The sequence below is a fragment of the Argopecten irradians genome, chromosome 9 (genome assembly GCF_041381155.1).
Source record: "Argopecten irradians isolate NY chromosome 9, Ai_NY, whole genome shotgun sequence".
Taxonomy (NCBI): domain Eukaryota; kingdom Metazoa; phylum Mollusca; class Bivalvia; order Pectinida; family Pectinidae; genus Argopecten; species Argopecten irradians.
Genome location: NC_091142.1, coordinates 13,978,156 through 14,122,334, shown reverse-complemented (window position 1 = coordinate 14,122,334; position 144,179 = coordinate 13,978,156). Strand labels below are relative to the sequence as shown.

Here is a 144,179-nt window from a genome sequence, read left to right as displayed (position 1 = left end):
GTAAAACCTTAAAACCACAAAAAACTGCTTTAACTCAAAAAATATGAAAGCTATTGCAAATCTGAAAGGTATTTTATTGTAGGGAATGAACATATCTAACTTTTACCCATGACATGTTTCCACAAAATATGTCTTGTTAAAAAGCTCGCTAGAGGTCAAAGTTTACAAAAAAGTGACTATTTTTAGAATTTTTTTTATTATTCAATTTTTTCCAAATTTTTTCCATTGCATCGATGCAGTATCTCATTCTGAAGGCTTTGATGTCTTCAAATTAAAAATTAGTCCACTAAATAATTTTTTATGACGTAATTTAATATTTAACTAAGATTTTTTTTTCAAATTTCGACAATTATATTTTAAACATCTCCTCTGATTCCACCAGTGCAATCAAGCCAAACGCACTACAAATCTTCCACTTGTCACCGTGACCAACTTTTGTTAATATGGTGTTGATATCAAATTCAAATATGGCCGCAATGACGGCACTGCCGGTTTAACCTAGGACATCCATAACTCGTGTAACCACTGGAGCCAATTCCTTTCATGTTTTTGTATGTTATGTAGAATCGCATACTAGAAACTTTGTAATTGTTACATTTTTTTCTCTAAAATTGTCAACTTCCGAATGATCATTGATCATAATGGAAATCGCCATTTACGTGAAAATCACGAAAAAAATCTTTCTTGTCAAGTTCTACAATAGTATAGAGGCTTCATTGATTTGCATGGAAGTAAGCTTAGGTAGTTGACTATCGGGTTGAAAAAAATAAACGAGCTTGGACCGTCATCCAAGGTCACAGAGGCGTGCGTGTGATTGTAGAGTTATGAAAATAATCCTGTGAAAATTGTCATTTGAGAAAGCCGATAGTTTTCGTTATCCACACAAGCCCATTTACTTTCATTTTTTGGATATGTTTTGTTAGCAATTCAAAATAAAATGAAACAATTAGTTTTTTGTATCATTTTTCTGTTTTAAACGCGTTCAAAAACTTAGTCTCCCGGTTGGAACATAAGGGACCATGGCCTACCAGTTCCCCAAATAAAAATGCAATATGCTTTCGACAAAATCATTTAAAAAAAATTCTTCTCTATTTCTAGTAGGAGCCTAGAGACCTATAATTAAGCATTGTATAGCATGGCCATGACATAAAATGTCCTACCAAGTTTGTTAATTGTTGATTGATCCTTGACCTATATCCAATGCGGAACTCAGGATAACAATCCTTTAAAGTCTTCAAAGATGACGTTTTGTAAAGTTATGAAAGGCCTAAGACCTGGTATTGGACTTTTGGTACGTTTTGGGGAGGGAAACCACCTATCAGCCGTTACCGAGTGTTTTTTATAAATGACCATGATACGATGTTAGGCGTTTTTTAGGTGATAAAGCCGTCAATAAAGTTGTTCCACCGGATGACATATTTTCTTGTTTATATATATAAAATTCGTGGGTAAAGATCCAAAATCTTATTTTAGTATGCATTTTTCAAATTTAGTTCTAGGTTTAACATTCAAGCATGGTTTAAGGCCAACTCACCCTTTTTTCACCTAGCCCCGGTCGGGGTTCGAATCCCCGGCACGGAGGTGAAAAGTCCAGGGGTCACCTGCCCGATCACGTGGGTTTTCTCCGGGCAATCCGGTTTCCTCCCACACTAAAACCCCTCACCAAGCTTATAAGGATTTAGTTCGATTCCCCATGAACTACTGTAAACGTGGGTATTTTAGCGGGTGCTTAATTTTATTATTTGCAAACTTTCACGGTGTTGTTATTTTCTCGATAAAGACACTTTCATGATTTTAACAACAAAATTTTACGTGAGGTAGAAAATTTCGTGATTAATTGACCCTCGCGAAAATTTCCACGTTTTCAGTATGACATTGCCGGGTCTCGATAGGCTAATAACGCCCATACCTCTATGAAATGGGAGCATTTCATAAATTAAACAAGATAAGATTGAGTATGATATTATTCAATACCTGTCTGATATTGATATATAAGCGGGTGCTTAATTTTATTATTTGCAAACTTTCACGGTGTTGTTATTTTCACGATAAAGACACTTTCATGATTTTAACAACAAAATTTTACGTGAGGTAGAAAATTTCGTGATTAATTGACCCTCGCGTAAATATCAACGTTTTAAGTATGACAATGCCGGGCCTCGATAAGCTAATAGCTCCCATACCTCTATGAAGTGAGAGCATTTCATAAATTAAACAAGATAAGATTGAGTATGATATTATTCAATACCTGTCTGATATTGGTTAATTTATAATTGTAATACCGGTTGTCATTGATTAACATGTTATATGTTTACTTGTAGTACATTCAACAATGTCAGTAATTGTTGCAAAAGTTTAGTACTAGACTTTTGCTGTTAAGTATTTGTTTTTAAAACATACATACTGTAAAACATTTTATTTTAGCATATACAATATTTTGCGTTATCATTATTTTCAATCTATTCTCAAATACAAAATTCTATATCAAGGGCTCCTACTGTCAATCGTGCATTCATACATACGTTTTTAGACTGGCTTGCCTGCCGTAGATTTTCTACCCTCCGAAAGGCTTCGCTCCGAAAAAACATATACTAAAACATATAACTGTGCGTTCCATTTGCGGATTCGTACCAGTTGTACTTAAGTGATACGGCATCACCAAATGGGACGCGTTTGCATTTTTCCATGATGGCGGCACCCACATATGGAAGATACGCTTCGGATATAAAAGTATTTTCGGTGTTAATAATACAATGGATATAAAGGAAAAGCATAAATAGTTTCGGAATTCATCGTAATAAATAATCCATATAGTTTTATCGGATATAAATAATCTCTGTCTTTGTTTCAACAAAGAGAACATTCCGATCACAAATAAAAAATGTCGGGTCCGCCATCTTGGATCCAAGTGGTACGCTTCTGAAAACGAACCACGTGCACTTGTACCGGTACAGTTCTGCTGGTACGGCGCGTTTCATTTGAGATACAATAGATTCGTATCGATACAACTGGTACGAATCTGCAAATGGAACGCACGGATAGTATGTATGAGCGCAACCTAGCGTAGAGAATTGTTACTAAGGCAGATAATCCAGTCTACATTTGCGAAACATTAAAGTTCGGTATGGAGATATCTCGCGAAGAAATTACACGAAAATTTGTATATCACAAAAATAAAATGGTTCAATAGACATTAAATCATGATGGCAAAAACATTGGGTGATGCCTAAGCATAATAACTTAAAAATTTTAATAGAAGATATGTAAAATACAATAAAAACGGTTTATTTGTAACTCATTGTATAACATAAAATTATTTGCTTGTTTAAAAGCGTCTTGTAGGCTTGTCTTACGACTGGCCACTTATATTAAAAACGTCAAAAATTTGGCTTGATTATTTTTGTCTCTCCTTCATGCCTGATTCCAGTATTTTAAACTTGGGGGAGATAATCTAGGGGAGATAATCTAGTATTGGACCTTTGCTGAGAAAGCCTTCATCACTTAGGGTCTGGTGGCCTGTCTAAGGTTGCCTGTATGTTTTGTTGATTCTTCTTAGAATATTTACGTATCTAAAAGGTAGGCCTTATCAAAATATCATTTCACTTAAAATAATCCTAATTTTAAAATACAATCGACAAAAGTCATAGAACTTAAGTGAAACTTTCCATAAATCATCTGTATTGTGACATTTCGTAACATACCAGTCACTACTTTACACTGTACTGACTGTGTTGAATTATCATAAATCCCTCACACAGAGAAGGCACTGTACTGACTGTGTTGAATTATCATAAATCCCTCACACAGAGAAGGCGTATTCGAGATACACATAATCAGTTCAACAATGAAAGGTAATTTCATGTAGGCCAGATATTTTTTCCACGGTAAACGGTTGTTGATATTCAAAGTTGTTTTTGCAAAAGACGTTCTCGAGATAAACAATATTTTTTCTCCCATACTTCACAGGAATATCCCGTGATTGCTATGGAAAAGATATCTCTTTCTCCCATACTTGACAGGGTTATCCCGTCTCGTGAAAGATTTTGGCCGTCAACCCTCGGCAAGCGTCGGGTTGACCGGCCAAAAACTTTCACTCGGGTTTAGATATCCCTGTCCACTTCATAGACCATTAACCCACATTTATGGTACAACATATTGAGAAACCTAAGATGTTCTCGAGATAACCAGGTTTACAATACACAATACAAACGTACAAAAGTCGACAAAAGTAAGTTGTACTCAGATACGCAGGTATGCTATCCACATACGCAGGTGCGTTAACTTGTCAAAAGTAAATCGTACTCGACAGATAATTGTCTTTTATAAAGATATATTGTCACCTGTTTGAAGAACATTTATTTGGGACACCACAAGCATTTTGTTGAGCTTCACGAGCGAGATACACATATTTCAGATCTGTAAATAAATGATATTCGAAATACAATGGGATGTTGCTTGTATAAAGCTTTATGCGATATGAAGATAGTTTGTGACAGAATGTGATATTAAAGAAAAAACCCATTTTGTCTTGGATGAAGTTACAAAAGAACATATTTTTGTCACACGTATAAGGAAATGGAAATACCTCTACATTTTTCTTCATAGTATAAGAAAATGAATTGTTTTTCACATCTATAGGAACTCGAGGTATTGTAATATTTCCAAACAGCCAGACGTTTTCACGGCATCAAGTATCCTCCTCAGTCCCTTTCGAAATTACACCAAGTTCTATACCTTGTTTCCATAACGACTTCGTAGATTTTCTCTTCTCGTCATCTACAAAATAAAATGAATTTGTCACTTAAATGATCACGTGAACAAGTTTATGAACCAAAGGTACACGGAAATATCAAAATAGCACAATACATTTTTCGTGGGAACTTGATTCGAATTTCGCGATTTAGATTCCTCTATAACTGTGCTTGAACAAATTTCGCACCAATTTATTTTCGCGAAATTTTCTATTAACTAAGATTTACACAAAAATGTTTTTTACCATTTAAATGATGCTTAAGCTTACTTTTAGACGTTCCAAAGCAAATCCATGAGTCATAATTGAAATTATAATTAAGTCAGACAAAAAATTATTTTTGACCAAATTGTACATTTCATATTTTCATATTGAAGTACGTGTGCATTTACGTTTCTATATTTGTCTTTTGTTATTATATTAACTATAAATCGACATTATGTTAATTATAAAGTAGACCATTTAATAAAACAAAAATACTCCAGAGCATTACTGAAGTCACATATGTCCTATAGCGACCTATACCTTGCAGATAACTTTATAGTTCAAATTTTATTCGAGAATTTTATTTCCTTATACACATGTGCAGTATGGGGATATTCCATTCAGACATGAATCCGTGAAATATTTGACCATCTTCATGTGGACAAACCAGTAGATGGACGTACGGAGTTAAAAACTATATAGACACATCTGGTTTCATCGACAGTAAACCTTTACTTTTAACTTAAATACAAAAACAATTGTTCTAAATGGTTGACAATTGTATTATGATTTTAATGTCTAAACTGAACTCGAAATATTTGAAACGTGCAAAACGCTTACCTTTAGTTTTCTTCTTGCTTAATTTTTCTTCCCGCCAAAATTTTGCAACACGTGCTACTCTGTCGTGCGTCATAAGCTGCATGAAGTGCTCCTCTTTCTGTTCTTCGTCCATCAGAATGATAACGGCTGGTAGAAAGTTAGCACACGTTAACACCATAGCGTTGATGTTAAGAACAAAGCACATCACTATTCCGTATGTGTCCACATTCTCTGTCAGCATCAGTATCAATGTTGACCCAGCGATGAAAACGAGGCTGATTGCAGAAGACCACATGACCTGACTGACTTCCGGTTCCTGGTTGCGACGTAATATATACGAGAGTGATATGATAATTGTCTCAACGATCACGAACCAAAGAGTTGTCATATACACAGAATAAAGTCCTCTGAAAAACAAAACACCAGGAATATCAAAATATTCATATTATCCGCCTCTCATACACAAAGTATACATATGTAAAACTTGTTATAAAATACTTTCCATCACGCTTATTTCTCGTAAAAACCAGTTATTTGATTTAAGAAGCTCCACCGCCGACAGAGCACCAACGATACGCATCATTTAAACAACAACTGATGTATAATCGTGTTTGTATGTGTCTAACACACACAAAAATGCATATAAAATAAATTATTTTGCTTTTGGTGCATGAACAATCAGTACTTAAATTCAATATACATTGTAGGGTATAGTACCATTGCATTTTTTCGGGACGTAATTTTTTTTAATATTTTTATTTTTAATTAAAATAACAAGCTCAATTTTTCAATGGTAGCAGTGGTGTAAAGAAGGTAACTTTTGTAACAGAAGAAAAATATCGATTCGTCTGTTCCTGTTTTTGATAGAGAAAAATGCCATTTGTCGTTGATGGGGCATAACGTAAGAGATTATTGTACAAAAATCAAGAAATCAAACATTTGATTTCATTATTTTATCTTTGTCCATTTTATCCATTATGAACTACAATGATCTGAACAGACCAACGATTGTAACCAAGATTCTTTACAAGAATTCCATGGAAGTGGATGTGTCGCCTGCACAGTATCACAAAAATAGTTATTTACAGTTGAAAATATTAATAATAAGGTGAAGTAATCAAGTTCCGTAACTCTTAAAATTGTTCATTTTTTTAGAAGTATCGAACCCATCTAAGATCTCATTGATATAAAGCAATATATCAAATTTGGTTGAAAATGGACGATATATATTTAAGTTACCGAGCGAAAACCATGGTTTTATCTGTTTTGACAATTTTAAAGTCGCGTGACTCTTGCAATATTGACGGATTTTGACCTTTATCGAAATCATCCGAGATCTCATCGATATAAAGGTACAGTTGTATATACCAAATTTGGTTGAAATAAATGCTTAAGCTATCGCACGGAAACCGTTTCCAGGACGCCGACGCCGACATAGTGATACCTAAGTGTCGCCCCTGCGTTGTAGGTGACACAAAAACCAATGTCATATTAATATCACTTTTACTCAAATTACTTTGGTCCGACAAAACAGAAGCATGGTGCTTACGGATGAAAGTTTCTTTCCCGTAGAATTTGACTTTAGAATATTTCATGTTTATTAATAGCCCTCTCCATACAAAATTATCACGATAAAGCCTTACGTAACCCGGATATGACCATAGTTTAAAAAACGCGCAAAAAACCGCGTCTCTTTTCAGAGCAGCTTATCTAACACCGATAAGGAGTCAGTATTGACGTGTTCGAGAGTTATTTATTCAGGTTCACAACAAACTTTATGTTTCAAGTTTCAGCATTGATGTCACTATCTTTTAATTTTATCGGGGTATGAAAAAAAAATTTGCTTGCAAACTTATAATTAATTTTATACTCTATTTGATAAAATGAAATATGTTTAAATGTACCATTTTAGTGGTTTTTCAAGGGATTCTTTTTTCCGAATCAATATGCATCGTCAATGTCTCCATTGTGACGTCACGATAACGTCGGGGTTTCGCGCCATTCTCGGATTTTTTTTTCATAGTGGTATGCAAAAAAAATATTGGCCAATCAGAAAGCCAAATTTGGTATGAAAACAAAGAAAAATTAATTATAACGTTATGACACATAACCGTCCTCATTTAAGCATTGATGTCACAATTTTTTTTAATTCCATAGGGGTAAGAAAAGAAAGAAAATGTTTGCAAACTGTGTGCATCTGTATGAAGTAATAATAATAAAAAAATTTGAAACCTTTTCTTCATAACCTGATGGAATTTAAAACACAATAGTGACATCAAAGCCTATGATTAATTAAATAATGTATTTGATAAATTAAATGTGTTTTAATGAACGATTCTAGTGATTTTTTCAAGGCATTTTTCCTGAATTAATATGTAATGTCAATGCCTCTTATATGTGACGTCATGATAACGTCGGTTTTTCTCGCCACTATCGGCTATTTTTTCATGGTGGTATGAAAAATTAATTGGACATTCAGAAAGTCAGATTTGGAATGAAAACAAACAAATATTGATATTGCGTCATATAAAATTACATACATGTACCTCTCAACTACAAGAGGATTTCACAATTAATATCTTTTATCAAACCAAGAAAAAAGACATACTTACTTATCAAAACTGCAACGCCATGAAATGGTCACTTCATCGATATTGGAAATTTCCCTAATTCCAGGAACATTCCATACGATGTTTATGGCGTCGCTTTGCATCCAATTGGAAAAGGCAACTATCGTCGGAACCACCAGAAGAGGTATGTAGGTCAAGACGAAGTCCCAGCGTGGTAAACGGCTTTGTCTAAATCCGAGATTAAACCGTAGACAGGCCGTTTTGTTGACTTTTACAACCAAAGCCCCAATACATATCGCATATGAAATAGCTGTTAAATGAAATATTGGCGAATTTTAAAAATCCTTGAATATGTAGTTTAATTAAAAACTGATATCAATAGTTTTGTTCTAATTTCTGGTTCTCCCAAAAGTTTGCAAACATTTTGTCATAATACGATAAAATTTGCCAATAGTGCATAAATATTTAGGACTACTTGACAAATTCAATTACTTTTTTTAAATCAATTCGCAACGTCATGAGTCGCTACTGTGATTTCAAGATAACGTGTTTTTATATAGTATGAAAAAAAAGAAAAGTAACACTTAACATGAAAACAAAGGAAAAATACCTATTGACAAGATTGATTATATTCCTGTTACATTTAACATGGAATAATGAGATAGAAAAGACTAGAAAATAATACATGTATTACACGTTTGAAACTTTTTTGCATCAAGGTAAGAGACGAATGAAAACAAGGTCTTCTTGTCATCATAAATAACACAACGGGAAAAAGACTTTGGAACAAAAAATATATTTTGATACTTTTTTTCAGACAAATTGTTATTGGTGGCAAATGCATAATTTGAAAACGGACAATATCCGCCAATTTTGCTACTAAATGCTCATTCAAAGACAGCATGAAAATATCACAACATCAATGCAATATACATCTAAACTGAAATAGAACATGCATATTATGTCATAGCAGCAAGGCCTACCTTGATATATTCGCGATTTTAACAAAACATAAAACTAAATTTAAGTGGTTGTATACAATTTTTCGCGACGTGGCTTGAAGGGTATATATGATTCAATCAGTTAACAATATTTCATGATCCCAGCAATGTCTCGCGAAATCGCAAAAATAACCGGCTGTAAGATAATCACAATAATTCTTACCTGGAGTGCCGAGTTGTATAGTACATAATAGTTTGGTCTGTGTGAACAGGTAGCAGACGCTGGAGCACGTCATCAGAACACAGCCAATCAGAATCCCCGTATCTGCATCCACACACAGGTTTAACACCTTATGTGTATGGAACTTACACAGGATATACAGCGCTATCCCAATGAACATCACGGAGATACCGACCAATAGGATATCTATAACACCGAGGGCGGTGGACACCCTGTGCTGCAAACTAGGACCAGCCGATATCAATGAAGTCACGCGCGCGTCATACTCATTGACAAAGTTAGGATCCAAGCAGTTCCGACAGTCGCCCAGACATTTCGATACGGGTATGACGCGAACACCTTTTCTATAGAAACTCAGCTTCCTCATGTCTAGTGCGAGTTTCTTGTTCACAAACGTGCCAACCTACAAAAACACATAATTCTTTGTTTATTTGTTTATTTGTTTGATTAATTAACGTCCTATAAACAGCTATGGTCATGTAAACGGCCTCCCATGTATGCGGTGTGTTGCGTGTATGTTGTGGGAGGTGCGTGTTTTGGGAGACTGCAGTATATTCATGTTGTGTCTTCTTGTATACTGGAACTGTTGCCCTTTTTATAGTGCTATATCACTGAAGCATGCCGCCGAAGACACCAAGCAACACACTCCACCCGGTCACATTATACTGACAACGGGCGAACCAGTCGTCCCACTCCCTGTATGCTGAGCGCTAAGCAGGAGAAGAAACTACCACTTTCATAGACTTTGGTGTGTCTCGGCCAGGGGACATAATTCGTATAATTCGTAACACATAACACATAATTCGTATTATATATGACATGTAAGTGATGATTCTGTGTTTTGTATGATTGATTTGATTTGGGTTTCTACTAGCATGATCATTTAAGTAAAGGTAAGTGCCCCACATGGAATTCAAACATCGGTGATTAATTAGCGGTTCGCTATTTAAGTATAAAATCAATAAGAAAATGAGGTGAACGAATGCTAGAATGAATTCGTTATCAACAAAAGAATATTATTCCGTATTTGCATATTACAAATTTATATGCCCTTGCGGGTAGGTATTGATTGTGACGTCATGTGTTTGCGAGTGTAACGTCATACTTTTCGGTGAAAACGGCGTGAATGGCGCTCATAAAATAATTGCGTACCGATCGATACCTTCCCGCAAGGGCAGATAACTCTGTAATATGCAAAATCGGAATAATTATTTCGTGGCACTGTGACTTTTTAATACTAATATACATGAATAGTGCTGCAGATGACGATTTGTTTCGCTATACATGAAAATTCGTCCTAACAGAGTTCGGTATATTCGAGTTTTACGATATATAAATGTAAACATACATCAACTAATCGGATTCCCCCGTCTGGACTCTTTTGCACGTTAGTCACAACCAACGCTTTAGACACTGTCGTTTTGTCCCGGAACTTGAACGGTGAACCTCCTGGTGCAGTAAAGTCTACGCCTACAAGATGGCGGTCGATATGACTGTAAAATTGTGTCCGGTTTCCTTTGATACATTCTGATATATTAGTCTTGCATTCTCTGACCAGTCCATCGAGTGCATGCCCCAAGGCAAAGACCGAGTCTAGTATACCACTAGTGGCAGGGCTGGCCGGTACGTTGCTCATCGACAGTCGTTCTAAATTAGAACAGTCGACATCATAGGTTGTAGAATAACGAAGATTGCAGTCGTTTGCTTTCTGCCAGAAATCAGCGAACCATGGATCATTGACCTTGTCATTGATGCTCAGACTTAGAAAATAGTTCATAAACTGGTCATTTACTTTAATGTCTTGGCGGGAGGAGAGGACACCTGGAATGAAAGAATATGCATTGGACTTTATTATACATGTGTCTTATTTACTAATTAAAATAATATTAAATACTTTTGGTAGTACTTCATTCCATATAGGGCACAGTGTCTTTTTCTGGATGCAAAAAGTGATTTTTAAAATTTCTACATTGAAGTAAAATTAGAAGCTCAAACTGTTCAATGTTGGGAATGGTGTAAAGAAAGTAAGTTTTATAGCTGAAGAAAAATAGTAATTCGTCTTATCTTGTTTTTTTTATAGCTGAAGAAAAATAGTAATTCGTCAGCAGTGAAGCATCTTTTAAAAGCAAAATACAATGTTATCCCTTTTGATTTGTTTCCTTTTTCTAGCAAATGAAACATCATCTTTACAAAGGTTTTTGGATAATATCTGCAGTGTCTAAAGTTGCAGGCAAACTTAACGCGTGAAAATAAAAGACGATGGTTTTACCTATGTCATTTTCTGTAAGATATTTGTCTATATCATACATTTCAAATGGAAGAATGAAGAAGAGACGTCCTAAAAGATATAATTCCCGGGCCTCCTTCAGCACGTGTTTAACAACACCGGAAGTTGTCACTAGAATAACGACAGATGCGCCCTCTACGTCCGTCATGTTGATCAGGGTTGACCGCGTGAACTCGGAGGAAGACGATTCTTCTAACATATTTCTACTGGCGATACATATTCCATTTTCATCAGTTATGTCAGTTAGATACTTTACGACGCTGCCAAGAAGCTCGTTGTATATGACATGGATGTATGTCCACTTTAACTGAAGACAAAGTTCGAGGATATAATCCATTTCCGAGAACGGGGACGGCACGGTCCGGAACATACGTGGATGATCGTTCCCGTCATTTACATCAGCACGTGAGGAAATTATCTAAAAATAGATGAATAGTGAATTGTTCTGAGAAAATGATGAAAATTGCAGATGTTCCAAAATGTTGATAACCATGTCTTTGTGCATGATCTCAATTTTTAGCGCTTCTTGGGGGTATTGACTTATTAGCACAGTTTTGAATTAGCCCATAAACTATTCGCTATTAAGTACTTGTAGATTATTACAAGCATATAATGATAGCTCAGGCAAGTTTAACGCTATATTTGAATTAGCGTTCTGCTAGAGTGTGAAAAGCGCTAAAATTGGAATTCTGCTAAAATAAGTACACGTACTATATGGTGTCACTCTAGGACTTGTCAATAATGCTCAAAATAATAACAAGAGGCCCAGAGGGCCTGTATCGCTCACCTGGTTTGTAATGCCAAGTAATGTTCTGAATACAGGTTCATTGTTTCTTTTCTGAAGGAATTTTAATATTAACCTCTAAATCCCCTATTGGGCCCCATCCCTAATGCGCCCAGGGGGCCAGAGCCAAAATTTATTTCTGTTCCCCTTCCAAAAAGGATGTTTGTGGCCAAATTTGGTTACATTCCATGCAGAACTCTTTGACTAGTAGCGATTTAAAGGATTAACCTCTATTTCCCCTATAGGACCCCCGCCCCTCCTGCCCCCGGGGGATCAGAGCCAAAATTTATACAAGTTCTGTTCCCCTTCCCCAAGGATGTTTGTGGCCAAATTTGGTTACAATCCATGCAGAACTCTAGGACAAGTAGCGATTTATTAGAATTTGCCTCTATTTCCCCTATTGGGCCCTCCTCCTCCTGCCCCCGGTGGGTCAGAGCCAAAATTTATACAAGTTCTGTTCCCCTTCCAAAAAGGATGTTTGTGGCCAAATTTGGTTACATTCCATGCAGAACTCTTTGACTAGTAGCGATTTAAAGGATTTACCTCTATTTCCCCTATAGGACCCCCGCCCCTCCTGCCCCCGGGGGATCAGAGCCAAAATTTATACAAGTTCTGTTCTTATTCTCCCAAGGATATTTTCTGGCCAAATTTGGTTACATTCCATGCAGAACTCTATGACTAGTAGCGATTTAAAGGATTTACCTCTATTTCCCCTATTGGGCCCCACCCCTCCAGCCCCCGGGGGCCAGAGCCAAAATTTTATACAAGTTCTGTTTCCCTTCCCTCAAGGATGTTTGTGGTCAAATTTGGTTACAATCCATGCAGAACTCTAGGACAAGTAGCGATTTAAAGGATTTACCTATTTCCCCTATATGGCTCCATCCCTCCTGCCCCTGGGGGTCAGAGCCAAAATTTATGCAAGTTCTGTTCCCCTTCCAAAAAGGATGTTTGTGGCCAAATTTGGTTACAATTCATGTAGGACTCTATGACTAGTAGCAATTTAAAGGATTTACCTCTATTTCCCCTATTGGGCCCCGCCCCTCCTGCACCCGGAGGGTCAGAGCCAAAATTTATACAACTTCTGTTCCCCTTCCAAAAAGGATGTTTGTGGCCAAATTTGGTTACATTCCATTCAAAACTCTATGACTAGTAGCGATTTAAAGGATTTACCTCTATTTCCCCTATTGGGCCCCGCCCCACCTGCCCCCGGGGAACCAGAGCCAAAATTTATACAAGTTTTGTTCCCCTTCCCCAAGGATATTTTTGGCCATATTTGGTTACATTCCATTCAAAACTCTATGACTAGTAGCGATTTAAAGGGTTTACCTCTATTTCCCCTATTGGGCCCCGCCCCTCCTGCCCCCGGGGGTCAGAGCCAAAATTTACACATTCTGTTCCCCGTCCCCCAAGGATGTTTGTGGCCAAATTTGGTTACAATCCATGCAGAACTCTAGGACAAGTAGCGATTTATAGGATTTAGCTCTAATTCCCCTATTGGGTCCTGCCCCTCCTGCCCCCGGAGGGTCAGAGCCAAAATTTATACAAGTTCTGTTCCCCCCTCCCCCAAGGATGTTTGTGGCCAAATTTGGTTACAATCCATGCAGAACTCTATGACTAGTAGTGATTTAAAAGGATTTACCATTATTTTCCCCTATTGGGCCCGCCCCCTCCTGCCCCCGGGGGACCAGAGCCAAAATTTATACAAGTTCTGTTCCCCTTCCCCCAAGGATGTTTGTGGCCAAATTTGGTTACATTCCATTCAAAACTCTATGACTAGTAGCGATTAAAAGGATTTACCACTATTTCCCCTTTTGGGCCCCGCCCCTCCTGCCCCCGGGGGATCAGAGCCAAAATTTATACAAGTTCTGTTCCCCCTCCCCCAAGGATGTTTGTGGCCTAATTTGGTTACAATCCATGCAGAACTCTATGACTAGTAGCGATTTAAAGGAAATGTTGACGGACAGACGGACGGACTAGGACTTGTCAATAATAATAATAATAATGACTAAAATAAATTTCTAAGAATAGCATACATCTAACTCACCGAGTCTGGTGCATGGGGACTTGTCTGGTCCTGTACTCGAAAACAATTAACTATAACTAACTATGCATCAAAATCTTCCAACACTCACCACGGGAATTTCGGAATCTATTGTCCGGGTAGCGGTTTCCATCGCTATGGCGTCCACTACATTTTCTCCTCCGACGATACCTAGGATTGAAGTGTTAGGACGTAATCCTGACGGCGACAACACCAGATTGGGCAGTAAAACGCTCTGTACCAGGTTTCTAGTAACTGTAGGTACACCACAAGTAGGGAACACTGCTAAACCAAGCGTGACATTCGACAGAAGGGAAGTATTGTTATTGATAGCATTGACACCCCAAACCATTGTCTCCATGGATTGGTACCCATTACGGCTCATTTCACCTGAACATGATACTTCATCATTGCGTTCATACATCTTCACGAAGCCGTACAGCATCGGATCCCCCTCCAGGTAGATGTAAGGTTTACCGAAAATATCGGGTGGTATATTGGCGCAGGGGCGAACACTGCAGCCCGATTTTATCAAATCCGGTGGAACTGATATGCTGCTCGATAAACTGAGAGATTCGTCCTCAAATGAACCAACCTATATTACAACAAATAGTTTTATATTAATGACATATATAAGTACTGTTAGATAGAATGAAACTTAAATTGTAAGTAAATGTAATATGCTTACCTATAAAATTACATATTTTGAAATTCAAAATTAAATTCATTGCACAATTCAAAATATTAAATTATTAATGACAATCTATTCTAAATCAATTGTTGAAAATAAATCGTGCCAATCATTCGGTGAATACATTGTAGTTTTAACCCACTAAACCAATTAAAAAAGAAACCAAGAGGTTCGTTCATCTAAGCAATGCAATTAAAAACCAATGCTCTAAATATAAGCATAGTAAAGATGTTTTCTATAAATTAGACGTCTTTCAAAAAATAACAAATTTATCTCAAATTAAGGAGAGCTTTTTCCTTCCATTTAACAGGTTTAACAGTTGGTTTTAGTATAAATGACAACAATAAACCATGTACATGTACTAATATAATAGGCATTTCTATACTAAAATTGAAAAATAAATTGAAATCAATACCATCATATACTTGACGACATGTTCCTCATCAGGAACGATATGATAAATCCCAAACGAGGCTGGACCATTTCCTTTGCTGTCAAATCGGACCATCTTACCGCTAGAACCAGGAAAAGGATTTTGAAAAATGTTCTCGCGAAGTTCGCTTGCTAGGTTTCTCTTTGCATCTTGACAAAAGTCACCAAAAGGACACTTATCTAAGAGTTTGTCAAGACCTTCCGCCAAAGCCTTCACAGAATCAAGCACCAGATAGGCTTCATTGTTAGCGAATACGTCATAATGCAGTTTATAGCAAAGATCTGTCTCGTCCAAAGTTCGGTTATAGCATATTGCCATTAGATCGAAAAGTTCTCTTGTGAACAAACTCACAGCAGAGCTGTTGTCCTGTATCTGAAGAAGATGTCGATGAAATGCTGGAACCGAATAAGACGGTATGCCCACTACAAAAGTCCAGCGCAATAAATCCGTGTACGGTATTATTTCCTCCTCGTGTATGGTCACAGACCATGAAATGTCGCCAAGCCACATGACGTTTTCAACACGTTTCCGCTTCATCGCCTCAAACAATGGCACAAGAACCTTAGCCTCAGCAAAAGTAACAAATACGCGAGTTGCGTTAAGATTTCTGACTATTAATTCATCCACCAAATGTTCCATGTACAAATCATTCCGCTGCGTGTCTTTTGCTATACGCATCGCAAAGACAACGGATATGTTGAAGGAGTCCGCCACATCATTTACTAGCCTAGTGCTTGCGTCATTAAGAAGTTCTTCTGAATACACAAGTCCTACATACCGAATTCCGAGGGATTTCAGTGTCTGAAACATAACGCCGATTTCCTCTCGTTGATCTGGCACCATCCGCATGAAGTCTGGATAGACGTTCTTGTCGCTGAAATCAGAATCGATGGCTGTGGCACTGATTATCAGAAGGTTTTTACTATGAAAGTAGCCAGCGAGAGGTTCGTACTCATCATAGCTGGTGAAACCAACTGCTCCAAAAATCTGAGACGCTGCATGAAGATTTACCCCGTTTCCAACACTGCTGCTATATATCCGGTCTAGTTGATCTATGGTACGGTCGGCAAGAGAACAACTGTCGATGATAATGTATCCCAATGACAGTCCGGGAAGAGTTCCCAGGTCGTTGTTAATGATTTCCACCCCGTACGTGACTGCCTCAGCCAGAATGACCTGGTCTGGATTAATGTCTCCACACCCACTCGGTGTATTGGCCCGCTCGTGTAAAGGAAATACAGCAACTAGATAAACATCTGCATGTTCTGATACGTGAACGTCCTGTCTAATATGGCGTCGGCATTCCCATCGGAAAGGTTGACTTGTCGAAACGGCATGGCCGTCGATAGGTAGATCATCATTGTCGTAGAAAACAATAGGAGATCGAATCTTGTACTCATCATCCATGACCTTCAACATAAGATAGTATATGGAAAACGTCAGGAATAACCTTGGCTAACATTCCTTAATTCTAGGGAATTTCCCATAGAAAAGCATTACATAATTTAAGGAAACAAATCTTAAGTAAAGGATTTTCTAGCCTCTGTAATGCTTTCCTAATGGAAATTTCAAGTCAAAGAATTTTCAAAAGTTAAAAGAATGTTCGTGAAACTGGACCAAGATTCATTACATATTTCATTTTAATTATCAATTTGCTTGATATAGACATGTAGATAAGTTTTATTTACACATGCAGAATTAAAATACATGTATATAAAATGTCTATAATATTAAATATTTTCTATCAACAAAACACCACACAATCCTACTCTGTAACTCGTTTTATATGTATTTGGAAAACTACTAGCGATACCGGATATATACGTGTCATCATTGTATTACCTTTACGTCAGTCCATCCGTCACCAATAACAAGTTAAAGTGAACAGTCGGGCAAGAAAAGTTAAAGTTTGTAAAAATGGAGTGAATGTATCCGGCATAATTTCTTATGGAATAGAAAAATAAAATCCCCCGTCAAAACCTCTCTGCATGCGAAGAAATTAATTTATAGTTTAGGAATCCTAAAATGTCCTCCCGACTGACTATGTCCGTGGTTACATTTCCACGCAGCCTCGCTTTCAAAGAGTTATTTCAATGGTCAGAACTGGGCAACGTAAGCAGAACTTGACCGTCGTTCTAATATGTGAGAACATTTGGAAGGCCAATGAATGCACTTAGACTGGTTTTCTTTGCCCGACTATTCACTTTAACATCCATACGTCAAAGTTATATATTACAAAGGTTAAAGATGCTCCACCACTGACAAACGGTATTTTTTTTCTCTATCAAAAACTGGAGCAGACGATTTAGTACTTTTCTTCCCTTACAAAAGTTACTTACTTTACACAAATACCGCCATTGAAAAGTTTAAGCTTCTAATTTTACTTCAAGATAAAATGATTAAAAATGACTAATTGCATCCCGAAAAAAAATCCGTGGAACTATGTTCTAAACGGAATGAAGCACTGATTGCGCATGGATCAACAACAAAATATTTATTTATATATAGTTTTTTGTGTGTGTTAATTATATATATATATACACGATCAAACAACAATTATTGTTTAAATGATGAGTACCATTTATGCTCTGACGGCATTCTATGGAAATTACAAAAAAAAAGTTTACCTTGACCCACGCTGCTTCGCTAGTATTCCCTTGGTAATTATACACATTGATATCATCAACATCTTCAAGCAACACCTTTAGGAGTAGTTGCTGTATACAGTCAATAGGGATCCCGTCTACTGATGTTCCCGTCAGACAGGTAGAAATACCAAGACCTGCACTGGTCAGTCCGTGTAACAGAAATTGCAAAGCCGTCTCCAGCGACTTTACTTCAGATGTGTTATTTCTCACTGAAACAGTTTAACATGTTAAGTTACATTTTCATGAATTCTTCTATGGCAAATGAAAGATGATTTCTGTTTTCTTTAAAACAAAAAGTTAACAGAAAAAAAATAACTTCCACATTCTGTATCTGGAGGTATAGGCGTTCACACAGCAAACAATTTGACAGTAATTTTCTATCAATTGAAATTTACCACACTGGTGATTTAACAAAACACTAGTAACATATATTATAAGTATAGGTTACCAGACTTTGAGCTTGCATGATTACCTTGCCTGTACTGACCAAATTCTCGTGTATGGTTCCAGTCTCTGTTGATCATAAGCGTACCTGTAAACAGTAAAAGACAATAGAACAAGAGACATATAGCTTTAGTACCTCATATGGATATTTCATATTAGCTATATAGCTAATAGCAATAAATGCATTAATTCTACATCTCCGTTTAACCCGTCCCATGATTCATCGAAAGCAAAACATCGATATTTTATGATATACAAATCTGTTTTTCATCGACAAGTGCCTTTTTGGCTCCTTTTGGTTAAAAATCTACCCACTGTAGCAAAGGTTGATGAACAGACGCATACATCATTTCTTCTTTATTTTGTAATCAGGTCAGGCACATGAGGAACGTGCTCCGTGTGATAACATAAGTTCGACGGTCAATTTGGCGGTAGGAATATATTCACAACATAACCCTAAAGGTTGTCATCAGGAAATTGCATACTTAGATAATCCTCATAGGGATAATTTGTACTTGAAATTGGATCCCTATAATATGTGTTTGTGACGGTCTCAAGTGGTAAGACTTACCTAGCATGGGAAACACGCTCCAGTCGCCCTTGTTATCAATGGTGATGAAATGAAATTTTCCCGAGTTTCCATGCATCTTAACGACTTCAAGCATTCGCCTGTTAGTGACAAAACCTTTTCATTTGTTTTGCATTTTTTTTTATGCTATTGTTGAAAATTAAAGTTTCACTTATATTTCTCTTAATGAAAGTTATGTGATAAATAGAAATCTTACATGAGTGGCTATGTGATATGAAATTTGTCAAAGGAGTTTCAATAATTTGATATGCCACGAGCCTTTTAATGTAAAATCCTCTATTTACTTTTTTTGGCTGCAATGCCCTTCTTCTCTACTACTACACCCTGTGTTGTAATGGCCATATCCTATAGTATATTTAACAGGGATTTATCACCTAATACGAATAGATGCAAGTGTGAAAGCGTGCAATGGCTTTATGGTGAGCTCAGAATGCGATTCGTGTTTCATTAATGTGCATACCTAGTCAGTATTTCGTCCATGAATATCAAGACTCCGCTTGTGTTATGTTCCTTCTCCAAAGATTGTACAATGCCCAATAATCTTGAAGTCGTGACGTCATTACTGACGGGAAAAGACTTAAGGACACATACGTTTGCACGTCCAGCGACAGTCTGCACGTGCGCTAGGATATTCGAGAAGTAGGATGTGTTCTGGTAGATGGCCTGGACATAATTCCATTGTAAATGGGTCAACAAGGGAATCAGGATAGATGTGACGTCATCAACAGACATCGGCAGAGGAACCAAAGACGGATACCTGTCGACGAAATTTAATTATTGTAACATTACCTAGGTAATCTCAATATAAATTGGGTTTATGAAATCATAGACAAAGAACCAAAGACGGACACATGTTATAATAAACATAACTCCTGGGTCTTTTTGTAAAGTTGACGATTTATTCCTGATGACGTATAGTGTTATATTCTTTCTCTCAATGTCAATTAGTATATCCAATCTCTCTTGCTATATTTCGTTTTCATTCTCCGGACTCTCTTTGATGTTCTTCGGTCACCTGTTTTTTTCTCTCTCTGGTCTCTGTCCGGCTCTCTCTAGTCTCTGTCCAGTCTCTCTCTCCTAACACCCCGCACCTCCTATTTATCCCCAAACTTCCCTACGATTCTGAGAAGACTCCAGAACCCTTTTACCTTTATTTGGGCCCATGTCCAGTATAAACCGGCTTGACCAGCGTTTTAACCCTTAGGATCTTTAACGTCAGGTAACGGTATCTAATTAACAATTATGTGTACTTTTAATTAGCTTCCGGACATGTATTGAACCCCATTACTCATAATGACCTCTCGCTATGTGTACTACATCTGTAATGTCTTACACCTCCCCTGGATGATATATATACTAGTTATATCTTCCCTCTGTATAATTATCTATCAATATATGTTATTACATATTTAAGACCTTTTTGTAACACACCTCCCAATACTTTAAGGAATATTTGGTAGTTATGTTAAAATCGACAAATGGTTCCCAGACAATTTACTTCAAAAAGCTTTAAATTACTCCAATTACTAATATTCAATTAACAGCCAGCTTTTTAATTCGTAAAACATAGAGTTCCGGAACAACACCCTCTTCCCACCTCTCTTACCACTTCATTCAAATTATAAGCTAATCACTTGCAAAATCAAAAACGCTCATAACGCCTAGAATTATACAAAGAAACCTAAAGACGCAATCCATTAACTTCATAATCCCCATGATAGTACCTCCGTTTGTTAATTAATCTGATTTATAAGTCCACGCCATAGTATAACACATAGTTTCACATAAAGTTTCACGTAATTAATAATACAAGTCACAATGAGAAGCGGAACGACTTCTATTGATATGAGTATCCAAAAATCCACTGAAGAAATTCACACCAATAGCGTCAATAATATAAGGTCGTCTTAAATAATAAATTAATTAATAATTGTTCCACGCCGAATCCGCACGGTATAGTACGTTATGGTTACAACGTAATATGTACAAGTTAAATACAACACATTGTCCACAATTACTAAGTCATTGTTTAATTGTGGATCGAGTTGGAACATTGGGTTTAATAACCCGCTCATGGGGGATTCCTGACACATTTTCTTTTCTGCGGACGTAGCATTATCATTAATGCATACCCCACTATCTGAAGGGAACCCGATTACTGGGCGTAGTTTTGGTGCATTCAAAACGTTGGAGCAATTCCAGGGATCGTTGGAAAATCGGAACAGGTTGGAAGGTCTGTAGAATCTCTGAGTGGGTAAAACAATAAATGTTGTTGAGGAGAAGTCGGGCGGTGGTGCACGCAAAGCGTATGGGGGGGTGGCTCTCCTGGCAGCGTCCCAAACTGGCGTGGTTGAAGGTCGTTGAGGCAGGATGGTGAACTGTTAAGGCATACGTCAATTCTCCCTCCGAGAAGTGGTAGGGGTGAAAGGCGTAGTGGATTGTAATGTGGTGGACACTGGGACGGAAAGTCAAGGGACCGGACAAGTGCAACTGGACGAGACTTATGTATTTTGTATTTTATTTAAATTTTTGCACGATAATACCATGCAATGCCAAAACATATAATTGAAATAAATTGTTTATTAATACAACAAAACTTTCCAAGTAGGCCAGGCAAATGTCCTAATTGTTGCTTCATCCTATAACTAACCCCTTAATTGACTGATAAGATTGGTTCACTGTTTCCCGGTATTATCTTTTGGATACCCTTTAATAAAATTCGGATAGTTGCTTATGGAAGGTTTCCCTCAATTTCCCAGTTATGGTTTCATTAACCTTCCCCAGTACTATTAATGGACAATTTATTACTACATTTACTCAAACTAAACAATATTGACGGATACCTGTCAACCGAATTTTATTTAATATAATTTAACATTTGTTACCTTTTTTCATGGGGGAACCTGGTATATTTTTTGCGTTTATTAATATTTTTAATTATAAATTATTCTGGTTTTCATGGAAGTTATGAAAATGCGTATAGATGTTAAGTGTGGACAAATCATTACCATGCAAATAGCCAAACATACAAAGGCCACGATGTCCTAATTTGTTGCTCTCATCCTATGACTACCCCTTAATAGACTGATAGGTTTAACCAAAGAAGTACTTTAAAGACGGAATTTTCTGTGTTCATATTTACCAAGTCAATAGTCCATATGTTTTGATCACTACTTGTATAACTTTTGTCTGTGTTATTGTCATTGGTCCACTGTCGGTGGCTACGTCCGCCTCAAATCCCTGATCCATTCTCAACATCTATGTCATGTCCTATATCTTTTTAAGAGTCAATTCTTCTGAATCTGACTCCTCGTTTACTGACGTGTTTTTCTTCTTAACACGACAAAAGCCATTGCTGAGGGTCGCTTACATCTGACGAAACGTCCCCTTAATTCTTGTTTTAATTCCGCCAACGTGCCTCAGGGTGCTTCAGCAAACAAATCTTTTTATATACTCACTTACTGCCCCCCTGCTTGTTTGGTACCGCATTAATTTAGGTCCTATCGGGCCCTATTCGTGTTAATGTGGCTACCTTATCTATAGCACTGAGCATTCCCCTACATTTTTTTGTATCCCCATTAAGGTAGGAATAGAACTCAACAACCCCTTGGACATTGAGTGCTTGACGTTAACCGGTAAGTTGTTGTCCTAAGTTGCCAAATGAGCCCTACAATTTTCGGCCATGTTACATTCTTGTCCACTCACCATTTATGCCAATTTCTTGCGCTCCATGTCCAAGTTGTATCCTGGTCACGGACACCAGAAATGACCCCAATGTTATATAAAAACATAACCTCCTAGGTCTTTTTGTAAAGTTGACAATTTAATCCTGGTTCATGATCGCTATAGTGTTCATATTCTTTTCTCTCAATGTCACTTGTATATCCAATCTCTCTTGCTATATTCGTTTCATTCTCCGGACTCTCCTTGATGTTTCTCTCGGTCCTGTCTCTCTCTGGTCTCTGTCCGGACTCCTCTCTCGTCTCTGGTCCAGTCTCTCTCTCCTAACCCCCGCACTCTATTTATCCCCAAAATTCCCTACGATTTCTGAGAAGACTCCAGAAAACCCTTTTACCTTATTTGGAGCCCATGTCCGGTATAAACCGCTTGACCAGCGTTTTACCCTTATTATCTAATTAACAATATTATGTGTACTTTTAATTAGTTTTTTTTTTTTTTTTTTTTTGTAGTTGTGGCTCATTGGCATCTTCGATGATTTATAGTAGTTTACTTTGCCCAATGATTGTCCCGCTTTTATATACCTCCATCCTCTATACTCCAGGGGTTCCGATCACTTACGATCTCTACACCCCTGGACTATCTCATAGTGAAATTGAAGGCAGCTCAGCTGAAAATATTTGACCAATCACAGACCAGGCAAAGATTTCCTTTGAAGACTACAGAGAGAGCGACTCCCAACTTCAAAGCCACATAACCAACCACAGTGTACCGTTATACGGCTCTTTTGATGTACATCAAAGGAACAAATTACCTGTTCTGTTCTGTTGCCTCCAGTTTTACGATGAGATAGTCCAGGGGTGTAGAGATCGTAAGTGATCGGAACCCCTGGAGTATAGAGGATGATATACCTCGTGTACGTCGTATTACTCGACAATGGTTTCAGAATATGCAAATCAAAAGTACCTTCAAACTTTTAAACAACGAAAATGGGTGTAATAAATGACATCTAACTATTCATTAATCAGTATCAGGTAAAATTAATGGGTATTCCATAGTTACTATACCAAAAAGAATCCCCTACCTTGACGCTTGATCTACATCCGGGTTCCAGTCCAGAAGAGGGATTCCTGTCGTCAAGGGATGAGACAATAGATTGTCTTTTAAAGACGTTGTCTGTCCTTCGTCTGTGTATAGTGCTGTTAAGAAATAGTTTAAATACCAATAAAGATTTTCACAATAAATAACATTTATTTAAAGTAACTCATGATTTTGACATCGAATCTAGAATGTAATTGCAATTTTGGTAATGGCTATGAAATACATTTGAAAAACATTTACATTGGAATTTGATCAAAAATTCATTGATGTATACAAGCATTTACAAAATCATCTAGCATTGATCTCGAATGTGCTTATAGTAAACAATTTCATGATAATAGCAAACACAATTGTTCTAATAGCAAACACTTTTCCTTTTGCTATGATTAACAGATTTTGGCCCATTCAGTCAACATGTTATTAAGTTGATTAATATTGTTAAGGCTGTCCTTAAAGGATCCTGGCTGTTAACAGCACATTAATTTAATCAAACAGCTAAACAATCACACAACTTCTTCATTTTCCATTCTTAATATTCTGAAGTTAATAAGTTTTGTGAAAGCAGGCCAGATTTTGCCTCTTGGTGGTCAAATTTTTATTTTTTTTTATTTTGCAGAAAATAGCGATTGAAACTTGCCAGTCAAACGAATAAGCAAACGAATCCCCTTATGAACAAGGCCTGACGTACCTATAAGGTCCGATGTATTCCCAATCATCCCTTGTAGATCGTCACCATCTGTAATATTCACTAAAGTCTCGACTGATAACGATAAATTACCTCCTGGTAAAACCAGTGTTTGTCCCTGAAGGAAGGTGTTGATCTTCGTTACATACGAGTTTAAGAATTCTTCATTTTCTGTAGAAATATCGTCTAAAATGGCGAGGACTCTCAACTCTATTCCTTGTGCGGTATGGCACACACAGATGTAAACAAGCGATGTAAATACCGCCAAAATGCTTTTATTAGGATTCATCATCAAACCTTTGTCAACCAACAGAGTTGTCACTGTTGGTTAGAGTAGAGCTGAAGTCTTAGTTTCTGTCTGGTTGGTTGACATTACGTTCATCTAGGGCTTGTATTAGGCTTGCTGCCTGTTGTCTTCAACATCTGACAATAAATTCCGAAACACGAATTTAACTTTGGCAAGAGGCATAACAAATGAGATGTGAAATACTGCACAAGTAATGAAGATTTTTAAAATCGTTTGACTTTTGTTTTCTGTGATGCTTCATTCTTCTGACCATTTTTTATGACGTACAAACCCTTACACCTACAACAAAACAAATAGTTTAGATAAGAAAGAACGTTTAAAACGGTCCGTTGATCAAGTGTTTCAATACACAGCAATAATATCATAACAATATAATGTAAAAGATTTGTATAGCACCCTATCCTTTTAAAGGAAACCTTCCTAAAGCATTTTACATTCTACTGTAGAATGAAGATTCATTGCAAAAGTATACATTAGAAAAGTAGTAAAAGTAACAGGCCAACTGCTGTTTAAACCTAAAATAGAGACAACAAAATATCGGGTAAGTGGCATATAGATAATCTGGCCTTCCTGTACAGGTGCAATAAGATGGTGTGCCTCTGAATTCGATTCGACACAGTTGAGGGAACTTCGCGAAAATTTAACATAGAGCATTTTTCTAAACTTATACCTATAAACAGACATTTCCTGCTTACCTTCAACTCCCATACAACATCATGAAGACCAAGCTCGCCTGAACCTCCATTTTAAGGACATTTCCAATCATCGTGACTGCCTATGTTAAAAAGTAAACATGCCTACCCTAGCGGATACTATAAGCGTATATAATGATCACTTATTTGTATAAACTATCTAACCGCTACATTAGCTTTGAATTCACAACTGAAAGTCCATTTAAACATTACAATGTGGGGAGCGACGACTTCTTTCCATATAGCCTATTACTTCTGGTCGGCGCGTGTATATATACCCTGTATGGTAGCACCGTGTGTGTATTCGAAAATTCGAGTAATGAAGTGGTGATTGAAAAGTTCTTTCGGTGACAATTTCTTTTCAAATTAGGAAACAATTATGACTGAGAGACACAATACAATGAGAGATACCATGTTCGTCCCCGCCGTTATATATAAATATACTGTAAACCAAAGGAATTTAATTCGCGATTTTTGCCTCACGACTTCTACTTTACATTTGTTGGAACGATTCCGCGGCAAATCATTTTCGCGCTTTCCTTTAGCCACAAAATTCGCGAAAATTGATCGCCCGCGAAATTAAGTTGATTTACAGTATACATATATATGTATGTGTACGAAGTTTTAAATACGACACTCGTTCTTCGAATAAATAAAACTGATAACCATTCATTTTATGATAATCTAAATTGACATTCAGTCGTGTTTTTGTTTCTTAAAAACATATAGATAAAACTTTTCGTATTATGCACATTACGTGCAAGATAAAAGAGTTAGCGTTACCAAGTGACGCATCTAGATTGTATTTTCTTCTGCAAAGCCAGATTTGTTTTTTCTTTTTATTTTTTTATTATGACGCGAGAGAGAATTGAAGAAGTCATTGCTATAAAAGTTATCCCGTAAGTGACAATTTTTAATATTCACTACAACACTTACCTTTTAAATGTTCCTCCTACACTCATATACACACGCGGTCTTAACGAACAAATAAAAGTGAAATATGAACCGTATATAACAATATTTACAGGACAGCTCAATGTGTTAAATATACACCGTATTAAGCCACTAGCTAGTAGTCTTCCTTTGGGTTTAGGGAGTAAAGGTTAGGTCAAAGGTCATGGAATACGTTCTAATGCAAACTAGTAGTCATTTCTCGCAAATATCCAACATCATCTGTAGATCTTTTAAAACAATGAACACAACTTAATTTGGCTTAGGTATAACAAACCTGGAGCCACTTCTACATACAGCTGTACAATGAATACAGTCAAACCTGCATGAGCGACCACCTCTGTTTAAAGACCACCTGCTTAAAGATGTTCAACCGCTGACAAATGGGATTTTTTCACTATCAAAAACAGGATTCTATATAAAATAAGTACTGATTGAGCATACTCCATAGACAAAACACATTATCTTATACTTATTTTTGTGTTTATTAGACATATATATATACACAATTAAACACCAATTATTGTTCAAATGTTTAATATTATTTATGCTCTGTTGGCGGTGGAGCATCTTTAATAAGACCACTTTAAATTTCTCAGTAACAATTTGACCTGTATGTAAAGGCAATACCATATAAATACCATTTTTCTTGGTCCATTTGGTGGTCTTTATAGGCAGGTTTTACTGCAGATCTAACATTTCAATGGGCGAGTGTGTTGAGTAGATCGTAAGTTCAATGCTCGTATTAGGCCCGAGTCATAAAATGGCCTTCCTTCATCACTTGACAATGTGTTTTTTTTATGTTTAAAGTTTGGATATATTAATTAAATCTATCTTAAATGAAGGGCAATGTTAATAATTTGAACATAACTTGACAGCATTTCTTCCCTGTTTGCTCTGACGAATTCAATTATCGGCCTCCGGGCTCATCAAATAATGGCAGGAAGTCGCATCGCCTATTATGACAGTCAATGAAGCTCTATGTCATTTATTCAAACAAACTCGGCAATTCTTCCCTAAAGCACGCACCTGGTCCAATATCAGGTCTCTAGCCCTACAAGTTATTGACAAGAAGTCTTCTAATAATTTAGCTGTGACTGTCAATGAAGGCCGATTTTATAATTTCAAACAAACTAGGTAACCCATAATTCAGCATGTTTCAGACCTAATGTCTTGGTCCATAAGTCACTGGGAAAAATGTCTAAAAGATTTAAGCTTATTTGACTCTTATGACCTTGAATAAAACCCAAGGTCATTCATTTGAACAAACTTGATAGCTCTTCATCAGCCTGCTAGTTACTGACGAGATTTTATTTTTAAACATTTTACATATTCTGTGTATGTGATCTTGGATGAAGTTCACGGTCATTGATTTGAACAAACTTGGTTCTGTCTCATCCCATTATCTTTGAAGTGCAATATCAGGACTTTGAACATATTGGTTATTGAGAAGACGTTTAAAGGTAAAACGTGATGACAGACTGCTGGACGACTAATGATACAGTATAATTAAGTTCAATTTCTGTTGGTCAGGTAAGTTTATATGCTCACTTTCCATTGGTCATATAAGCTTTAAGCTTGCTTTCTATTGGTCAGGTAAGCTTTAAGCTCACTTTCTATTGGTCAGGTAAGTTTATAAGCTCACTTTCTATTCGTCAGGTAAGCTTATAAGCTCACTTTCTATTCGTCAGGTAAGCTTATAAGCTCACTTTCTATTGGTCAGGTAAGCTTTTAAGCACACTATCTTTTGTACAGGTAAGCTTATACGGTCAGGTAAGCTTATAAGCTCATTTTCTATTGTCCAGGTATGCGTATATGGTCAGGTGATCTTATAAGCTCACTTTCTATTGGTCAGGTAAGATTATAAGCTCACTTTCTACTTTCTATTGGTCAGGTTAGCTTATAAGTACACTATCTTTTGTACAGGTAAGCTTATACGGTCAGGTGATCTTATAAGCTCACTTTCAATTGGTCAAGTGAGCTTATAAACTACAACAACGCATAGATTTATATTTTTTTAACATTTTTAAAACAGTTTATTACATTAATACATTATCTTACGATTAAAATGTGACATTCATTATTAATCTCCACATCAACAGAATAAGAGATAAAATCATCTCCATAAATTTTATAAACAAGGGATCAATAACTTATCCAAATATAACATATCAAAGTAAACTACTTACACTTTAGAATCATAGCTTTTGATCAAATCTTATTGTTAACATAATATCCTTTCTAGTAAAATTATAAGAACGTCTCTATTGTGAGGCATATTTGTATTAAAGAGGAAGTTATTTTGTTTCAGAATATTCAATCAATGATTTTCTCACTCAAATCTGAAAATAAATTCCTTCTCCCCAAATTGATAGCTCAACAAAACGAAAATTGAAGATTCCTTTCAATTTTGAGACACATAAATACTAAAATTGTTTTGTTCATGAACACCAAATATGGCTCTTATTGAATATCATAGAAATAACGATAATATGTTATCCTGTTTGTGTGGATGGTGTATTTCCAATGCTGAGCTAGGAAGTGTTCTCCTTTATACTTTTCTAAAGCCAACTAAGTTTGCGTTCTTTTCCAGAGAAGTCTTCCCAGGAGATCTTTCAACTCTTAGATGTAAACAGAAAAGCTCCAAATTAAGTGACTGGAATATTCTAGAAGTAAACAACAGCAATTAAGAGTTGTACAAAGGCAGGTGGTCAGCAGAATTGCCACTTCCAATACATGATATTAAAATAGGAAGGTATCTAGCTCAACTTTTTATATTTAAAGATTGACCGACAAGGTATCCTATAAATTAACTCAGACTTGTTTAAATATTGAAAAAGTTTAACTCGAACAAGCTGGTATTTTATGTGTAGCAGGTCAGAACATATCTATATTTAAAAACAGTGTTTTTCATACACTGGCCAAGGTGTCCTCTGACAACAAAGTTCTTCCTATGTATGTAGACCATCTGTCAATATCTCCCAACAGCCTAGCACTATCCATGTATGAAGATTTCATACATTACAGAATTTACTCAGACACACTGGTTCCTTTACATGTATGTATTTAGACTGGTAGTCTCAGTGTTGCCAACACATTAGAGCCAATGTGTCCTTCAACCAGTTCACAGATTTTACATCCATGTGGACACATTCAATAGTTACCGGTATAAAAATCATCCAATCATTCACACACCGAGGCTTGACTGTAGCCTAAGTGCTATAGATGAGATGAAGTCTCTGTCACACACTACGACTTGACTGTAGACTATGTATTGTCTGTCTCACACACTATGAACTGCCGGTAGACTATGTATTGTCTGTCTCACACACTATGAACTGCCGGTAGACTATGTATTGTCTGTCTCACACACTATGAACTGCCAGTAGACTATGTATAATCTGTCTCCGACCACGTACTCTCTACATCGCTATTACTATTGTCAAAGTCACCCTGCAATATAAAAAATATGAAAAAAATATTCATAAAAATATATATAAACAAATCAATATAAAAGTTAATATTCTGAATAGCTTGTTATTCTGAATTTAGTTGAACAGTGTTAATTTTAATTCAAACATTTAAAGACCCTCAATGATGGTACCCCACAAACTTTTCTATACACTTGGATATTTGGATTATTTAAAGTTAAACTGTGGTCATGCCAATTTTAAGTGAATAATATTTGACTGTTTCTCATTTTCCTTTCAGTATCTTGATGAATTAGATAATGGGATTTTCATTAAGGTTCCCATACATATATGGAATATTTTAGAATTTTCCTGATTTTGCATTCGAACAGGCAAAGGTTGTGAAGAATAAGCAAAGGCTGTGAAAAAGTTGATGCAAATGCGCAGTGTTGCAAAAACTTGAGTCAGACATTGTTTTATAAATACCCAATTTATTCAAATAACCATTATGCAAATAGTTGGAGTCCCCGGTATATAAATATATTAAATAATTATCACAATTTGTGATAACCTCAGTCGGAAAAGTCATTTTGAGTTTAACACTTACATCATTGTCACTGCCCTCTATATCGTCGACATCGTATGAGTTCTCCAGACTGAGCCCCATCAGTCCCATGTCACTCTGTTTCTCCACTCTCTCCATCCCCTCGCGGGCTTTGGCATTCGTGGGGTCCAGACTGAGAAAAATGTTATTCAGGAATCATTTCCAGTTTTATTATTCATTTTTGTAATTTTCAAATTTATTTTGATATTCTTTTTGCAAGACCTCATGATCTTCAACTACATAATGGTCTTAAAATTTGGAACTTATTACCATATCATGTCCTTTGCAAGCCAGTATTTATACATATAACAGAGTTATTTGCCCTTGCAGGTAGTATTGATGCTTACGTTACGTTTTTGAATTAAAGTGTAACATTGTATTTTTCAAAGAAATGACACCACAATTTGTATCTGTACAAAAGGGAGATAATTCTATAACACACAAAAACTGAGTAAAGAACCATTTAAATAAGACATTTGTTTTCTAAAAACTGAATCTATGTAGAAACATAGATTATTCTCTGACTGCATACACTTAACTCTATACTATCGAAAAGATATTCAGAAATTGTTTGCAACATGATATCATAAAACATTCTAGGAATAAATATTGACAGTGCAAAAAATTTCTGCCTTTGAATATTACAGACTTACCTCCCTTCCAGGTAGGTATCCATTGTGACATCATTATCTTGTGAGAGAAACTCTTGTAACTTGCTCTAAAAAGAATTGTTACACTCGCAAACATATGGTGTCACAATCGATGTACTTACCCACAAGGGCAGATAACTCTGTAATATGTTATAACAGACTAGAGTGTTAGAATAAAATAATGTATATAGTATACCTGAGTGCTATACTGTACTGGTCTATAGCCTCCAAGTGTTCGTTAGCGGCCCCCAGGAAATCCCCTAACGTCTGGTGCAGTTTACACGTACTCTGAGTTTGTAGCTGTTTCCTTAATCTGTAACAGAAATACAGTAGAATTTTAAGAACATTTTCCTGCTGATCACAGTACATGTTCAGAGAATCTGAGGTAGATGGAGTAATTCAAGTGTCTAATATTTATTATTTTTTTCTCATTTTTTCTAATTGTTACGTTTTTTTCCCAATAGCAGCAATTTAATATATCAAAACATTGACTTCAATACAGACTGAAAATATGAAAACTGCCATAATTCCCGACTTACAACTCTATGCCTTTGTCGTACTGGTGTTCTCGAGATAAAATGTCCGCCATTATATATACAGGTTCAAGATAACTGGGGTCCATCTTCATTGCCTTCTCAAGGTACGGTTTAGCCTATAGGGGAAAAGAAAATATCAAAACAATTCAAGCATACATAATTGTGGCATACATGGATTTTAATGTCAACAGAATCAAACAAAACTAATTAGAGAAACTAGTCATATGTCAAGGTTCTTAGTCAAGTAATTTAGAAACCAAATTATATACCAGCCTTGATTTGGTCTTAAAATGTTCAAAAATATTTAGGAATCTAAATTTCTCTTTCAAACATACAGAGTATATATGATTCACTTATCATTTAATATCTCATGGATGAATTATTACATGAAAGAGAATTTCATTCATTTGAGATTTAACGACTATATAGTATTAAGTATTGTAGCTAATTTTGAATTAGGATTCACTTCTCATAAGAAAATTCGCAGTAAAGCAGAAAATATTACAGTGGAACTCATGTTAGACAGTCGTCTACAGAAATAGTTTAACAAAATTAGAGCTTAAATTCACCATCTATCTATCTATATATAAATTTCAATACACATTTGACATCACAGGTGGCACGCTTTCCAGTCATCGCTCATATTTTAGATATTTGTAGACCCGGCCTTCGGCTGCCACTGCCGAAGGGTAAAATTGCGCTCCATTATGCTGTATAGTTTAATATTTGTCTACTTTGTCCCGCATTACTGTTCGTATCCTATCATGTAATCGTGTTCGTTTTGTTTGTCTTGATAAAGGGGCAGATCGCCTCGAAAATTTGACAATTTTGTTTTGTCCACACGGTTGGAATTACTTCCTTATCCCATATTTATTTAAATATAGATTTATCATCAACGCTTCCATAAACATTAACATACCTTTGCAGTCATGGTGGGTTCTTTTGATAATACTGAGGCATAGAGCTGAAAAATAAAGTCAAATTGAGATAAACCTTTCAAATTATTTTCAAAGATTTTCCAATATTCTAACCGAAATGTTTTTTTGAGAAAGAACAATTAATTGATCAATACAAAAAAGAATGGTTAATACATTTAATGCAAGAGTCTGTAAATTTTAAAGATTGATAGTGGATATAGTGAAATGCAATTTCCTGTGAACAAAAACAATAGTTATTAGATTTAGGGTCACAGCTATCATTGGGATTTTACTTATAACTGTTATTTAAAAATACAAAACAAGAGGCCCAAGTGCCGTAACTATCATCTGATAACTTTGGCACCAGTTGAATATGAAAAAAAATTCAGTGACTTTTTGGCGTTCATCTTGGATTTTGGATAGAGTGGGAAATGTGTTTTGAGAGGCCTAAAAATAACAACAAATTTTATGCAGTCATACAAATTTTGAGCACCAGTGGAACTGAAGATGTTCAAAATGTGTTTTCAAGATGGTGTTATGGTGCCATCTTAGATATGGGATTGACCCAAAAATAATTGTGCATGGACGGGACTATTTTAGAATCATTCTAGACAAGTTTCAGCTAAATAACACTGTCTGAACTTGACCAGAAGTTTAAAATGTGAAAAGTTCGCGAACGGTTTTGATGGTAGATGGCCAACAACGACAGATAAAACTATCAATTAAGGTCATCCTGACCCTATGGGCTAGAACCTAGCAATAGCAACAAACCTCTGAATTTGATTTCTCTCATATAAGACTATACTTACAGTAAGAGTACGAGCATTATTGCCGAGAATTTTGATAGCTTTTCCAGCCCAGGAGAGAGCCTCTCTCGTCCGATGGCTTGCCATGTAACAGCTGATAAGCCCTAAAATTATCAACATAATGTAATGTCATTTACTCAACAGTTTGAAACAATTTTGTTAATCAATGATAACTTAATTAAAGATAGAATTTGTCACTGATCTATTGACATTGTGATCCATGTCACCATGCCATAAAATAAGTGACAAATGTGTAACATATCAATAGCACCAAATGTGTAAAGGTAAACAGATCTGGGTGTCTTTTATATTTATTCAAATAAACTTCATTTTGGCTTAGTTTATATAGTAAAAGTGGCAAGTGAATGTAAATACACAGTATAGCTGGTTATCTTCACGGGTCAAATTTTTCACAAATTAGGACTAAAAGTGAAAATTTAATTTTAGAATTTTTTTTATGTTGTGAATTGGCCATAAGGGTAAAGGTAAATATTTTTGCAAGTGTTTAATTTCACAATCAGCATGGATAAAGATTTCGCTCTACCATTCATTTCGTGATAAATGCATTTGTTAACATTTTTTCTCCTCCTCTCATGAAAATTTTCACATTAATAGTATATCTTATTCATCCATTTCTCATTTTTTGGCAGATCAAATTATCGTAACCATAGCAATGTCCCACGAAATAGCACAAATAACTGACTGTACGGTACCTAGGTAGGCCTCATATCTGTGTGGTGCCAGTCTCAATGCCTCCTGGAAATGGAGAGAGGCGTCCTGACTTTTCTTAAGTTCCAGGAGTGCTGATCCTTTCAGTAGATAGGCCTCTATGTTGAATGAGTCCAAGTTGTTGGCCTGGAACATAATTCATGGACGTTATAGTCATAACCGTGAAAAAAATTACAATTAAATATTTAATAGATTACAATTACAGTGTAACTGTCTAAACCGGATGTCACCAGGACCCAGCATATTTGGTCTGTATATATAGCCAGGTTTCTGGGTTATACTAGTTTTAATTACTAAAAATTAAGTAGGAAAATGCTATACAACTATGCTGGTATAGACAATGATCTGGATAAGACAAGGGTCGGTTTAGACAAGTTATACTAACAGTAATGGGTGATACTTTATACAATAATAAAATTTGAATGAAATTAAGCTGAATAATCAATTAATTAAGTACAGTTCTGAAAACTTGTTTGGTTGCTGTACTTAGTTCAGGCATTTAATATATTATGATATGATTTCATTTCCTCCACAGATTGGAAGATGACATTTTTAAGTCCTGGAAAATTTGTGCTTCATTCACCTCTGAAGACACTTTTGAACTCTCCTAAATCAAGGACTATCAAGGACTGGAACAGTCCATTATGGAAGTTCAAGGGTGAATGAGTTACAAACACTAAAATGGGCATACCTTTTGTGCAAAGTAGACTGTTCTGGTACGAGATTCCTTTTGGGTTACCATGGAAAAATATCCAATGGAAATCCAGGATTCTGGGGCATATTCTGTAATCTTCATCAGTCTCTGTGACAATCTGCAACAACAGTTGCAGAGGTTACAAATATGTTTTTACCTTTTTCCATGCCAGCATAAACGAGTTCATTCAAGAGAATTCTGACATTTTTTTAACCTTTATTTCTCAGAAATTATTCTATGTTACATTTCCATGTAAATTTCACATGAATTTCATGTGAAATTCACTTCTAAGCCCTGTTCACTCGAAATTCACATGAAGAAATTAAATATTTTGATTTCTTAGATGCAAAGTTAGTTAAAGCATCATTTATCCACTGGTTTACCTCTGTAATTCTTTGACTTTAGATTCTTTGGAAAGGAGGTAAGAATACAGATCCATGTTTTTTACTTGTAGTGGGTCTATAGCGTGCACCTGTATCAAACGAGAAAAATAATTACCAGGTAGTATAGTCAAAATTTAAAAACAAACATTTATGGTAATATTGAGTTAATATTTAAAAACAATCAACCTCCTTTATAAATTCATCATTTCTAACTTTGTTAATATTAATTATCTCAGCAAAATATAAAGATATAACAGGAGTTAAAATCAGTAATCAGTCATACAAATACATAAAGCCATCCTTGATATCCCAGGGGTTACTATCACTATGTCATAGTAAACTGAAGGAATTTCAGGAAAAAAACTGACCAATTACAGGCCAGCAAAACTCCCTTTGAAGATTACAGAGAGTGACACCAAGCATCAAAGTTGTAGAATGTACCGTTATTTTAATCTATGATCTATTTTTGACACCTACTCGTTGAAAAGCTTGTAATGCACCAGAGTAGCGTCCATCGTAGAAAAGAGCTTCAGCCAAACTGTTAACAAGGAGGACATTGTCCTTGAGATAGGACTTGGTATCCATCAGTTGGAATGTTGCGACGGCACTGCTGAATTCTCGGGACGCTAGGTGGGCCTGTCCCTTTATCCACATTGAAAGCCTGTATTAACAGTAACACAATCATCAAATGAATTGGTCACAATGGTGTCTTGTTTCATACCACATATACATGGTATCATTCAAAAGATTTAACTTAAACTACAAATGCAATAAAGCATTCTATCAGTAAATCATGATATATATCGCCATGAAAATGTCATTGGACATGAAAAAGCGAAAATAAGTTATCTCAAAAAATAAGTTGTCACAATAATGAGGCATCGTGAAAATAAGTTGGTTTACATGTACAGTAGATGAACTCTAATTTACCAATCATTCGGTGTGCCGTGAGGAAGACCATTTATCACAAGGGTCGTGACATCTGACCCCTTAACCCCTAGACCAAGTAAGCCATTCAGAGCCTCCAATGCCAAGGGGCAAACCCTACAAAGATTAAAACATCATAACATATTAAGAATTATATACAAGGACATTGTATTCAGACCCAATATGCACCCATGTCCCTATAAGCACCCCTCCCCCTTTTTGAGGCCTCAATTTCAATTGCCTTGGCATAAATAAAGACCAAAACTACACAAAACTATATAGGTTTGCAATTACTTCGTCTTATTAAGCACCTTTTCATTTTTTCAATTTTTTAAATGTCCTCGCTCTTATTGGGTCGAAAACGGTATGATAATTCTGCAAGTATAATGGTAAGAAATAGCAAATCAAATTGTGATTCATGATTTCCTGTTTGACACCAATGGTTTGATAGGTGTGTATTATAGCAGTACTATCAAAGTTTATACTGTAGTTAGTTATTTTCATGGGGAAAATATTTTTGTGAATTAACAGGACAATAATATGACCAAATGATGAATTTTAAAGCCGCTAAAAAAGTGAATTTCCTAGTTTATAGCCCAAATCACGAAAATTCTGACCAACAAAAATAACCAGCTACAGTCAAATCTGTCTTAAGCGACCTGTCAAAGAAATTTGAAAATTTATCAATTCCGTCTTTGCATACTACAGAGTTAGCGCCCTTGCAGGTAGGTATCAATTGTTACGTCATTATTTTGTGAGTGCAATTTACGTCGTTTTCTCCGAAACGTATGACGTTACGCTCGCAAACATGTGACGTACCAATCGATACCTACCCGCAAGAGTAGATAACTCTGTAATATGCAAATACAGAATAGAGAGTGGTCTCTTAACAGAGTAGCTCTGGTAAAGGAATATAAATAGTTCATCGCCTTTAAATGATGTAAATGATGAGTTGTTATTCAGTGAACAAAGCATGATAAACTTTTATAAATTTCTAAAATATAAAATAAGCTGGTTTATAGTACCTGTTTAACATCATATCAATACCAAAAACATATGCTAGGTTTGTGATTGAGTCTATTTGTCCAGAAGTTCTATAACTGACCACTTGACCACACTCCAATGATAACACTGACCTGATGACCTCTTTGTAGCTGGTTATAGCTGACCGGTCCATCCCTGCCCTCAGATAAAGTTTCGCCAGTGCCAGGTGAATCTTTGGATTTCTCTGTCGTGAACTTATACCCTCGAGCTACATTCAAATAAAATATAAAGATAAAATAACATTGGAAATAAACAATAACTTGAGGCAATTGAATATAAATCACAGAACAAACAATGTCTCTACATACCCAGATAACACTGGTACACATACAATGCAATACTTCAGACAAGGTTATAAAAGTTATATCAGCATACCGTATTCGATCCAATAGGCCCCGATATGTCCCTATAAGCTCTCCTCCCCTTATTGAGGCTGATTTCAAATGCCGGGCATAAGACCCAAACTATAAATATGGTATAGGTTTGCAATCATTTTGTCTTATTAAGCATCTTTGCATTTTTTCAATTTTTTAAAAGCCCTGGGCGCTTATTAGGTTAAATACAGTATATACATTGTCACCCCTTTTAACAGTTATTTCTCTTTGATCTATTTTCTTGACTTTGATGTATAATTTTATACATATATGTGGTGAATACGCTAAATGTTCATAAAGTGCTGATATGGGCAGTCGTAATCTACGGTAACACACGAGTATGGGTTTGTATGATACGTCCGAATACTAGCATGACGAGGTGTAAACTACGCCAATAACGGTCACGGACTTCAGCACATCACCTTTGGGCGAGTTGACCCCCGAGAAGTGAAACCCAACTCCATGGAACCCCAACTCGCCCAGTGTCCTCACAACACATGTGTATATCCACTAACTTCAATAATTAAAGGACCAAATTCTCTTCTATTTCCCTTTCTGTGGTATCACTCAAATAATCATATACATGTTGTATTCCTATGATGAAATTAGTGGAAATTATGGCTGATTTTTTTTATTGTTGATCAGTAAATTTACATATGTAATAAAATGTGTGATACTCACCACAGACATAGCCTCTTTGTATTGTTTCTGTTGTAACAAACACTGGTACATCTTGTACTTCACCTCCACTTCTGATGTCAGCTCCTACAACAGTTATTTCCCTTAGATTCATTTTCAAGGCATTCAAATTTTAAAGATACTCCATCGCCGACAGAGCATAATTTTTTCGGGACTATTTAAAATAAGAAGCTCAAACTTTTTAATAATAGTAATAATAGTGTATTAAAAAGTAAGTAATTTTGTAACAAGAAAATCATATAGAGAAGAAATACCATTCGCGGCGGAATATCTTTAACAAAATGCATTAGCATACAGAGCATATCATAAATGTCGATCGGGACTACGGTAGCTTAACCACAAAAAGTACGATTACATGCATATGTTAAATTTTACCATCATTTTTTTTATTTTTAAAATATGAAAAACATCTGTGTACAATATCTTCAATCAATGCTTTTAAGGTGAAATTATCATGCACAATCAGTACATTAATTACGTTTGACTACTGCAAGTATAGACACAGGTCTAGCGGTTAGGTAGATGATTAATGTACTAACTCCAGAAAGGCCCGGACTGTTATATAGATATCAATGTGCATAGTGCATTACCGACCCATTGGGAGGTTTATATACACTTTATATCATACCCCTCCCCAGATTTACCTGCTGTCATTTATACGGAACTATTTGAAACAAGAATTTTGATTTGTGTCTTTTTATGTATCACACCTGGTCAAGTGCAGTCACCCATGAACAATGGCTCACTGATAGCCTCAGACGCGCACGGCCCCTCACATGTTTATTTAGGCTACAATGTATAATACGTGACCCTGTACATGTACCAAAGCATACAATGAAAACAACAATGCTGTGTTATTCTAGTCATTACAGAAAACTAGGTCTATGGTGATTTTAATTTAGTCCTCATGTGTTTTCTTACATCAGCATATCAATAAAATACATGATCAATTATATCAATGAAGAATACGTGTAAATACAGAGATGCAGTTGAATGTATTATGTATATATATATATGTCAATTATGATTTGATATCTATTGACTTCGGTACGTTAAATTTTACATAAAATATGTTAAAAAAAGTATTCGTTTTAAATACTGTATTAAGCGATGGTTGAGATATTATTAATTGTGTTATTTTATTATAAGAATAGTGTGTATCACTAGAAAATAACGTGATTCAATGCTAACAGTGATGATTCGGATATATTTTTTTTATAATGCATGCACCAGTGATGACATGAGTTATGACCAGCAGTACGGCGTCCTGTGGTGTGAGTTCACACCTGTCTGTAATCCTTCAGTCCACTTTATCGAGCCCCACGGGTGTTACAAGTGTTCATTGTACCTGTCCCCCTGTAGCACATACATGTGTATAGCTAGTGCTATATAAGACCTTGCAGAAAGGTATACAAATGATCCTTACTATCAAACAATGTGTGTACGTTACACGTACTAAATGTAATTAATGTCTAGATACAAAAGGATTTAAAAAAAATATTTGTGTATGTTTGCTACATTGTTTTGAACACGTAAATTTATCGGCCTACACCGTCATTTGACTCCACTTTTAGTTTAGCCAACACATGCGCAGTCAACCATTCTTAATCAAATATCAATAAATAACATCCGGTAAAAGAATTGGAACGCAAACGCACGCAAACGAAAACGAACGAAAGCCAAAACGAATCAAAACGCAAACGAACGCAAACGACATCGAATCAAAACGCAAACGAACGAAAACGCGAAACGCAGACGAAAAACGCTCGACGAAACAAAATGCAAACGAAACTAAACGAAAGAAACGCAAACGAATCTAAAACGCGTTTGAAGGAATGTTAGACGCATTAAGTACTGTATCTCTTTATACATGTCTCTTTTTCTTTTCTGTGTCGTTACTCAAGTTATCATTTTGTCTTTGCACATTACAGAGTTATCTCCCTTGCAAGTAGGTATCTATTATGACATCATTATTTTTGTGTGCAAAACTCACGCCATTTTCTCTACAAGGTACATGTATATATATGACGTTATGCTCACTAACACATAAATGTCACAATCAATAACTGGGCAAATAACTCTGCAATTTGTAAATACAGAATATTACTTGGTAAAGCAAGTAATGATTCTCCAGTCATGGCGAAATATATTTAATATAATATATAATATGTAAAAAAAAATTGCCTTCAAGATAGTTGTTATGAACTTATAGAAATAAGATATGTTAAAATAATTATTGATAGATAATAACCAGTAAATGTTTAGCTCATTATAATTTTCAGATTTTGTATTTTGCAGATTTGACACACCTGTCGCAATAAGCCATACACAGGTATATATATAAGGTATATATGTATATATAATGCCATTCTGTACCTACCGTGTGACATGGGGGACCTCCTTTTACTTTTGACTTGTTAAAGCCTTTCCTTAGAATTATAGCTTTCTTGTAGGTGTCCTATAATAAATTTGATAAAACATAACAATACTTTTGAAGATGTTGATCATGAGTTCCAACATATACAATGCAGTTTAATAATTGAGGAATATTGATGCAGTAAAACCTCTGGCAATATTTTTATAAGATCACATTGGGGTCGCCACATACTTCAACACAATTTGACCTTTGTATAAAAATTGTTAGCATGAAGACTAGACTGATAAGTCCAACTTTCCGGTGATTGTGATGTCACAAAAATCCTGTCAAGATATGGCGTCACAATCGCCGCAAGATGGGTCTACTCGACAGTAAATTGTACTTAATCCATATTGTTTTGGCCATGGTACAGTAACTCAAAATTGACATATTATCATCACACATATGGACTCTTTGGGCCATCATATGTCTGGGGGCCGCGGTGGCCGAGTGGTTAAGATGTCTCGACATATTACCACAAGCCCTCCATCTCTGGGACGTGAGTTTGAATCCAATGTGGGGCAGTTGCCAGGTACTGAACTCTGCTCAGTAGTTTTTCTCCGGGTAGTCCGGCTTTCCTCCACCAACAAACCTGGCACGTCCTTATCCATGACCCTAGTTGTTAATAGGATGTTAAACTAATAAAATAAACACTGTCATGTGATTTAAACATCTCAGAAAAATTAATACCTCTGCCTTCAGGTACTGTGACATGTTGTAGAGAGCATTGCCATAGTAGACCATACATTGGTATCGCTGCTGGAGCGTAAGAAGTTCCACATCCGTACTGTTGTCACATAGTGTAATCACAACGCTTGCCTGAAAAAAGTTTTCATCAAATTCAAATTGTCAAATTGATTCATGAAGCTAACAGAAGTAAAATTTCATATCATATACATCCCCTGTGGCATTCTATCTAGGATGCATTTTTCCTTTGTTTTTTTTTCAGACACAAATTTGGACCATCCCTTTAATTAAAATGTCATCATTATATATTTGTAGCAGGAGAAGAGAAAATGTAGCTATAATATTGTACAGTACCTCTAACTCACATTGTTGGAGCAGATGCATGCATGCAACATGGATACAAAACCACTTTGGTTTGAGGTAGGTTTTGTATGAAAAATGTTTGATTTCATCACCATAAATGAATATTTTTATCAATATTCTCAAATTATTCAATTTCTTGTTTCTCGCAAAAGGGAATTTGATACAGAACCAGTAATAACTTTGTCAATAATAAAAATCCCCTCTCTCTTACAACTGCTATATTTACAATGCAGTGGTAGCTAGCTACTACAATCAATGACATACGAGAGGATCTAGACTGAAATATGAATTATTATCTTCTTGTGAAGGGGTTAGCCTACTATAAAGATAATACGCAATTTATTAAAATGATATACAATTTTGAAGCGCCAACCGTAAAAATCACGATTTGAAAATCAAACAACACAATCAGCTGGTGTTTTATCACACAAATGAGTGTCCCAATTTCATACTTACAAGCTGGCATAAATCATGGTATAATTCTGAATCGTGCAATTGTTTCACGTGATCAAATAAATTCATCTTAATCCGTAAATGTGTAAGGACAATTCACGTTAAACGAGCTTCTATTTTCGTGCAAAAAGTCCCGCTGCTTACATTACTTTCCGTACAACTCTTAGTCACTGGGGCGCTTTGGAGAGCGCTCTTCCAGTGGAAGGTTTCTAGTGACTCTGATCACTATGAGAGGATAATACTAAAACTAGGAATATCAGAAACTACAGCTGCTTGTCGAAACGAACATGCAAACAAAATGCAAAAAAAAAAATAAAAAAAATACAGAAACGTATTGATTAGACAGAGGGAATAGAAGTCAATCGTATAAGACATAAGAAGCAAATAGGGGTAAGCAATGCCACATAGCTAATTATAACAGAAACATAGATAACTTATTTTTTTTTATTATCAATAGACCCCTGAAGAAACATTTATATTCAAGACTTAAGCTGACAGTTTTAGATCTTTTAATAGTTGTGTTTTAACTTGTTTGCATCTGTATACGATATAAATATGAAAAGTCTAGATCAACACATTACATTTTATCCAGGGCATTTATAAGTTCAATCCATTTATTTCTTAATTTGACAAGCATTACATTGTATATACAAATGTACATGTACATATTGTATACTGAACAAATAGTAACGGACCTATAACTGACCCCTGCGGAACGACAGCATTTGTACCTCTATTTCCTATTTTCATGTATTTTTTAAAACTAATTTTGAATATTTCCAACAACAATATCACAATTCGCTAGTTTAACAATCTGTCCCTTGTGCCACACACGATCGAACACTTTTAAAGAGATATCACAGAAAACAAGAAAAGTCGACTACTTTTTTAATAGATTTTCACATAGCTATAAAATGGCTGATGTAAAGTAGAATAACCAGGCTGTAAACCAGACTGATATTGCCACTATTCTTTGTGTTTGCTATGAAACTAATAAGCTAATAAAAAAAACTTGAATTTGAGCTATGCGTTATATTTAAGACAGTCATGAATAGCAGTTCCCTCTGCATTATATTTGTTGAAAATGTTGAAAACATGTCACAGTCCCCTGTGGTAGGTATGTTTTCAACTAGCATTGAACACAGGCGCACACATTTCAATGGTGGTAATGGTGTAAAGTAAATATTTTTGTAACTGAAGAAAAATACTAAATCGTCTGCTTCTGTTTTTTATAGTGAAAAAAATCATTTGTCAGCGATGGAGCATCTTTAAAATGTACAAATGTATTTAAATTGAATATCTTCACAGTGTATGAACGGAAGTGTATAGTATTTTTTAAATTTCGTAGTTGCGAGTCTGTATAGCGGTACTCGGTCACTTGCTAAGACAAATGAAACAACGGAAAGTGAATATTTCTTGACATTTTTATTTATTCTTTACGTTTTTGTTGTAATCTAAAGTTATAAACTGCGTCATGGATAGCAATTTGAACTACCAGTGACTAATGAAGTTTTGAGTGTTAACCAGCATTAACATTTCAGACACTTTTCGTGAGTTGATCTGCTGTTCATCACCGAAGAATTGAGACACCCGCCTAATATTTTGCACTATTTTAAGGTATTCTGTCTGGCTTTCATCATTTCAAGCACCATCACATGTTTATAAATGAATCCAACAATATAAAACACATAAATACATATTAATGGACACAATATGTTTTACTTAATCGTATTTTGAAGTTGTAGGACGATCAGTTAAAATTGTATAGTCACTTGCATTGTTTTGAAACTGGCGATGTATAGTTGCTTGCGAGGACACTTGTATAGTCGCTTGTTATAAAGAGGAAATATATTCCGTGATAAAAGGCTCTGAAGCTAACAAATAAAACAAAACAGAGTTATCAAATACACTATCAATTTAATGTTTAGTCAAGTTTGTTGCACAGATCATATATAGCCATTTGCAATGTAGATGGAGTAAATGTAACAAAAATGCAGGAGAATGCACCACGTTGATACTTCAGGTATAACTTGGATTTCCATGGACCAGTCATTACTTAACAAAATGTCATAATTACGATGAAAACAAATCCTTCTAGAATCATAAACGAAAATTACTTACGTCATTTCCATATTTCTAACACTGGAAATGGCTGTTCACTTAAAAATTATTTTCATATTTTCGTTTCTAACGTTGATCCACGGATTTTCAATTTCGCGATTTAAACTTTCGTTTTTACTGAAATGTCATTGTTGCAGCGATTGATTTTCACAATTTCTTTTCGTCATCGAAATAAGTAAAATCTAATCGCACTCGTAAATATATGTTGGGTTCAATTCCATTAGTATGGACAAAAATAATGTCAAATTTTCGAGGCGATCTGTCCCATTATCAAGCCACAAAAAGAACAAACAAAATTTCCTGCTAGTGACGTCGTGGTCAAAATGCACACATACTCACATATTTAAAAAAAAAAATAAAATTTAGGCTGATTAATATTAGTGATGATAGTCAATTCAAATTCAATTATTTCATTAAAGTGTCAAACATCTTACAATCTACATGTAAAAACATTTCATAAAAGTAATACTACATCAAATGTAAGACATGTCCAGCCAATGCTGGCTTACTTAGACACTATATATATACATGTAAGTACATAAAACGGAATAGTCTAAAATGTTACATACTTAAAGATAACAAGGTAATGGTTAGTATATAGCCACGTTATGTTATAGGATTTAAAATTTTATAAGTTACGTATACTTCTCCTCCTCCACATTGCATAACGTTGATTTGATGATAGCGATGAGCATCTAATTTACCCTTGTGCGTCTGTATCGATTGGTGTGAACATATTTAATATCGTTGTCGCCCGGGAATCACGTGATCAAAAAAGTGGGCTTTCCATGAATCAAATCATTGAAAAAACTAGATTTACGCAACTTTCCACTTTTTGATTATATGTTTCTCTATGCTGAACACATCCTGTGGGTTAAATGATATCATATGTAAGTTCCTTTGCTTGAAAATTGCTGGAATTAGAAATATTAGCGATTTGTAAATGAGAGTTTTTCGCGAGTGACTATACAGTAATTTTTTGAATTAAAACAAGCGACTATATGTAGTAAAGTAACAAGCGACTATACAAAACTATTTCGTGTATGCATGTTAGCCGCTTTCTAATTACGAATGATGTAGAATAAAGAAACTGTAAATAAATAAATAATCAAATGACTCAAATAAGTTACAATTATAGCATACATTTCAGGAAAAACGGGGGGAAACGCAATTTCCTTCGAAAACACATCGCAGTTTTGATAGAAATTCAGTGATTATACACTTCGATTCTTATAGTATTGCTTCCATTATTTTCAAAATCATGTTTCATGAATTATGAGGACGTCTATAATGTTAAACATATTTGTAGTTACGAATAATACAGATATTTGGTGTTTTACTGACCCTTATACCATGCCTGTTTTGATTTATCCCGCTTCGATACTCACAAGTGACGATACAAAAAGCAACTAATGATTATACTATACACTCCCGTTCATACACTGTGATCTTGAAGGGGGGGGGGGGGGTGTAAAATAAAGTACATTATTTTATTGTGAATATGGAAGATACATGTACATTTACTCATTGCGAAAAGAGATAAATTACATATTTGAATGATTAATTAACTAAAATCGAATGATGGAAAGTCGTCATGACACACATGTACAAAATGGTTATCTTTAGATTTTGCAGAGATTTTTTCAGTAGTAAAATATATGTTGTAGATTCTATCTGTTGATATTTGTTTCTGGAATAAAGTTATAAAATAAGAAAACAAATAATGATTAATTGCTAAAAAAAACTTTGAGCTTCCTATAGGCCCAATGTGTCATTTCTGAATAATTACTATTTAAAGCTACAGGTGTCAGATTGACACACTCTCCCACTTATATAAATTATATAGTAGAACTCTCATGTAAAAGGAGGTACAAAACTAGAGTCGATCACATGACGAAAACATCGAAACAGGAACAAAATGGCTAACCCGTTTCTTGAAGAGGACGAAATGAGTGGCCCTAGAGGGCCTTCAAATCGCGGATTCGGAGAAATAGAAGATGGAAGAAGAAATATTCTGGAACAGATTAATGCCTCAGAAGATCGCCAACTTGAAAGCACAAGAAGAGCTCTCAGTAGTATATACGATTCCGAGAGGATGGGAGTAGCTACAGCAGAGGTTTGTCGTTAGCTGTTTTTTTCTTTACTCTTCATTTCTTCACTCACAGTTTCATTGATTCGAGTCCGTTTAGAAAGGTAAAGTAGATAGTTAAATGGAGATATACGGACAGATTTAGCCAATTCATATCAAATTAAAGGGAAAAAATTCATGACCCTATTATTTTAATTTCCACCTGTCGAAATGACACATAATGTCTTAAATGAGTCATTTGCCGTGTCAGGAATGTATTGTTATTATTATGATCAGATGATATATTGTGTTCATAGACTAGAAAAATGACCAAACGCTTCTCTTTTAGGTACAAGACAATATCTAGATGTTTAAATTATATATATACATGTAGATATAATTTGATAATTAATAAAACTTATAATTTATTGGATTTGGTGACTCTGCATATACTGTATATGAATATCACACTGAGGCACTGATACAGGTTTGAAAGCTGACTTATATACACTTGCAAAACAAAATCCATGTGTATTGATCATATTATTGTACAATCACAGGCCTGCAGAGACTTCTTTCGAAGATTGCAGAGAGAGCGATTACAAACGTCAAAGCAACATTTAAGCAATAAACTGTTACCAGATTGGACATACAGTTGATATGAAGCCCATCCGGAAGGAAGATAAATAGAATGGCGCCATGAATATTTATCTTTCGGACGGATGGGCTTCATATCAACTGTATGTCCAATCTGGTAAACAGTTTATTACTTATATTTCCATTACGATCATTCAAATTCAAAACTATACATGTATATCTTTTGAATTTCCTGCTTGCGCTAGTGTTGACGTCATCAAGTTCAATAAACGGAACAGCCATAGCATCAGCTTCTGAATATAGTTCAACTCAAAACGGTTTGAAACAAGCGAACAAATGAAATTTAAGCGATAGTATTCTTTAATACATGCTATTTTGTCAACACGATAATACCGTTAGATTTCATAGACCGCACAACTGTAAAACCACTTTTAAAAATATTTGACCGTTATGTATAGGCGTAGTATACTGTATATGAATATCACACTGAGTCACTGATACAGGTTTGAAAGCTGACTTATATACACTTGCCAAACAAAATTCATGTGTATTGATCATATTATTGTACAATCACAGGCCTGCAGACTTCTTTCGAAGATTGCAGAGAGAGCGATTAACAAACGTCAAAGCAACATTAACATGTACACACAACCAAAGTGTACCTTTACACAATTCCTTTGATGTACATTAAAGGATCAAATTACATATAAGCTTATATGTTGACTCTGTTTCCTCCAGTTTTACTATGAGATAGTCTAGATCTAGGGGTGGATGTTACATCAGTGATAGTAACCTCTGGAGTATTGGGGATGTTCCTATAATAGCAGTAAGTTGGCAAACTATGGGGATCAAGTATATTATAGACAGCCTGAATGGTAAACTATTGATTACAAGCTTAGTTATAAGGTTGCCTTAATACTGGCTTCTTTATCTGCGTTTCCAGATTTTAATAATAATTCTTTGATGTATTTCCAGGAACTGACGCGTCAGGGGGAACAACTCAATAATATAGAAGGCAAAGTGACAGATATTGATAAAAATATGACAACCACACAGAAACATTTAAATTCCATCAAAAGTGTTTTTGGAGGAATAAAAAATTGGTGGTCATCTAAAAAAGACGATTCCAATCCTCAACCCAAAGAAGTAGAAACAGCAAGTCGACTAAAGGACGCCATTGCTAATCAAGGTGTTTCTGAGGGCGCTGGAGCTGCGCGAAGGAAAACAGACACTTCCGGGTTCGGTGACGATGACGATGATCTGGACAGTAGGTTTATGGCAGGTTCTAGGAAACCAGCTTCAAGTGCAGGTTACAGACAAGCTTCAGGACAGCAGCAGATTCTTCAGCCGGTTACAGGCAGTAGTCGAGAGGATGAAACTAACGATAATTTAGGTAAAAATAATAAATTGTTATTGTTGTTATGTATTTACAGTAAAATTTAATGGGTTTATTTGTGTTATGTCTGTTTCCTTTTAACAACTAGGGCCATTTACAGATGGGCCAGCTAGCTATAGGTTAAGGAGGTAAAAGAAATTAAAGTCAGAGTACCCTGAAAACAAACACCGACCTATGGTCAGTAGCTAGTAATTAGAGCCTCTGGTGGGTTGTGAACTCACAATCGAGAGGTGGCTGTAGCTAGGACTGGTAGTAATTTTGTGCGTTGTGTGTAGCACCACTTTAACCACTTGTGCTCATGAAGCCACCTGACTCTTCAGTTAATAGTTGCACAGTTTGAATATATACTATAGTGTGACAAATTAGAGCTTAAAATAACATATTGTTTGTTTCCCCTTTCCGACCTACTCACTAAAACACCCCCTACTCAAAATATCTTACTGGCATTTTCCATACCAAAAATATTTTATCATTTCCAATTTTAAAATTTTTTCTTTTCTTTCAAAACACTTTGAATTGTCTATCATTTTATATTTATAGTAGCAATCTCTGTTTTATTTCTGTTTTTATAATACATTTTTATACTTTTATAACTTCAGTTTTGAAAAGAAACTAATAATTTTGGATATTTGTTGTCTAACAAAACAAAACAAAATTTTTACCTACCTATCTACACAGCATTGCCTGGTATGGATCGGTAAAAGGGAAACAAACAATTTATGAGGCCTGGCCTAGATGATAAAATTTCCAAATTCACATTCAAATTCATCAGATACCAAAAATAAGGCTCCAAGATTTGCTTGGACAATAAAAGGTATTGATATCGAGGTAAACAATGGAATAATTTGCATGCAAATCTTTCATCTATCGAAAACAAAAAAGTAAATAAAAAGTTATCAAGGTTAGTGTTAAAAAAAGGTTTGGAAAGTTTTTGGGAAATAAATTAAGATATGACTTGTATGACTAAATATCCCTGCCTTGATATCAGTCTTCTTAAAAATTTTACCTATATAAATAATTTTCTTTTCAATTCCAGCCATGATGTCGGATGGAATGAGTCGATTACGAGATCTTGCTTTAGGACTTGGAGATGAGATCTCTCGTCAGAACGATCAGATTGATCGCATCGCGCCTAAAGTGGACAATGTGAACGTGAAAATAGATGATCAGAATCGACAGATGAGGAGGATTCTACACAAATGAGGAGTGTTTAGTTGGTCTCTGTGAGATAGTTTTACAGGTGTTCTGTAGTGGCTAATAGAATACAAGGATATACAGTCAAACCTGTCTATAAAAACCACCATAAGGACAAAGAAAATGGTCATTATAGCCAAGTGGTCATTATACACAGGTCAAATTGAACTTGACAATTTGGGATTCTGAGAAAGTGGTCTTATTAAAGGCCTTTCCAAAAGTGGTCTTATTAAAGACCTTTCCGAAACGGCTTTTATTTTTTTAAATGGGAATGTAAAACAAGATCGATAATTTTGTACAGTTGCGAAAGTTATTAACTTACCTTTAATACTACATGTATCATCACCTTCTGAAAATTTTAATCAAAATAAATAAAATGTTAATTTTCATAACACGGGTCGTCTTATGCACTGTCATACTAAATATCGCGCGATCGTTAAATTTTACTGCGCCAGTCAGCAAAACAGTGAAATGAATCTCCACAGTTATAATATGTTACGCAGGAAATTTCGCCAATGTTTGGTGTTGTTACCTCATTTTGGCCTTCGATATGTACTTTCTTATGTTATTAATGCTTTTAAGAAACCTTTAAATTTTGCTCCGGAAAGGTAGTGGGCCTTTAAACAGGTGGTTGTTATACAGAGGTGGTGTCGTATGACAGGTTTGACTGTAGTTGTTTGTTCTTCTTTTATAAATGTGTTGTTTGTGTCCAATCATTAGCTTAAGTAAGTACAGGGTTTCTCAATCGTTTAAAATAAAATATATCAATACATTAAAGTTTTAACTTAAAGATGCTCCACCGCTGACAAACAGTATTTTTTCTCTATCAAATACAGGAGCAGGCTATTTAGTATTTGTCTTTGGTTACAAAAGTTACTTAATTTACACCATTACCACCATTGAAAAATTTCAGCTTTTCATTTCACTTCAAGATGAAAATACCAAAACTAATTTTTTGCATCCCGAAAAAATTCAGTGGCACTATATCCTATATTGAATGAAGTACTGATTGCTCATGCACCAAAAGCAAAATAGATTATTTCTTATTATTTTTTGTGTTAATTAGACATACATATACACGATTAAACACCATTTATAGTCAAATGATGAGTATTGTTTATGGTCCGTCGGCGGTGTAGCATCTTCAATGGATTGATCCATTTTTATGAGTGGCCATATCTATATAAGGTATATGATTACTGGTAGTCCATTGGAAGACAAAACAAAATCGAATGTTTATAGGTATAAAAATATGATGTCCCAATATATCATTTAAACAATGAAGAGAAAATTATGTATTTCATCCTCAATTCTCCAGGGGTTACTATCACTTTTATCTTATCCATCCCTAGACTATAATATAGTGAAACAGAAGACAAAACCTGACCAATCACAGGCCTGTATAGACTTCTTTTGACGATTACAGTGACGTGAACCCCTAGAGTATCGAGGATAGCTATACATGTATTTTATAAAAGGAGAATCATAGATTTTATAATGCTCCTTTATCATTTATGATTGACAGAGACTCTTTTGTTGATATCCATGACACATTACAGAAATAAACTGAAAATATATTATTTTATATTACGTATAAGGCCACCCATCCATAGACCATAAGAGCCTAGCTATAAGAGTGTGTTTCTGACTGAAAATTATTTGGTACATGTATATGTTTGGCTAAGCTTTGAGTTATCTAACGGTAAATAATAATTCAAATTTTGAACAGTCTGTGAGATTTATTTTTTTCGCTGCTAGTCATAAGGACTAGTAAACCGCAAAATTTTACTAGTCTGACTTTATTGAATATTAACATTGAAAACAGATCATAAACATTTTGACTTCTGAAGAATTTACTTATAGGTTAAATATCAAATTTCAATTTATGAATAAAGATAAAAGTATGTCTGTAATTGATTGTGGAGTCACACATTGTCATGTGTACATTCTGATTTTGAGCTTTGCGAATGTCTCCTTTAAACATATATATGTAATATATACTGACATGCTCAAATTAAGATTTTAACTCGTTGAGAATTTCACTATATACATATGTATCAGAAATATGATGAATGAAGCGTTATAATGATACTATATTGAAAGCAATCAATGACCTTTAAGTAGCACAAAAATGCTTTATCAAAATGTTATCACTGAACAATGTTCAACAGATATGTTTTGCGATATTATTTTTATTGTTATGTATGTACATGCACATGTAATTAATTCAGTCATGCATTCTTTAAAGAGAACTTCTTTATAAAGGACACCTGTCTATAAAGGACACTTTTTCTGCATGTAAACAGTCCAATTTGACTGTAACTATGTGTTATCCATGCTGATTTTTCTTCTGGTTACTATCTAATTTTTCTCCACAATTTTACTCGAGAGTTTTCATGAATATATTCTGACAGTTCAGTCAGTCTAGTATTGTATATCACAACAAATTGTATTGTAAGAGATATATTGTGACATAAATGTAAACTAACCTATTTTCATGTGCCATGAAATTTTGCATACCATATTCGACCCAATAAGCGCCCTTGTCCCTATAAGAGCCCCTCCCCATTTTGAGGCCTCAATTTCAATTGCCCAGGCATAAATAAAGACCAAAACTATCAAAACTGAAAAGATTTGCAATAATTTTGTCTTATTAGCACCTTTTTATTTTTTCAATTTTTAAATGCCCTGGGTGCTTATTGGGTTGAATATGGTATATCTAAATTTCTGACGTAAATCACCAAAAATTTGTGTTAAGGAATGAAAACACAAAATTATATGCAGCCAAGAAAATATGTTGATTATATAGAGGCCTAGATATTATTTCTTGATTTAATGCTTGGAAATGTAAAACATACATGTATTTTGATATAAATCGTATCAAAGCAAAAGAGGCCTAGCCAGCTGCCCGATGCACATATTATTTCTTGATTTAATGCTTGGAAATGTAAAACATACATGTATTTTGATATAAATCGTATCAAAGCAAAATGTATCATTACACCCATAGTACTCTTTGATAGGTATACATACATGTCCATTGTCGAAAGTAATGCAGTATAAGTACATCACCCAGGGCTTAATTATTTATATATATATATGATACTGTTTTATGTATATTTTGGGTTTTTATATATATCCATATTTTCATGCATTACATATTGAAAATGTCATTTTGTATGTGAACATTCTCACATCTTACCAGAAACATATTATTATATATATATGATTCTGATCTTACATATATCCTAAACATCAATCGGTCAAAATGCCATTTTCTGGAAACAGGGTCAGAAGAAAATCAGATCATTTGTACCAATATTGAACGTTTTGTATGAAAGTTTATATATGAAATAATACATTAGCTATTAGATGATTAAATTTTGAATTATGCAAAGATCTGAATTTTGTGTATGTGACAGGAATGGATAGAGGGGAGATAACTCTCATTTTGTATAAATACCGGTACACTGACTTGAAATATACTCATCTGACCACCACTATGTTTTTGTAAGTACATTTATACTGTAAAACTTTGCTTTAAATACTTTCCAACATTCCCCGAAAAAAAAAATCATACTGTGTACATACATTTTTTAACAGTACAATTAAGAATAGATGAAACATACAGAACATTTTTTTAGTCTTTTAAATTTGGTGATGCCATTGAAACTTCATAATATTATGGAGACCTGTAAAGCCTTAGCATTTATTTTGCTTAGCCTAAAAAAACCTTCCCTTTTATCAAAAGCTACGCCATATTACAAAATACGAAAAATCATTGCTAGATTTAGCCATATTTAAGTGCTAGATTTAATTCCCTTGGGTATATCCCAAAGAAATGCAAGATGTATTCTATTCTCTCTTAATGTTGTATTGTATGTACACATTGTTTGTTTCATTTAGGATTTATTTTTGTTTGTGCAATCAAATTTGTTTATCTCATGTATGTATAATGTGTGTATTGTTTTCCTTCTGAAGTTTGAGAGCGATTGATATTGTTTATTTATACGGTGATGTGCTAGGAATTCAATTTGTAATAAATACAAACTGATTCACCAGAAAAACTTATTTGTTATTTCTAGCACTTAAACTTAATGTTAGCTCAACATGATAGAAGTTATGCCTTGGACCAAATTTTAAGCTCACCACGTGAGATTTTGGCGCATTATTCAGATCAACTTTTCTCTTTTAAAATACTTTGTCAAAGTGCCTGGTAGATTCGGTATATTGGGCAAGTAACATGCTTGGATAAAGGGCTACAAAGGTTGTTCAAATGAATAAATTTCATCAAGGTCTATGTGAATAGGCTAAACTAATTTAACAATTTCTTGTCAATAACTGGAGGCCCCCCCCCCCCCCCCCCCCCCAACATGAATTTTAGCCTGTTTTGAAAGGTTACTAAGTTTGTTAAAATAAATGCCCATCATCTTCATTTAAAGGCCCACTACCTTTCTGGAGCAAAACAAAAAACATAAATAACATCAGAAAATACATATTGATTGCCTAAGATGAGGTTACAATGCCAAACATATGCAAGATTTCCTGTGTAATATATAACAGTGGAGAGTCATTTCGCTGTTTTGCATTCTGGCACAGTGATGGTCAACTATCGCGCAGTATTTAGGACGACGGCAGAAAACATTGAAGTGAATAGTCGGGCAAAGAAAACCAGTCTAAATGCGTTCATTAGCCTTCCAAAAGTTCTCGCATATTAATACGAAGGTCAAGTTCTGCATAAGTTTCCAAGTTCTGACCATTGAAATAAAGAAAAGTTGAAAGCGAGGCTGCGTGGAAATGTAACCACGGACATAGTCAGCCGGGAGGACGTTTTAGGATTCCTATACTTTAAATTAATTTCTTCGTACGCAGACAGATTTTGACGAGAGATTTTATTTTTCTATTTCATAAGAAATTATACTGGATACATTCACACCATTTTTACCGACTTTAGCCATCCTTGCCCGACTGGAAACATTAAACGTTATAAAAATTAACATTTTATTTATTTTAATCAAATTGTTCAGAAAGTAATGATATGTGTAGTATATTAAAGTTAACTTTTGAGACTCTACAAAAATATTGATCTCGTTTTACATTCCCATTTTAAAAATTAAAAGCTGTTTCAGAAAGGTAGTGGGCCTTTAAGACTGTAGTCTGACCATGGCGATCAAATACACGCATGTTAGAACCTTTAAATGATCTACTCTCAACAACTTAAAGGGACTAGATATCTAACCCTGTCGTATGGTTTCCAGAAGAACTAAAATTATTTATATGAATGACCTTGACATTCATTTGTTATTAATGGAGTCTAATATGGAATAAAAGATTTCTTGTCAATTGGGGTGACTGGTTTGAAGTGATTGTGGAGAGGAATGACCTTTGATCTACTTTCAAGGTCATATATAGCAAGACACATTGTCTTCAATCGTTCAACAAACTTCAAAATCTTCCTAAAACTTACAACTACACATAACAAGAAACAAGTTCTTTTAAGTGATTTGAGTAGAATGAAATACAAATGTATGTGATGTTGGGAAGTATCTGTAGTTTTGGTGGTAATAAATGGGAGATAAAGGGCTCTATCAGAGTTACTTCCCTTGATTCATTCCATCTGAAAGTATGGAACTGACATAGACTGAATTGCCTGCCATAGTTTTTCTACTCTCCGCTAGGCTTCGCTCCGTATTAATGAGCGCAGACTAGCGGAGAGAATTAGTACTAAGGCAGGTAATCCAGTCTAGGTACTGACAGAACTAAGAGTGAAACAAGGGGAAGTAATTCTGACTGATCGGTAATACCCACTGATACTGAAATAATAAAAGTATCCATATAGAACCTTTAATTAACATTGAGCCAACTTCTACGATAACACTTTAAAAACTTAATGTGAATCCGTAACTTTGAAGATGTCATGACAGTTAATGGAAAATATATCCCGACATCGTGAATCCGTTACAAGTGATGAGTAAAAATAAATAAGAAAATAACAATAAGATGACTTCAATATCCTTTTATTTATTACAAAAGTATTTTCATTCTGATATTCATTGCTTAAATCTGGACAGTTAGTATATATATATATATATACAATATGTTCATCTTGTTACACTGAAAACTCTTATAACTAGTCACTAATATCAGAACAGATTTCCACACCACATAAATTGGATAACAAACTGATAATCGTATGTCTAAGCAGACCAAAAGCATAATGTGATAACGACATATAACGAAACATGGCATGTATGCAGTGAAAATGAAACTCAACTCTGATAGGTCAAAATAATATTTTCAAAAGACTAAGGCCTTTTCATTTGATGCACATACATCTTTCCAGGTTTTCTAATATTTATACATATGTATCTTAAACTGTTGATCTGTCATATAGATACATGTACATGTTTTACATATGTCAAGAGTTATTTCCCTTGGTTACATTCTGTTGTATCAATAAATAGAGATAGGGAGAATTTTACAATTATTATAACTGGCATCAGGGACTTAATTCAAAAATGAAAATAATTTCTTAAGTTAACTTTTCGTAGTTGACTATGAAATTAACTCACAATTACCTGGTACACTATGCATACATATGAAAATTTTGATGAGAATTAACTGATTAACAAAAAACAATACATTTATTCAATATTTTCTTGAGGACTCTGTTAAATATATAAAATATTAAAAATGTCATCAGAAATGTGAACATTTACCATCTCATTGTTCCTTTTCCTGGAATAAATATATCATTCAACTCATTCATCCCTAATATTTCATAATGTACTGGTCTAGTCTTTGACTTAGAAGAGTCTAAGTGTATCTTTAGGGGTGAATGCGTAAATAATGTAAATAAGTTTTTCCAATACCCTTTTAAATAAAATAAAAATTCCATACTAGAGAGTAATGATTATAGCAATTTTATTATTTAAAATACTTATTTTCACGTTAAGCTGTTTTGTATACGTAGAAAAATATTATCATCATTATATTCAGTTATGAAAAATAATAAATATTTTGAATAAATTATTTCAGGAGTTCACTAACCGTGTGTTACGGAAGTGATTTAAATGAATATGTATTCTAGTCATTATCCCCTAGTCCGCTAAACCTGCCTATATTATTAGGCCTTTTTATTTTTATTTATTTTTATTTTTTGCCTAATATATATTAGGAAAAAAAAACCATCCTTAAAGTTTTTCATCAAATTAGCAATATCTATTCGTTAAAATATCCAAGTTTACATCATTTTATAGAGAATATTTAGCATACCGGCACATAATCTTGTATGTGACGGATATCTAATTATTTACATTAACCTATGACAATGTGAAAACGTTTTTATGAGCACTGGTTAGTAAAACGAATGCATGTATATAAGTTATAGCTGTCTTGTGAGAAAAATAACAAGTGAGCTTGGAGTTTATGTGTATATTACTTACAGTAGCTACCCTTCTAATGTTAACATATGCACAAGCACAACAGAACCATGCACCAAAAGACAAAATATTGAACTGAAACAAAAGTCAACAGAATAAATTAACTACGGGGTATTATGAAGTTATATCTAAATCTATAAACATTTGACATTTTTTATTTCACCCTCCCATGCTGCATAGGATGAAAAAAATACTCTATCTCGCCATATTAGAGTTATCTGCCCTTGACACCTACAAGAGCAGATAACTCTATAATATGCAAATACAGAATAGAACATCTTCTTACACTGTACTATGTATACTGTAACATGCATATGTAAATCAGTATTAAATCGGTCCACATCAAACTACAGATATTACTAATTACGATTAATAAAGGGAGAAGAAGAGTCAATGAGCAGATAATTAAAGTCGAAATCTCCAACTGGACATGTTGATGTTTATATCTCAGCCTCCTAACCTGTGGTATGTGACTTGAATAAGCCATGCTACATCTGACTGCAGACTCATTCATCTTCAGGCTTCTAACTCACAATGTATGTCAAACCAAACAAGACGAATAGGACAAAGCATACCGAACTTAATATACAATGGACATAATTATACAACAGCAGACCACTTCAACAACACAAAATAAAAGATTCCGAGTTGAAAATGCTAATTAACTATGACATTGAATTAATTACCAGAGGTAATTACTCTGACAATTAAACAATTAAAAAAATTTAAAAACAAAAAAAAATACAGACATTATATATTCAGATATTATTATATACACATTTTTATTATTTATATGCTTAAAATGAAAGACTGATTCATTTGATATCTCGGAATGTTAAAGTCTACATCACATTCAGCTGTATATCATTATTAGTAAAATATAGACATATAATTAAAATATGAAGTTAATTGTGTACATTATACAAAACAAATTCAATCTTTGTTCCTGTATATTACAGAGTTATCTTCCCTTGTGTTTTTGTATTGATTGTGACATCACTGTTTGTAAATGTGACATCACATTTTTCTGAGAAAACAACATGATTATAATTTTGCTCACAAAACAATTGGATCAATTGATACCTTCTTGCAAGGGAGATAACTCTAATATGTTATATGCATGGTATCATGGCATTGACATCATACATACAAGGAATTAACCTGTACATCATTATATTAGGTGGGATATTGTAACACCACATAAGACACATAGGAAGCACAAACAAATCAAACTTTTCCAATATACATAGAAATAATACAATTAATGTACCACATATGGTTGTTTTGGTGACAGGTTAGAGGTGGTTGTGGATGAAAGTTTGCCATTTCTCTGACTAGGTTACAAAAATTTGATTCCAGAAACAATGAAGAGAATGGGTAGAATATTTTTTAACCTTCATTTTGTAATTCCAAAAATATGATTTTGGTTATACCCACACTCTGAAACCCACTTTGCTCCGTTTATCCAAACTTGTGTAGTGTAGGCTGATTACGTGGGTATCCGACGATGAGTTATACCAGTCTATAAGACTACACATCTCAAGTCAAAATTAAAAAAAAATAACAATAAAAAAATCTCAGTGCCTTTATAGGCCAGGGAAAAATCAAGATACTGTGTTTGATTTAGAACAATATAATTTTTTATGAATTTTAATGTCATAAAAAATACTACATTTACATTTTATAGGCCCACTACCTTTCCAAAACGGCTTTTAATTTTTGTAATGGGAATGTAAAACAAAATTGATAATTTTGTACAGTCACAAAAGTTATCATCACCTTCTGAAAAATTTAATTACAATAACTAAATGGTAATTTTCATAACGTAGTCACACGGTCATCCTAATTACCATGCCATACGGCAAAACAGTAAAATAAATCTTCACTGTTAACACAGATTATGCAGGGAATCTTACATTTTGTTGGTGTTTTAACCTCAGTTTAGGTTATCGACATAAGTTCTCTTAAATCATTATTGTTTTTAGAACCTTTACTTTTTGTTTCGGAAAGGTAGATGGCTTTTAAAAACCATTTTTTTCCGTTGACTAGATATGAATTGTCTATTTGCTATAACATCTTAACACAATTACGATAAATAACAGAAAAAATATGGATACAATAATTTTAAATAAATAAAAAAATAAAATAGATTTCTTTTATCAGAATAAATAAATAGGATGGCACGCTAAGGTAATGTGTGAAAGCTAATGGAAAGAACTTTATGTCTTAACTATCAAAATTGGCCTTGTCAAGTAAGTCCTATCCGATGAAATTTGCCCCAATAAGATTAAATTTTTCTATGCTAGGTTGCATTGTGATAAATTGCTTCATCAATGACATTTTTAACGGCCAATAAAAGGGTCTAAAAATCTGAATTTATGTTTGTAATCAAATTTTTGTCCAATTTTCCTTCAAAGCAGAATGCATCAATCAACGGACGGTTTGTGTTACAACACCACATGATCACACATACAGGTGTAACTATTCAATGTTGTAGCATACACAATTCCGTCTTTGCATATTACAGAGCAGAGTTAGCTCCCTTGTGGGTTGGTATCTATTGTTACGTCATTATTTTGTGGTCGCAATTCACATCGTTATCTCCGAAAAGTATGAAGTTTCGCTCTCAAATACATGACGTCACAATCAATACCTACCCGCAAGGGCAGATAACTCTGTAATATGCAAATACAGAATACAAAGTCCTATTACAATGCAAAATGCAAAGTTGCATGCGGAACACAGGCAGTTTGATTGACAGCTGGCGATCCGTCAATTAATGATATCTACATAACTAGCACTTCAGTCGGACATTTTGATATGTAGAGATCTACATATTGTCATGAATGGTTATCATCCTTTTTTATGTCTCCATAAATTTTGGGTATGTAAATGGAAGGGATTGTAGCTAATACGGAATCTTAAAAATGTCAGAGATTTATCATTTTAGTAAACAGATACAGGAAAATGAATGTACAGTGTATTAACATTAGAATTACAATGTCACAAAAATATCTATAATCAATTCAATATTTGACATTATCTATTTATATGAATAGTATATCATCTGCATTAAAACTTTAATTAATTAATATTAGTCAATCAAAATATATCTGACAAGTTCTATACAAATCTTAACAAAAAATCAACAAACATATTATTCTATTTGAAAATACACTAACAAGAAAAACAATTAATACATTGTCAGAATTTAGCTATCAAACATTATGACATACATGTATATTGCACTTTGCAAAAAAAAAAAAAAAAAACCAGAAATGTTTTTATATATTATGGATTTCTGCCATGAAAATATGGCTAATTCAAAACATTTATATTTTTCGTGAATATGTAATGGCAGCTGATGAGAAACAAACAAGATCAGCATGTTTAAAATATTCTCAAAATAAATTAATGATTTTACAGATCACAGAGTTATCTGCCCTTGTTGCATTTTTTTTATGTGAACGAATTACATGTAGATGAAGCTGATTGTCAATCTAAGAATAGAAACAGAACATCAACTTTAAACTGTCAAAACAAGAAATAAACATCACAATAAACTACATGTACTAACAATATGTATACATCTTCTTCATTCTAGAAATTTAGGTCTACATTCGATGATAAGGTCCATCTTGAAATCCCATCCTTTATATCTAGGGTAGAGCAGCTTATTGTTGGTAGAATACAGTAACATTTGTCGTGAAAAACTACGGTAATTAAATTCGCTCATAAAATCCTGACATCGCAACTGATAACTAAACAAAAGGGCAGATAATTCTGTCATATACAAAGATGAAATATTAGTCAATAACATCTACACCTTCATCTGATTGAGAAAAATATTGTTATTGATTTCTCTTCATACAGGGATTAAAATTTCAATTATTAGGTATATCATTTTTTACAAACAGAAAATTTATGTGACTTTCAATCACTGGTTAACGAGGATGTCAAAAATAAGTGTGTTGATCTTATATTCTGACATAAACTAGGACAGATAAATATCAAACTGTAATGAATTTGATAACTGTTCAATTCTAATGATTTGTTTATCATTTTCACAATCAAATAATATTAATTTTTACACTCACTGTGATAAATTATATTATGCTACTACTAAAATATAACAATGTCAATAACACAGATGTCAAAAGGGAAATTGCAGACTGTAAGATTTTATATGGAATGTGTTTCTACACATACAATGAATTCCATACAGTAAAGCAACTTGTTTTCATGTGTGATTAAATTTCACATTTTTTACGAGTGATCAGAAACTGTGAAAATAAATTGTCACAATAATGCTCTGAACACAGGTACATTAGACCCATGTTACTCTCAATCACAAATTCATTTTAAAATGTGAAAAAGTCGTTAAACATGTAAATGAGAAATTAATTCGCCATGAAAGTAAGTTGGATTACAGAAAGTTAACGGTAACTGCTTCAAAATTTCTGATGAGTTACACAAGGAACCGTTATAGTCCTTTGACTAGCTAGGCTGATGGATCATATGAATTGCCATTAATGTGGCACCTTATACAAGATGGCTGATAAGTTCATCAGATCCTACTTCCAATAAAGATAATCAAAGTCTGTTTGAAACGGCATTAAAATGTCTAATGAGTCATATGTATTAGTGTCCATTATATAATACATGTGTCCACTAGCCGGTTAAACTTCATGATATATCTTTATGACGCCATATAACACTTTTAGTCATTGTTTTGTGAAATGAAATGCGCTGAACATCACCAAATACTGTGACTTATATAAGGTGCACCATGTGACTCATACAAAATGTGTTGATGACCATCAGTGACTTTGCGTCCAGTGGCCTATATGAGATGCACTGATGACCATTGGATACTGCATCCAGTGACCAATACATCGAATGAGATACGCTGCTGATCATCAGATACTCTGTCCAGTAACCTATGGGAGTTGCGCTGATGACCATTGGATTCCCATGATCTATGAGATGCACTGATGACCATCGGATACTTCGTCCCATGACCTATATTAGATGCCCTAGCTAATGACCGCCTAATACTGCGTCCAATCACCTATATGAGATGCGCTGAAGACCGTCGGATGCTTCGTCCACTAGAACACATATTAAGGAAGAAAGACAGAACTTCGGCCTGAGTGAACACATCCTGGGCCCCCTGCATCATAATCTGAGCGGGGTTGAGTTTTGAGTCACTGACTGCAGGCTGTAGGAGGGTGGGACCAAACACGGTTGCTAGGTTACTGATGGACATCTTGTTTTCGGATTCAAACTGGACGACTCTGTAAGATAAAAGGAAATGAGTTAACCTGTGACAGAAATTACCGTATAACATGAAATACTCATGGGTACTTTCTTTTCTGGTTTGGAACTTTCACGTATTTTGTGGATAGAAATATTTGTGGTAGGACTGTGAGAAAGCAATTCTAATGAAACATAAACCAAGTTCGCTGTTTTACATAATCATGATTCAACCTTAACCATGAAAACAACGGAAGTTATCACAAAACGAGCATTTCAATAACATGTTGTACAGACAGTATAAGTGACAGAGAGTAGGTATATATAGTGTATTTTTATCTAATGGCCATTAAAGTCAGGTTTTGGTAGTCACTGTAAAGAAAATATAGAGGGTAGCTGATTTTATTTGTACTTGGGGTGAGAAACTTCTCTATTGTTTTGCAGTCACATAAATGTTTACCCAAATTTAAAACCATCAAATAAAATGGAAAGAATGACGAAACAGAAACAATCATAAATATGACACATAATTTATTTGTTTATTTATAACAAACGTGCAGCACATACAGAATATTGATCCCAAAGACAATGACTTACTTTACTAAATGTTCTATGACGCTGACGATTGTGTAGTAATTTTCATCAGGAAGGTCATGTAATAGTTGTAACATACATTTCTCCTTGGATGGTAAATCTTTTAGTCCTGAAATAAAACAAAGCATTCAGTATGTAAAGAATGTTAACGGGGAAGAAACATGATGTTTTATACTTATCAGCCCTTAACCTGTGACAACATTAAAGCGCCGTATTAAGTCAAAACTTACCCAACTACATTGTGAAACTTGGGTAAAACTTGTGACTTGTCTCTTTTTTATTTAACTGGCCCTGATTTCTCAAAACAAACTGAAGAAGTCAATTATTCATCGCAAACAGTTTGAAAACTGACATAGAAGAAATATCAACACATGAAAATATTCGCTTTCACAGATTCTCTTGACTTACCTACGGTACTGATGAAGGCCTTGTAATTAGCCTCAGTGAAAAGAGGCTCGGGTAATTCACGGAAAAATAACTTGAGAACTCCCGTCACGGCATGGATATCGCTGCTGCTTATGGCATTGGTTCCTGCTCGCATGTCTGAAAATAGGTCAATAAATATAACTGTTTAATGTTCTGTAAACAATTCAAAATGGACATTAAATGTTCCAGCATTTAACAGGTATATAAGTCTAAGCATGCAACTGTATTGTACCAGTAATAAGCCCCGTATTGTAGACATCAAGGATTGGATGATGTAGAATATGGTTAAAGTCACCTGCAGGACCATTGTAAAATTCAACAAATTTAATGAGTTATTTGAGATATCAAAACTTGTAGAAATCCACACAACAATTTGAATTACAGTGGACCCTTAATGATATGAACACTTGCGTTCACTGCCCAAATCATCAAAATGGTGAATTTTTTTATCACTAGCCCAAACCATCTAGATTGTGAATTTTTGTATCCTCAGCCTAAACCATCCAGATGATGAATTTTTATATCCCAGCCCAAACTATCCAGATTGTGATTTTTGTATCCCCAGCCCAAACTATTCCAGATTGTGATTGTTTTGTATCCCCAGCCTAAACCATCCAGATGATGATTTTTTGTATCCCCAGCCCAAACTATCCAGATGGTGATTTTTTGTATCCCCAGCCCAAACTATCCAGATTGGTGATTTTTTGTATCCCCAGCCCAAACTATCCAGATTGTGAATTTTTGTATCCCCAGCCCAAACTATCCAGATGATGAATTTTTTGTATCCCCAGCCCAAACTATCCAGATGATGAATTTTTGTATCCCCAGCCCAAACTATCCAGATGATGATTTTTTGTATCCCCAGCCCAAACTATCCAGATGTTGAATTTTTGTATCCCCAGCCCAAACTATCCAGATGTTGAATTTTTGTATCCCCAGCCCAAACTATCCAGATTGTGATTTTTGTATCCCCAGCCCAAACTATCCAGATTGTGAATATTTGTATCCCCAGCCCAAACTATCCAGATGATGAATTTTTGTATCCCCAGCCCAAACTATCCAGATGATGAATTTTTGTATCCCCAGCCCAAACTATCCAGATGGTGAATTTTTGTATCCCCAGCCCATACTATCCAGATTGTGAATATTCTAGACTACCGGATTCTCTATACTCATTGACAAGTAAATAAGCCAATCTATTCCCTGACATTTTTATTAGGAGTTTTTTTCAGATTATCATCTGTCTAGATTATCATGGACCCACTGTAATCAGGTATGTTCCAGTAACACAAGTTCCAAACAATGAGGTTTACTCTAACTACATAGTGTATATTATTCCTACTTACTTTTGTCAAACGTTTTCTTCAGTCTCTGTATCTCTGATGTGACTCCTGATACTCTGTAGATTCCCACCTCATCCAAACCTGTAAAACAAACACTTGTCTGATAAGGTTTAACGTCTTATGTATAACATGAAATATTTGTATGTATTTTCTCTTTTGGTGTGGAGTTTTGATATCATTTTGTGGATAGAAATATTTGTGGTCAGTCGATAGTGACAATACTAAATATCAATCAAAATTCAATATTTTTATATTCCATGTCGAAATCATCAATATTTTCACTTCTTTAAAATATCCTTGAAGCACAATCAATACTGTGAAGATCATAAAATTTGTAACATTTTTAGTCGTGACAAATCTCCATGAAACAACAATTGATTCTAATGTTAACCAACCTCTTGCCTCGATCTCCTTCAGACATGTTGTCACTATCGTCGGAACAGTCTTGTGTTCCCGACTGTAAACAATAATAATTAAAATCAGATTAGATTTAGCATGGCTAATTAATAGACCTACCTTAGCCATCACCTCTGTATAAAGACCACCTGCTTAATAAGCCCACTTTCTCATGAGTCCCTAATGGCCAATTTCAATACAATATGAATGACCTGTGTATTAAGACCACCTGGCTATATTGGCTATTTTGTCTAATGTCTAACTTCCCTAGGGTGGTCATTATAGACAGGTTTAACTATAGATATATATTTTGTAAAGATGCTACACTGCAGATGAATGTCTTTGCGTTGATATGAGACCTAGACACACTGCAAGGTGAGAAACAAGGGCATAGATACTTTTTTTTATACTTCACCTGTACTTTTTGTGAGAACAATAAAATGTACTAACACTGTCACTTTTGTGCTTATTTAGTACTTGGTCTACTTTTGTTTTATTCATTTCAGAACTGCTTTCTAACTTTGGGTTCCAAATTGAGTGAAAAAAGTATTCTTTTTGTGAGTTTTTGTGGGTTTTTTTGTACTTTTTTTATACTTTATGTCGGTATACCCTCTGATTTCATGACAGCGACATAAACATTGTTTTCAGATGACCTTTCAGTCTATGAAGAGTTTATAATGATTGAGTTGTAAACAACTTGTTACTGTACCTGATGATTGTTTTTAATCGGACACCAAACACTCCTCCTTGTATTTTAGATGGTTGTCTCTTCAGTGTCTTACTGCTGGGTGTGTGTCTTACAGAAATGGTCAGGGCAAGCTGGCAATGTACAAAATTAAATAACATCACATCAAGTAAAAGTACACAAATAATAAAGTACTGAAGTTACAGAATAGTAGGACAAATGGGAAAAAAATTAAATATAAAGTACTGAAAGTACTAATAATATTAATAATCCATATTAAATACACATCAAAGTACTGAAAGTACTGAAGGCTAAAATTAATAAACCAAGCTATCAAATACAAATACAATCAAAGTACTGAAAGTTACAGATATTGTTTGAGCAAAATGCAAAAAAAAAACCAAATTAAATATATATATCAAAGTACTGAAAGTACTGAAGGCTCAAATTACAGAAAAGATCAGGGCAAGCTGGCAAGGAACCATATTAAATACACATCAAAGTACTGAAGTCCTGGAGGCTCAAATTACAGAAAAGGTCAGGGCAAGCTGGTAAGAAACCAAATTGAAGACCATATTTAAAATGCTTAAATGTCAATTGCTATATATTAATGGAAAATGACCACATATATATAAAATATTTAGTTAAAACTATATTTGATATGTTCTTTTTATTTTCAATTCAACATAACAGTAAAAGCCAAGAATTGAATTATTATAATTAAAACAATGTAATTTTCTTTTCCCAAGAGAGACTTTTCTGAGGTAATTAAAACTTACATCATTCATGGATATTTTCTGTTCTTTAAATGTACTGCTTAACCAACTGGAACTTAACTGAAAGTAAAACAGATTTAATCAATTATTGTCTGAAAAATGTGATCTAATTCAACAGTCAATGGCAAAATAATATTGCAATATCACCTTAAAGTTTCTAAAAATGGAAACATCAAGTTGATATGCTCAATACCATACTAGTGGCTCATAATTCCAATATCATTATTTCAATGAGTTCAACTTTACACATAATTAAACAACAAACTAATATGAGATACTCCCTTACATTTGACTGAAAATAGACTTCAATAGGTCAAGTCATATAGGTAGTTAACAATTAATAGGCAGAGTCATGTATGTCTGTAAGGTAAGTCATGTAAGTGGTAAACTTTGGTATTACCTCCAGAGCACTGCGTCCTATCAGCTCGTCCATGGCTCCGTCTTTTTTATAACACAGGATCCTAAGAGTCTGTGAACCATCAAGTTCCAGCTCAAAGTCCTCATCCCACGACCGTTCACTGATGTGCGTCAGAGTACTTATAGAGGTACAAGCCTTCTTAAAAAAATGCCCGTACGAGTCAAGGTCCAGCTGACAAAACACCTCTGTGAAATAGAAATATAGGATAGTAATAGTTCATCTCTCAAGGCACTGGGCAATCTTTGATCTTGAACTCAGCTATTTAGATAATACTAGCATGGAAATCGTATTTACTCCCTAAAGTCATGAATATTTGGTTCAGTTTGTTTGGTCTATTTACTGCATAGGCCATTTTAAGAATATGCCAGTTTTATAGGTAGAGGAATTTCCCCACAAGCGGAGAACTAGTGGTTATGTCAGGACATCTTAACCACTTTACCACTGTATAAGGTTTAATGTCACCAAGTTTCATTGAAATCCCTACAGTAGTTTAGGAGAAGTAGCAGAAGCAGACAGACAGACAGACGACCTGAATCAAATAGATAATAACTGATTCCAAAATCTCAAAACAAAATCATCATCTTAAGTTTCCTTCCTATATTTAACTTCAAAGGTGCCTGCCTACATAAGACTTAACTTTTCTCCTGTTGCTTTAGCTATCTTTTAAAGTTTGAGCACCTACCACATGGTTCGTCCACTCCCGCCAAAGTGTGTATCGTTACATTCAGATTACCGTTAAGCATCTCATCATCTGAAATAGTACACATCAATTTCTGATATGAAAATCTACAACTGAAGCAACACTTCATCATAAATCAACCACAGAATGCAAAGATAGCACCTTTCACATTAATTCTTTATAAATGGTTTATATGCATACATTGAACCCATGATAATCGGAACACGTCGTCCCAAGCCCAAACTGTCTGCATTGGGAATTTTCCAAACTGCCCATTCCATTTTCAAAGTCAATTATCAAATCTGTTCCCTGATATTTAAGTATGGATTGTGAATTTTCCAGACTATCCCTGATATTCAAGTATGGATTGTGAATTTTCCAGACTATCCGCATCCATATTATCACGAGTCCACAGTATATAATTTTTTTTAAATTAATGCTATAGTGAAAAATCAGTTCAAAATGGAAAATTAAATCTAATTTGTTTCCCTTGATATGTTCCATGTTACATTAACTTTTCAAATTTATCAAATATATCCCTACTCAGACATTGATAATCATTCAACCATGTTATTGATTAATTACCTTTTCTCATTAGAACATTTCCAATCTTGTTTACTTGTGGTAACTAAAACATAATATATAATATTAGACAACAGTTTGCGAATTATTCCACAGCTTCATTAATTTGATAGGAATTCAAACAAAAGTTATTTGTATTCTTTTAAAATGGTTTGTTCTGTAAAAGAAAAGCAAATTCTTTACAAAAACATGTAATGGTTTGAAGAATGTGAGATATGAAGCATACATTTTAAAACAGAGGACGTACTTATTGGTTTTTGAAATGAAACATTTTCAGGAAAATAACTTTCTAAGCAACAACAACGGTCAGACCTTATAACCACCATTTTCATTTTTGCCTTAAAGTGGCTGGTTTCATAAAGGGAGATAACTAATCATCAATTAGGGGAGATGACTCACCTGTTTACTATCATTGATCATACTTTGGATGTCATGAATACTAAGTTGTCTCTGAATGGCATCTATCAATGAAAAAGGAAGATATTATTAGAAATTTGAAACGTCAGTAAGCCCCAATATTTAAAACCTCCATATGAAAATTGGATGGAATAGGATGGGGACGTGATTGGCATACGACATAAACAAAATAGAGTAGAGTTGGTTATATTTACAGGGATTTTGCAGAACATCGCTATGATGGCGAAAAATTGATCCATGATATGTTAGGAAATGGTTGAATCATATACACTGAAAGCAAAATTTTTAAATCGCTGAAATGATATAAAATTGAGTTTTAATAGATAAAAATATTTTCTAGTTTAAATCAAGGCATTTTTTACCTGCATAACCAGCTATAAAGTATATGCTTTTCATAGCAGAGACATAAAAATATCACAAATTCAGAGTCAAAAGCAGCCAAGGATAAGTTTTGGTTTGTTTTAGTTTTACGTCCTATTAACAGCCAGGGTCATGTAAAGACGTGCCAGGATTGTTGGTGGAGGAAAGCCGGAGTACCCGGAGAAAAACCACCGGTCAGCGGTCAGTACCTGGCAACTGCCCCACATGGGATTCGAACCCCCATCCCAGAGGTGGAGGGCTTGTGGTAATATGTCGGGACATCTTAACCACTCGGCCACCGCGGCCCCTAAGGATAAGAGACTCAGCCTCTGGATCATGAAATAGTCTTAGAATTAAGTTTTAGCTTATCAAAACAAAAACGTTTTGTAATGTCATCTGTGATTGGCTAAATCTAAACTCAAGACTATTTTTGTTTTAGACTTAAGACCTTAGGACAAAATGTAAAAAATAAGTTTGTCCTTTATACATATAGACCTTTATCTGTAAATCATACTTTAAAAAAGAATTTGGCAATTACAAAATGTACAAATACTGGGCTTTGCATTACTTACTATGTGCCTGTATCTGCTGTGATGAATGATGCTTTAATTGGTTGTCTATAGCATCCCTCCACTCCTCACGCTCGAAATCATTGGATAACAGGATTATGTACTTGTGATCTCCCTTTGATGTGAACTTGATTGGCATCTGAGGCGAAGACAGGACTAGTGACGCCTCCTGGTGGTCAAATACAAATAAAGGGCAAATAATTCATCAAAAGAAAATAGGATTAACAATATTACACATTTGAAAATCAATCTATTTTTAGTATCGGTAACCTTTAGTTGCAGACTCTTTGACCCCAAATTTGATTCTAAACTGTGTCATCTCATAAGCAACATTGTGTGAAGTCTCAAAAATCCATTTACGTGCTGTTACATTTTGTCTAAAAACCAACCTATTGTAGCTCAAAAGACTTTAAGACAGATGATGTCGTCTTTAGAGCTACAATTCGTGCCTATTACTGCTAATGGAGCAAAGTAATGGTTATGCAAACCATTATTAAAATGCTTGCATCCATTTTATCTTATTTGTTTTATATCGCTTACCTACTAGACAACAAAACTGAACCGTATAAAATATCAAATTCTCTGCTAGACATTATTTTTTTTTACATATACATATAAAGGCCTTTCTGAAGAGAATATATACCGGAAGTCTTCAAATTACGAATTTGACGTCTTGTGAGCGATACAGTAGATATTAAGAGTGCTAGTTGTGTTTATTTAGGATAACGAAATTATGTAAATGCTTGTATACGCATAAATTAATCGGAAACCTACAACAAAGTATAGAAAATTGTGCCCGAGTGATTTTCGGAGGCGCTGCTCCACTACGACACATAGGGACCAATTCGTACCCGGCCGAAAGGTATAGTAGGCCGGGTACGTATATTCGTTCTACATTTTGTCTAAAAACCAACCTATTGACGAACAGACAGAGACTTTAAACAATACACCCCTCTGGTTTCACTAGCAGAGGACTTAAACAATGAAATTTGTGAATGATTTTGGCTGAGAAGCAGTCGGCAAGCCTTGTGCTGACCAGCTGAAATTTTCCAATATTAAAGATTTCAACAACAAATAACTCTGACATATGCAAATTATTTATTCTGAAATTTCTTACCTGCTCTTCTATCTTTTTTCTCAGCTTGTCAATTGACCTCTGTTGAACTTTACCCGCTATAGACCACCTCTGTTAATTTAGAAAATTATATTAGGACGAGAGACAATACAAAGCATATCTATTTGGTTTTTGTGTTTGGTCTGCTCTACCTTTAAACAAAGAAATCTGTATTCGTTTTGAAATTACTCATAGGCTAGCATGCAGAAATTCAATAGAATCATGGGCAATTGAAGTGATTGTGAAAATTTAATCGAGGAAATAACAAGACAAGAGTAAATTACATATCCCCATTAAGGTATTTGATGGAATTTTAATCCTATGAATTTTACTTATAATATTTTTTTTTCCAATGAAAATGGTTTCTATTGCATGTCAGTAACATGCAACAACTTAAAATTTTCAAAGGAAACCTAGAAATATTATTTCATGATGAATCTCAAATTTCAAACAAATCACTGAAATATATACGTTGAATGACTTACATCTTTGTTTGGCTCCGCGTTCCGCATCTCTGATCTCAGCTCCGCCTTCAAACTTACAATCTTTTTCTTCATGGCCTCAATGTCTTCTTTACAGTCATAAACTTTATCACCTGTTCCAAAATAAAGAATGGCAGCTAATTTTAGATCTCATTTACTAGCATTCATTTTTATGGTATATTTGGAGAATAAATAAGTTATCCCCTCTCCTGAAATAAATTATAGCCCACAGAAGTTTCAAGAATTTTACAGTTTTCTTTTTTTTAGTGTTGTTTATTTTCTATAACGTTTTGACACTAAATAAATACTGTAATTTAATGTTTTTTATGGCTCCAATATTTTTCAAATCTATTTAATACAAACTAAATAAAATACCTTGAAACATATTTGAGATAAATATCTTTGCAGAAAGACGGAATTAACATCTTTATGACTACTTATAATGGAATATTTACTGATTGAAGAACCAACTTTAATTACAACATAAATCTTACCCTTTGGGGCCATTACCAGCTCCTGGATGGGGATGAACCATTTACATTCAAACGAGCGCACCTTATGTCTGAAAAAATATTAACAAACCACTGAAAACGTATAAATACAGTTGGATAATGTCTAGCAGCTTGGCCTTGTAACAAGATTTATTATTTCATATGTTTTTATAGACCCTTATCAGATATTCAACTACTGTTAAAATGATGTAATTTCAAATTACATAATCTTTCATTTAAGATCATCACATACTTTTATTTGTCTCTTACCTAGCAACCAAGAGTTTATCCATTGCATTCTTAAATTCAAGCCATTGAAGTGACTTATAACAGCTGTAAAGCTTGATTTCAATCAATGAAAAAAGTTCATAGCCTTATGATGTACCAGATAACCCGGTGAAGTGAGGAAGATAACCCAGTGAAGTATGGGAAATAATCCTGTGATGTACGGGAGATAACCCAGTGAAGTATGGGAAATAATCCTGTGATGTACGGGAGATAACCCAGTGAAGTATGGGAGATAATCCTTTCTCTTACCATGGACACGGATATCCACAATTTCATTGGTGTGAGATTTTTCTATCTCACCCTAGGGTAAAAGCAAGGTACACAAGATCTTTGCACATACTCACATAGGAAGAGAAAAAGAATCATTCACCCTCTTTGAGGTGAGGCACAAGAAGATTCTGAAGCTGTTAAAGCCTCTTGTTTGACAACTTAAGAATCTTACCCCTCGGGTTGCGATTCTCCTGTCCCACCCCAAAGAGAGTGAAAGATTTTAGTGAAGTAAGGAAGATGACTCTGTGAAGTATGTGAAATGACCCATTGATGTATGAAAGATAACTGCATAAAATATGGGAGATAACCTCGTGTAATATGGGAGATAACCCTGTGAAAATATGGGAGATAACTCTGTGTAGTATGGGAGATAACTCTTTGAAGTATGGGAGATAAAAACAGTACTATGACAAGACTCACCTGCCGCTGATTTTGTGTTTTGTACAGACAACAACATCGCTGAACAGGAACAGGTATCTCAGCTTACGTGATCGACCTTCCATCTCTACTACAAACCCACTCTTCACCAGGTGGCGCTGGTCTTCAGACTAAAACAAGATGGCAGAACAAATATTGATATAGGAAATAAGCCAATAATATACTATTATAGTGAATCTTATTTATAACTCTTTTTCAGAAATTTTCTGAACTTATCTACTTTTTAATGGAGAAACCTTTTTAGGATACAATATAATTTCAAACAAAATCTATAAATGGAAATGCTTGTAGCATATCAAATTAATAAATTTCAAAACTTTTATCTAACTCAGATCATGTATTACTATGCTGCTTTTACATTATTAAATGTACATCATAATTTTTTTTAAAGTGAAAGGAGAGAAATTATTTTACATGACTCTAACCTTTGTTGAGTCTTGTTTAATGAATTTATCAGTTACCTTATCAGATGCATCTTCATCCACACCAAAGTTTCGTAAATTATGGTCCGCAATCTTCAGTGCTCCCTGGAGTGTAGCAAAGTCTCTATGGTCTTCAGGTGTAACTTTGATTAAATCCTGTAAAAATATATCTTAACATGTAGTTAATGATATGAACATGTTACGATATGTGTTCAGTAAGATATCAAAGATGAATGAATGAACAAAATATTGAGTATACGTAAGTTTGAACATAAAAACTGCAGTGCTATCAATTATCAATAATAATAGTAACCGTTCTGATTTTAAATGGGACTGTGGTGGCTGATAGTAGTTAAGATGTCCTGACATATTACCACTGCACAAGCTCTCGAACTGGGTTGAGAGTTCAAATTCTATGTGGGGCAGTTGCGAAGAACAAACCGGTGGTCAGTGGTTTTTCTCTAGGTACTCTGGCTTTCCTCTTTATCCTTAACCTGACACATCCTTAAATGACGTTGGCTGAATTATACCAATCACACCAAACCACATGAAAAACTAAAAACATGTGAGTGTAGGTCTACGAATATTAGGTTATTTATATAGAACAGATGCATACTCACATGTAAAACTAGAGTATTCCGTTGCAATCTTTGGACAGGCTTAAACAGTATTTCTGAAAAAGAAACACATCTGTCATATATAATGTACATAATAAAATATCTATACAAAAGCCAGATTATCAACTCAAAATATGATAGCAGGGTTTTTATCCATTTCAATCAAATAAGTGAACACATTAATAATTTATTTGTGATTTGTCTTTTATTCTACAAAGTTAGTAAAACACTATGTTGACCTCACCACAGGTCCATAATAAATCTTGTTAAGGCCTTGTATAACTTGAGGAATCTGTACATTATATGAATAACAGAACAGATTTGATTTACCTTCTAAAGAGGTGACTATCAGTTCACCACTTTGTGGTCCTGCTATTTTCTGTAAGAAAAAAGAAAGTGAAAATAGCTTAATTACTGAAATATATAAAACCACAAAAATTATAATTAAAGCAAATGAATTTGACGTACAGTTGATGGACCTATGTTCATGTCACTGTAATGCTTCTTTTGAAATTACTATATTTTAATTTCCTTTTGTATGTGGGAGAAAAATAATCATTACCTACCTTTCCATATCAATCTTTCATTACTATCCCGAAACCTCTGTATTATTTTGTCAAATCTACACAGTTTCTGCACATTACACAATTATCTCCCTTATGGGAAGATATCTATGGTGACATTATTAATTTGAGAGCAAAACTAACAAAATTTTCTCAGAAAAGTATAATGTTACAATTCCAAACACATGACGTAACTTCCCAAAAAGGACGTAACTCTGTTATATTCAATTTCATACTATTATCACGGTAAAAAAAAACATGGCTTGATAATGAAATACAAAGAATACATATTGAATAAGCAATGAAGAACCATTGAATTTAAAAACATCAATAAAAAGTTAATAATAATTATTAAAATAACACAGTAATAATAATCATACTAATGTAATTAATGCGTACCACATTTATGGCCATTTTCTTAAAATCTGAATTTTCATTGCATGGGGCAGTTGCTAAGAACAAACCGTGGTCAGTGGTTTTTCTCTGGGTACTCTGGCTTTCCTCTTTATCCTTAACCTGACACGTCCTTAAATGACGTTGGCTGAATTACACCAATCACACCAAACCACATGAAAAACTAAAAACATGTGAGTTGTAGGTCTACGAATATTAGGTTATTTATATAGAACAGATGCATACTCACATGTAAAACTAGAGTATTCCGTTGCAATCTTTGGACAGGCTTAAACAGTATTTCTGAAAAAGAAACACATCTGTCATATATAATGTACATAATAAAATATCTATACAAAAGCCGGATTATCAACTCAAAATATGATAGAAGGGTTTTTATCCATTTCAATTAAATAAGTAAACAAGTTAATAATTTATTTGTGATTTGTCTTTTATTCTACCAAATTAGTAAAACACTATGTTGACCTCACCACAGGTCCATAATAAATCTTGTTAACCAAACCTTGTATAACTTGAGGAATCTGTACATTATATGAATAACAGAACAGATTTGATTTACCTTCTAAAGAGGTGACTATCAGTTCACCACTTTGTGGTCCTGCTATTTTCTGTAAGAAAAAAGAAAGTGAAAATAGCTTAATTACTGAAATATATAAAACCACAAAAATTATAATTAAAGCAAATGAATTTGACGTACAGTTGATGGACCTATGTTCATGTCACTGTGATGCTTCTTTTGTAACTACTATATATTTTAATTTTCTTTTGTATGCATTTCCTACCTTTCCATATCAATCTTTCATTACTATCCCGAAACCTCTGTATTATTTCGTCAAATCTACACAGTTTCTGCACATTACACAATGATCTCCCTTATGGGAAGATATCTATGGTGACATTATTAATTTGAGAGCAAATCTAACATAATTTTCTCAGAAAAGTATAATGTTACAATTCCAAACACATGACGTAACTTCCCAAAAAGGACGTAACTCTGTTATATTCAATTTCATACTATTATCACGGTAAAAAAACACATGGCTTGATAATGAAATACAAAGAATACATATTGAATAAGCAATGAACCATTGAATTTAAAAATATCAATAAAAAGTTAATAATTATTAAAGAAATACAGTAATAATAATCATACTAATGTAATAATGCGTACCACATTTATGGCCATTTTCTTAAAATCTGAATTTTCATTGCCACACCTCGCCACACATTCTAGAGCTTTATTGGTATTTTCCACAAATTCTTTATAGGTTGGAAAAAACACAATCTGAAAGTAAACAGAAAAGATTCAAATAACATAATATCATTTATTTACATAATAACAACTGTATACTGTGTATTGCTTTAAATTCGCAGGGTCAATATTTTGCGGATCTCGATACTGAGCATATCACTCAGAAAACACGAACATAGCAATGATTGACAACCCGCGAAATTTACATGTACAAGTATATCAAGATTAAGTTCTTAAAGTGAGAGGAACTTTTAATTTTGTAGTTGTAATTGTTGAACTCTACAAGCATGACCATTATCTTTTATTAAATACCTATTACATTTTGCAAAAGCCAACAGAAAATTGTTACATATACATGTATATATCTATGTCTCCTTGTAAGCTTGAGCAGCAACAATTTTATGCTAATCCTGAAGGCAGTAAGTTAGGAAATTTCTCAAAGCATGAATTTGACAAGTGAGCTATTCCTTGAAATAATGAAGCTTGATTTAAGACTGACCAGTTCCTTGAATATCCGGCCGATCTCCTGATTATCTGACCACTGGTCAACCTTCTCCTTCAGACTGGACACAAATGTCTTGTGGTGAACATGGATGTCCTCCACTTTGTAGAAGATGGTCGACATGTCCTCTACGGAACACAGAGGGGTCGTCTCAAAACTCATTTGTAACTTACGCTTAAACTGTGAAAAAAAAATCATACAAGTTTTAATGAAGGTGTAGAAAAAATACCTTGATAAATTGAATTCTGGGGAATTGTGTATTCCACTAGATATACTGCCCTTGGCAATGACCCTAGGCTGATTTTTATGATTTCAATGTTCTGCAGTTAATTTATCAAAACCAATTCTTTAAGTAACGGGTCAATCTTCTGAGGTCAAGTCTCCAGTATATCGCTGTGTAGCATAAAATCATCTTTCTTTAATGTAAAGAGTCAAATCGTCTGATGTTTAAGTAAGAGTATTCCAAGTAAAATTTGTTAGTCTGGACTTTTTTACCTGGTAAATTATACACAGTTAATTGATGGACTCAAATCCATTCTTTAAGAATACTTCTGAGTTATGTGGTGTCTCACGCTTATGCTTGTTAGTCTGGAATCAAATCAATCACTTCTTTAAGTAGGAGTCTATTTATCGAATTCTAGTGGTTTCTCACAGTTATTCGCTTGTAGTTGGAGTCAAACCACGTATTTAGAGAAGAGTAATCTTTTGGATTAAATTGCGTTCTCACAGTTATATACTAGTCTCCATCAAATAACTTCATAAAAGAAATGGTCTAAGTTATTCCATAAAAAGTCTTTAATCTTTTTCTCTGATTTAATGATCGTCTATTTTTCATGATTCTCTGGGTTTTTCGAGTCTTGCTATTTATTTCTCTTAGATAAGAGATCAAGATACTATCTTGAAATGCTTGCTTCCTATCGTTCATAAAGCAGAGTCAAGTTTTTTGTACTGATGTTTTATATGTGTTGTACTGACGTGAGTAGCCCCATATACACCCAAAGTATTTGAATTATATTTTGTACGTGGTTTTTAGTGGGCTATCTTAATAAATAATAAAAAGTTTTTATGATGATTCTTTTGTAATGCCAAAATGGGCTTGATAACACGGATTTTTAAGCCAATGAAAATGCTTGTTACTTACACTGACAAGTTCGTCCAAACAGGACAGGTACGTCTCCTCACTTTCAAGTATTCCATTGACTAGGATTTTCCTCATATTTAGCTTCCGTGACTTTTCAGTCTCTTCTTCATGATCAACCACATCCAGCTTAAAACATGTAAATATATTTTTTTAGTAGAGTAGATTGATTCACAGTTTTGTTGTTTAGTTTATAGCCTAGAAAACAAATTCTGAAGTAATATTAGATGTTAATTAGGGAAGTTATTGTAACTAATGAAACAAAAGATACACTCACACATTTACTTGGACTTTGACCTACCTCATCATGGCTGTCACAGCTAATGGTGTCAAGGTCATCCTCCGACCTTGTCCTAGTTAGCCTTCGTCTGCTGTCTACCACATCATCATCGGACTGACCATCAATGGCTACAACAATACAAGGAGAAATAACAGTAAATAAATTGAGTATTAATCTTCCATTTTATTACTGATATTTTTTATGATTTGACTTTCAGGCATCCTAGATTTTCCAGGAGTTACTATCATTGCCATTGCAAAATTGAAGGCTGTGTATGCAACAACAGATGACACAGGTAGTCTGGCCATTTGATGAACATTGTATGATTTATAATGGTAATATGGTTGACTGTATGACTTTGGAGTAGGATTCACTCTCTACATAGCCTTCAAAGAGGCATGTGACTGGTCAGCTTTTCAAAGACTTCATTTCTCAGCCAAAATATATTAATGTACAAAATCCCATAATCACTGTCAAAATGGCTCTTCCCCCTATGGGTGGGTAATCAATGTATGGTATAAAATGTTGATGCTTTACCGGAGCACAGACAGACAATTTAAATAAGAATGCATGCAAGCATGCAACGGACGGAGAAAAATGGTCTTTAAAGTGAGGTGGTCTTTATACAGATTGTTTTGTGTATAAATTGGTCATTTGGGACCCTAAGAGAAGTGGTCTTATTCAGCAGGTGGTCACTTATATATCAATGCAGGTTTCAATGTAAGTTTATGCAATGTATTGTACTATGTGATAGGCCAGGTTTTACCTCTAGACTTATATTACAGCATGTTACATACATGCCATTTGAACATATGTCACTAAATTGAAGGGAGATATGAAGAAGTAGTAAATAAAATTTAAGGTACAAACTACAATAGAAATTGTGCAGCACTCAGATGTTATGTATAAGAACGAAATTAAAGTAAAATTCCTTTATTATGAAAAATATTACAGTAACTTTTCACGCTCATAGCACCAGATATTATCAGCAGTCTACATAATTTCTTTATTATCCCAATTTTCAACCACTTAGACCCTTTAACCTGACTGAAGACAATTAAATCAACTCATTCACAGCAGAATCACCCCTAAAATTTCAAAATGACCTGTTCCACCTTTAGGCTTAGAAGAGTTCAAATGTGTCTGCGGGGATGAAAGAGTTTAGCATATATACCTTAAAAGGTGACTGTATATGTTTTCGTTCGTCCAGCCACCATGTATAAACATACCTGACCCCCTTAGGCTGTATATAGGAAGTATCTGGTTTCTTTTTCTATGATACGAATTCTTACCTACACAATGCTATGTCTGTATAGAATGTTTGTTCTTTGGTTGAAAGAACTTCAAAACATTCAAAAAATGTGTTCTCCTCAAAATTGAGAACAATTTTTTGGACTTGGTTGAATTGGTTGACGTCCATAGTCATTTAAGGATGAGCCAGGTTTAGTAGAGAAAAGCCGGAGAACCCAGAGAGAAACCACAGACCAGCAGTCAGTACCTGGCAACAGCACCATATGGAATTCCAACTGGTGTAACCCAGAGGTGGAGGACTTATGGTAATATGTCAGGGCATCTTAACAACTCACCTACTGTGGATGGAGTACCCAGAGAAAAACCATCAACCTACAGTCAGTAACTACCCCGTGTCATTTTTGTAAACTCGCTGGTGTTACTTCCTTCTTGCAAACTTATCAAATATTCCCTGAGCTCCCATATAAAATATTAATGAAGTTAATTTAAACCTGTTTACAAGTAGAAAATGTCCCGACTCTTATTTAATTAGGTGAGATATCAATCAGCTTATATCATAGACATCATGCAGTGTACTTAAGGTTTAACAAATACACAACACCCACCTCTAGGTTTAAAGAGCCAAGGTGACAGGACACTGATAGTATGTATTGTAATGTTTACCTAAAAGATTGGCTTGCTAGATTTCTGAGAAAACCTCACCCCTATATCACTTAACAAACTGGACCTGTACCCACCTGAGAATTTCTCGTTAGGTCACCTGGACAGGATATAGGCTGATGTAATCATACAATGGGATTATCTTTCTCTCTCATCACTAAAAACGTATTTCTAACATCAGATTATGTACCTCTAACATATATCAGAAAAAATCCAGTTTTTTCATAAAATAAAGCCCTAATGAATGATTAACATTAAACAATTCAGATCATAACACATGTTGTTTTATTAATTCTGTGATATGGAGAATATTAGATCATGTGATTTATGTGATATGTCAGAAAATCTCATGGTGGTGAAATGCGTGTGAAAGGTGCAAACTCGCTCGCTGTCCGCCATCCTAATTGTGGTCAAACATCTTGTATGCCGAACCCTGTCCCTTGCTCGTAGAGTAATGCTACTTTTGTCTAGAACTGCTCAAATCGCTCTGACAGTAGTGTGTTTACCTTATTAGGTAAATTGTCTTGCCTAAAAAATAATTTTATCACCTCAACAGTGTATATGTAGTTCATTTGCATAACGTGTGTGACTTAGGCACGGATATGGGTACAGCGTACATATTGTTAATTGTATTGATCGACGATTTGTAATTACAATGGTATCAATTAAAATACTAAACATTGACGTGGAATTTGTCAATATTTTATGTCATATGTTTCATAAGAAATGTAGAACAATACATTTATGCCATATTTTGCTTCTTGGTTATATGTAAAAGAATTAGCCTGAGTGAATTGTCCCTTTAAGCCCCTCTCGATATTGTGAATTGGGTCAAACAGCTTTGTAGAGAAATACCTGGTATTGACATAAGTACAGAAATAAAGATACAAACAGTAATTTATAATAATCAAACTGTTCCTCTCTCTAGGCATGGGCAGGACATGTACACATTTCCTGAGTAAACGGAAAACTTTAGATAGTGAATTTGAAGGAGATAGAATCCGATATTATGATGTTCCTGCTACAATATGTACTAAACAGTAAAACTTGCTAATAATGAACACACAATGAATTCATGGTTATGATGAAGTGATTTTTATATTCTGTCAAAATGCAAAGTTTTTATTAAATTATAAGATGTCTGTAATATGTGTATAACAAACTATGCTTATATTACCGGTATAGCGAATTGATTTTGTTGGTCATTAGGGGTTCGTTATAAATATGTTTTACTGAATATTCAATAATATAGAACTTAGTATATATTAGATACATATATATGTTTATCCATTCGCCACTAGTCTCAAGAATATAAAAATATTACTAAAATTTGGGGAAAATCTAAAATTAAGGAACTGGCATGGGCCCAGAATAATTTTGTCTCCCTCTTTAAAGTGTCTAGGTAGGGGGAGATAATCTAGTACATATATTGCATTCTAAGTGTCTGTACTATCCTACTGGTGACCTAGTGCATAGCATCGATATTCCCCCTTTGCATATTACAAAGTTCACTCCCTTTCGCTTAGGTATCCAGTGTGACGTCATTATTTTGTGAGTCCAATCACATTGTTTTCTTCGAAAAGTATGACATGAGACACACAAAGAACTGACGACACAAACATAACTACCCACATGGACTCTCTGTAATGTTTTTTGGGCGGCGTTCACATGTCTGTCAGATATATTTCAATTTTCACCGTAGATAAAAACCGCCCCCATCCCACCCAGGTAATGTCCGTCATTCTTTATCATCCAGTATTTTCTGAGTAAAATATATTTCCTTACTTTATCAAGCTTATCATTGGGAAAACAGTCATAGCTCTTATACCTGATTTTTTGGAAATTGCTTTTCGTATTAGTAGAATACCACGTAAAGGTCAAGCAGGAAATCTCCTGTTACTTTCAGTTTTGTGTGTGTCGGTGTCAATTCAGAGAAATTCAGGATATTGAAGACATCAAAAGTTTTACTCATGGATTTGACAATTTTGTAGTGTTTAGATAAGTTTTAGATAAATAACCAAAAGGTAATGTAATTTATCAAGCAATAAAAATTAAAAAATCACATCAAAAATCATTACCAAATACGGATGTAGTATATTGTAAAAGTATAGTCATCATACAAGGTAAAAAAACCTTAAGATACTCAGTACAGCATTACAAACGCGGATATATTATATCAATCTTGGATAGCTAGCTTGAATGAAACTAAATTCTATCAAAATAATCATTAATATATAGAATGATTAACTTTTAAAAGAAATTGTTTAGATTCTGAACAAACTAGCTAACAATACTATTAAAGACTTTAAATCTTAAAGATAGCAAATCTTTTTGAATATGACAAAGTATTCCAATTGTTTAAATAAAATTTTCTATAGGAACTGACAGTCAACTTCACCAAATAACATTAATACATACTGTATTGGATCAAATTAGCGCCCAGGGCTTTTCAAATTTTGAAATAAATGAAAGGGTACTTAATAAGACAAAATTATTGTGACTTATACAGTTTTGATAGTTTTGGTCTTTATTTATGCCTAGGCAATTGAAATTGAGGCCTCAAAATGGGAAGGGGCACTTATAGGGACATGGGCAATTAATGGTTCAAATACGGTATATCATATATACTTGTTCTTAGTCAGTGACTTCATATTACAGTATTTCTGAGTCAATAACTCTTTCCTCAAAGTAAAAATGTGTAGTCATTCAAATTGATTAGCTTCCTGGTTTGTCTTTTAATCTGCTCAATAAACATCCTGTACATTGTGCAAACATCAGTATATTATTACAACATTCTCCTAACGTTTACTCATTTACCCTAAAATTCATAATGAACTGTTCCAACTTTAAAATGGAAGAGTTCAAAAGTGTCTCGTAGGGGTGAATGAGTTATAATTTACCATGATAAGAAGTTGCAGTATCATTTTTGCACATATTTGATAAAATGAGATTACTTCAAAACATAGGGCCACTATCTGTTGGAAATATACACGTCAAATTCTTAGAAAGTCAAATCGGTCTGATTTTAAAATGTTCAAAATACACAATGAAATAATCACATAACAGTCCAATTAGTATGATATATTTTATGCCTGTATGACTTGATTATTCAAAAAATAAATTCTATTCTGTAAATTCTTGATTTATGTAATTATTTTAAATCTTTAATTTACTTTTCCATGTATTTATCTAATATAACTTAAGTGTATTATTCTAATATAGAAATTATTTAAGAAAGGTATAACAGAATTTTCTTTTGAGGAAAATAAACTTTAAAAATACAAGTAATTAAAGGCAATAGATTCCATTTTGGTTGAAACATTGACAGATGGTATTGATAAGATAGTTATTTATATATACAATCATGTATATATATATATAGGTATCGGTATACATGTATTGGTCAATATTTATAATGTATCTGACCAAAAGTGTCAAGGCCAAAGATCCACCAGACATAAATTATGAATCAGCATGTATATATAGATAGTATCTTAGATGTTCAAAGGTCATTCGATCGGATTCGATCGGATCATCTAGTCTATTTCCATACTGTACATATACAGAATATATGGATGACTTGTGGTGATTCCATTTTGGTGATCATGACCCTCCAGGACACTGACCCCGTGTGGGGTTACATAACGTGATGATAAATCTATAATTTTACACCTTGTTACAACCAGGTGCTAGCTATAGATCGTTATATACCATACCTGTGGGTATATTAGTAAGGACCATCTGTGAAGTGGTCAGTCCTCTGCGAGTGTGTAAAATATAAGATCCATGTAGTCGATGAAGTTCGTACATTTTAACTTAATATCAAACACAAAGTGAAATCATCAAAAATTTCCACATGACAATTTCTTCACAGTATGATCAGATATAAATATAATTATCCAAAAATTCTGTGATGACAGTTCCTTCACAATCTGAGCAAAGCATTCTCATCAGAAAATAAGTCACAACAATTTCTTCAAAATCTGATATAAACAAAATCATCGAAAATTTCCTCCATGACAACTTTTCCACAATCTGATATATGAAATCAACAAAGATCCAGAGATCTATTTCCTTTTCAATTTACGGCGTTAACAGCTTTTAACACTGTTCAGATACCAGGTTTAACTTCCATTTAACTATCAACACACTATATGTTGATGTTTACAAATGAAATATTAAAACGCCCTAGGCGTGTTTTTTGGGATAGTCTGAGACATAATCAGTGAGAGTGGATACCTGCACTCGTCAGTAAGAACAGGTATTACTCATCTTGAACCTACCTAAGTTTTTACCTATGATGTAGATAGGTATTTTTATAACACCTGTACCAGTCTACCTGTAATAACTCCAATATACACCCAATTTCTCTTTCTAATTTACATATAATATACCGGATTTAATCGTCCCACCTGTAACCGATAGCCTAACAAATGACTGTAATTGAGTAAAACTGCATTTCAAGAGATAACATGTACAATACAAATACCAGTAGTATTATGTATCCAGGTTAAGTTTTTTATGTTAAAATTTCTTACTCGTTTTACTATAAAGACGTACATTTAGTCACAGTGGTGATGTCATAGCTCAGTTAAAAACTACATCATGATCGTACGATTGATCCTATGACTGATTCCATTTAAGCACCAAACGATAGTTTTGTTTTTAGAGGATTTTAAGGTAAATAAAACATGACATATCTGTGCTATTTTTAGTACGATTGATCATATAATTGATTCCATTTAAGCACCAAACGATAGTTTTGTTTTTAGAGGATTTTAAGGTAAATAAAACATGACATATCTGTGCTATACATGTATTTAGTATTCTAGATTCTAAAATTGAATTTAGATTTTCTAATTAGAGAAAAGTATAATCAAATCATCAATTAATCTACACACACATTTCTTATAATAATTGAGAAAAATTTAAATCAATAAGCGTGACTTCAAATTATTTCCTGTTTCCAAAGTAAGGTCAAAGTTCATAGGTCACTAGGTCAAGGTCAGCAGTTACAATGAATGAAATGGTAGATTTACAGGTGAATTACTATTTCCTTTACATTAAGGTGATGTACATCTACAAATAAACATACAAAGTGAATGATCCCGACACAATTAATGCACACACACATATATATATTATACAGAAGAACCATTATAGTACATGCATGCAGTGAAATAAAAATAAACTACACTTTAACGTAAAAGTCAAGCAGAGCTCAAAATTGTGTGAGGGTGGTCTTGTTGATAGCTAGTAATCCATTACTTATAAAGGGATATACAGAATAGTCCAATGTTTTGGGGGTTTTTCAAGGGGAGGGGGGTATTTTAATTTTTCACAAATGCTTTTTGCATTGTAGAAATGATGATCTGAACATCTTCAATAAGTTCATGCATACTGCAACAATGTCAATCAAATACAGTGAAACCTGCCTTAATGACCACCTCTGAATAAAGAACACCTACTTTTCAGACCACTTTCTCAGTGTCCCAATTGCAAATGGCTATTTATTACAATATTTGACATATGTAAAGACCACTTTTCCCTTTATAGACAGGTTTTTGGCTGTAAGTACATTCAAAACATTAAATTACAGTTTCTCTACTAAGAGATGTAGAGGTACATACATAAATAAAAGCACTGTTTAAAATTGAAGTTGATAAGTCGACCAATTCAAGTGTTTAATTGGGTCAAACTTTATATCGGAAACTGACTAATGCTGACACGTAGAGTACTATAATACTATAGGTCTTTGTAAGTACTACAAGTCTACGTCTGTTTACGTGGCCCGGTATATAGGACTTCAATAACTGGCCGAGTGCAGTCCATGGTCAAATCGATGAGTAATGTATATTTCTGATAACACAAGTGGACACAGCTATTTACAAACACTAGTAATAACTCATATACCTTGAGAGTCTGAATCACATTCATATTCATGCATAGAACGAATATACGTACCCGGCCTACTAAGCTTATACCTTTCGGCCAGGTAGGAATTGGTCCCTATGTGTCGTAGTGGAGCACTGCCTCCGAAAATCACTCGGGCACAGTTTTCTATACTTTTTTGTAGGTTTCCAATTATTTTATGTGTATACATGCATTTACATATTATTTCTGTCGGGAACAAATATAACTACCATTCTTAGTATCTACCGTACCGCTCACAAGACGTCAAATTCACAATTTGTTGACTTGCCGTATAAATTCGTTTCAGAAAGACCTTCATGTGTATTATGTAAAAAATAATGCCTCGATGAGAATTTTATATTTTATGCGGTTCAGTTTTATTCCCTAGTAGGTAAGCGATATCAAACAAGTACGATAAAATGCAAAGAAACGTTTTATAATAGTTTGCATAATCATTACTTTGCTCCATTAGCAGTAATAGGCACCAATTGTAGCTCTAAAGACGACACCATTTTCTGTCTGAAAGTCTTTTGAGCTACAATATTGCAGCTAATTAATGCATAGCTATAGCCAGATGGTCTCTCGTCCATTTCTTAGTAACTTATAAATAATTACAAATACTGTCAAACCTAACGTTAACTGCATGAAGTCAGCGTGCTGCAGAGTTGTAAGTTAATAAGCAAGGTGATCAATGAATCAATTCAAATGTTCTTGAAAAAGGGCAGGGAAAAGTTTGGCTAGGATCATCAAAAAACTATACCGGGGTAAATATGTGAGGTTTTAAGTTATTTGTAAAGAAATTGAGTTAATTGATCATGATGAGAGCCGATTATTGTTATCAGATTTTGTATTATACCCACACAATAAAGCATTCAAAATTGTCGTCGAACATTAAAGATTGCTCATCCAAACAACAAGTTTTACAATTTTTGTTTGACATTGTCACCCTCAAGCAAATTATTACTGATGAAGATATGAAATAACAAGTATTACCTTTAATCACAATTTGGGTACATGTAACACATGCACTTGAAAATACTTTTTTTTTATATTGCACTGATAAACAATCCCTTCCTGTTGTTAAAATATGAGAACCTCTGATTTAAGTCAGATGATCCTGACAAGGCATAAATACAATTCTTTTCCTTGCACGTTAATTTAATAATATTTCCTTTTTCAGTGATTTTTTTGGTACATTTGTGGCCAAAATAGGTCCCTTCCCCTAAAGAATTCTTTTCTGTTTTCCCAATTTTACGTAAATATTTTTTCAAGCAAAGAAACTCCCTTTAAAAAATTAAAATATACCGGGGGTACATGTTTCAAGAAATATGTAATGTATTGTTTTCCTGATTGAAAAGGTACAGGCCCCTGAAATTATTGAGTAAGAAAATCACTGTTTTTCCAACATGAGAGATCGACCCATGCCATATATACATGTACATGTGTATATACTACTTGTCCATCGCATATATCCAGTCCCTAATACTCCCCTACTCCAATTTCCATCCCTACTGACCCCCACATTACGATCATATATACACACCAGCTATAATTACACATACCTAATTTATTGTATAAATTCACAACGTTAATTGGACAACTTATAAGGCAATAATCACAAAGGAAAGAAGAACTCCAATAAGATTTCATACTCTAAAACAGAAGAATTGGATATACAGTACATATTTACCATCAAACCTGTCTATAAATTTTAAGACCACCCAAGGGACATAGGATAACTTTATACACAGGTTGAATTGTATTGAAATTGGTCATTTAGAACCCTAGAAAAGTGGTCTTATTGATTAAGCAGGTGGTCTTTATACAGAGGTGGTTGCTATGGCATGTTTTACTTCATATCTATATTATTTTCATGTTTTCTTAATAAGTTATAACCAAACTACTCCAAAATAATACCCACTTTAAATGCTTTATAATTTAGTTCCACGTGTGTTTATCATTGGGTTGATTACAGCTATTATAACAAACCAGGTGCTCACCACTACGTTCATAATGTATATTTAATGCAGAATTATATATATCTCCCCCTTGCTCTTTGAGACCAGCTGGTAGTTACAATGCATTTCTAGAGATGTCTATTGCACTGGAATGGGTTACCATGCCTAGTATAACATATACATTTAAAGGTTTTTCAGAAAAATTCTTGGTAATTTGCACAAATTTAGTAAACTAAAATAGACTTCGGGAGTCCATGTCACTTAATCAGTTTCTCTCTCTGTTTAGTCCCTCTCTGTTCTTTTTTAAGCCCACAATGAGGAAACATCAGGGGTAATACTAGAGGTCTGATCAATGAGACTACCAAAATATTAGAGGACCACCCAGATTGTCTAATTTTTAACAAGTTAATATCGGTGGTCCTGTTGACCACGTCGACGTCATATTAGATAAATTAGTATATCACGAAGTCAGCAGATTTGCAAGCGTATGCAACACTTTTCGATTATACAATGGTCATATATATATATATATTGCACCAGTCATACACATGCTTATAATTGCATGCAAGTGATTGAAATATTTGTGCATATAATTATACACACTATATATGCCACTGCATTATATGACGTATTCAATAATCATAAAAGAGTCAATTTAATTAATTATGGGTAACTACAAGCACATTTCAAACTGACACAATAGGGGTTAACTTGGTTTTTTTAATACCCAATCAGTAAGCTCAATGAATAAGCTTGAGTTGTAAACATATGTGTATAAGAATTGGAAGCCTTTGCTTACAGCTTGAGAACATTTGTCATTTTCATGAATCAGCATATACATCTGATATATATGTGTGTATGTATAACATATTAATATGTACATATAAGGTTAAAGGTATACACTTGTATGTGTTAGCCTGCTCCAAGCATATGACATAAAACAAATGATCATAGCACACATCTTAAAAAATCTGCAAACTTGTAGCAAATTGGTATTACCAGGTAAGGAAGATAAGCAGGGATGTATGTATGGGCATTGGGCAGGAGTTCTAGAGGCAGAGGACAGGACAGAACAGAAGAGGCAGGACGACTGGGGCAAGAGGGGCACAGGGTGGGCAGGGTTACTGGGGCAGGAGGGGCACGGGGTGGGCAGGGTTACTGGGGCAGGAGGGGCACGGGGTGGGCAGGGTTACTGGGGCAGGAGCAGCAGGAGGTAGGCAGGAAAAACTGGGGCAGAAGAGGCACAGGGTGGGCAGGATGACTAGGGTAGGAGGGGCACTGGGTGGGCAGGATGACTGGGGCTGGAGGGGCACTGGGTGGGCAGGATGACTGGGGCAGGAGGGCACAGGGTGGGCTGGTTGACTTGGGCAGGAGGGCACAGGGTGGGCAGGATGACTGGGGCAGGAGCTAGGGGCACTGGGTGGGCAGGATGACTGGGGCTGGAGGGGCAAATGGAAGGCAGGATGACTGGGGTAGTACAGGTGCTAGGTGGGCAGGGTTACTGGGACTGGAGGGGCACTGGGTGGGCAGGATGACTGGGGCAGGAGGAGCATAGGGTGGGTCGGTTGACTAGGGCAGGAGGGCACAGGGTGGGCAGGATGACTGGGGCAGGAGGGGCACTGGGTGGGCAGGATGACTAGGGCAGGAGGGGCACTGGGTGGGCAGGATGACTGGGGCTGGAGGGGCAAATGGAGAGCAGGATGACTGGGGTAGTACAGGTACTGGGTGGGCAGGGTGACTGGGGCTGGAGGGGCATGGGGTGGGCAGGATGACTGGGGTAGGACGGCAGGGGGTGGGCAGGAGGGGCAGGGGGTGGGCAGAGGGTGGGCAGGAGGGGCAGGGGGTGGGCAGGAAAATTGGGACAGGAGGATCACGTGGTGGGCAGGATGACCAGGACAGGAGGGGCACGGGGTGGGCAGAAGGGGCAATGGGTGGGCAGAACGACTGGGACAGGAGGGGCATGGGATGGGCAGAAGGGGCAAGAGGTGGGTAGAAGGACTTTGACAGGAGGGGCACAGGGAGGGCAGGATGACTGGGGCAGGAGTGACAAAGGTTTGGCAGGATGACTTGGGCAGAGGTTGAGCAGGAGGGGCAGGGGATGGGCTGAGGGTGACTGAGGCAAGAAGGGCACAGGGTAGCCAGGGTGACTGGGTCAGGAGGAGCATAGGGTATCCAGGGTGGCTAGGGCAGAAGAGACATGGGGTGGGCAGGATGACTTGGCCAGGAGGGGCACAGGGTGGGCAGGGTGACTGGGGCAGAAGAGACATCAGGATGACTTGGCCAGGAGGGGCACAGGGTGGGCAGGGTGACTGGGGCAGGAGGGACACAAGGTTGGCAGGATGACTTAGGCAAGAGGGACATGGGGTAGGCAGAGTGTCAGGGGCAGAAAGGGCACTGGGAAAGGAACTAGGGTACAGGTGAGCATGACTAGGGGAAAAAAGGAGCACATGTAGTCATATACATATATATAGGTACCGGTGATCAGGGTGCAAAAAAGGGGTACCATATGTTGATAAAAAAGTTGAGCAAGAGGGGAAGGTGTCAACAGGTCGTGACCTGTAAGTATTTCTTTCAAAATTATATGTGTACTATCGTATATATATAGTGTGATAAAAAATTAATATTCTGCAGCATGCATTTACATGTATCATATGTTGATTTAAGATATTGTAATAATGTTTCTGTTTATTTACATCTGGATTATATTGGGAAGAGATTTTTTTCTGTACAATGAATGGCAATAATATAATTAAGCTAAAAGTAAGCTATCTTTTATATAACTTCAATAAACATGTATATTTTATTGTGCATACCTATTCAATAGTAATTTGTATGTGTCGTAATAAATTCACTGGAATCTGTTTATAGTTGTGTTTTATTTACATTTAGTTACCCAGTATGTCACATATTGATCCTGCGGAGTACCACAGCTGTGGCGATAACAACTTGTGTATGGTATGTACCATATGTGTACATATAAATATATAGATTTTACTTAGCATTGCACTGGTAGTGGTATCAAGATTTGTTTCCAAGATTAATACATGATTTATATATACATATAAATTATATGCTGTCAAACCTGCCTTACTCAGTATAATAAAATAAAGACAACCTGCTTACATTTTTTTGAAAGACCACTTTTCAGGGTCCCAAACAGTCAACTTCAACACAAAAAAGCTAAATATAGAAACAGAACTCTGAATATATCTACGGTATATGAATTTCTAATCTTCTAAAACACATAAGTTGCATTATTATTTATTGATGGTAATTTTTGTACATATATATGTACAGAGCTTACTGTTAGAATTAGTAAATCATAGCTGCGATGACGTAGCTCTGACAATGGACGGAAGATTTCTAACAGATGGTCGCGAATCGTGGAACAGAGTGAAGGCAGGATATGCAATATTTGTTCTAAGTAAATCAATGATCGACTTTGTAGAAATAAAGGCATGCAAGCAGGATTTTCAATCACATGTACCTTGCTAAGTTACTATTGTACATGTGATGCAATCTATCACAAATTTTATAATTAGGTCAATAAAAAATTTCACTATACATATGTCCTTTGAACTAAATGCAAACTGAAAATATGAAAACCTAAGTTAGTTGTGGTCTCTTTATGCCTGGGCAATTGAAATCAAGGCCTCAAAAATGCGGAGGGCGCTTATAGGCACATGGGCGCTTATTGGTTCGAATACGGTATATATATTAATGTGTGATTGTCACCAAGAGTCCCTGATTGTGAATTGCAAAAATGAATATAGCAGCTTAAAATGAAAAAACAAAATGAACACTTACAAGTAATGGAGATTTTCTTTCTGTGAGTTAATGCATCAGGAACGGCTAGTGTGTTGTCAGGGTCGACTCCAGCATCTACTTGGTCCGACTCTTTCCTATCTTTCTTTTCCGACAGCTTCGGAACATCCCCAGCATCCCTTGTCCTATCCCTAACATCCTCATTCTCCGAATCTGAACTATCATCTGACACTTTAATTCTATGATCTTGAGTCAATAAAACATTTAGAGACAAATTTAAATTTGATTTCTTTTTCTTATCCGGAGTACTAGTACTAGTTTGAAAATTAGGAAGTTCTTTTATTCGTTTTACAACACCCTGAAATAATTTATCTGTACCAGTGTCCAAGCTTTCTTCCTCTTTGCTATGGCGACTAATTATTTCCCCATTGCTTTTACTGTCAACTATGTCATCCGACTCAACATCGGATATTTTTCTAAAACTTGTACCAAGCACATTTTGGCTATCAGAATCATTGCCTGAACTCCTAGATATTTTTCCTATCTTCTTCATATCGTCGTCCCCAGAATTACCGCCAAACTCCTGTGGTGCATACACAACTTTATGTTCAGAATTGCCTGTGTCAGCTGGAGATGTGACTGTAATATGTTCGATTGGCTTAGTTTCAGTTTCATTTCCTGATCTATACAAATTTGCTGAAACGGGAGATGGATTGTTCACAGATTCAATGTCATTGGGAGACACCCGGTCTTCAGCATTTAGACCCAAATTGGTCTCAATAGGTTTCCTGTACCTTAACGACGAGGTCAATTCCGGCTCATTCTCACTTTTCTGTGGAAATGGGTCGTTGTCTGTACTTGGACTTTTTGACACTGGAGGTGGTTTTGGTCGTGATAGCCGAGGTCTGCTGATAGGTCTTGGTCGCGTGGGGGGAGGAGCCTTCGAGTGCTCTGTAGATCCACTAACACCTTCGACAGTCTTACACGATATCTTCCTCTCAACTGATTTTACACGATCTGATACTGACTGTCGACTGCTACCGTAATATTCAGTGTCATCTTCACCACCACATGTTACACTAGTCCGTATAATCAGACGAGTTCTGATGAGGAACAAACACACCATCTGCTGAGCTGTCAATGTTTACATGTTCAGATTCCTCTGTTGCTAGATTACCAGACATGACCACTTTAGGATTTCCTGTAAAATTCTTATCGCTTAAATTCCCAGCCAATGAATTTACCTGTGTAGTATCTTCTGTTTCATCATCACTTGATGATCCACTGTCTTTTTGTATACCTGACAAGTTGTCCAGCCATGTGCATGAAAAGTCAGCACCCACCTTTCTACCTGTCCGTATTTGACCCCTGGGGAGCAGCCCGTGGGCCTTAGGACTCTGCCCTCCCGCCGGGTGCTCACCTACAACATTGATCTTAGTGACAGCTTGACCCACTGGAGTGTGGTCAACTCCCTCCCGACTGTAATGTCCAGTCTTTGCGGTCACTTCATCTTTACCTGATGAGCCAACATGTATTTTTGTGACACCTGTTGATATTATGGCTTCCGTATTTTCATTCTCGATATCTTGCCCTGTACGAACACGTACAATGTTAGATAAGAACTCCTGCATAAATTCTGCTTGTTCCAACTGACTTTTAAGATCGATCACTTTTAATCTGGCTGATTCGTGTAACTGTCGTAGATCAGGTAGCGATACATTCCGCGATGAAAATTTATCTAACTTCAATAAGTCCGGTTGATCAACGACCGGAAATTTTTTCTTCCACTCGGCAGCAAAGAATGCTACCACGTCCATATCTATTTCCTGAGTTAATTTACCACTCATACTGCAAAATATAATACACAACTCTAATTAAAACTTTACATCCAAGTTGCAGGCTTCCATTTCCTTATAGCACGCTGGATTTCACAACCGTGCGAGCTCGCTTCCGGGGTTGGTGTGTGCCGCCATGATTGTTGACAAAACTAAGGTCGCAAAACTAACTAGGCTATGTAGACTGACACATGTGTCCTAAATGACGTCACAACATTTTGACGGGACAACCCCGTGACGAGTTTTTTAATAGGCCAGTCGCACCCATATCGTGATGTTGTATATGACATATTTATAAAAGCTAACTATCATATTTAATGTAAATGTATCTATTGAATTTAAAAGACTAAAAAAAAATAATAATAATAACGTGGGCACACATTATTTAAAATTTCATAAAAAATTGACTTCATCCCATTTTTACTTACGTCAAACTTTTTATTCAGATATTAAAATACGTTTATTCTAGACCTAATCTACGTTCAAAGTATACGCGAACAGAATCTGCTACTTATTATTCAATTATCATTTTTCAACATTGCACCAAATCTTATTTAAAAATAAAACACAAGCAAAAAAATCAGGCACATTTTGTACTTTTTTTTACCGTACCGCCAATTAAATAAAAGTATTTTCACTTCATAAGTTCAGACAAATTCCTTGATAACATGTCCTTTCTACAAATGATGGAATTTTAGAAAACTCCTGTGAGAAAAATAGAGACGTGGGTAATTAGCTTCTGGTGAGCTTCTGGCGACAAAACTGTAACAATCTATGTAAAGGAGCATGGTAATTAAGCAACAATAATCCATTAGATTTCAGTTTTTCCAATGGTAACTCAGTGAAAAATTTAAAGCTCGAAAATGTGTCAATAAAATGTTTTCCAAAAATGGACATTGCACATTGATTTCAAACAGCTAAAACAAAAGATAATATAAATCGAAAATAAAAGGGGGCCAATAATAGTTTAGTTTAAACATATTTTATTGGAACAAAAGGATTGGGCACAAGTTATTTCAACTTATATCAAGCGTATAATAGTTCCTTGGAGAACCCCAGCTAAAAATTGACCTGAATGAGATGAAGAATTATAATTATAATAGATTTACGACATCGTACAGAAATAATCTCCAGACTATTGATTAGGTTTTTTTTTTATTACGAAAATGCTTAGAACGTCACGTATCTTTAATTATATTCATACTTTCTTCACGCACATCTAAATATATCAATTATAATAAACACGTTAATAATGGAATAATTTATGCCATATTCAGTACCCTGCAATGACCATAATTTGACTTTAAAGCGACAATTCGGTCAAAGAGTACATTAAAACTTGCACAAACGGAAACAAACCAGTTCTAATGGAAATTAGACTATAGTCAGTTTTACTGTGATATGCCAGAAATGTGTTCAATCGCCATTACACATAGCCTTATATGCCGCACCTTGACCCTTGTCTGTGTAATAAAGATTTTTTTGTCTAGAACTACTCAAAACACTCTTACAGTTGTGTTAACATTATAAGATGCATGTTCTTTACTAAAAATAATTTCATCAACTCCTCAGTATTTATGTATTGCATTTGTTTAACGTGCGTGACTTTGACTCGGGTAAAGGTACAGCGTACATGTTGTTCCTGCTTAATCGTATTGATCAACGATTTGGAATTTCAATGGTATTAATCAAAATACTTAACAATGTTGTGGAATATGTCACTATTTCTTGTCGTATGTTTCGTATAAATGTCGAACAATATATTTATGTCATATTTTGCTTCGCGGTTATGTAATGAATAAGCCTCACTGAATTGTCCCTTTAACATTGTATAAACAAACACAAATAAGGGTAAGACAGAAATTATTTCAAATTATATGCTATTATATATATTTTTTTAAAGATGCTCAACCGCCGACGAATTATTGTTGATTTTTACATATTAACAGGAACAGATGAATAAGCAATTTTGTTTAGTGACAAAAGTTACTAATTTTACACTATTACAATCGTTGATATGTTTGACCTTCTTATTTTACCTCAATTTTAAAACGTTCAAAATAATTTATTGCGTCCCGAAAAAACTCCCTTGCACTTTGGCCTATATAGAACGAAGTAGGCTAATGATTGCACACCAAAAACAAGTTATTTTATATGTATGTTTGCATTAAAATAAGGCATATATACATGATTAGACATCACTTATTGTTCAAATGACGAGTACCGTTTTATAAATGCTCTGTTGGCGTTGGAGCATCTTAGTTAGTCCGCTAAACCTGCCTATATTATTAGGCTTTTTATTTTTTTTTTATTTTTGCCTAATATATATTAGGCAAAAAAAAAATTAAAAAATTTTTTAAAAAAGGCCTAATAATATAGGCAGGTTTAGCGGACTACATCTTAGTCACTTACAAATTCGAAGAAAACTGGACAAAAATCATCGCTCCACAGTCAGTGACTGTAGCCATGTCAATTTGTAAAATCGATTTTTAAGGACATTTTTTTTTCAATTTCCAGATATTTAGAGTATGTATCCATAAAAATCGAAATGGCCAAACAAATTTTCAAAGGTTTACAACATACATTTAGGAAATCAGGAGAGCGCATCTATTCTACCATCTTAATTATTATAATTAATCTATTTATCTTAATATATTATTTCTTACTCAATTAATCATTTAACGTTAATCATCTTCATATTGGATCGTTGAGTAAAAACAGGGTTTAACATAGTATTCTCCATTTTTTTCGCAATGGGTCGCTAGCTACAGAGATTTATATAGTATTTAAATCTCTGCTAGCTAGTAGCTAGCTATCTTGTCTACAGAAGGCTCTAGCGTTTGTGGAAATAATCATTCCAGAGTTGCCTCCCTTAGACTGTAATCGAATTTGAAAATGTCCGCTGTCACGTTATATCGGAGATCACGGATGGGAGTGATGAGGCTGTTACCAGTCATACTAAGGACACTATCGAAACGTGCGCAATATTCTACACAGGGAGCGATTATATCGAATCCCCGGGGACGTTCGAGACAGATCCGGATCGGAGATATGGACATAGTTCCGTGGACAACAGCGGGAATGGAATCGTGTGTTGTTGTCAGCCTCAGCATCGGACAGAGTAAAAAGCTCCACCTGGCGTTTGATATGGGTTACGCTTGTCAACAGAGTGTCAAATGCAACCACGTGTTCATCAGGTGAATATCTACATTATAATATTCTTATTTATAATTATGGACAATGTTAGTGTTCAGGAATAATAACGTGTGGACTCGTCTGTTTGTTAGAGTGATCTCCCTTTAACCGATACCTTGCAAGAGTTCTTGGTCTAACTGTCACGTATTAAAATTTCGATCAATTCTTTACTTCTTGCATAGGTCTCAGAAACTCCCCTACATTGTATTCCACCTTTGAATAGTTACAGAGTTACCTCCCATGTGGGTAAGTATCCATTGTGACGTCATTATATTGTGAGCGAAATTCACGTCGTGAGAAAATTCTCTGAAAATTATAACGTTACGCGCGCTCGCAAACACATGACGTTACAACCAATACCTACCACAAGGGTAGATAACTCTGTATTATGCAAAAACATAATAATATCTTTTAGAGCTAGACATCAGTTTTTTCAAACTAGTATTATACCTGGGTGCTCTTCAGATCTCGTACAACATTCTTATTAATTAAAGCTTTCTGCCCATGCATTGATGAGTCGGCGGTGGGCCAGGTAACCTGCAGGATTGTCTACTGGATCAATTTCAATCTGTCTCAACAACTTTGCCAGACATGTCATGATGTGTCGCATTTTTCTCATAGGGCAGCTGATCAATAGACACTCTTTATACGACCAGAGAAAGACACACACTTTCGACCTGTCAAGTCTTCCAACCAGTAACCCGGATCTACAGCTTGATAAACCAAATGTTCTTGACTTTCGACTGAGCTGAATGAGTCAGCTAAGTGACAGACACATGCAATGTACTTGTGTTCTTGTAAACCAAACCGATCCGCTCCTTTTTACAGTACCATCGGTACCGGTGCCATCAAAGAGACTAGTAGGTTGGCAGTTTTCCGTCTTTGTAATCTTGTAGTATTTGTCTTCTTCTCGTTTCTGCATATCACAGGACGTTACTTATTGTCTGTTTGGTTGCACATTCTGTAGATACAATAAGTTTTGAAATAACAAATACTGACGGATTATATCTACATACTTCTTCAGCCTTGTTCTCTGTGTAACGGGAGAGGAGAACATGCAGCGACCATACCGCGGATCGAACCTGGGATCTCCGAACACTAACCAGATGCTACCTGGTCACCGATGATCGGTCAAGTCCAGCCCCTCTACAAATCTCCATCCGTTTTAAATGTATTCGCTCCTGAAGACATATGAGATTCTGATACCACCACTGTGCGTATTTATTTGTGCGCATGTACATGAGAAGTGAAACCCAGGACCTCCGACCAATAGCTCTACCGATTGAGTTAGTTGGCCACCGGTGATTGTCTTAGGCCAATCTATCTGTTCTGTTCTAGAATTGTTTTAGAATTTCAACTCAACTTCTTCATACTACATGGACTGTCTTCTGAAACCTGATTCTGATTTATGTATCCTCCAACTCAAGCATACTCCGTATTTCCGCTACAGCAGTTGGTGAAGACAATCCTTTGGCACATCGAAACTTTTGCATTGCTATCCCACCCTAAAACAGTGGATTGTTGGATTTGTTTGCCATCCTATACATTCACTCCGACATTTTGGATCCCATAACAAATGCCGTTTGTAGCAATCCCGATACAAGTCCCTATCCTCACTCCGTATTGGGTCTGCATGACAAAATCCCATTACAGGTCACATTGTTGCATTTCAGTCTGTTCAGTCGAGTCTTGAAGATAGCCGACATTGCTCTCAGAACATCCTGGATCATGTCGTATCTTAAGTCTTTCTGTACCATATTGAAAAAAAGATAAACATAATACTTTCATGTAGATACGTATGCTGTGGCGAATTATAGTTTTTAGCTAAGTGCAGGAATTATCACCAGAACGCGACCCCTTATTATGGGATGTTGTCAGATTCGCATGAAACTTTGACCACATTGTGTTAGTGTCTGTTTTAGGTCTTTAAGACGTCTTTACCGACTGATGTCTGTTAATGGTGGGATTCGTTTGTAACTGTATCCCACTTTTTTCAAGAATGTGATGCTTGGTAACATGCAGTGCTTCGTCTTGCGAGACATGACTGTGTTTTGTTCTTGTCCCCGATAAAACGGACTGGTCTTTTCTTTTTCACTGTCAGCAAACGGGTCTACAGATCAAGCTCTTTCACTGTCGTATATATTATTATAAATGTGCTTGGCATCCTAGGCAATGAACAACTTAATGTCATTGAATGACAGTCTCCTATATTGAAGTGCCCTTAACGCATGTTGGAGGGATGTGTATATGGAAACCACAGTACATTCGTACCATGTTCCTTTGTGAAAACGACAACTTTTGTCTACCTCCCTAATTATGCGTACTACCAGAGTTTGATTATTCTGTGCTGAAACATGGAAGTTTATCATTTTCTAGAGTGTATATATCTTTATATCTGTTTCAGTCACGGTCACATGGACCACTGCTCCGCAATGCACCAACATGCCAGTAAACGCTCGCTCATGCGCAATTCCCCTGCAAAATACTACCTCGGCAGCGAGCTTGTCAGACCCATGGAAACGATACAGGAAAACTTGAATCAGATATCTGAGTTCCCATTTCAGGCGGATTGGACCGTGACTAAACCGAATGATGTCATTCAGGTTTGTGAATCTGTAGATAATAGAAACAGATAATTTTGAGGATTTCCGTTTGAAGCAAATGATTTGTTGCTGGTGATGAAATTAAGATAAGGATTATATTATTTTCACTCCAAAAACTCTTGTTGGGCATTATGATGTTAACATGCTTTCTGTAAGATGTTCAGCTTGGTCAGGATTGCGTAGGCGCCGTTTAATGTGCGAGTTAATCTGTTTTAAAATAGTAACGACGTAACACGTGATGCGAAATTAAAATGTGTCTTATAGCGTGCCATTACAGTTAAATTTTATGAGGAATCTTTTGAAACGTTTTTGAATTTTGTAACATGTTTTATAATTGGTTGTATCTGCAAGCTTTATGCAATACTGTTACGTGTTTTGTGATTGGTTGTAGTTTCACAGTCTATCTACCGTAGTAATTGTGTAACGTGTCCTATGATTGGCGGTATTTATACGATTTTTGTTATTATATGTATGTAACGTGTTCTATGATTGGTTGTAGTTACCTGGTCCCTACCACGTGGTGCCATTTAAGACGTTCCATCGTGTACCAAGTATGGGATTTCTATTGTACAAGACAACGTCAGAGGTCAAGGAAGAATTCTCTAAATATAGTCGCTCGGAGTTAAAGCAAATGGAACTGCGTGGGGAACAAGTTTATAACGAAGTTGTCTCCCCTGAACTAGCATACACAGGTACTGACAGCAGAAGTAAAAAATATCTGTGTTTCAATTTACATGTATTTATTAATTATATGATTATTTCAATAATTTATGTTATGTTGACGTAATATATTTCTCTGAATGTTACGGTCGATAAATGAGTTACAATGTAATCAATGATTTAATTAATTATAATATGACGCTTTATCTATTTAGAAGGTGAATAATTTTGTCGGCATATAACAAATTTAATAATTAATCAACATACGTGTACATAGCATTAGCTTAATCTGATATGGTATTTACATGGTCCAATGTATGTATGTGTGTGTGGGTATCACCTGTCCATATGTGTGCAGTGCACCCATATGGTTTCATGACTTCATCCGTATTTGTGTACACATTTGCACTATTGTCACGTGACATCCCTGCAATGTTCTCTGTTTCAGGCGATACTACCTTTGAAGTGTTCACACCTCCTTCCATTCCTGATTTACTCAAAGTGAAGGTCTTAATCACAGAGTGTACGTATATAAATACTGTAAAGAATATAAACGAGGCTCTGACGCGAGAACGAGGCCACATCCACCTGCACGAGATCATCCGTAATCAGCACATTTTCTCTGACGTCCAGGCACTTATGCTGGTACATTTCTCCGAAAGATACAAAGCCGAAAATATTTTCCACACAATTAACAAACTGTGTCCAACAGAGCTAAAAGGAAAACTATACTCAGCTTGTGTAGACAAGGAAGAAACTCATATAGCATCTTATTAGGATCATTAAAACTTTATTTTTGTAGTTCATAGTCTTATTTATTTAATTTCTCGAAGAAACTTTCTTATGGTATGGTGTACATGCATATGTTTCGTGCGATAGTCATTAATATATCCCAGGGTTCATTGCGCTCCTTCACGCAATCATTCGCAATGGACTCTAGGAGAAATTTCATAATATACGTGGATATCTCAAACATGGTGTTGTGGTCCCTAAATGGCCGCTATGGCAACATCTCTGAGAAATTACCGACACTATTGGAAAATTATCCGAATATGATTTCAGGACATTTCTCCAAAGATGTTGCAATGGAGCCCCTACCTGTGGATAGAGTTCGAAATCCACATTTTGTAGTTACAAGGTTCTGATTGTAGATCGATGGGGTTTTTTTTTTTATCTCTGGGTACTCCGTACATTAAATTTCTGCACGCTTATGTTACGGTACGAGACCAGTAATCATGGTAGGTGCATTATATTGGATTTGATGTCATTTGTTTATCAGTGTTATATCATATTACCGGTATTAAGAGAAAAGACTGGAGGTTTGCTCATAAATTCTTGACTTATAAGTCGATGACTTCCGGCAAGGATTGATCAGTATCATGTGAAATAAGCAAATATGTTTAACCTCGTCGTAATGTAACATGCAATGTTACTGATCTCATCGGAGAAAACGAAAAGAGTTTAATAAAGGGAAGTAACTCTAATAGCTCGGGATAAACCAAGCCATGCTTTGTCAAGTTGTCTTTCTTCCACTTTGTATAAGTGTGTATACAGGTTGCATGCATAATGATGCTAATTGCTGCATTCAATTTCATCGTAATAATTGTACTTCAGGTCAATAAAACATTGGAATTCCAGGAGCAAAAGACGTCTTCTTGTAACAGTCTTCAAAATCCCTAATATTTATTAAGTGATTGTACATGTAGGTTAATTAAGGTCATATTGGTACACTTTCTGTAAAGCTAAACTATAATGATAGAGTATATGTATGTTATTTATGACAATGTAATTTAAAATCATCATAAATAGTATACAGTTCTGTAATGTCTCAGTAATGAATGTTATGTCGGCGTCTAATCAGAACAATGTGTGTGGGTCAAAGTCAAAGTTATTAGCACCCCGGGACTGGCTCGTGCTGGGTAACGATCCTCCGATTTTTAGTTTTATATTGCAGCCCTTGCCCCAATGAAATTTAATTAATTACATAAAATACATATCTATGAGAATTACCTCCTTCGTTTTACTCCTTCAGCACTGACGGAGCGAAATGAAGTGTATAAGTCTGGTAAATCAAAATGTCTTTTTAGAAGAGAGAAACAAATAGAAGGGGAGAGGGATGACGTGCGAAGTGTCAGTCATTTATTGGGGATAATTTTATGATAAGCCGTGTCTGCGACCTAACAGTACCAGTATAAATCTATCCCTTTCTTATCTAAACCTTCGCCGTTCTAATGTTCGTTACTGTCTGTTCAGTGTGCTACTAAAGGCCTTTACATCGAATTTTCATTGCCACTGCATAGAAAATTTATGTTTTTTTATTGGCACCGATATTTAAAAAACTGTTTAAATATAAAAGAAGTAGTTAAAAGTAGAGAGAATAACCAAAAAATCACAATAAAATAAATAAAAATGCACATTGTTTATGTTTTAAGCACAAAAATAAACCGAAACTTCGAGAAAAAACATTTCCAATTTGACATGCTTCCAAAACGATTTATCCAAAAATAAACACTTAATTTGGCTAGATATTATTCCATAACATATATAAATCATATTTTCTGTATCCAAAATTTGTAATTGTGGATGGAATTTTTCAATCTAATACATTTTTAATAACTTATTCATTCCCTCCCAATTTAAAGCAAGAAGCTAGATATTGATTGTTAGGAATTCGTCACAGGGTTTGGAAGGACCGTTTGGGGGTGCAGGTGGTGGCTCCCCCTATAGGGGCGACATTATGGGGGGCGAAGCCCCCCCGTAACTGAACGGAAATTGTTATATGTATAGAACTATTATGACTCTTTTGGTAAACTATATATGTGATGTGTCGAAATAATATTATACAAAATTAAAAAAACGTGGTGAGACTACACTGTATAATCGTACTATACTAACTATGGACCATGCGTTCCGAGAAAAAAACACAGATTTTGGCTGTGAAAAAATAAAAAAAATGTGAATTTTACATTATAACTAAGAAAAAATTTTGGCGGAATATTTTAAGAGCAAAATTAAGATTAAGTTCGCCTGTGGTTAAAATGTGTCGTCACGTCCATAAAAAAATGAAACATATTTGAGTCAAGGTCTACGTCATATTCTTTTCATCGGAAAACAGAGCGTTTTAAAATAACGCAACACATTTTTTCGCACGCATATTTTTAGTGCTATATTTTTGAGATGTTTTTGATATTCATGTAATATTTCTAACTTTGCAATGCTTGTGTTTATTTCATTCCTATGATAAAATGCCACAATTAATAGAGCAGAAAGCTAGAGGAACTCTATGATGATGAACTACATGAAAATGTGCATAGGAAAGTTGTTGTTAGGCATGTATATTGTGTAATTAACGTTAGGAATTTGGTTCCTGTTGATTAGTAAAATGACGTCTCGTGCAAGGCTGCACAGGGCGCTAACGAAACAATGATCTCTGCCATGGACTATTCTGACGAAAAAGTGATCCCGAGGCAGTCCAAATTGGCAGGAAGGAGCAATTATGAATATGATTCTACACAGTGGAGCATTGGTTTCATTTAAACATATTTATATAACTTTTCAAAACTGGCAAAACGATTGGGCACAAGTTCTAAAACATTTCTAAACCTCTCTGAGAACATGCATACATACACTAATCATGTATTACTGAACATTACAAAGTCTATAAAAGATATCTTATAAAATTTGGTTTTAAAAGCCGTTTTTATTTCCGAAACAACAATGTATTGGCTAGGATCAGTAAAAGTAAGTTACAAATACTGATCATAACGGCAGAAAATCTCGATAGTCAAGACGAAGTTACAAGACGAACTACAGGCGTTTTTGCCCCCCCCCCCCCCCCCCCCCCCCCCCCCCCCCCCCCCCCCCCCCCCCCCCCCCCCCCCCCCCCCCCCCCCCCCCCCCCGCCCCATTTCCGCCGAGTGAAATGTTATAAAAATGCACATTTGAAAGGAAAAAAAATGGTCCTCCTGCACATTTTTCGTACTTCAGGTAAGAAAATTTCTGCTGCACGGTGCGTTTCCTAAAACGTTCAAGCACGTAATGTTCAAACCTTTAATAATGAAAATTTAATACACGACCTAGACTAAAATGTCCATCAAGAGATTATACCATTTTAAAAAATGTCTCTTAAAACATTAATTTGTTTACATGTCTTAGCAGTACAATTATTTCATTATTATTTTGAGTCACACAACACCGTGCCGATGGTGTGATTTCGGTATGTTCAGATCCAGCAGGGTTGCATAATGGTATGACGACATTCACAATAATCATTTCTAAATGCAGGTAACTTTTAATCGAAAAATTACCGTGTTCAGAACTCTTTAAAATCATCATAATACATTGTAAACTTCATCTTAGCCATTCTAAATCGTAATATTTTTTTCCCGTGGGAGACACCCGGACCCCCAAACACCAAATTTCGCGCGAAAAGAGTATATAAAGTATCATCCTGGGGGGAGGGGGTGGTTAAAAATATATTGAGGACCCCCCCCCCCCTCCATTACGTTTCATCTTCCTACGCGCCACTGTAAATATATGTAAGGACTAGTTCTTTCGATACCTCTCGGATCACATCTCATACCGAGTGTGTTCCGAATATATATAGTTCCGAGTGTGTAGACGACCGCCATTTTTCCGACCCATCACTTTTCGCTTCGTGCACATAGAACTAGGAATAGTAAGAGAGAACCGTCTGATAGCTGATCACTTCATGGGAAACAGGTGGGTATATATGTAGGCCTTATACAATGTCATGAAATTCATAAGAATAATCGATTACGATATAAAAATAGGCATAGGAAAAGTTCTGATATGTCAAGACCTTGGGCTACACACAGGGCCTTGTTACTATTGATGATATATATAAGATAGGTCACGTCTATTTACGTGTAAGATTCACCTATCTTATATATATCATCAATAGTCAAGCCCTGGGCTTTATGATTCATGTCGCGTCTGGAACCTCCAAATATTAGCCAGATGCTAATCAGTACCAATACAAGGGTTTCAAGATATGAAAACAATTCTTACCTAGTATGTAAAATTATCTAAAATAAGATTTACAGAGATGGACCTTTAATATAGTCAAATCATCCAGTGATTGTGTCCAATGTGACAAGATATTTTGACATGATCATGATCTTTTTGTTGTCACAATTGATAAGTTCTGCATTGTTTATATTAGCCCGAGATACTCTGGCCCTAACACCAGACTTAGACATTATGACAGATACATTGTACATGTAGATGTCTGGCGTAGGGCCAGAGCGCAGTAGTACTCGAAAACCTGGAATAAGCCGACACCGTTTGGTATCGGGCCAGGTCATCTCCGATTCAGACTTACAAAAGATTACCACCGAGAATCGCCACTTACCTTGGTTTTTTCAACAAATGAATAATCTATCTACTCCTAGCCATCAGTTTCATCACGCATGCATGTTCTATAGTGTCAACACAGTAGTTTCTTTTCCGCAACTTTAAATTTCCCTCGTCGTTGTCGCCATTTTTCTCGTAGTATGCATATCACCTTTATCTTGACGGATTGCTATATTTGGGTAGATATAATATTCATTTGTTGAATAGACTAACGTTAGTGGTGCTTCTCAGTGGTCAGTCTGAATCGGAGATGACCTGGCCCGATACCTAACGGTGTCGGCTTATTCCAGATTTTCGAGTACTACTGCGCTCTGGCCCTACGCCAGACATCTATCTGTCATAATGTCTAAGTCTGGTGTCGGGGCCAGAGTATCTCGGGCTATGTTTAATTAAGTATATTTTGATACAACATTTGATATAAAGGTGTGGCTACATATATACAGCCTGGCGATCAGTCAATCAACGAAGGGTAGGACTAATCCACTGTAAATTGCAAATTACACAGGGGCAGATGACTTGTTTATTAGTCTATACATGATAGGTACACGCATATTTGATACAAAAGTAATTGTTATATGGAAATGTTCCTGTCAAAATGTTAGTATTGTGACATTCATTGATATGGGCATTTCAACCACAATTTCAATAGCTCACAGGGCCAAGGGGGGAACATGGTGACATTGCAAAATAGAGAGGGCATCATACTGTCAGTTCACAGAATAGAAACATATTTTTTCTAGCATAATTGCAGTACAACTACATCAAGTTTTGTATCATTATTAGCAAAATGTGAAGCGAAGGTCATATGTGCAGAGATCCTCAGATGTTGGAATCAAGCTTGTATATGTAAAAATCCAGTTCCCCTCTGTGAATAGCTAGTTTTTGTTGATGAGTGGATCAAAGCTTTTACATGGGCAATCAAATTATGCAACTAAATACCTTTTTCGCTCTCTCTCTCTCACCTGATATTTATGTGATAAAATTAATGATGTGTTCCATTGTGATTCAGGTTGTTTTTTGTTTTCTAGGGAGAAATTTACCTCTGAAATGGCAGAGATGACTGACAAGAAGGTCAAAAAGAACTGGAAGGTCATGAAAGTATCACTAGAAAAAGTGGCTGCCATTCTATATGAATCAAAGAAAATATTTGTTTTAAGGTGAAGGTCAAAGTATAGGGGACAGCAAGGTAAATGTCAAAGTACAGGGGACGGTAAGGTAAAGGTCAAAGTGTAGGAAAGGTCAAAATGTAGGGGACAGTTAGGTATAGGTCAAAGTGTAGGAAAGCATAAAGTAATGTCAAAGTAAAGGGAAAAGGAAGGCCAATGTCAAAGGATAGGGGACAGAGTAAGGTAAAGGTCAAAGTGTAGAGTACAGTAAGGTAAAGGTCAAAGTGTATGAGACTAGAAGGTAAAGGTGAAAGTGAAACAGACTAGAAAATAAAGGTCAAAGTGTAGGAGACTAGACGGTAAAGGTCAAAGTGTAGGGGACAGTAAGGTAAAGGTAAAAGTGTAGGAAAGCATAATGTAAAGGTCAGAGTTTAGGGGACAATTAGGTAAAGGTCAAAGTGTAGGAAAGGGTAAGGTAAAAGTCAAAGGGTAGGGGACAGTAAGGTAAAGGTCAAAGTGTAGGGCACTGTACGGTAAAGGTCAAAAGGGTAGGAGACAAGAAAATAAAAGGTTGAAGTGAAGGAGAATAGAAGGTAAAGGTCAAAGTGTAGGAAAGCATAATGTAAAGGTCAAAGTGTAGGAAAGTGTAAGGCAATGACAAAGTGTAGGGGACAGGAAGGTAAAGGTCAAGTGTAGGAAAACACAAGGTAAAGGTCAGAGTTTAAGGGGACAGTAAGGTATAGGTCAAAGTGTAGGAACGCATAAGGTAAAGGTCAAAGTGTAGGGGACAGTAAGGTAAAGGTCAAAGTACATGGGACATAAAGGTAAAGGTCAAAGTGTAGGAAAGCATAAAGTAATGTCAAAGTAAAGGAAAAGGAAGGCCAATGTCAAAGGATAGGGGACAGAGTAAGGTAAAGGTCAAAGTGTAGAGTACAGTAAGGTAAAGGTCAAAGTGTATGAGACTAGAAGTAAAGGTGAAAGTGAAACAGACTAGAAAATAAAGGTCAAAGTGTAGGAGACTAGACGGTAAAGGTCAAAGTGTAGGGGACAGTAAGGTAAAGGTAAAAGTGTAGGAAAGCATAAAGTAAAGGTCAGAGTTTAGGGGACAATAAGGTAAAGTCAAAGTGTAGGAAAGGGTAAGGTAAAGTCAAAGGGTAGGGGACAGTAAGGTAAAGGTCAAAGTGTAGGGCACTGTACGGTAAAGGTCAAAGGGTAGGAGACAAGAAAAATAAAGGTTGAAGTGAAGGAGAATAGAAGGTAAAAGGTCAAAGTGTAGGAAAGCGTAAAGTAATGTCAAAGTAAAGAGGAAAGGAAGGTCAATGTCAAAGGATAGGAGACAGTAAGGGAAAGGTCAAAGTGTAGGAGACCAGAAAGTAAAGGTCAAAGTGTAGGGGAATGTAAGGTAAAGGTCAAAATATAGGTGACAGTAAGATAAAGGTCAAAGTATAGGGGACAGTAAGGTAAAGGTCAAAGTACAGGGGACAGTAAGGTAAAGGCCATAGTGCAGGAACGCATAAGGTAAAGGTCAAAGTGTAGGGGACAATTAGGTAAAGGTCAAAGTGAGTAAAGAGGAAAGTGTAAAGTAATGTCAAAGTAAAGGATAGGAACAGTAAAGGTCAAGGTCAAAGTGTAGGAGACCAGAAAGTAAAGGTCAAAGTGAGGGGAATGTAGGTAAAGGTCAAAATATAGGTGACAGTAAGATAAAGGTCAAAGTATAGGGACAGTAAGGTAAAGGTCAAAGTACAGGGGACAGTAAGGTAAAGGCCATAGTGCAGGAACGCATAAGGTAAAGGTCAAAGTGTAGGGGACAATTAGGTAAAGGTCAAAGTGAAGGAAAGTGTAAAGTAATGTCAAAGTAAAGGGGAAAGGAAAGTCAATGTCAAAGGATAGGGACAGTAAGGTAAAGGTCAAAGTGTAGAGTACAGTAAGGTAAAGGTCAAAGTGTAGGGACAATTAGGTAAAGGTAGTGAAGGAGACTAGAAAATAAAGGTCAAAGTGTAGGTGACTAGAAGGTAAAGGTCAAAGTGTAGGTGACTAAAGGTAAAGGTCAAAGTGTAGGGACTAGAAGGTAAAGGTCAAAGCATAGTGGACAGTAAGGTAAAGGTCAAAGTGTAGGTGACAGTTAGGTAAAGGTCAAAGTGTAGGGCACTGAAAAGTAAAGGTCAAAAGTGTAGGGGACAGTAAGGTTAAGGTCAAAGTGTAGGAAAGCATAATGTAAAGGTCAAAGTGTAGGAAAGTGTAAGGTAAAGGTCAAAGTGTAGGGCACTGAAAAGTAAAGGTCAAAAGTGTAGGAGACTAGAAGGTAAATGTCAAAGAGTAGGAAAGCGTCAAGTAAAGGTCAAAGTGTAGGTGACAATCAATCATATCTTATATCAAACATCATATGAAATTGAATCCTACTTTAACATGATGTTAGTTTCAAGACCAATCAGATAAGCTTTGAGAAAACTTTCTATTTCTACATTACTGCTCTTAAAGCTTATAAATAATCACCTTTTGAACAACTGAACCTTGATTATTAATAACACCTGACCTATATCCTTCTAGAAGCAAACTTCCTTAAAATACATAAGATGAAACATTAATATCAATCATTTCATATTTTTGATTACTAATTTAAAAGGAAATACTCCTGAAACCAGATATTTCATTTCATTTAGAATAGAAGTGTCTTTTGTATAACACTTTGACTTGAATATGATATTGGATAACAGATATCCTAAATCTAAGATGGTGTTCACTTATCGCTAGATAATTTTTACTCTCATTACAGGATGTTATGGTGATCGTGAAAATTTGTGATCATGATGACATGCTGACCAGACCTTCTTCAATGACAAAGGCACTGCAACCAGAGACATCAGTAGAGGTAACTGATGTTGAAGGTACTTTATAATATGGTAAATTTGAGATATGTTTGTTGGTCACTGCCAGGTTAATATCTTACTCAGGCCAGATGCATTAATTCATTGATAGTTATTTATACTAGTTTTTGAACTATTGTCACTCAAAGACACCTAGTTAAAGGCCCACTACCTTACCAAAATGGCTTTTGATTTTAAAATGGAAATGTAAAATGAGATTGATACTTTTGTAGACTAGCACAATACTACACATATCACCACCTTCTGAACAATTTGATTAAAATAGATAAAATATTAAGTTTAATAATACGGGTCGTTTATGTTTCCCGCCGTCATCCTAAATACGGCGCGGTAGTTGACTATCACTGCGCCGGACGGCAAAACAGCGAAATGACTCTCTACTGTTATCATATATTACGGAGGAAATCTTGCATATGTTTGGTATTGTAAGCTCATCTAAGGCCATCGACATATATTTTATGATGTTATTAATGTTTTTAAGAGACCTTAATGTTTTACTCAGGAAAGGTAGTGGGCCTTTAATAAAATATTGGATTTTTTGGAAATTTTGCCGTTTCGACCATGTACACAAGAGATTAAAGCCATAATTTCCTTTATGAGGTGTTTGATATATGGATGTTTGCAGAATTTATTTTCCAGTGGCCGTCTTTAAAAATATACCAGTTATAATTAATTAGAATCATATTTTCAGAATAGAAATGTAGCTTTAGGACAAAATTTGCATCTGGCAACTTGCTACATATATTGATTGATTTTATTTTAAATCTGTATAATCCGGAAATCTGTCCATACCAGCCAATTATGCTTGTTCTGATGACATGCGGTTTAGATAAGTTAAGTTATACTGTATATATAAAATGCAAAAGTGGATCCAATATCCTTCTGGGATGATAAATCATGGCTGACTGTCCTCTCCATTTGTGGCACAGCTAATTTGGAACTATTAGGATTTGACAAAATTGATGGTAACCAATTTAATTAATGACATATATTAATGTATATACAGGAATATATATACATTGGGTTATATTTACACAACATGAAGCATGTACATTGTTGATAGCTCAATTTTCAAGATTGCACTACAACCAAACAATTATGATAATAAACAGAGGACTACACATATTTATCTTTAGAGAAAAGATCTTCAAATATTGTATGCAATTTAACATAATCTTATAAGAGTAGATGTGATAAGTAAAGTTTAATCTCATTCTTTTTCAATTTTATTTGTATTTTTTCAGTTTCATTACTTGTGGATGCCATCGGGAAAGTCACTTGAACACAGCAGTAATAGATCACTCGCACAGACAACATGTTATAGGCCATATTTCTGAGAAAGCCTAATTGGTGAAGCTCAAGATGGTATGGATATATTTTCAACTTATTTGATGACAAAAACATTGGAAAGTCATGCATTACAACACATATCAATCTAGTAAACTTGTTATGCAGAATGTATATATACCAGGTACATGGAATTTGATAATTTGGAAAGGGCTTGCATGTTAATAGGCATATCCTAGACCTGATGTCCAATCCATCTGATGTACATTTGTATGTAAAAACTATAAAATCTTCTTGAAATTGAAATACATGTTGTCAACCACTAGGTAAACAAGCTTACGTACCTATATCATGGATATCAGAAATATTGTTTGCTTTCATCAAGAGATTTTGCATATTATTGAAACTTATTATCTTTGAATTAACAGAAAATCTTCAGAAACTGGAAGGATAGCGACAGTAGATGCTCGGGAAAATTACATCACCAGTTTACTGAGCTACATCTGTGTCCTGCCCATTTGGTAAATAACTTAAATTGTATTGAATGTATATAGTTGAAATAATTTTGTTCTTATATCCCCTGCAACAGAGTTAGGGTATACTGGAATCATTACTTCCCTGGATGTCTGTCTTTCCACCTAGATGTCTGTTATCTGCAAATATTGTCCTGACAACTGAACTGTACCAATTCTAATGAAGCTTCACAGTAATGTTGGGGACCATGTGTAGATATGCAAGAACACTTTTTTTTCCAAATAAATTGATTGCTAATGTAACCAGGTCAATATACACAGGTTTTGTAATATACTGTGAAATCATTAATTTTTGTGGGGGTTTGATTTTAATAAATGTATACCAATGTCATGTCATGTAAGTTTATGCATTCATACATTGTAGCATGACAAGTTCAAAGATGGAAAGTATTCTTCAAACAAAGATAGTTTTCAAAATTTCGTAGACTTTATCTACATGTACCAAAGTATAAATTATTGAGTATATCTTGCATCAATCAATATGACACAATAATTGTTTGATGGAAACGCCTGTAAAAACTCTGGTTGAGTACCGCCTCTAGCATGTGATTGTATCCACTTGGGCGATCAAACAGTACAGGTGACAGTGTCGACTGTGTATTTTAACGGTAATGTGTGAGGTTTTCTCCACGAATTTAAGTGCCAACAAATAGTAAAATTTTAGAATCTATGAAAATTGAGCCCGACAAAAATAGATGATTTCACAGTAGACAATAAATCTTAGACTAATTAAATCAATCTTGTTTAAACCTGGTGGTCAAATAATGTAACACATGCATATGGATGCCTATAATTCACACGTCACATTGTTTAATAAAATCATTGTTTAATATTAATAATGGTTACCTTGGAAACACAGTATACATATACCACATACATTCACATGTATAAATGAGGTAAATGCAGTTCTAGTTATAAATATAAAAATGTTTTGTGTGCTTGTTGAGTCACTATGGATAAAAAATATTGAATTAAACTTTGCCTTTTGTCAACATAGGTATACCTATGCATATTTATTTATTTATTTACAAGCATGCAGATTTGAAGTGCTCCTGGATGAACATTTCAAGCTTCCCAAGACTGACACTACTCTTTGCTGAAGTTGAAAATTTTGTTCAGGAGCAGTCTACCAGGGTGATCAATTGTCGGTCAATTAAGAGATGTGGCTCAAGGATGTTTCGGAGGATTCCATTGAAGAAAGGAATAGCACATTTGGTCTTTTCTCAAAACTATAGATATATATTATGTAACGTTATACGGCAAATACAAATAATATGAATGCTCACATAGTCACAATTCACCCAGAATTACATTTGGTTAATTTCAGAATAATATCAAGTACAAATTTCTTAAAAATAACACAGTAGGTTAAAAAGTTGTAAAACAGAAACGTAAAACTATTTCTGAAGAAAGTAGATTAATACAATGGATGAAGCCTGGGTGGATAATGTTATCTGTACTTTGAATAAGATATCAAGAAGAAAAGCTATAGAGCTAGAAAGAAATTTTTACATAGTCTTATCAATTGTGAAGAGAAGGTTTATTTTCTTTGTCAACTGAACATGTCTCAGCTACGATGGCCAACAGCGGCCGGCAAAAAACAACTCCTACAAAACGTTTTTCGTACTTAAATAGTCATTGATATTTAAGTACAACTTTTATTTTCTAAAAATATTTTTTGTCATGAAAAATAATTATGTACAAAATAATTATGTAGTTAAGTTAAATGGACATTTAAACCTTTGGTATATAAAGATATATAAAAGGGATAATAATTAGGCAAAAAATAGAGATTATGACCTGTTTATTACCGCTTACATTTTGCGACTTTTATGAACTTTCTCAAATATAGATAAAATTAAGTCCACTAAGAAACCAGTATTAATTCATTGTCTATGACACAGTCTATGTTTTAAGCAAGCCAAATGGAACATTCATTGTTGAATTCCTTATCTGAAAGATTAATTGTACACCTGAGAATAGGAAGATTCCATTTAAATACAGGGTTTAGCATCAGACCTGGGTTTTTTTTTTACATAAATATGTGATAAAAATTTGTCACGACAAAAAATATTTTTAGAAAATATTTTTTTGTACAAAATTATTTTTCATGACAAAAAACATTTTTAGAAAATAAAAGTTGTACTTAAATATCAATGAATATTTAAGTACGAAAAACGTTTTGTAGGAGTTGTTTTTTGCCGGCCGCTGTCGGCCATCGTACTCAGCTGTATAGACTGGGTGTTTTTAATGTCATTCCTGTTTGTTCATATAGGCCTAGTTTCCCAAGATTCAACATTTTTTTAGTCCACTATATCTGATTCAAATTGTGATTTGTCCATGATCTGTTCATCTGTCCTTCCTTCTGTCTTTTCTGCCATATTAAACAATTCTTGTTATAACTATTTCCCAGAAAGTACAAAAGAGGTCTATCTCAAATTTAATATGTAGGTTTGCCTTGGTGACTAGTTTTGCATATTGTATTTTATTACTGATTGGATAACAAAATGGCCAACTAGCAGCCATTTTGGATTTTGACAATTATCACTATTTTTCAGAAAGTATTGAAGGTATCTATCTATCTGCTAAAAATTTAAACTTCTTTAACATATATATTAGCATCAGGTCATAGATAATAGTTTTTTTTATGTCATATTTTGTTTTTAAAAGTTATTTGCTATAGCCATCAAATGTATAATTATCATAAGAGTCAATATTATTCTATTATGGCCCTTTCCCTCGGGAACTGTTCTCCTATAGTGTTGTCTGGCGAGGTATAGTCCCCGAGTCGAAGACAAGGGCACTATACCTCGCCAGACAACACTATAGGAGAACAGTTCCTGAGGGAAAGGGCAATAATAGATTTAGTACGTCACATGACATTCATTTATATGACGTCATATATTTGGTCGCGAGTTCATTCCCGGGGGACTATACTTTGGTATAGTTCCCGTAGTCAGGTATAGTCTCCCGTAGTCAAGAAGGACAGGGAACTGTCGCAAAATAGACCATGGCTGTTATCCAATCGCATTCCTAGTAATTATCATGTGATGTACTAAATATATATAATTCACATCTATAATAAGAACCCTGTCTTAAATTTACCCGAAATAGTTCGTTTTATTTCATCAAATTGTAAAATAACTCATTTTTTTCAACTATACTATCATGTTTCAATTTATAAACATCTCATTAATTTTCTTTTCCAATGGATGTGTGGAGTGCATACAGTCTCATTTGAATAATATGTTTCATATAACATTATGTATTATATTGTATTGATAGTCTGAGTATAAATCCCATTTGATATAGTTATACATGTAGTTGACCATTTTGCAAACGTAACATGTTATATGGTTAGTTTTGCACATTACCTATCTGTCTTTTCCTAAGTGAGGGTGTGGGACGAGGGTGCTTTCACAGTATTTAATCATTCTTCAGTGATGCATAACTTAATTTGTACATTATTATTACATTATGTAGTTGAATAAACTATAATTAATTAAACTTATTACAAAGTCTTTGTATGTTTGTATAAGTATTAAGCCACTACATTTGCATATAACAGAGTAAGCTCCCTTGCGGGAAGGTATTTCTTTGTTATGTCATTATTTAAGTATAACAGAACGCTTGCAAACATATGACATCTCAATCAATACCTACCCACAAGTGCATATAACTCTGTAATATGCAAATAGAGAATGCAACGGTTATAACAAACCTTTGGGGACCACCTGATTCACTTCGATATACACATAGATTGTTATACACATATTACAGATAACTAAAAGGAACCTTGAAACGAAAATTACTATAACATGGAAACATAGACGCATGAATTCACTGTAAGCAAGTTCATTATTAACGTGGTTTTACACTATATTAACCTTATGCAACCAACTTCTAGAGGTTATAATGGAACAAAGAAGATCAATGAAGATCCGTCTGCGGTGACCTAAAAACATCACAGATGTTACAGCTTATTAGTTTAACGCCTTATTAAAACCAGGGTCATGTAAGGACATGCAAGGTTTGTTGATGGAGGTAGGCCGGAGTACCCCGAGAAAAACCACCGCCCAGTAGTCGATTTGGTGGTAAACACACCTTATTAAGATCAAATACAGACATCATGTGGTGACAAGTCGTTGTGGTGGTATACACACCTTATTAAGATCAAATACAGACGTTGTCATGTGGTAATAAGTCTATATGGTTGTATACAAAGCTTATTAAGATCAAATACTGACGTTATCATGTGGTGGTATAAACATCAAATACAGACGTTATCATGTGGTGACAAGTCGATTTGGTGGTATATACACCTTATTAAGATCAAAAGCAGACGTTGTCATGTGATGACAAGTCGATGTGGTGGTATAAACACCTTATTCAGATCAAATACAGACGTTGTCATGTGGTGACAAGTCGATGTGGTGGTATACACACCTTATTAAGATCAAAAGCAGACGTTGTCATGTGGTGACAAGTCGATGTGGTGGTATACACACCTTATTCAGATTAAATACAGACGTTATCATGTGGTGACAAGTCGATGTGGTGGTATACACACCTTATTAAGATCAAATACAGACGTTATCATGTGGTGACAAGTCGATGTGGTGGTATACACACCTTATTAAGATCAAATACAGACGTTATCATGTGGTGACAAGTCGATGTGGTGGTATACACCCTTATCACATCAAATACAGACGTTATCATGTGGTGACAAGTCGATGTGGTGGTATACACACCTTATTAAGATCAAATACAGACGTTGTCATGTGGTGACAAGTCGATGTGGTGGTATAAACACCTTATTAAGATCAAATACAGACGTTGTCATGTGGTGACAAGTCGATGTGGTGGTATACACACCTTATTAAGATCAAATACAGACGTTATCATGTGGTGACAAGTCGATGTGGTGGTATACACACATTATTAAGATGAAATACAGACGTTGCCATGTGGTGACAAGTCGATGTGGTGGTATACACACCTTATTAAGATCAAATACAGACTTTATCATGTGGTGACAAGTCGATGTGGTGGTATACATACCTTATTAAGATCAAATACAGACGTTGTCATGTGGTGACAAGTCGATGTGGTGGTATACACACCTTATTAAGATCAAATACAGACGTTTATCATGTGGTGACAAGTCGATGTGGTGGTATAAACACATTATTAAGATCAAATACAGACGTTGTCATGTGGTGACAAGTCGATGTGGTGGTATACACACCTTATTAAGATCAAATACAGACGTTGTCATGTGGTGACAAGTCGATGTGGTGGTATACACACCTTATTAAGATCAAATACAGACGTTGTCATGTGGTGACAAGTCGATGTGGTGGTATACACACCTTATTAAGATCAAATACAGACGTTGTCATGTGGTGACAAGTCGATGTGGTGGTATACACACCTTATTAAGATCAACTACAGACGTTATCATGTGGTGACAAGTCGATGTGGTGGTATACACACCTTATTAAGATCAAATACAGACGTTGTCATGTGGTGACAAGTCGATGTGGTGGTATACACACCTTATTAAGATCAAATACAGACGTTGTCATGTGGTGACAAGTCGATGTGGTGGTATACATACCTTATTAAGATCAAAAACAGACGTTGTCATGTGGTAACAAGTCGATGTGGTGGTATAAACACCTTATTAAGATCAAATACAGACGTTGTCATGTGGTGACAAGTCGATGTGGTGGTATACACACCTTATTAAGATCAAATACAGACGTTGTCATGTGGTGACAAGTCGATGTGGTGGTATACACACCTTATTAAGATCAAATACAGACGTTATCATGTGGTGACAAGTCGATGTGGTGGTATACACACCTTATTAAGATCAAATACAGACGTTGTCATGTGGTGACAAGTCGATGTGGTGGTATACACACCTTATTAAGATCAAATACAGACGTTATCATGTGATGACAAGTCGATGTGGTGGTATACACACCTTATTAAGATCAAATACAGACGTTATCATGTGGTGACAAGTCGATGTGGTGGTATACACACCTTATTAAGATCAAATACAGACGTTATCATGTGGTGACAAGTCGATTTGGTGGTATACACACCTTATTAAGATCAAATACAGACGTTGTCATGTGGTGACAAGTCGATGTGGTGGTATACACACCTTATTAAGATCAAATACAGACGTTATCATGTGGTGACAAGTCGATGTGGTGGTATACACACCTTATTAAGATCAAATACAGACGTTGTCATGTGGTGACAAGTCGATGTGGTGGTATACACACCTTATTAAGATCAAATACAGACGTTGTCATGTGGTGACAAGTCGATGTGGTGGTAAACATACCTTATTAGGATCAAAAACAGACGTTGTCATCTTGTAACAAGTCGATGTGGTGGTATACATACCTTATTAAGATCAAATACAGACGTTGTCATGTGGTGACAAGTCGATGTGGTGGTATACACACCTTATTCAGATCAAATACAGACGTTGTCATGTGGTGACAAGTCGATGTGGTGGTATACACACCTTATTAAGATCAAATACAGACGTTGTCATGTGGTGACAAGTCGATGTGGTGGTATACACACCTTATTAAGATCAAATACAGACGTTATCATGTGGTGACAAGTCGATGTGGTGGTATACACACCTTATTAAGATCAAATACAGACGTTGTCATGTGGTGACAAATCGATGTGGTTGAATACACACCTTATTAAGATCAAATACAGACGTTATCATGTGGTGACAAGTCGATGTGGTGGTATACACACCTTATTAAGATCAAATACAGACGTTGTCATGTGGTGACAAGTCGATGTGGTGGTATACACACCTTATTAAGATCAAATACAGACGTTGTCATGTGGTGACAAGTCGATGTGGTGGTATACACACCTTATTAAGATCAAATACAGACGTTGTCATGTGGTGACAAGTCGATGTGGTGGTATACACACCTTATTCAGATCAAATACAGACGTTATCATGTGGTGACAAGTCGATGTGGTGGTATACACACCTTATTAAGATCAAATACAGACGTTGTCATGTGGTGACAAGTCGATGTGGTGGTATACATACCTTATTAAGATCAAATACTGACGTTATCATGTGGTGACAAGTCGATGTGGTGGTATACACACCTTATTAAGATCAAATACAGACGTTATCATGTGGTGACAAGTCGATGTGGTGGTATACACATCTTATTAAGATCAAATACAGACGTTATCATGTGGTGACAAGTCGATGTGGTGGTATACATACCTTATTAAGATCAAATACAGACGTTGTCATGTGGTGACAAGTCGATGTGGTGGTATACACACCTTATTAAGATCAAATACAGACGTTGTCATGTGGTGACAAGTCGATGTGGTGGTATACACACCTTATTAAGATCAAATACAGACGTTGTCATGTGGTGACAAGTCGATGTGGTGGTATACATACCTTATTAAGATCAAATACAGACGTTGTCATGTGGTGACAAGTCGATGTGGTGGTATACATACCTTATTAAGATCAAATACAGACGTTGTCATGTGGTGACAAGTCGATGTGGTGGTATACACACATTATTTAGATCAAATACAGACGTTGTCATGTGGTGACAAGTCGATGTGGTGGTATACATACCTTATTAAGATCAAATACAGACGTTGTCATGTGGTGACAAGTCGATGTGGTTGTATACACACCTTATTAAGATCAAATACAGACGTTGTCATGTGGTGACAAGTCGATGTGGTGGTATACATACCTTATTAAGATCAAATACAGACGTTGTCATGTGGTGACAAGTCGATGTGGTGGTATACATACCTTATTAAGATCAAATACAGACGTTGTCATGTGGTGACAAGTCGATGTGGTGGTATACACGCCTTATTTAGATCAAATACAGACGTTATCATGTGGTGAAAGTCGATGTGTGTGAGTATACACCTTATGTTAAGATCAGAATACAGACGTTATCATGTGGTGACAAGTCGAAGATGTGATGGTATAAACACACCTTATTAAGATCATACAGATATGTATTGTGTTAGTGTCATAGTACCCAGATAGGTATGGTAGTTAGTTATAGTACACAGATATATATGGCTTTAGTGTTCTTATACCCAGATATGTGTGGTGCTAGTGTTATATACCAAGATATGTATGGTTTTGTATTTCAGTACCAAGATATGTATGGTGCTTGTGTTATAGTATCCAGATATGTGTGGTGCTAGTGTTATAGTACCCAGATATGTGTGGTGCTAGTGTTATAGTACCCAGATATGTGTGGTGCTAAGTGTCATAGAACCTAGATATATATGGTGCTTGTGTTATAGTATCCAGATATGTATATCATTAGACTTCTGGTGGATATGGTTGGTACAGTACCTGTGTTCTCCTTATTAAATGTTTAATGTATTGCCAATATTAGATTTATGAAGTGTCACAGTTGTCTTAGCCTTTTAGTCAAGTGTTGCAGTAAATATTTATAGGAATTAGAGGTTTATAAATAAAGTTTTATGTTGGATGGCAATTTTATTTCTTTTATATCAGTTTTGTGAATATAGCATATATTGACATGAAAACTCACTATCATTCACCATCTTTTGCATAGTCAGTTGTTTTTATTTATCAAATTGCAATCTTATCTTGATAATGCAAAATTCTAATACCTTGTTACACATTTATGCTGAATCACTATGGCAAAAACACACACCACAATATACATACACAACCAACACATACACCCTCATACAAACAGACATACATGTACACATATAGACATATCATACAAATATAGACAGAAAGACAAGCACGCACAGCGGTAGATAAACATAGAAACAAAAAGATAGACAGAAATTTGTATAGATATGGAGGAGAAAAAATACACATGTAAGTTTTCTGTGATATTTCAAAAGCTTCGATTTCTGACTAGGTCTGGCACAAAGGTGTACTTGTAAAATTACAATCATATGGCCATGGTATTTCAGGAAATTTCTTGTTATGGTTGGAAAATCATCTTAGTAATCGAAAACAAAAAGTATTTATCAATAATTCATTTTCTGAAATAGGTAGGATTAATGCTGGAGTCCCTCAAGGCTCAATACTCAGTCCTCTTCTTTTTGTTATCTTTCTGAACGATATTACTGATGAGCTTTTAATTGAATGTTCTACATGTCTTTTTGTGGACAATACAGCTATTAAAATTCTCATCTTCATGCAGAGAAATTGAATATGCTCTTACCAGTAAAAGCGATTAGAAAAGATAAATAGGTAGGAAAAAGCATTGATGAAGATTTTCAGTACTTTGATTTGATGACATTATCAACATTTGAGTTGACATGCCACACTATACAGTACAGATAACTTGAAAACAGTTTAAAACAACTATATCATTTATTTGTATTTGTGAATAAATTCCATAACATTTAACATCTTGCAAGATTTCACATGATTCTAGGATAAATTGAAGTTAATTGATAAGAAGCACTATGTGTTTAACAAAAACAACAGGCCCATGGGTCATCTGACTATTGGCACATTATACAACACCTCAAAGAATAAAGCAGTAGCAAACAATTAAGGCAATACAAAGACATCTTTTAATAGGAAAAGTTCAGGTTCTGATATATTTTATTAATTAGACCATGAATTAAAGTCCCTGGATCCCCACCATTCTACAAGTTTAATATCCAGTCTCTTAGGGACTCTTAGTTATTTACAAGAATTCGTTTAAAGATTTTAGCCTATTAGACCCCTATGACCTTAAATGAAGGTCAAGGTCAATCATTTGAAAAACTTGATTTCAGCCTTTTTGACCCCTGTGACTTTGAATAAAGGTAAAGTCATTCATTTGAATAAACTTTGTAGCCTTTCATCCCAGCACGTCACAGGCCCAAAATCAGGTTCCTAGGTCTCATAGTTATTCAAAAGAAGTCATTTAAAGATTTTAGCCTACTTGGGTCAGATGACTTAAAAATAGGAACTACTTCATATCAATTTCACAAATGTCATCTGATCACACATATTACTCTTCTTTGTAAAATAAATAAAACAACTATTATATATAAGTTACAAATGTCCACAAAATACCTATAACAATAAACTTTCAATAGAAATAACAACTGAATTATATGGAATGCATTTTATGCCAAGCTGGTCTCCATAATTAATATTTATTCTATAAAATTAATTGAAAATAAATACTACTTCAATAAAAATAAGTATTGTAGTCATATTCATGAATGACATTTTATGTTAAATATAACTTGAACTCTATAAATTCATGTTTTATGAAAAACTCCAAACTGATTCTGTCACCTTAAAGTCATAAAAGATGTTGACTTAATAAAAACACAATAGCAACTATTTTCAAATGATTAACAAACATCTCAACTAAACATTTCATTTTCTTAAATAAACATAGCTGACTAGCTGCAAATGACACCAAATATTCATATATCTTTTTTCATTCTGAAAAAAAATATCAACTGTTTCTTAAACTATTAAATTGACAAACACAACTTAATAAATACATACCGACTGTTCATGATCAAGTCACATACATGTAAGAACACATCACATATCATTTCATATGAACAAATCATAGTACAAGTTAAATTCAAGCACTAATTATTCTCTCAATTCCATTTGGAAATCTGAAGATTAGTGATACATATTATATTTCCTTGTTGCTGTGTTTGTCAGCTTCAAGATCTCCTGGATAGGTTAAAAGGTACAGCAAAGTCATCAGTGTGATGAGATTACACATTTTCCCCATACTGGCCCATTACCAGGAACCAATCTAGGAAGTTCAGAATTCAAGTGTAATCAGTCAGTGCATCCTCTAGTTTGGTTCATTGATTGATTGATGGGGTTTAACCACCTTAATGTCCTTGTTACAGTTATAATGGAGCCCAGGACACTCTCTAGTTTGGGAAAGTCCTCCTGGGAACTTCCTGGCAATGGCCATCACATCTATTGGTGTGTCATCTGATCTTGTAGCAGGGTTAAGGTAACTCAACTTGGCGACGACTGTACCCTCAAATGGAAATTTCTTGATCATCTTGTCGACAACAGTGCAATAGAATTTCCTGACAGACCTTTAGAATAAAAAGAAAACAATTACCTGGTAGTGTCAAGCTTTTCTTTGGTAGGTTATCACAAATGAAATTCAAATTTCTTTAAAGTAATTATTATTGATAATAAATTATAACAAACTTCTATCATTGGTATTATCCTCCTAGAAACGCATTTAATTCAGATTATTGCAGAATTTGAAATATCCTTGATTAATCATTTAAAAATGTTTTACAAGTTATTTATAATACATATTCATGATTTATACACTTATATTGTTTAACTTACCCAAAAAATCTATTGATCAAGGATGGGGAAATGCTGTCTTCATTGTCGACTACATATGCCTCAGGCACAATGGTCCAATGTCCAAAAATTGTTGTGTAAAATAATTAAGAATTATCAATGATTAAAACATAAGGGTGTGACATTCATATAAAAATATAGACTTTATATTAACAAGAACTACAATCATACACATGATCATATACAAATTGAAATATTCTGTCATACTTCTTTTTCTTCAAAATAATTGCTACTTTTCATATATATTAGAATTATAGTAATACACGAAAAGTTGTGTTAAACCGTTTGAGTGGCTCTAGGATGAAAGCCAGAAACAAGTAGTACATTCTCATCTTGGGAGATGATAGTTGAGCATCAATTAACCTCTTGATTCGGCCAGACTTCGTCACCACATCATGAGAATTGAAGTACCTGTAGCTCTGGAGGGCTGGCCAGTGATCTAGCAGGCACTTCACTTCACACACTTCTCAAGGCTCAACCAATGGGTAGAACAATGTTCAGTATCTTGGTTGGCTCTACACCCCAAAACTTTGTAAATTCTTTGTACTTCTCTTTCCTGCTTGAGCTCAAAATTTATAATTTGACATATTTCTCTGTTAAATAATTGAATGATTAAGGATCCTTCTGGCCAGCCCTAATAAATTGTTCATGTCCCCTTTATCTACCCATACCTGTCAGTGTGTGATAGGTAGGTAGATAATTTATTCTTTTTATGATAAGACATCAAATACCTCATATTATTAGTTTTCTTTCTAAAACTGAAGTTGTAATAGTATAGAATTTTGGAATCAATTACCTCAAGCAGTATATATAATTTATATGAACCTGTAATAGAAATGGAAGTAGGTGTCCACCAACAGATCCTCAATGGGCATAGGCAGGGTCTTGACAGCTGCTAGAATGCACAGGTTGGCCAGGTGGCAGTTACATCCAACATAAAAAACATGTGGTTGTTTTTCTTTGATGTGGGTCATCACAAAGTTGTTCGTAACGGAGCAGTTGTTTGAGGCAAAGGAAACAACGTTCTTCCAACAAATATCATGATCTCTGCAAAAAAAAAAAAAAAAAAATCAAAATCACACTAGTCTTAACTAAATATGTACTAGCCAGTTAAGCTCAGCAATATTTATTGAATCTATAGGAAATTTATCATTTGAAATGAAAAATAACATATCTGGATATAAGTTTCTAATTTTTGATAATTCACCGTAATTTCCTGCGAATTGGCCATGGGGTATACAATTTTTTTTTTACATCAGAAGATGCCTAATGCGACTATCTGCCAATATGGGCTATCTGTGAATGCTATTACCAAATTTGAAAAATATGCGGGCTTTATGTTGGAAATAGCTCAAGTTACCCTCTTACTATTCTAGAATATTATCTCATTAGCTTTTATTTCTTGCATTTAAAACCTATTTCCAAAGAAAAAATATGCTATTGATAGCTTAATTTACATATCTTCGAATAAACCTATACCCCTTTTCTATATACCGCTGGTGCTAAACCTGTAGTGTCCATATACCTCTGGTGCTAAACCTGTAGTGTCTATATACCTCTGGTGCTAAACCTATATAGTGTCTATATACCTCTGGTGCTAAACCTGTATATATAATGTTCTGGTGTTAGACCTGATGTGTAAGTATACATCTGGTGCTAAAGCTGTAGTGTCTATATAACATATACCTCTGGTGCTATACCTGTAGTGTCTATATTCCTCTTTTAGTGCAAAACCTATAGTGTCTATATACCTCTGGTGCTAAACCTGTATATATAATGTTCTGGTGTTAGACCTGATGTGTAAGTATACATCTGGTGCTAAAGCTGTAGTGTCTATATAAACATATACCTGTGGTGCTAGACCTGTGATGTCTATATACCCTTGTTTTAGACCTGTAGTGTCTGTATTTAGCATGGTGTTTGACCTGTAGTGCCTATATAGCGGTAAGCCTGGTGCTAGATCTGCAGTGTCTATATAACATATACCTGTGGTGCTAGACCTGTGATGTCTATATACCCTTGTTTTAGACCTGTAGTGTCTGTATTAAGCATGGTGTTTGATCTGTAGTGCCTATATACCGGTAAGCCTGGTGCTAGATCTGTAGTGTCTATATAACCCTGGCGCTAGAGATGTTGTGTCTATATACCCTGGTGTTAGACCTGTAGTGTCTATATATACCCTGGTGTTAGAGTTGTAGTGTCTATATAACCCTGGTGTTAGACCTGTAGTGTCTATATAACCCTGGTGTTAGACCTGTAGTGTCTATATAACCCTGGTGTTAGACCTGTAGTGTCTATATAACCCTGGTGTTAGACCTGTAGTGTCTATATAACCCTGGTGTTAGGAATGTGGTGTCTATATACCCTGGTGTTAGGACTGTGGTGTCTATATACCCTGGTGTTAGAGCTGTAGTGTCTATATATCCCGATGTTAGACCTGTAGTGTCTATATACCCTGGTGTTAGGACTGTAGTGTCTATATAACCCTGGTGTTAGACCTGTAGTGTCTATATACCCTGGTGTTAGGGCTGTAGTGTCTATATACCCTGGTGTTAGGGCTGTAGTGTCTATATAACCCTGGTGCTAGAGCTGAAGTGTCTATATACCCCGGTGTTAGACCTGTAGTGTCTATATACCCTGGTGTTAGACCTGTAGTGTCTATATACCCTGGTGTTAGACCTGTAGTGTCTATATACCCTGGTGTTAGGGCTGTAGTGTCTATATAACCCTGGTGTTAGACCTGTAGTGTCTATATAACCCTGGTGTTAGACCTGTAGTGTCTATATAACCCTGGTGTTAGACCTGTAGTTTTTATATAACCCTGGTGTTAGACCTGTAGTTTCTATATAACCCTGGTGTTAGACCTGTAGTGTCTATATAACCCTGGTGCTAGAGCTGTAGTGTCTATATAACCCTGGTGTTAGAGTTGTTGTGTCTATATACCCTGGTGTTAGGGCTGTAGTGTCTATATACCCTGGTTTTAGAGTTGTGGTGTCTATATACCCTGGTGTTAGGGCTGTAGTGTCTATATATCCTGGTGTTTGGACTGTAGTGTCTATATAACCCTGGTGTTAGAGCTGTAGTGTCTATATAACCCTGGTGCTAGAGCTGTAGTGTCTATATAACCCTGGTGTTAGAGCTGTAGTGTCTATATAACCCTGGTGTTAGGACTGTAGTGTCTATATAACCCTGGTGTTAGGACTGTAGTGTCTATATAACCCTGGTGTTAGGACTGTAGTGTCTATATAACCCTGACCCTAGAGCTGTTGTGTCTATATAACCCTGGTGTTAGAGCTGTAGTGTCTATATAACCCTGGTGTTAGAGCTGTAGTGTCTATATAACCCTGGTGTTAGAGCTGTAGTGTCTATATAACCCTGGTGTTAGAGCTGTAGTGTCTATATAACCCTGGTGTTAGAGCTGTAGTGTCTATATAACCCTGGTGTTAGGACTGTAGTGTCTATATAACCCTGGTGTTAGGACTGTAGTGTCTATATAACTTTGGTGTTAGAGCTGTAGTGTCTATATAACCCTGGTGTTAGAGCTGTAGTGTCTATATAACCCTGGTGTTAGGACTGTGGTGTCTATATAACCCTAGAGCTGTTGTGTCTATATAACCCTGGTGCTAGAGCTGTAGTGTCTATATAACCCTGATGTTAGACCCGTAGTGTCTATATACCCTGGTGTTAGGGCTGTAGTGTCTATATAACCCTGGTGTAATGTGTATATACCCCTGGTTCTGGATTTAGTGTCGACATAAACATGGTGTTATACATATAGTGGTCTTAAAATGCCTTTGAAGGCAAAGACTTTGAAAAGGGAGGGAGGAATGCAGTGGGAATGGACTGGGTTGATCCGCGTTGACCAGGTAGTTCAGCGGTGGAGCATTATTCGGCTAGTGTTTGAGGGTCCTGGGTTTGAATCCCTGTCTGGCTGCTACATTTGCTCCTCTCCTGTACTGCATCTGGAAAAATATGGATCAGATGACGTTATAAATATAGCCACTGAAGTGTGTATTACTTAACTGTTTCAGGTATAAATGACAAAAAAGTTAAAAAGTGATTGGATGAGTTCTACAAAAAAAATCTTTGCTCCACTAGCACATGACAGGGTAAAGCGGTAATGATTTAAAGGGTGGTACTGCATATTGTTTCATAAAGCTACATATATGTCTTAGAAAGAAGGAATTCATACCATGCTCATGATCAGTTGCTCATGGAGCCATTTTGTTACTTGTTATCTCATGATCAATATGAATGCATCAAATAATGTACACGTAATATTTATCTGTAACTACACGTGTCACCGAGATTTTGTATCGGTATATAAGCTTACAATGGTGCAGTGTAAGCTTACATCTAGCTACGAGCCTTCTGTGATCTAGAATACCATAATGACCGCTTCACGTAGTTGAAGATGTTATTTTATGGAAGTGAATAATACTGAATATATATTTTGCCTACTTTATATCTTCAATGTAGTTCTCTTGATTATTTGTACACATAATCTTTATAATTTACGTTGTATTTTTATGCCTACCTTTAACACAGTTTCACCCATATTGGATCCATGTAATAGTAGTACAGGTACCGATCTTCGGACCAGTCTAAGCACCAGTGCTATTGCACTTGAATCAGATGAATTGAATGACATTGTAAAGATGAGGGTTTAGTGGGTTTCTTTTGGTGAACTGATGCCAACATACAATGAGCAAATAGTTGACCTGTACATCTATTATTTCCGGATTTCCGGATCTCGGAAAGGGATCTAAACTGTCCCTATAAAATATTAAACTTACACTAATTTATACACAATTGAATGTATCCAAAGTGATTAAACACACACACACACTTACAGAACTCTTATTGCATCTGATTCTTGCGCAAGAGCAGTAGGGCTGGTGCTTAGACTGATGTGAAGATTGGTACATGTACTTTATATTTTTATACCTCGATAAATTGCCATGACCTAGTCTTTCATTCAAGGTCAAAGGGGTCAAATAAGGCTAAACTCTCTAACTGACATCTTGTAACAGTCCTAGAGATCTGATATTGTGCCTGTAGCATGCTGGAATAAAAAGCTACCAAATTTGTTCAAATGAATGACCTGTGATGGCCTTCATGCAATGTCATAGGGGTCAAAAAAGGCTAAAACCTTTAATCAACGTCTTTAAATAACTGAGAGCCCTAGAGACTTGCTAATGGGCATGTAGCATGATTGGATAAAGAGCTACCAAGTACATGTATGTTCAAATGAATGACCTTGATCTTTATTCAAAGGTCACAGGGGTCAAATAAACTATTATCTTAAATGTACTTCTACAATTTTATACTATATGTTGTATTGCTGTGATGGACATCTTTGATTACTGATCAACTTAAAAAAAGAAAAACACTCGGTAGGAACCATATCAGGATAATTTCAAGCAAGTTTCAGCTAAATTGCACTGGTAGAACTTTAAAAGTTCAAAATGGGATTTCAATATGGCAGCTGTGTCAGCCATCTTAGACTTTTGATAGACCCCAAAAATAAGAACGCTTGGTCGAGACCATGTCAGGATCATTTCTTGCAAGTTTCAGCTAAATCGCACTAACTTGAGAAGAAATTCAAAATGTGAAAAGTTTACCCACAGCATATGAGGACGGACGAAATATGCATTTTGTGTCCGATGACCTAATTAACAAATAACCAAGGTAACACTTTTTTCTGTAAAATGTCATTTTCCAATTGGAAATATGGGTCACATTTCAAATGTGCAATTTTTTAAAAAATATCATTAAAAAATCTTCTTCGAGATCCAGAAGGCCCAGAGACCTAATATTAGGTCTGTAGCATGCTGACATAAATGACTACTAAGTTTGTTTATATGAATGACCTTGACTTTCATTCAAGGTCACATGGGCCAAAAATCCTAAAACTTCCAATGACTTTTTGTGAAGTTCTAGAATGCCTAGGAACCGAATATTAAGCCAGTGAGTAGCATGCTGACAAAATTAGCTACCATGTTTGTTAATATGAAGGACCTTGACCTTTATTCGAGGTCACATGGGCTAAAAAAAGTTGAAACCTTCCAATGACTTCTTGTTAAGTTCTAGAAAGCCTAGGAACTTAATATTAGGCCTGTAGCATGTTGCAATAAATGACTACCATGTTTTTTGATATGAATGACATTGACCATCATTCAAGGTCAAATGGGTTAAAAACTCATAAAATCTTCAAATGACTTCTGATGAAGTTCTAGAAAGCCTAGGAACCTAATATTAATCCAGTAGCATGCTGACATAATTGGCTACCATGTTTATTAATATGAACGACCTTGACCTTTATTCGAGGTCACATGGGCCAAAAAACCTGAAACCTTCCAATGACTTCTTGTGAAGTTCTAGAAAGCCTAGGAACCTAATATCAAGCAGGCCTGTAGCATGTTGCAATAAATGACTACCATGTTTTTTGATATGAATGACATTGACCATCATTCAAGGTCAAATGGGTTAAAAACTCATAAAATCTTCAAATGACTTCTGATGAAGTTCTAGAAAGCCTAGGAACCTAATATTAAGCCAGTAGCATGCTGACATAATTGGCTACCGTGTTTGTTAATATGAACGGCCTTGACCTTTATTTGAGCTCCCATGGGCCAAAAAACCTGAAACCTTCAAATGACTTTTTGTGAAGTTCTAGAATGCCTAGGAACCAAATATTAGGCCTGTATCATGTTGCAATAAATAACTACCATGTTTTTTTATATGAATGACATTGACCATCATTCAAGGTCAAATGGGTTAAAAACTCATAATATCTTCAAATGACTCCTTATAAAGTTCTAGAAGGCCTAGAGACCTTATATTAGGCATATTGCATGCTGACATCAATAGTTATCAAGCTTGTTAAAATGATTGACCTTGAACTATATCCGGGATCACAGGGACCAAAATTCCTAAAATCTTTGAACTACTTCTTGTCAAGATCTGAAAGGCCTACTGTAGGTAGAGACTTGAAACTGGACCGGTAGCATGTTGAAATAATTCTTTCTTTTTTTTTTTATTAATCTGGTCAATATATTGGTCGATAATAGATCTAACTTAAGTATGCTTTAGTCACACGTTAAGTGGTTCATCGAAGTATCCCATTTTGTAGTGTAAAACTTCACATTCCTTCTCAAGGTTCATATGCTAATGCTAAAATAATCATCCTTTATTTATGATTTAAATGATCATCTACTGTACAGTATACATTCTATTAAACAGACTAAAACATATTCTACGCTTACATTTATTTTAGTCATCGTATCCACTTCGACAGCTTTTTCCCAAAATTCATCCCATATGCAGACGCATCAGCATTTTTATCTTCTAACGCAAAAGATTCCACACTCTTACATAGTACATGGGGTTACTATTTAAGAGGACCATGTCAACAGTCAATAGTTGACTATTTAGTATGGAGCACGCGTTGAATAAACAAATAGCTCATTTTAAGAGAAATGTGCCTTGGTAGATTGAGCATAGCATATCAATTAACGAAAAATTAAAAAAAAAACAAAAACAAAAAAAACCCACAATCATCTGATTCGGTCTACTGACAATCCTTAATTGTCATTTGGCTATCCGATTACCTTTGTGTTGGAGGGGATATTTACAAGAGGAAAGGTGTGGCCTTCTACCCATGGACTCGACATTGCCAGGTAGGTCTAGGTTTTTTTATTCCCTACAAAACATGTTGGTTGAGGATATTGATTTTGGTTCAATCGTGTGTACATTAGATATGCTTTTTAGGGCTATAACTAATTTTCTGTGTGCAACAGGCTAGTGCCCTATTTGTGACTTTAGATATTAGATACTTTCAATTCCAATATTTCTCAATTACCTCAGACACTTACTCAAGACATCAAATAACAATTTCCTTTAATTTCCAGACTATAACTCGAATCTGTTTACTGTCAGTAACTTATATATAACAGGTCAGTGCCTCAGTTGTGCCATTTATTAATGAATATCTTCCATTTTGATATTTTCTCTATTTTTATAGAAACATATTAAATTCTCATCTATGACAACCTGAATCTCTATTTTCTAGATGCGCAACCATGAAATACATAGATTCTACTTTAAATATATATTCTACTGCAGGGCACGAGGGATATTGTGGCACCTTGTTCTACAGGTATTCTATCCTCTGTACTCCAGGGGTTACTATCACTCTCTTTATATCAACCTCTGGAATATGTCATAGCAAAACTGAAGGTTCTGTGTGCGATGAAAGATGAGGCAGGTAAATTGCTCCTTTGATGTACATCAAAAGAATCGAAAAAGGTACCGGTATGCTGTGGTTGAATGTATGCCTTTGAAGTTGGGCGCCACTGTCTACATATTCTTCAAACATACTCTTCAAAGGAAGAGTCAGTCTGTAGATCTATTATTACTAGTTTTTTTTATTCCATTGCAAAAGTAATTTGTGGCTTACTTTGTGCAACACTTTTGTGAAAGAGCAATATCAAAATTTCATTTCATTATAACACCCCCTGATTTCTTTCATTTTGAAGTGCCTTGGATTCTTATAATGTTGACAAAGCTGAATCATTCAATCCATAACAGCTTAATACTAATTTACCAAATATAGCAACATAGAAATCAGGTCACTTCCTTCACAGTGGAAATATGAACAGGCAGACAAACAGAACAAATTTTACAAACCAATACCCAATTTTAAATGTGACTGCCAAAGCAAGAATTTATATGTTGAAAACAACAAAAATAGTTTTATTTTTATATAAAATATGTATTTAAGGATTAAAGTCTCTTTCTGGTGGTTCTATCGAAGGATAAAGTTGAGTAGGGTATCGATATTTGGGAATGGACCGCGAAGCGGTCATGAAACAAATATCGATACCCTACTCAACTTTATCCTTCGATAGAACCACCAGAATGAGACTTTAATCCTTATATTTACAGTCTTAACTATTATTTTCATAACTCAAATTTACCCGTAATAGTGTTTATGGCATTTGTAGGACCTAAAATTGAATTATATCGTTTAGTTCCGACAGGCATTTGGAACAGCCACTCGAAGTGGCGGAAATTCCCGCCAATTTACAATGAACATACAAAAAAATGAGTTCCGTCTTATGATGCATATATCTGGGGTTTCCCGGTATGGAACTATAAATCGTTTTATTTATCTTTTGTTAAAAACCATGGTGCAAAGCCGTTTGGTTTTAATCTTTTACTTCGTATGATTACACACGCTTACACAATTCATAACGTGTGGCAGGATATTTAACGTAGTTGTGACGCGGCGTCCGATTCAAACCGCCTGTATCAAGGAGGTGTGACAAACAGAGAGTTTCTTCAATTTTGTGATCACTTGAGTTCTTCTTAATCAGTTCACGTTTGAAATTACTTGAATACACGGATGTTTTACATAGTTCCATGTCATTATTTCCGGATTTTGGAGATTTTCAAATGTATCGGACGTCGTTTCGATGAACATGTACAAACACAGGTAGGCCCACTACTGTAAAACGTTTTACCCACTACTCACAATGTTAGCGTTATATATGATATTGTTGTTTCATTCAAAAAATCACATTCACAGTATAAATATTAAGATATCTATAACAAAGTATAATCTTGTAAAACTACAATTGAAGGATTTTCCGTTTACATTATTGATATTTCGGTAATCAACCCAAACGTACATTGTGTATGTCAAGGGCCTAACTCTCGCCGATTCACTGTAGTGTAACTGATGTTCAGGACTTGTCACGGTCCACTGTATGCGCGAACATAAAATGGCTATCTATCGTGCTAGGTCGTTTATGGTTTAAAAGTTATGCATAACTGAAAGAACTGATGTTGTCCTGGACATTTCTTATCCATTTTTTGCGTAACAACCAAAGTATGTTAAAAATAACAAATTATTGGATGTAGATCTACATGTTGTAGAGAACAAACACACACCACACGAAACACAAACTTGTAAAATCTTCTGCTACACGTCTCTTCGGAATGTTCAATCTTATCTTTCGAACGGGGAGAAGACATTGCGGCACAAAGTGGTGAGTGACCATTACAATCTATAGTATAACTTGTCTTTTCTACAATTGGTATTTACAAGCACGAACTATAATTATATGTGTATCAAATAATTATTTTGATTATTGTACTCTGTTCCAATCGTTCACGTAAGATTCGACCTACTGAATACAAGTATCTGATTTGGAACCATCTTTCTCTGCGTTTCTAGTCCAATCATAAATTCAAGTTCCGCGACCGGCTCCAAATTGGCAGCGTGACACATACTCAAATCTATCGATAAATCAAAGTTGTGTAGCCTTTGGTTGACAAATCAAAGGGTTTATTAATATCATGTCACCACTGACTGATATATTTGTCTACATTAAGTATTTCAATTATCGGTTGATCATGAGTGTATGTCCAAATTACACTGGACAAATTAACGAAGTCACTACACTATTATTTGGTCAAACAGTTCTATATCACAGTTGTTTGCTAACAAGGCAAATTTTTAACGTGTTTTTTACTTCAAGTAATTGATTTTATTTCCAAACAGTTTTCAATACAAAGGTCCCATCTGCTAATTACTTTCTTTTTGAAGAGTTTGTTTTATATTTTCCATGTTTATGGGAAATTTTAGTTTCAAGACTGCATTAATACTTTACCAATATGCCAGCTCGATTCATAATACCTTATCGTACAGGTTTCAAATTTTTTGGTTTGTTCAAACAGTCATATTACCATGGTAATCTTATCTTTCTTTGTGTACTTGAAAGTACGTTGTTCTTTGTTATATCACACAAAAATCTTAAGTGAAAAAAAAAAAATAGTAGTCTATAATTGGAGATGACCTTAGTTTTGGACAGCTTTAATTGACCATGATTTTATTCCATACTATGTATAACTAGAATGAAATATAATATACATGTATCAAGATAGTACCAATATATCTATAATGGCAAGTGGTATGCTTTAATTTTTGTCTCCACCATACATTCAAAGAAGGGGGAGATAATCCTGTTACATTTTTTTTTCTCTGCAATTCTGTAACTTGGAGCTGTTTGCCAGTCAAACTACACACTGTATTGCATGTAACTAAGTTTCTAATTATTGTCATTTATGTGAAAACAAAACAAACAAATCTAACAGAAAATTGATAATGGTATTACAATAAGTAATTGTAAAACATATTTCCATAGTGACTTTAATTTCCTGCCTTAGTGTTTCATTGCAGCAATTGATTCCACAATTTTATAGTCATAGATTTGCAGTATCTATAACTTAGAAGTAAGTTATTCCATTACAATAAGTCTCTCTACGGATGTATAATTCACATAGGCATGCTTTACAACTACCTGGACTATTCAGTATTTATAACACCCATACACTCACATGATAGTGTGACACACGATCAAACTTTACAATCAATGCTATTAGTGTATCTGGGTAGATCATCCACTATGGCAATACTATATCACTGTCTTAAGGACCCTAACATCAGTGATCTAGAGTGATATTAAAGGCCAATCAATCTAATTATAACATTGGATTTAACTCTAAGCCACAATCAAGTCCTTGATATAAATTTTCAAGGACAATAAACCCTATCCTAGTCTTTGATCTGACATCAGAAATCTTGTTGCCATGGAAAACAAACCACATTCTAGTTCTAGATCAATCATCCGCATACATAAATGACCGACCATATCCCTATCCTTGACCTGACACAAGACAACAAACTATGTCCTCACATTCTTGATCTGACGCCAAACAACAAACCATGTCCTCATTCTTGATCTGACACCAGACAACAGGTCATATCCTAGTCCTTGGTCTGACACCAGACAACAGGTCATATCCTAGTCCTTGGTTTGACACCAGACGACAGGCCATATCCTAGTCCTTGGTCTGACACAAGACAACGGGCCATATCCTAGTCCTTGGTCTGACACCAGACAACAGGCCATATCCTAGTCCTTGATCTGACACCACACACCCCAGTTTGTCATGGACAACAAACCATATCCTCTATCCTTGATCTAACACCAAACAACAGACCATATTCTAGTCCTTAATTTGAAACCCGACATCCCATTGTCATGGACAACAAACCATATCCTAGTTATCGATCTGACACCACGCATGCAGTTGTCATGGACAACAGACCATATCCTAGCCCTTGATCTGACAGCATTCTGTTGTCATGGACAACAGACTATATTCTAGTTCATTTATCTGACATCAAGACATGTCATTGACATCAGTCTATATAATTGTCCTTGATTTAACATCAGACATCCATTTGTGGTGAACTACAGACAGTGCTGCATCCTCACATTCACATGTATTCTTGTTTCTAGGCTCATAACTTAGTCCTTGATCGACCAATGTTCCTTATCAGGTGGTAGTGGGCAGACCACAGGTTTCACTGTAAAGAACTGAACCTTGTTTTCTTCATCCCATGTTCTGTCTATTTCCCCATCCTCTTCTGTGCTCTAGGAAAAAATCAATATAGAAAGAAAATTATCAAGCACCTAAATACATGTATATATACTAAATGCAATTTAGACATCATCAGATGTAGTTTTTAGAAACAAATCTCTCCTGAATCCCTAAAGGAAAGCACAGTCAGTACTGTACATACAATTTATTGCACCAGCTCTAAAACATACTTTGATCGTGTAAACAGACGGTTAATGCAGTATATATTTTTGAATACAAATGAACATGATTTGAACTACTGTGATAATTGAGCAAGAAGCCTATCTATACAGTTCATCAAGATGAACAGATTGCCAGAACTTATGCTTTGTTAGTGATTTGAATCTATGTGTCTTGTGATGTTGGACGTCTCACCTGCCTATCTACCAGACTACCCTAAGCCTCCACAATTACAGGAGGCCAAAATGAGCCTTAAACGGTCATCAAGATTGTTTAATACACATATCATAGTACATACTGAAATACAGGAGGTATGTGTATGTGTTATGTATGTTTAATCGATTGTAAACATATTTTAACCACCAATAGTGACCCTTGAATGAAGGTCAAGGTCATTCAATTTGAACAACTTTGATAATCCTGTTATCTAAGCATGCTTAACAGATGCCTGCAATTAGTACACAGTGGTCCTTTGTTTTAGCCTATTTGATACCCCTAGTGACACTAGATTGATAAGATTTCAAGATTCATTTCATTTGAACAAACTTGATTGGCCTTCAATCCCAGCATTGCTGCAGGCCCCAATATATGAGTGCCTTTGGACCTTTTGGTTTTTGATGAAGAAGTTTGTTTAAAAGACTGCTAGCCTATTTGATTTCCCTGTGACCTTCAATGAAGGTCAGATTGAAGGACATGGTCATTCATTTGAACAAGCTTGGTAAGCCCTTTCACCCTAAGCATGTCAAAGGCCAAATGACCAGTCTCTAGGAACTCAATAGTTATTCTACAAGAAGGGGTTTATATGCATTTAGCCCTTTTGACTCCTGTGACCTTAGAATGATGCATCTATGGCCAATTCATTTGGAACAAACTTGGTAGCCCTTCATCCCAGCCGTAACCACAGGCCCAAATTATAGAGTAACTCTATATCCTTTTGGTTTCTATGAAGATAGAAGTATGTAGTAGGGTCCATATTTTGATGTGGTTTTATGGTAATAATTAAAAGTGGTAGTATACAAGTGTAATTTGTAAGTGTGGTTTACAAATATTTGCAAACTTATATACGACTTTGCTGTGTATAGTAATAGTATGTATGTAACTTATGCCGAGTCCGTTATTTAACTCGCTGTGCGGTAATATATCGTATATATTCGCGAGCCGCTGCGGTGTGACTATATGTAGTAGTTTACGTAATATGTTTGTGGTACACCGTTATTAAATGTGCTACCTGACGGGACTTTTTAATGACAGGACACGGAAATTTGAAGGGTTACTCGACCATGTTATCGCAGTGGTTTTGTTTGGTCTGTTGTCGAGTCAGTTTAACGTTATTTGATAAATATCTTTTTGTTTTGTAATTCGGTATTTGATTATGCGTCCCTGGTGCTTGTTGGACCGATTTGGTCTTGATACGCTTCAGAGAAGAGAAATTCTTTATCTTGGGTAAGACTTGCTCTTTTCGACTTGTTCTATATATTTGGTTCTTTCTTCTTGTGTTATATTACATTATTCTCTATTTTGCCCCGAGTTAATGTAACATGGTTTTGATTGTGATTAGTGGAATTTAAAGATATTTTTATAATATGATTTAATATACTGTTAATACGTTGGAGTGTTTAAATCGAGTTCCCGATTATTGTAATAGTAAAGTGTGGTAATTGATTCTGTGTTATTTATTTCTGAAATGAAGTCACGAATTGTAGTTCTTTTTATTTTTGTCGGTCAATTCTGGTGGTGATATGCATTGGTCGTACTCATGACGTACGGATTTAGTTTACTTCATATTAGCATGGTTACACCACTTACGGGTTTGTAAGAGGGTGTTATTTCTTTCTTTTATCATAGATATTTTTCTATATTATACAGTTTTCGGTATTTGTGTGAAATGTAAAGTTTGTCCTTTGAAAGTTTATTCGCGTGATTCGGTGTTGTGAATGAATGATATGACAGATTTGAGAGTTGAATATTCCTAATTGTCTTTTATTATAATTTACAGAATGTTTTTAAAATGGAATAAAACATCATAAAGGAAATGAACCCAGCGGTTTGTCCTGTCAGAGTTGCAACTGTCATTTATTCAGACCTAATCCTGTCTTATTGATTGCCAGCGGTTTGTCAAATTCCACCAGCGCTACAAGTAATCTAAAAGATTTTGAGACTTTTGACCCCTGTGACCTTGAGAAATAAGTCAAGGGTCATTCATTAGAACAATTTAGCAGCCCCTTCATCCACCCAGCATGCTACAGGCCAAATATCATACCGCTGGGCTTTTTGGTTATTGAGAAGAAGTCATTTGAATGAAAAGTTTACGCATGGCAGACGGCGCTATGGTGTACGACGGACGGTTCTTGCGAGGTCGTGCCGACGGACGGTGCATGATGACAATCAGGTCATCCTGAGCCCACCCAAATGGACCCCCAAGGTTCAGGATGACCTAATATCCCTACCATCCTTTCCATTCATCCCCAGTTTCGAGCCTTTTTGTAACTCTGCTGGATCATCAAGCTTATGGTTTTGGTTTCTTTCTTTCTCCTCTATTCCTCTTTCTCCTATGTCCTCTTTGTCCCTTTTCAGGGTCTGCTGGGCCCAGTCCGGAATACTGTGCGCTGAATAGTCAGAAATATGAAGACCAATACTTTTTCACTCCTAAACAAAAGATTCCCAGATGGATATTTGGCCCCGACCAATAGAATTATCTATGGTAATTAATAAAAATAATAAACATTGAAAGATGAATTTTGTCTCTGCTTTACAAAACTTTCTACAGTATATTAAATCCAAGATGTTAGGTCTGTTGGACTATCATTGCTAGACATGATTGCTCCAAAAATGTATTATGCAATAAATCTGGGCCTAGTGCCGGTCACTTATAAATATGAAAAAGATTGAGATCCTTTAGTATTTTCTTGGTTTGTAGTGAGTTACTACCTTCAACTAATAAAATCCAAATAACGCAGCCCTGCTTGGACCATAATGTTGAATGATCAGGTCACAAAATGCGATATGCACATACAACGACCCATAGGAAAACCTACTATGTGAAATGTATGAAACAGATCGCTTTCGTTCTTTCTGTTCAGCGTGAAATAGTGTTAACTCACATTTTCATTCAACTATCAAAATCCAAAATGTTCTTTCCTGTCTGACCATCTTGTTGATCCGATACAGTACCAAAATTTGCAATATGCACAACACGAGCAACCTAGGGAATCATCCAGTATGAAAATTTGTGACAGATTCCTTCAGCACTTTGTGAGAATTTAGCAGTTTAACAAATTGTTTAAGTTGCTTTAAGTATCAAAAATTACAAGTTGATCTGCATGGCGACCATCTAGTTGATTGATTGGTTCTCCTAAATGCAAATATGCATGAACTAGTGGCCCTAAGAGAACCCAACTCAATGAATATTTTGAGAAAGATCCCATTCAGTATTTTCTAAGAATATATGGTAACTAAATTTAAATATTATCATCTAAGAGGACTTCCATGAGCGGACATCCTTGTTAAACTGATTGATCCCCAAAATTCAATAAGGCCAACTAGGGCTCTAGGGAAACCTACATATTTAAATTTGGAAAAATCTACTAAGTACTTCATTGGGAGAAGTATTCAGTAACTTGAATTGTTAAAAGGACGGTACAGGGTATGTTAGGCGTTTTTGAATAAGCCCACCATCTGACGATTGTGTGCTAAAAAGCTGATCACTTATTTTGGATTTGGAAGAAGAATGTAATTTATATGGAAGATTTCAGTTGTAACATTATCTATGAAATAAGAAATTATTATTATGGTTTCACAACATGAACTGTCCCTTCTCTCAATTTGTAAGAATCACCTACAACACCATTTGGACATGAATGAAATGCATTGTATACATTGTAACAAGGGAATCTATAATGAGGTTAGGAACACTGACAGGATTATATAATCTTATCTTTACATAATCCATTATAGAGTTCTTGATGTTAGGATATTTGAATTAATTTTAATCTTCCTGTACCTAATCGGTGGTGAACAAAAGAAGATCATATCTGAACCGGTTGCCCGAGGGGTAATTCTGTGAACGTCCAAACCTTAGGCTACCCCTCAGGTATTGGGTATTGTTTTTGCTCTGTCAATGCTCTTGAGGTATGGGAGATGATTCTTTTTCTCCCCTCATATAAACAAGCTCAGGTAAATCACTAACGGTTAAAAGCACTGTGAAAAAATCAGACCAGTCAATGATGTGAAAAGAATACTATGTCTTTAGTTTGAGTACAAATATGTCATTGTTTTCTCTGAAAAATACAGATGTTTATGCTCACTAACACGATGACCATCAAGATAACTACCCCCTAGTGATGATAGACTTTGTTATTTGCAATTACTTATGCATCATAAACGGATAAGCATTAAAAAAACAACACCATTATATATTTGGAGATTGGGACCTAACCCTGTGCCATATTGTGTGCTGTAAGGTATCCTTATTTTGAGTTAACAAGTTCCGTAGATATTCCTCCGTTAAGAGAGAGTGGGAATAATGGGATATCCAACATCCAACCCAAAACCTGCTTCTGAATACAAGTCCCTATATGTAATTAATGGAAAGGCCGCATAGTCTAAAAAAAAACCAAGAAAAGCAACGCTTAATTGCTCATCTAACTTACTGTATCGGAAAATGCTAAGTTCGTTTAAAAAAGAATATATAGCAGGTCAAAAGAGAGCATTTAAAGTCTGGTCATTCAGTGCTAGTTAGCTGAATTAATCAGGTAAGTGTGACTCCCTTTATTCTATTGGTGGGAGAGTATTTGGCTGAGGAGGTGTGGTGGTGATTATAAGACTACGAATCCAGGTAATCATCTAATTAACGATGTAAATAGTGAGATACCATCCATTTACTAAAAGTAGATTCAAAAATCTCTATAAAAATTGTAGTACAAATACAGTAAATATAGGTAATTCATAAATGTTTAGCTCATTCATGTTCATTATTATGTTTAGCCAGTTTCTTATAATCCAAAGACTATTACAATCAAGAAGTCCATAAACACAACAGTTATATTGCTACCACAATTGTCTACCTTTCTACAACTAGATCACTAACCAAAATGTTGTCTCCACTGTGTGTAGAAATATAAATTTTCAAAGATTCACCATTAGATCTTAATAATGCAGTGTGATTGCCGCCCGTCATATACCGAGTATCAAATTACAATGACTGATTTATTAAATCAATCATTTAAATAAGTTTTTTTTTTTAAATGTGTTCATACTGGTGGTTTCTTTTTCTCGTAATTCTGTTTTCCTGGCTCCAGCTGTCATATCATTGAAATCTCTCTCTTACATTCTTAACATTTGAATTTCAACTGTTAAAAGGAGAACAAAGAATTTCACAGTACAATGGATTCCTATTTATTTGCTAGATAGTGTTAGGACATATTTATCGGAGTCAACTTTACAGCCCTGTAAAATATAAGTATTCCTGTTTACAATTCTAAATTACTCGAATAGACACATTGGCTGGTCAGCTTGATCTAGTACGCTGATCGCAGTAGAATTAGAATTTAATTGCTATTAATAACTAAAGGCACTGAATTGCTGAAAGCATCTGCTGCTCGACTGATTTCCCCCCTGACTTAACAATGCTCGCCAAACAAACATTGAGAAGTTGTACATATGTGTTTGATTACATTGTGTTCATTAAATCACAGTATTAAGACAAGAGGCCCCTAAGGGCCTTACAAACGGTCAACTGTCTACCTTGCGTCAATAGTAAAATTAATTATATTTTTGTGTCACCTACTTTGTCATGTATTCATATCAGTGATCATTTTCAATTTCTTTATAACAAATTTTTATTTCAAACAAGAGGCCCAAGGGCCTAGAAAATATAGGAACTTATTTATACATAGTGTCTTGGTTGTCATTCTTCGGATTTGGTTAATAAACCAGAGAATGATAACAATACTTTGTATGGACCATTGTAAGGATCATTTCATGCATGTTTCCATCAGCCAAAATCCCTTCGGTTGACGAACCTGAGAAGAAGTTTGGCAAAATGTGTTTTGTATCAAGATGGGGCGGCCTGTCACTTGGCCGGCCATCTTGGTATATAGCACGGAATTGACCCGAAAAAAATAACAACACTTTGTCTGGACCAGGTCAGGTTCATTTCTTGCAAGTTTCAGGCCAAATCGCGACTGGTAAGAATCTTGAGGGAAGAAAGTTCTAAAAGATGTTTTTCAAGGATTGGGGCTGTGGCCGCCATCTTGGATTTCGGATTCGACCCTAAAATTAACAAGGACTTTGTCGCGGGACCTATGTCAGGTTCATTTCATGCAGAGTTTTCAGCGAAATCGCACTGGATAGAACTAGAGAAAGTTCAAAAATGTGTTTGTTCTAAGTATGGCCGCTGTGGCGGTCCATCCTTGATTTTCGGATCGACCCCGGAATAATAACAACTCTTTGTCGGGGACCATGTCATGATCTTTTCATGCCAAGTTTCGAGCAAAAATCGCACCGGTATGAAACTGAGTAGAAGTTTCAAAATAAGTTTTTCACAAGATGGAGACTGTGGGGGACTGGCCATCTTGGTTGACTTTAGGATCGACCCACGTAAATTAACCACACTTTGTCGGGAACCGTATGTCAGGATACATTTCTTGCATGTTTACAAGCAAATCGCACGAGTAGAAACTTGAGGGTGAGAAGTTTTATTAAAATGTGTTTTCATGATGGCGGCAGGGTCGTGGCGGCCCAATCTTGGGGATTTCGGAGAGACTCGATATAATAACAACACTTTGGCGGGTCCATTTTACAGGATCATTCCATGCAAAGTTATCAGCCAAATCGACCACCCGTAGAACATGTAGATGGAAGTTCAAATCGTTGGTGTTCAAGGATGGGCGCCTGTGGCGGCCATACTTGGAGTTTCGGAACGACCCGGAAAAATAACAAACACTTGTTGTCTGGGACCGATGTCAGGATCATTCACATGCAAGTTTCAGCCCAAATCGCAACCGGGTTTCAGAACTTGAAGAAGTAAGTTTAAAATCGTGTTTTCAAGATGGCTGGCTTGTGTGGAGGCATTATTGGGATTTTTCGATCCGACCCCGAAAATAAACAACACTTTGTCGGGACCATCTCAGGATCATTTCATGGTAAGTTTCAGATCAATTCCACTGGTCGAAACTTGAGGAAGAATTTCAAAAATGTGAACAAAGTTAATAGCACCAGCGGAACTTGCGCACGGCGCACACGTCGGGAACGGCGCACGGACGTCGGTACTAAACATGATGACTATATAGGGTAATACCTGACCAAAATAATGGATTTAATTGTTTTGTTTCACTTATTATGTTGTTTTGTTCATTAAATTATTGGCCACTAGCCAGTTAAGCTCAGCAATATTTATTGAATCTATAGGAAATTTATCATTTGAAATGAAAAATAACATATCTGGATATAAGTTTTTAATTTTTGATAATTCACCGTAATTTCCTGCGAATTGGCCATGGGGTATACAATTTTTTTACATCAGAAGATGCCTAATGCGACTATCTGCCAATATGGGCTATCTGTGAATACTATTACCAAATTTGAAAAATATGTGGGCTTTATGTTGGAAATAGCTCAAGTTACCCTCTTACTATTCTAGAATATTATCTCATTAGCTTATATTTCTTGCATTTAAAACCTATTTCCAAAGAAAAAATATGCTATTGATAGCTTAATTTACATATCTTCGAATAAACCTATACCCCTTTTGTATATACTGCTGGTGCTAAACCTGTAGTGTCCATATACCTCTGGTGCTATACCTGTAGTGTCTATATTCCTCTGGTGCAAAACCTATAGTGTCTATATACCTCTGGTGCTAAACCTGTATATATAATGTTCTGGTGTTTAGACCTGCACGTGTAAAGGTATACATCGGTGCTAAAGGCTGTAAGAGTCCTTTCTATATAACAAATAACCCCTGTGGTTAGTGCTGAGTCTCAGAACCTTGATGTCAATATAAAACGCCTTGTTTAAGACCTTATTAAGCATGTTGTTTGACCTGAAGTGCCTATATACCGGGTAAGCCTGGTGCTAGATCTGTAGTGTCTATAGTTAACCCTCTGAGCTATAGTGTGATGTGGTTAGATATACCACTCGGTGGGTTAGTTCTCCGTGTTAAGTAGGCATATCTAACCCTGTAGTTGTGATGAGTTGTTGTTTTGATCAGTATCCTATACAACACTCGGTGTTGTTTAGACCCAGTAACGTGCTCTATCAATAAAACTAGCTGTGCTAGATCCCTGTAGGGTCCTAAATTTCTAACCCTCGGGGGATAGGTTTAGGACCTTGGTAGTGTCGTGAATAACCCTGGTGGTTCTTAGTACATGTAGGTTTCAATAATAACCGCTGGTTGCTAGACCTGTAGTTGTGCTAGAGAAATGTAATACCTGTGGTGTTTGCTAGACCATGCAGGTCCTATATACACTTGTTTTAGATCTTGTATTTAAACCTGGTGCTAGCTTCCTGCAGTGGCCTTCAATATCAACCCAGGGTGGCTAGAGATAGTTGTCTCTGACTATTTATACACCGCTGTTGCTTAGATCCTGGAGGTGTCTTTTATACCATAGTATTAGACCTGTAGTGTCTATATACCCTGGGTGTTAGAGTTGAAGTGTCTATATAACCCTGATGTTAGACCTGTAGTGCCTATATACCGGTAAGCCTGGTGCTAGATCTGTAGTGTCTATATAACCCTGATGTTAGACCTGTAGTGTCTATATACCCTGGTGTTAGAGTTGAAGTGTCTATATAACTCTGTGTTAGAGCTGTAGTGTCTATATACCCTGGTGTTAGGACTGTAGTGTCTATATACCCTGGTGTTAGGGCTGTAGTGTCTATATACCCTGATGCTAGAGTTGAAGTTTCTATATAACCCTGGTGTTAGACCTGTGGTGTCTATATACCCTGGTGTTAGAGTTGAAGTTTCTATATAACCCTGGTGTTAGACCCGTAGTGTCTATATACCCTGGTGTTAGAGTTGAAGTATCTATACAACCCTGGTGTTAGACCTGTAGTGTCTATATAATTCTGGTGTTAGACCTGTAGTGTCTATATAACCCTGGTGCTAGAGCTGTAGTGTCTATATAACCCTGGTGCTAGA

The 144,179-nt window shown here is 35.3% G+C and overlaps 5 protein-coding genes and 3 long non-coding RNA genes across 16 annotated transcripts; 4 read left to right on the top strand and 4 right to left on the bottom strand.

Annotated features, from left to right (window-relative positions):
- The first annotated feature begins 1,562 nt into the window (after nucleotides 1-1,562).
- Nucleotides 1,563-4,444, top strand: LOC138331564 (uncharacterized). The gene is made up of 2 exons (XR_011209709.1): nucleotides 1,563-3,763; nucleotides 3,813-4,444. It is a non-coding gene; the product is annotated as an uncharacterized lncRNA (long non-coding RNA).
- On the bottom strand, nucleotides 3,786-26,276 carry LOC138331563 (uncharacterized). Its single transcript, XM_069279264.1, has 15 exons — nucleotides 25,690-26,276; nucleotides 24,691-25,273; nucleotides 23,986-24,100; nucleotides 19,684-19,980; nucleotides 19,206-19,303; nucleotides 18,663-18,722; nucleotides 18,170-18,399; nucleotides 15,525-16,952; nucleotides 14,510-15,013; nucleotides 11,576-12,011; nucleotides 10,655-11,127; nucleotides 9,289-9,709; nucleotides 8,167-8,434; nucleotides 5,576-5,961; nucleotides 3,786-4,776 (listed from the first exon to the last, which is right to left on the bottom strand). Exons 2-15 carry the CDS (start codon nucleotides 24,977-24,979, stop codon nucleotides 4,688-4,690), a joined length of 5,094 nt encoding a protein of 1,697 aa, XP_069135365.1. The 5' UTR covers nucleotides 24,980-25,273; nucleotides 25,690-26,276; the 3' UTR covers nucleotides 3,786-4,687.
- Nucleotides 26,277-28,654: 2,378 nt separating this feature from the next.
- LOC138331562 (anaphase-promoting complex subunit 7-like) lies at nucleotides 28,655-42,912 on the bottom strand. Its single transcript, XM_069279263.1, has 16 exons — nucleotides 42,333-42,912; nucleotides 41,517-41,645; nucleotides 40,791-40,868; nucleotides 38,393-38,476; nucleotides 37,430-37,545; nucleotides 36,297-36,410; nucleotides 35,844-36,027; nucleotides 35,367-35,455; nucleotides 34,981-35,101; nucleotides 34,274-34,415; nucleotides 33,564-33,664; nucleotides 32,757-32,801; nucleotides 31,841-31,953; nucleotides 31,498-31,614; nucleotides 30,655-30,784; nucleotides 28,655-30,090 (listed from the first exon to the last, which is right to left on the bottom strand). The coding sequence occupies exons 1-16, from the start codon at nucleotides 42,396-42,398 to the stop codon at nucleotides 30,028-30,030; spliced, it is 1,692 nt and encodes a 563-aa protein (XP_069135364.1). The 5' UTR covers nucleotides 42,399-42,912; the 3' UTR covers nucleotides 28,655-30,027.
- Nucleotides 42,913-46,325: 3,413 nt separating this feature from the next.
- On the top strand, nucleotides 46,326-52,516 carry LOC138331561 (synaptosomal-associated protein 29-like). The gene is made up of 3 exons (XM_069279262.1): nucleotides 46,326-46,566; nucleotides 48,091-48,508; nucleotides 49,548-52,516. Exons 1-3 carry the CDS (start codon nucleotides 46,369-46,371, stop codon nucleotides 49,712-49,714), a joined length of 783 nt encoding a protein of 260 aa, XP_069135363.1. The 5' UTR covers nucleotides 46,326-46,368; the 3' UTR covers nucleotides 49,715-52,516.
- A 3,192-nt stretch (nucleotides 52,517-55,708) lies between these two features.
- LOC138331560 (active breakpoint cluster region-related protein-like) lies at nucleotides 55,709-92,728 on the bottom strand. Its single transcript, XM_069279261.1, has 24 exons — nucleotides 91,509-92,728; nucleotides 77,941-78,047; nucleotides 77,643-77,768; nucleotides 76,499-76,681; nucleotides 75,919-76,032; nucleotides 75,307-75,355; nucleotides 74,977-75,029; nucleotides 73,193-73,309; nucleotides 72,714-72,841; nucleotides 71,739-71,806; nucleotides 71,248-71,357; nucleotides 70,766-70,834; nucleotides 69,652-69,817; nucleotides 68,702-68,763; nucleotides 68,306-68,348; nucleotides 67,724-67,792; nucleotides 67,024-67,226; nucleotides 66,627-66,683; nucleotides 65,872-65,981; nucleotides 65,162-65,223; nucleotides 64,770-64,847; nucleotides 63,406-63,540; nucleotides 63,001-63,106; nucleotides 55,709-62,444 (listed from the first exon to the last, which is right to left on the bottom strand). Exons 1-24 carry the CDS (start codon nucleotides 92,590-92,592, stop codon nucleotides 62,219-62,221), a joined length of 3,525 nt encoding a protein of 1,174 aa, XP_069135362.1. The 5' UTR covers nucleotides 92,593-92,728; the 3' UTR covers nucleotides 55,709-62,218.
- A 3,441-nt stretch (nucleotides 92,729-96,169) lies between these two features.
- LOC138331559 (uncharacterized) lies at nucleotides 96,170-100,567 on the top strand. Its single transcript, XM_069279260.1, has 4 exons — nucleotides 96,170-96,498; nucleotides 98,901-99,099; nucleotides 99,599-99,791; nucleotides 100,208-100,567. Exons 1-4 carry the CDS (start codon nucleotides 96,197-96,199, stop codon nucleotides 100,534-100,536), a joined length of 1,023 nt encoding a protein of 340 aa, XP_069135361.1. The 5' UTR covers nucleotides 96,170-96,196; the 3' UTR covers nucleotides 100,537-100,567.
- A 3,736-nt stretch (nucleotides 100,568-104,303) lies between these two features.
- LOC138331558 (uncharacterized) lies at nucleotides 104,304-113,545 on the top strand. Of its 7 annotated transcripts, none has more exons than XR_011209707.1 (6): nucleotides 104,304-104,481; nucleotides 106,164-106,292; nucleotides 109,015-109,110; nucleotides 110,371-110,491; nucleotides 110,842-110,934; nucleotides 111,979-113,545. It is a non-coding gene; the product is annotated as an uncharacterized lncRNA (long non-coding RNA). The 7 variants fall into 7 exon arrangements; XR_011209704.1 differs by having other exon boundaries at nucleotides 109,015-109,141; XR_011209705.1 differs by having other exon boundaries at nucleotides 106,164-106,321.
- A 6,809-nt stretch (nucleotides 113,546-120,354) lies between these two features.
- On the bottom strand, nucleotides 120,355-143,799 carry LOC138331557 (uncharacterized). 3 transcript variants are annotated; one of them, XR_011209701.1, is made up of 4 exons: nucleotides 143,785-143,799; nucleotides 123,188-124,522; nucleotides 122,345-122,927; nucleotides 120,355-122,079 (listed from the first exon to the last, which is right to left on the bottom strand). It is a non-coding gene; the product is annotated as an uncharacterized lncRNA (long non-coding RNA). The 3 variants fall into 3 exon arrangements; XR_011209700.1 differs by lacking the exon at nucleotides 143,785-143,799 and having other exon boundaries at nucleotides 123,188-124,048; nucleotides 124,212-125,914; XR_011209699.1 differs by lacking the exons at nucleotides 123,188-124,522; nucleotides 143,785-143,799 and having other exon boundaries at nucleotides 122,345-123,179.
- Nucleotides 143,800-144,179: the final 380 nt, after the last annotated feature.

Coding starts and splice junctions, on each gene's coding strand:
- LOC138331562 (XM_069279263.1), bottom strand. CDS start 42,398: ATGAATTTATTTGATCACGTGAAACAATTGCACGATTCAGAATTATAC. Junction 41,646..42,332: donor ACCATGATTTATGCCAGCTT/GTAAGTATGAAA, acceptor AACTTTTTTCAG/GCAAGCGTTGTGATTACACT. Junction 40,869..41,516: donor CACAGTACCTGAAGGCAGAG/GTATTAATTTTT, acceptor AATTTATTATAG/GACACCTACAAGAAAGCTAT.
- LOC138331560 (XM_069279261.1), bottom strand. CDS start 92,592: ATGGTGTGTTTGTTCCTCATCAGAACTCGTCTGATTATACGGACTAGT. Junction 65,982..66,626: donor AGAAAATATCCATGAATGAT/GTAAGTTTTAAT, acceptor GTACATTGCCAG/CTTGCCCTGACCATTTCTGT. Junction 63,541..64,769: donor GAAGAAAACGTTTGACAAAA/GTAAGTAGGAAT, acceptor ACCTATTTTCAG/ACATGCGAGCAGGAACCAAT.
- LOC138331559 (XM_069279260.1), top strand. CDS start 96,197: ATGTCCGCTGTCACGTTATATCGGAGATCACGGATGGGAGTGATGAGG. Junction 99,100..99,598: donor AACCGAATGATGTCATTCAG/GTTTGTGAATCT, acceptor GATTGGTTGTAG/TTACCTGGTCCCTACCACGT. Junction 99,792..100,207: donor CCCTGAACTAGCATACACAG/GTACTGACAGCA, acceptor TCTCTGTTTCAG/GCGATACTACCTTTGAAGTG.
- LOC138331561 (XM_069279262.1), top strand. CDS start 46,369: ATGGCTAACCCGTTTCTTGAAGAGGACGAAATGAGTGGCCCTAGAGGG. Junction 46,567..48,090: donor TGGGAGTAGCTACAGCAGAG/GTTTGTCGTTAG, acceptor ATGTATTTCCAG/GAACTGACGCGTCAGGGGGA. Junction 48,509..49,547: donor TGAAACTAACGATAATTTAG/GTAAAAATAATA, acceptor TTTCAATTCCAG/CCATGATGTCGGATGGAATG.
- LOC138331563 (XM_069279264.1), bottom strand. CDS start 24,979: ATGATGAATCCTAATAAAAGCATTTTGGCGGTATTTACATCGCTTGTT. Junction 19,981..23,985: donor GATGTAGATCAAGCGTCAAG/GTAGGGGATTCT, acceptor TTTCGTCGACAG/GTATCCGTCTTTGGTTCCTC. Junction 18,400..18,662: donor ATTTGGTCAGTACAGGCAAG/GTAATCATGCAA, acceptor AAACTGTTTCAG/TGAGAAATAACACATCTGAA.